The sequence below is a fragment of the Catharus ustulatus genome, chromosome 30, assembly GCF_009819885.2.
Source record: "Catharus ustulatus isolate bCatUst1 chromosome 30, bCatUst1.pri.v2, whole genome shotgun sequence".
NCBI lineage: Eukaryota > Metazoa > Chordata > Aves > Passeriformes > Turdidae > Catharus > Catharus ustulatus.
The window spans coordinates 3,887,643-4,019,516 of NC_046250.1; the positions used below are offsets into that span (position 1 = coordinate 3,887,643).

Genomic DNA, 131,874 nt, shown 5'->3' on the forward strand with positions numbered 1-131,874 from the left:
TCCCCAAAGAGCTGCCCAGGACCCCCAGGGCCAGGTCCCCTCTTCCCTGCAGGGCTTTGCTCTATCCCACATCAACAGGACTTAGCTGTGATGCCAAGATAATTCCCAGGGATTTAGGAGCTCATTTCATTTGATCTGGCTTGTTAATTCCCAATCAAGCGCTGATTAGAGGCCAGGGAGCAGAGCTGGAAACGCACTCGCAGGTTCCTTGGTGTGGCCCTGGAGGGGAACAAAAGCTCCCACGGAGGCTCAGGCTGTAACTGCACCTTGTGGCATTGGGAAAGGGAAAGTGGGAATGATCTAGCAGACAGATTCGGCCAAAGTGGGGGATTTAATAGGATTCAACATATACAGACAAACAGCAAAGGGCTCCTGTGCCACAGCTGCACCCCACAGCTGCTCCCCCAGCACGGGGCAGCATCGCTGGGTTCCTCACGGGACTCATCCCATGTGTCCTGGTAACGAGCCAGGAGCTGCAGGGATTCAAGGGCTTTCCCAGGCTCTCCACAGGTGACAATCCCAGTCCTGGAGCTGTTTGTGAGGGCACAATGAGGAGCTGCAGCAGGGGCACATCCTTGCCCTTGGGCTACTGCCAGCTCCAGCATTCGCTGCCATTCTGGGTGTGGAGGGGAAGCTCCAACTGCAGGGCAGAACATCCTGCTCTGCTCTGGGAAAGCTCTGAACGTGCAAAAAAGTGATCATTCCTTCAGGATTCACCGTCGGCTGCTGGACCTTGGTGGGACTTGGGAGCTGTCAGCGCTTCGACCGCGGAATCCTGCGGCTGTGACCTCCTCCAGGAAGCTGCCAGGAAACGTTCAGGTCAGTGGAACAAGGGCCAGAGATCTGCTCATGGCACCCGTGGCACCCTGAGACTTGTCTGAGAGGTGTGCAAGGCCAGAGGGGCTGTGACTGTCCCCAGCACAAGCCTCAGGCCCGCTGGCATCACACACCCGTGGCTGGGAGCAGCTCCCAAAGCCAGGAACGCTCCCAGCCGGAAGGATGCTGCCGAGGATGGTTCCTCTGGCAATGAGACACCACGGCCATTCCCAGGCTGACTCATCCCTCAATGTGCTGATCAGGTGATCTCAATTCTTTAGGCAATGCTTAAAAAACCACCCAAAACGATAAAGAAATACAAACCAAGATATGCCACCAATCCTAAGAAATGGGATTCCCCTAAACTGGGGCTGCAGCAGCATTTCCTGCCCAGGCTGTGAATCTTGAGGGGTTTGAAAAATAGTAAAACCCTAAAATCTCCTGAAAAACCCTGCAGCAACACCCAGCTCTGAGTCTCGTCAGACACAGCTGGGAGGGGGCACAGCCTGTGCACTGCCCACTGGCACAGGCTCTGGCACCTAGCTTTGTGTTCCAGCCTGAGCTCTCCCTCCTCCAGGTTATTTTTAGGCACTAGAACCAGGCAGAACTGAGCTCTGGCAGGGAATGACTGGTGTTTTTAGGGTCTCCTGGTTCGGTGCTGTCTGGAGCAGGTTGTGCCTGTGACCAGTTACACCTCAGGGTCCCTTGGCACATCCTCTCTGAGCACATTCCCAGACTGGAGTGACTGGAGGCAAGAGCCAAACTCCCACCTGCCCTCCAGGGATGAGCTGCACCACAGCACAAATCCTTCCTGCTGAGGCTGCTGTTCCCAGGACCCTGCAGATCCTGCAGGAGCAGGTGAGGACGCAGCACAGGCATCTGCAGGTACCTCCACAGCTGCCCCACCCAGGCAGGGCCTGAGATGGAACTCCCAGGAGAAACGAACCCCGCACAGTGAGGAGGGTCCCCAGGGGGATCCGGTGCCGCCGCTGCAGCCGTAACTGGGTAACTGGGTCAGGCCCCACATCCTGGGATTAGTCCCAGCAGGTTCGTGCTCAACCTGCCCAGGATGAGTCAGCCCCAGCACCAGATGTTCCTGGCAACCCTTTTTATCCGATTATTGATCCTTTGTAACCCTTTCTCCTCCAAACCCAGCGGAATTGCTCTGGAATCCCCAAGAGCAGAGCGAATTCTGCATCCTTTGGGCCGCCCCTCTGGGCCCACAGATGTTGGTCCCAGTTCCAGCAGGGAGTAAGAACAATGGAACCAGGATTAGGTGCTTACATGGCTGCTCGGTGCATTAACACCCAAATCCCCTTGTTTCTGGTGACATATCTGCCCTAATCCCACAGGAATCAGCAAGGCCATGGATTACAGGAGGGGTTGGGACACGCTAAAACCTGGCTTTCCTCATATCAGACACCTCACGGATGTGCTGAGATATCCCTGATCCTAGGGCACTGTGCTGGAATCGTGAATAACAGTGGACAGGAGACAGCTTTGTTGTCCTTCCATCCCCAGGGAAACCTTATCCAAGGGAAAATGGATCATCTGGGACAGGGCTGTTTCTTTGCTGTCCTCCCCAGGCAGGACCCAGCCCTTCCAAAGCACCAGCCTTTTATTTTCCTCCTCCCTACCCCCCCACTTCATTCTTTGAAATGCAAATTTGGATACAGAATCCCAGTTTTTCTGTAAATAATTCAGGGACTGCACAGCAGCAGAGCCCAAACCAGCCCAGGTGGCTCCTGGCAGCACCAATCCAAGTGGAGCCACTGATGGAGCTGCAGATCCTGAGCTTCAGCAGCAGCTCAGGATTTTCCCACCATCCCACACTGAACATTGGGAATCTGGAGAAAATTCCTGCTCTCCTACCTGGCCAGTAGCAAGCTGTGCTGATGGGAAGCAATTCCCAGAGTGGTCTCAATTCCTTCCTGTGCCCACAGTGAGTAATTTGGGTTCAGGAAAAGTTATTTGTATTTATAAACCAGAATTTCCCACTTGGTGTTCCATATTGACAGGGATCTTTGCCCACCTTGAGCAAAGCAGCTGCAGGTTCATTCAGTGCTGAATTCCCATGTGCTGCTCTGGCTTCTTGTTATGAACTAGAAAAACTCTAAGGAAAGCTCTACTTGCCTGCCCTTGAACTCAGGGAAATGCAGGTTAAACCTCCAGTTCAGGGATCTGTCCCTGAACCACCACGAGCAGAGCTGGGTCCGGAGCACTGACACCCATCTCCATGTGGGGATCCCACAGGCATCCTGAATTCCTGCTGTGCCAGCAGTTTTACAGGCAGGATGTGCAGAGAGGTGGGCTTTACCTCCTGGTGTTGTGGATGGTGGTCCCACCCAGGACGATGCGGACGCCGGGGTTGGAGCGGTTCAGGTTGAACACGGCCAGAGCCTCCTCGTAGGTGGCCCCCCCGATGAGGAACACAATGATGTCCTGAGGCCTGGGAGAAAGGCACAAATCATGGAATGGTTTGGGTTGAAGGGACCTAAAAGTTCATCTCATTCATGGCAGGGATACCTTCCACCAGATCACGTGGATCCAAGCCCTGTCCACCCTGGCCTTGGACACTTTCTGGAATGGAGCAGCCACAAATACTGAGTTGGATCAGACAAAGTCAGGGATAAATCCTGCACCTTGGAGGCAGTGATCCATGATCCCAAGGGCTTGGAGCTGGAAACAGCCCACTGAATCCCCCAAAACCTCTCCTCTCCTGAACTTTCACCCACAGCCCCGAGCAGCCTCCAGCAGCACCACCCCAATCCCTGTGGATCCACAGGCCGATGTTTAATGCATGATCTGCTGGGGCTGGGAAATCAGGATCAATTCTGGAGTCAGGCAAGGACACGGCACTGCCTTGGAGCTCCCAGGCTCGGGGCAGCTTGTGCTGTGACTGATCAGGATTTCTGCCTCAGTTCACCTGAGGGGACATTTCCCAGCCAGCAGGGAAATGTGGGATGGTGGAGAGAAGCCAAGTAAGAGAAAGGGGGGAAAGGAGGGAAGCACCTTCCTCCATCCCAACACAAACTCAGGAGTGCTGTGCCCATCCTGCTTTCAAGTGAGCTGCTCCTTCCCCCTCCCATAACCACCCTCCCAGTCCCTTGGAAGGACCAACACCAGGGATTTCTTTCTTGGATCACTGCATGGACAGCATGACCCAGAGCAAAGCTGCTCCTACCAGCTGGGACACAGGCACCGGGGATGTCCCAGTGCCAGAGGCACCTGGCTGTGCCCCAAAGGCCCCACGCACCTGTCCCGAAGTGTGTTGGGGCCCAGGTAGGGATACTGGCTGTCCTTGAGCTTTCCCTTGATGAGCTGGTCCAGGGTTTCCTGGAGCAGGGGCTGGTGCTGGGTGTACACGTTCTCGATGCCCTGCAGCCAGCCGGAGAGAAGCTCATCAGGAAGTGGCACAGCAGGGAAGGAGGATCAGCAGAGGCACAGCAGGATTCAGCACCCCTGAGTTTGGGACTGAGCAGCTCTCCAGCAGCTCACTCCCGTTGTTCCCAGTGGAATCAGGCCCTGAAGCCACTGCCCTCTCTGTGAGACCCCAGGCCTGAGCCAGCAGCCCACAGCATTCCTGCCAGCCCTGCTCCTCCTCTGGGCTGCAGTTTTGGTCGAGTCTGTCCCTGTTTCCCCACGGCAGCTCGGTACCTTCAGGCCTTTGAGGAACTGCTTGGTGATGGCCACAGCATCCTTGGGGCTGAACAGGTCACTGCCTCGGACCCGCTTCCCTCCGTACTCCACCACGGCGGACACCAGCTGTGCAGGGAGAGGGCAGGAGCCCTGTTAGCCTGGGAACTCCTGCCAGGCTGCGGGGAGGAGTCACTGCAGACACCTCATGGAGGTCTGGAACGGGGACAAGGAGCCACGGAGGTGATCCCAGTGGAACTGCACATGGAGGTGAGGAGGCAGAGCAGCAGCACCCCCACACACCCCAGCCCGCCCCGACCCTCCTGCCTGAGGAGAGGCTTCATCTCCATCGCCTGCAGCAGCGACATCAGCTCCTCCACGCGAGGTGACATCATCCCGCTCCTCCACCTCCTCCCCAGCTGCTCCTGGCACTGCCACCTGTTCCCTCCCTGCCAGCTCCTCACCATCCCCAGCCCCTCGCTGCAGCCACTGCCTGTGCTGCAGAAGCTGGGGAAAGTGGGGGAGGAAGAGACGAGAGGAAGCACATCCCAGGCCTGTGTACGTGCCACACTCCGCTCCCAGCAGGGTCCTGCCATCCCTTTATTAAATTCTTCATAATATCACAGAATCACAGACTAGTCAGGAGTGGAAGGGACCTCCGGAGTGCAACCCCCAACATCACTGATTTAGGAAATGAAAATCGAGTCCCTTGTTTAAAACACCTTTTAAAGTCACACCCACAGATCCCAGCCGAGCTCTGTGCAACAACACGGCCTTGGTCTGACCCAGAGCAGGCAGGTTTCACCCCAAACAGCAGCGGCTGCCCCATCCTGTGGGACATCGGGGCTGCCCCTGCTCCTGCCCCACCCCGGGGTCACCTCCCAGTCCTGCCCCTGCTCCTGCCCCACCCTGGGGTCACCTCCCAGTCCTGCCCCTGCTCCTGCCCCACCCTGGGGTCATCTCCTGGTCCTGCCCCTGCTCCTGCCCCACCCTGGGGTCACCTCCCGGTCCTGCCCCTGCTCCTGCCCCACCCTGGGGTCACCTCCCGGTACCTGCCCCTGCTCCTGCCCCACCCCGGGGTCCCCTCCCGGTACCTGCCCCTGCTCCTGGCCCACCCTGGGGTCACCTCCTGGTACCTTCCCCTGCTCCTGCCCCAGTCCTGGGGTCACTCCCGGTACCTGCCCCTGCTCCTGCCCCACCCTGGTGTCACTCCCGGTACCTGCCCCTGCTCCTGCCCCACCCTGGGTCACCTCCCGGTCCTGCCGCCCGTCCTGCCCCAGCCCGGGGTCACCTCCCGGTACCTGCCCCTGCTCCTGCCCCACCCTGGGATCACTCCCGGTACCTGCCCCTGCTCCTGCCCCACCCTGGGGTCACCTCCTGGTACCTGCCCCTGCTCCTGCCCCACCCTGGGGTCACTCCCGGTACCTGCCCCTGCTCCTGCCCCACCCTGGGTCACTCCCGGTCCTGCCGCCCGTCCTGCCCCGTCCCCGGTTACCTTGCGGTACCTGTCGGTGCCGCCGCGGCCCCGCAGCTCCTCCAGCAGTGCCGGGAGGCCGCTGCTGCTGTGGCGCTCGTAGCGCAGCGCGTAGAGCATCACCAACCGCGCCGCGTCCAGCTCCGACACCCGCGGGCTCTGCAGCAGCCGCCGCACGCTCTGCGGGACACACACGGCTCCTCAGGAACGCGGGGACTGCTCCGGTGCCCTGGAGCCACCCTGCCATCACTTTCCGACACCTCCAAGCTCCGCCTGGATCTTGCCAGCTTGAGCAGAGCCACCCCACAGGTTCCACCGCTAAACTGGCTCCAGAAAACCCCTCAGGTAATCCCTCCAAATCCATTTCCTCTTTGGAAGGTGCAAGGCAGAGGCATCAAAGTCTCAGCAAACGTTTGGATGTGAGGTGTGGAAGAACAAACTGCACTTTTGGAAGTGAAGGAAGAAGGAAATTAAAGCATGGGAATAGAGATATCCTAGCTACAGGAAAGAACAGGGATCTGTTATCACTCCTGATCTGCTGCTGGATTCATCACCCTGGCCCAGGTGTTTGTTGGCATCTATTTGACCGATGCTGACTAATGACAAAAACACAGCATAAAATCCTGGCTGTGAGGAGGATCAAGAGGAATTTCACCACTCAAGGTCAGGAATCCACCTGCGAGGGGAGGGCTGGAGCCCCAGGGAGGTTCCTGTGCTGGCAGTGCCAGGATCAGAGGAAGCAGAGAACAGAACAGCCATTGTCCGTGGGAGGAGCTGGGATTCCAACCCTCCATTCAGCTCCCAGGGCTCATGTTCTGTGTCAGGGTTAATGAGAGCCCAGGGGAGGAAGAACCCAAATGTCCCAGACTGGGGGGCCCAAGGCCACCAGAGACTCAACAATCCCTGAAGTGACATCAGGGGAGAACAATTCCACCCTTATTCCGGGCTCTGGCTGCTGCTCCTCGTCCTGTGGCCTTGCCCCTCCGGCTGCCATTGGGAGCGGCAGCGGGGACAGCCCAGGGCGGGGTCGCTGCAGGGACAAAGATCCCACTTAGAGGATTTTCCATTTACTTTTAAGCTGCCGCACAGCTCCCAGTGGCCTCGGTTGCTGGAAACACAACAGGGCTCTTCAGGCACAGGACTGGAAAGAAACTGAGGCAGCATTTCTGCTCTAAAACTGCATAAACACCGTTTGTGTAGAGCAGGACCAAGGTGACCCCAGAAACACCATGGCACAGCTCTGTGCTGTGTATATTCCATCAAAAATCATGGCTCATGGCACAGGGAGGGAGCAGACTGGGAATATTTGACTTTTAAAGCGCAACAACCTGAGCTGGAGACAGTGATACAGCACGAGGACCTCAGAGGCTGCTTCCAGCAAACACATTTCTGGCTGCATTCCCAGTTCCATACTCAGCCATGTAAATCCTGCCAGACACCAGCCATGGAATCCCATCCCTGCACTCCCTGGTCCATAGGGAAGCATCAGCCCAGGGGATGGGAGCACATTCTGCCTCTGGGGACAGTCTGGTGTTATCCCCTTGGCCCCCACCAGGGTCACAGAGGTGGGGAAACTGATCTCAAACCTGCTGGAGATGCTTTTCCTCATTTCCCAGCCCCTCTGCTTCCCCAGTGCCATGCAAGAATCTGTTACATGCTGGGGATCCCCCTCTGCTACCAGAAATCAAGGAATCAGAAAAATCAGGAGTGAGTGGCTGCTCCAGCCCTGCTCTGAGCCATCCCAAAGCTGCTGTTTAACACCAGCCTGAATCCATCACCACTGACTCTGCCAGACCCTGCTCAGGTCACAGCACAAGGGGCCACGTTCAGCTGCCAGGGAGCCTCTCTCCAGCTTTTCCAGGCCTTTCTGCCAAAGAAATCTTGGATCTAAGAGACTTTCCAGAGGTTTTTCTTAAAAAAATAAGTAAAGACAATTCCATGGATTCCAGCTCTTCTGCCCAACAAACACATCAGCTCCTGCACGGCATCTGAGGTTGTTTTATACTGGTGCCTGCCAGAAGCCAACTGGCAGAAAATAATGAAAGAATGCTGGATTGTGGGATGTAAGGACAGGATTTGCAAAGATGCTTCTCAAGCCAGTTATTAACGATGACTCATTCCCATCTGAGCTGAGCACCGAGGAGCAATTCTACATCCAGTGTCCCTCCCCACAAGAAATCCACACACAGAGCTCCCACTGCCTCCCAGCATCCAACCCCCACTCCCAAGGACTGACAGGATGAAACCCCCCCGATCCAGAGCCAGGATGAGTACCTGGAGGGCACTGGAGTGGTCACTCTGGCAGGCCAGCTCCTGCTCCACCTCTGACACCTCCAGCAGGTTCCGCTCCGCCACGAGCCGGGACAGCTCCCCCACCACTGTCACGTGCTTGGACACTGTGCCTGACATCTTCTTGAACTGAGGGTAGTTCTCCACAAAGGCCTGTGACGGGAAACTGAGGCAGTGGGTGCTTCCAGGGAAAAGCAGGGGATAGAAGATGGCTGCAGCCAGCTATAAACTGTACAAATTCCCAGCAATCCGAGCCCTGTGCAGGTGTGCAGAGGATCAGACACCCTGATCCCAGAGCCCACAGGATTTCTCCCATTACCAGAAGATTTCTGGGAGGGATGTACTTTTTATTTACTCCTAATATTAAAGGATGGGATAAGCTGGGATGGACTTTATCTGTACCTTCATATCTGCGATGGACTCCAGCTTCTGCTGCTCCTTTGGCTTCCTCCTCTGGAAATCCTCCATCAGGTTCTTGATGTTGGTGCCAATCTCAGCAAAGTTCAGGTACATGTTCTGTGTGGAACAAGACAGGAAGCAGAAAGAAACTCATTTAACGATCTTAACCAAGGAAGAGCCTTGAGCAGCTGGGAGAAAATGTCTCCATCCCCCAAAACCTGCAGCAGGGTTTGAAATCAAATCACAAACAGGACACGTTATCTCACGTCAGTGCTGCACACTGATGGTCACAAATGGCACATCCCCACCCTGAGCTCCTTTCCCAGGGCAAACCCTCAGATGTGGGTGCTGATGAAGCCCCCCAGGACACCTACGTTGGCGTAGAACTCGTCATTCTCAGCTGACAGGACGACCTCCCGCAGGTCCTTGCTGATCCCCGGCACCCGGGACAGGTCGATGCGGTTGTTGTTGATCCCCAGCAGCTCGTGGACCATGGCCTGGTACGTCCACTGCCAGGGGACAGAGGAAGGCAAAGGGATGACCTTGGTGAGACACAGCACTGGGAAATCAATGGGCTTCAGCTGAACCCAGCCAGAGCTGCTCCGGCTACGCCAGGACACACAGCAGAGTCCGGGAGTGTCCCTCAAACCAGCCAGGCTATTCCAATGAAAATAAACATCACTGATAAATATTCAGATGGGGAGACAGAGCAGAGGGAAACCGCCCCCCTCCAGGGCCATTCCAGAATCATGGGATGGTTTGGGTTGGAAGGGACATTAAACCCATCCTGTTCATGGCAGGGACACCCCCCACCAGATCAGGAATTCCTGCAGGTACCTTCAAAAGAGACCAAAGAGGGATGGGGATTAACATTCCTGTTCCAACACCTCTGTTGGCCACCAGACCCCCCAATTTCTGCCCAGGCAGGGAGAGATGCCACAGTTCCACTGCAGAATTCCCTACATGCTCCACTGGCAGGAGCATTTTTGCACATCAGGAGATTCTATTTTTATCCTGAGAAGTCTAATAATAACCCAGAGAGAACAGTGGCAGCTGATCAGAGTCCTACCATGTCCAACACTCCATTTACATCCCTGGGAATCTCTTTGGGATAGGAAATCCTGAAACAGCAGATAACGCCCGATGCTGAGCACAGTCCTAAACACCATAAACCAGGTGTGAGCTGGGCTGTGACAGCCACACCCCTCTGTGACACAGATGTCACCTCCAGCTCCTGCAGAACTGGTGTTACAGCAGCTCTGGGGCTGCGGATCCCACCCAGGTGCAGCTCCTGATCCCCAGGTTCCAAGGGAACCTCACAGAAATGGAGACCCTGCCAGGATCTGCAGCACAGCATGGAACAAATAAATCCAACAGCTCCCAGCAAATCCAGCAGCCATCGATAAGAGAGGGAGACTCAGCAGGGCAAGGTCACTCGACAGCTGTGTGCTGCCCACAGCCCTACAAACAACCCTTGGGAAAGGCCCTGCAAAACACTGGAGCTCCAGAAGCCACACAGAGGTGCTGGTGGCCCTGTTTTCCAGGGTGCTGGGTCCATCTGCCACTGCAGCCAGCACAAACAACCCCCACTCAGGTCTGGAAAACCTCGCCAGGGGATAAAAGAGGGATTTTGCAGGGATTGGGGGTGGGAAGCAACACTTTTCTCTCCTACATCCAACCCATGAGCTGCCAGGGATGGAATTCCAGCTGCTGCAGTCTGCCCCAGCCTGGCAGACCTGGGATGTGACTCAGGCTGTGACTCACCTGGTTCAGGAGCGGGGTGATGGCATCGTCTGACCGGTCCAGGATGAGGAGCAGGGGAGGGACCTCAGTGCGCCGGAAATCAAACAGCTCGTACTCCTTCGTGATCACTTGCTGTGCAGAAAAGGGAAAAATCCCACTTGGACACCTGGAAAAGCTCCCTCTCAGTGTGGACTTGGGCACAGAGGGAAGGGAGGGTGAAACCCCAACTGTGCTGCTTTGTCTGCACTGCCAGGGAGGAGCTGAAGGCCCTGGGGACCTGGGACATGGCTCCCAGGAATGCTGCACTCTGAGAGGAGAGCAGGACACAGCCTGCCCACTGCTGGGCCTCAGAGTAAATGATGGATTTTACAGGAATTTACTGAAAACAGGTGTTTCCTTCCAGTGGATCCACATGTAAAAAATTAAGCAGAATTCATCCCAAAGGGATGCTCAGTGGGTTCCTCTCACCTTCACGCACTCGGCCAAGCGCTTTGCTGGCTCTGAGGAGAGCTGGTACCGGATCATGGGGCACTTCTTCAGGGACAGGAGCAGAGCAGTGAGCCCCTGGGTTGTCCTGGTGAGCTGAGCCGGGTCCCAGCTGCGGCCCTGGAAGGAAAGGCTGCAGCTCACATGGATGCACCAATCCCAGACTTTCCCACATCCTTGTTTCTAAGTCTCACAGGAAAGCACTGGGGCAGCAGGGACCCACGGGCTGAACCCCACTCCCCGGTGTTCCTCTCCCTGCCCAGGCCCATTCCCCTCACGTGGCCCCTCTGGCAGCCCCCCATGGTCCCGGTTTATGAGGGACACTGACAGGACAAGTCTCTGTGCTCCTACCCGACAGCAGCCCAGCAGGTTGAGGGAGAAGACGTGTGGGTTCACCGCGATGTAGTCACCGTAGAACTCCTGGGGAAGGGAGCAGGACAGTGCTGTGTCTCTAACCCTGACCCCAGCCAGAGCCATGTGCCAGCACTGGCCACCCAGCCCCACCACCACCACCTGGACTGGACTATCCTTCCTTCCTCCACCCCAAACCCCTCTGACAACTCCCCTGCCATTGGTACTGTGCATTGCTGCAGTGCCCAGCTCTTCATCAGCACCACCAACATGGAACCGTGGAATTAGTGACTTTGGAAAAGCCCTTTAAGTCCCTCCAGCACTGCCAAGGCCACCACTAACCCATGTCCCCAGGTGCCACATGCACATGGATTTGAACTTGGTAGCACCTTGTGAGACACCAAGAACAGCAGCAGCTCTGAGAGCACAGAGAAATGGGACCTTTTCTGTCTTTTACTTCTTAATCCCACATTTGTGTCCATCCCTCCTCCCATCCAGGCCTGTCATGAACCTGTTGGGAACAACAGTTCTCCTGCTCCCAGTGTCTGGCAGCCTGGACCTTCCCTTTGCTTTTAGGTTTGGATCTGCCTAAAACATCCAAACTTCACCTGGACTTCAGCCACGACCTCCTGCTCATCGGCCTCGGCCAAGGCCTTCACATCACTCTTGCTGATGACGTTGCTGAAATCTGGGAGGAAACAGGGAAGGGACAGTGGGGCTCCAAACAGACCCTGTAGAACAGCTGCTCTGATCGCCTCCAGAGCAGATCCCACTGAGACCCTCTAACCCTGCACCTGCAGGTGTTGGAATCCTCAGCCGCCTCCCAGGGATGCTCCCAACACATTCCCTGCCCATCTCCCAGCGGCTGGTCCCACTGCGTCCTGCAGAGCCACAATGACATCTAGAGGCCACTCCACCCAGTTCCTGAGATCCTACTGACTAATTCCTGGCCTGGAGGATTAGACTTCAACCCCAAACCAGCTGGAGTCATTCTGCCTCATTCCCAAACTCATGGAACATTCCGTGGCACGAGCAGGACACACGGGAAGCCCCTGCCTGACACACCCGGCACAGGAAGGTGATCCTGTCCCATCCACACTGGGATGCAGAGCCTGTTCCAGATTCATGGACCTCCAGGACACCTGGACTCTTCATACTCACAGATGAAGTAGACGCTGTACTTGGGCCTTCGCAGCTCCTGCACCAGGAGCTCCACGTTCTCCTGGATGGGAACAGCACCACGGAGAGCACAGTTAATGAATACGGAATCATGGAATCATTAAGATTGGAAAAGCCTCTGAGACCTTGTGTCCACCACGAACCCCTGTCCCCCACTGCCACATCCACATGGATTAGAACAATTCCAGACGCGGTGGCTCCACCACTGCCCTGTGCCAGGGCTGAACAACCCTTTCCATGAAAGGATTTTCCTGAATATCCAACCTCAATCTCCCCAGCACTATTCGAGGCCGTTTCCTCCCCCTCTGGTCAGTACCTTGGTGGGCCGCAGGAAGCAGATGGCCTTGAGGTGCTTCATGGGCTCCCTGTTGGGCGAGTCGAGGCGCTCGAAGAGATAAACCTCTCGCTGCAGGATCTCGGACTGGGTGTACACCACGCTCACGGCGCCGGTCTGAGGGCGGCAGGGGAGCGGCGCCCGTCACCACGGCCCCGGGCCCGGCTCCCGGCCCCGCCGCCCTCCGCGCTCCCGGCCCCGCTGCTCACCGTCTCCCGGTCCATCAGCAGCACCTTCATGCCGGGGCCGCTGTCCTCGATCATCTTGGACACGTACTGCCGGACCGCCAGCACCGCGTTCATCTTGGCGGGGATGCTGCTCCACCGGGCCAGCCCTCCCCGGCCGCGGCCTCGCCCCGCCGCCTGCTGGGAGCTGTAGTCCGGCAGCGGGAGCGGGATCCCGCCGCCCCAGTGCCTGCTGGGAGCTGTAGTCCGGCAGCGGGAGCCGCGGCCTGTCCTTCCCCTCACGGGGACCCGAGCGGGGGAAAGGGCTCGGCGAGGGCGGAGCAGTTTGAGACCCAGAGCCCAGCCAGATCTATGCCAGACACACCTAAACCCACCCAAACCTACCTAAAAACAAAACAAACCCGCCCCAACCTACACTAAATCCACCCGAGCCCACTCAAGCCCACCCTAAACACACACAACCCCCCCCAAGTCTACCCAAACCCACTCCAAAGCACCCCAAACGTCCCCAGACCCTCCCAGGAGGGCTCGGCACACCCGAGGGTCCCCTGGGTCCCCAAGGACAGCGGCCGTGACTCGGTTTTGCCGCTCCTGGAGCTCGGGCTGGGCCCCGGGACCGGCCCGGCCCCGCTAATCCCGGAGCGGAGATTAGGAGCTATTCCCGGCAGGACAGAGCTGACCCGGGCCAGGCCCTGCGCTGCTGCCAAAGCCCTATTTATAGCAGGGGATAACAATTCATTAATGATGATATCCGGCCTTTCACTTCCAATTAAGCGACTCCCCACTTCCTCTCGGAGTGACGGACGCCTTTGTGTCTTTAATCCTTCCATTTCCGCTGAGATTTTACTTTTCACTTCCCAAACACTTTGGGTTTTCTTTCCTGGAAGCTGGGAAGTTTTGCACATGTATGGAGCTTCGTATGAACCCCAAAGATTTGAATGGTTTAAATAGAGATTTGCCTAGAAAAATACAACTCCAGTATTTTCTTTCTTACGTCTTTTATTTCTTGCCTGATTTTGTTTCTCATATCCAAGCTGATGCCTCAAGAAGTGTGTGTGTGCTCCTGGCCAAAGGATACACAGAATAATGGCAAATGGGGGGAAAAAAATCGAGGTTTAATTGCATCTGATTGTTTTCTGGTCTTATTGTTAAATGAGTCAGTGTCTGTAAAGTGCTGGTTTCGTTATTGCCCAGTTTTCTTGGAAAAGCTTTTGGATTTTATTTGTGAACTAACCAAACCCAGGGTGTCATCTCCTCTTTAAATCCATCTTTGTCCTTGTCCTTAGGGAAGGCAAACCCTTTGTGCCATTTTAATGGAATGAATCACAAACCAAATCTCTGAGGCTTCTTGGTGGGATGTTTAAACATTTTAAACAACTTTTATTCTGCAGAAATTTTACACTTTTCTTTCCCCCCAGACTGATTGGTAGGAGAGCAGTTCCATGTCCTGGGAGTGGTTGGAATAATGGAATTGTTTAGGCTGCAAAAGACCTCTGCATTTGCCATAATTTTTAATTTAAACCTTCCTTAAGAATTTATTCAAGTATAATTTCTGTAAGTAACCCTGATTTAACCTCACCAATAACCGCCCTGGCCTGTCACCACTGGCCTGGCACGAGGACAGACGTTGGTCCCTAAGTTGAGGCAATAGGATTGTCCGGGATTATGGCACTGCTATTTTAAGGGGCTGAATTTGGTGTCGATTATTTCTAAAGGAATGGATTCTCCACTCCTGATTCCGAGGAGAAGTGGCCACGGCACGAACAAACAGTGCAGCCAGCAGGGACAAACCCTGGGCCCGTCCTTTCTGTGCTGGACATTTCCCTGCCCGGACACACAAACAATCCCTTTGTGCAGGACACAAACAAGGGCAGGTTCCTGGCAGGACACAAAGAAAGGATTCAACGTCGGGATCAGCTGAGCTGCGCGCATGACACAGCCTGTCTGCCACCAGCCCCAGCAGCCCCCGGCCACCACTGGCCACTGCTCCAGCCCAGGAACTGGCCCACCTGTGTTTTTCCTAGGAGAAAACGGGGAATGCGGGGCCCTCGGCACAGGGAACGTGGGGCATTCGGCCAAGGGACCGGCCATGCCACCGGCCCTGCAGCTGCTGCCCCACTCAGCATTGCTCCCGTGCCATGGGCGAGGAATAGGAACCTTTCCACAGTAAGAAAAGCGATTCCCAGTGGGAATCAGGCTCAGGGAGTGGGTGCTGACCCCTCACCCTCCAGGCTAGGCATTTCAGCACCACGCAGGGGGAATTGACCAGAAACAGGCCAGCCCCACGCTGGGGGAATTGACCAGAAACAGGTTAGCCCCACGCAGGGGGAATTGACCAGAAACAGGTTAGCCCCACGCAGGGGGAATTGACCAGAAACAGGTTAGCCCCACGCTGGGGTTCATCCCCACACTAAGGTTTCAGCCCCACACTAAGGTTTCATCCCCACGTTGGGGTTTCAGCCTCACGCTGGGGTTTCAGCCCCACTCTGGGTTTCAGCCCCACGCTGGGTTCATCCCCACTTTGGGGTTTCAGCCCCACTCTGGGTTTCAGCCCCACTTTGGGATTTTAGCCCCACTCTGGGTTTCATCCCCACACTGGGTTTCAGCCCCACTTTGGGGTTTCATCCCCACTTTGGGATTTCAGCCCCACTTTGGGGTTTTAGCCCCACACTGGGTTTCAGCCCCACTCTGGGTTTCAGCCCCATGCTGGGATTTCATCCACACGCTGGGGTTTCAGCCCCACGCTACGGTTTCAGCCCTATACTGGGGTTTCAGCCCCACTCGGGGTTTCAGCCCCACTTTGGGATTTTAGCCCCACTCTGGGTTTCAGCCCCACACTGAGGTTTCAGCCCCACGCTGGGGTTTCATCTCCACGCTGGGTTTCAGCCTCACGCTGGGGTTTCAGCCCCACGTTTCCATTTCATCCCCACACTGAGGTTTCATCCCCACTTTGGGGGTTCATCCCCACGTTGGGGTTTCAGCCCCACGCTGCGGTTTCAGCCCTATACTGGGGTTTCAGCCCCATACTGAGGTTTCAGCCCCATACTGGGATTTCATCCCTACACTGGGGTTTCATCCCCACTTTGGAGTTTCATCCCCACGGGGGTCTCGGCCCCTCTCGGGGTCCCGGGCCCGCACACCCCGTCACGCCGCCAGGGGGCGCTCCGCTTCCCCACGCCCCCATCGGCCCCTCCCGGCGCGGCCGCGTGCGCTCGCCAAAGCGTTCCGGGCGGGAACGGGGGTGGCGGCGCGTTCCGGGTGGCGCGTTCCGTTCCGCCCCCCCCTTCCCTCCCCCCCCGCCCCGGGAACGGCCTCAGCGGCGGCGACGACGGCGGGAGGGCCCGGGGGCCGCTCCGGGCCGGGCCGCGCCGGGCCGCCCATGGAGTCTCTCGTAGGTAACGGCGAGCCCCCGCGCGGCCTCGGGAAAGTTTTGGCGGGGCCGGGCCTTGGGTCATGGCGCGGCCACAGGGGGCGGCGGGGGCGGGTCCCGGTGTCGGTGTCGGGGTGCGGGTTCTGGGGCCGGTCCCGGAGGTCGTCCCGGGGTGCGAGGGTGGGTGCCGGGGTGCGGGTCCCGGCTGCGGGTCCCGCCTCAGCCCGGGGGCCTGCGGGCCGGGGCCGAGAGGGCTCCCCCGCGCCGCGGCCGGTCTGGGGCTGCCCCCGGGGCACGGCAGTGACATTTTCCCGATCCCGGGCCAAATAATTGTCCTCTTGGAACCTGTTTTCCCCCGGGAGCGCCGGGGTATCCGCACGGCTGTCGGTCCAGGCTGGGGTCGCTCCCGGGTCCCTTCCCGAGCGGGGCAGAGCCGTGAGCTCCGCCGGGCCGGGCTCGAGTCCGCCGGCAGCGAAACACGAGCGGAGAAACAGCCCTGGAGTTTGCGGTCCCGGTCCGTGAGGAAAGGGAATTCCTCATCTGGCTGATTCCCGGCTGCCTCGCCGCTCTCCGTGCTGTGGATGCGGTGGAAGAGCAGCTCTCGGCCCCGGCGCCGGACGATCCCCGGCTCCGGGGAAACTCTCCGAGGCCTCGGCGGTCACTCACGGTACCGGGACAGAACCTCCCGGGAGCTGAGCTGGATCCCGGTGCGCCGGGAATGCTGCGGGGTCCCTCGGCTTTCCTGTCTGTGAAATGGGTACTCGGGGGGGCTCAACCGGGACCAGAGATCTGCGGGTTCCTAAAGGCCTCGTTGCTGGAACATCCAAACTTTCGGTTGGGATTCTTCACTCTTAATCACGGTTTGGTTTTTTTTCCTGACCTGGTACATGTCCATGCTGAGTCTTTTTTTTGAGAAATGGCATGTTTAAGCTGCTTATAAATGGTTTTGTGCTAAAGAAACTTCTGGAGTGGAGATGCTGTGGCCACTTGTGGATGTGTCTGAAGGGGCAGCTGTCAGGACACACAGCTGGATCCAGGCATCCCCGTGCATGCTTCAGGTGTGAGACCCCTCTTTAAAATTCAGGACTCTGCTCTTCCAGGTGCCTTAGTATTGGTTGGTTCGGTATTCTGTTGGAATTTATTTAATTTTCTGCTGGTGTTCGTGGTGAATCTGTGCCACTCGCTGCTGGGCACATCTGTGGAGGAGCACTGGGAGATGCTCTGACCCTCAGCTCTCACAGTCCTGAGTTACACCCTAAACTCATCCCTGCAAATGACTGAAAATGGATTTTCCTTGCGGGCAGAGCACTGGGTTGAAGCATTCTGGGGAGAAAACGCGCGGAATTGGTGATAGAGCTGCCATGGCCTCGATTGCAGAGGGGACACTTGGAGCATCCCCCCGGGATACAGGCGAGGACAGCCTGTGCCAGGCCCAGCTTTGCTGAGAACCAGGGTCAGGCTGGAAATAGGCACGGCCTGGTTTAAGGAGAACTTGGCTCAAAGGGAATTTCTTTGGTGCAGACACTGAGAGAACTGAGTTTGTTGTGAGCGCTTCATTAGAGAATCCCGTAATTTTGGGAGCAAGAGGAATTGATAACCAGGAGGGATAGTGGTGGTGGGACAGAGCCTGGATTTGATGGAGCTGCTGTGTTTGTGTTGGAGACTTGTTGGGCTTTTGTCTGTCTTGGAGATGGGTTCTTCAGCCCAAGGTTCAGGATGACCTGAGTATTGAGAGGAGCCCAGCTGTGTCTAGAGCTCTGGGAAAAACGGGATAAAGCTGTTCAGTGAAGCACTGAAGCTTTATAAAAATGGGATCATTTCTCTCACTGTTACTTCACTCCCACTCCAACTCCCGAGCACCAGTGTGGTTTTAGGAGCCCCTTTTCCCTGCTGGAAAAGCTTGTTTGCAGGGGTTATGTGCCGTTCCTTTTGGATTGTACTAAAACTCTGCCAGAGGATCCAGAGCTTGTAGTTCCCAGAATGGTAAATCTTGGAGAGCTGCTCCTACCAAGCATGAGGTGCAGCCACATCCAGCACTGCCACAGCTGCCTGTCCCATCTGTCCCCAAACATCCCTGTTCTTCCCTCTCACTCTGACTTCCTCCTGCACTCACTGCGCCCCTCCTTGGGGTGATGAGCTCCGGGGATGTCCCACACCATCAGTTTTATCAGGAATAACTGTTTTTGTTGGTGATGATGATGATGAGCCGGGTTGGTTCCCGTGCTGGAAGAGGCAGGAGCTGCATGGTCTGTGTCCCATCCCGGGAGCTCAGTGGCCACGGCACAGGTGTCAGGTCAGGACGGCTGCGTTAATCCCGGCGCGGCGTGTGCTGGCGGCGTTAGGTAACCTGCTGGGCCAGGACAGGGGTGTGGGATGGCATGGAGGCAGCCCTCACTGTCCAGGGGAGCAGGAGGAAGCAGAAACCTCCTCCAGGAGCGTCAGGACGCGCTCATCGAAGCTCACAGAGAAGCTCATTTTTCTCATTGTTGCTCCGGTAGGGCTCAGGTTGGAGCTGCTCCCATGTCCCACCTGCATGTCCCTTGGGACTCCCCTGCTTAGCCCTGGGTGCTGCCAAATTCCAGGGTTTTGGAGGATTTGGGGTTTAGGAGTTTGATGTGTGCTGGTTTGCCACTCTGCTGCAGCTCCCCAATGGTGGGAGCAAAAACATCCATGTGGGTCTGGCAGGATTAAATTTCCCGTGGGTTTGGGCATCTCCTGCCTCTCCTGCAGCTCCCTGAGGGTCTGAGGGTTCCACGTGTCCCTGTGGGGATGGGATGTGGCAGAGGGGCTGCGCTGGGAGCAGAGCCCTGTGAGTGGAGTCCTGGCTCCCAGCTTGCTTCCTGCCCTCAGCAAAACATCACGTGGCAGATCCGGGGGAAAGACGTCAGAGTTTGCTGCTCCTAAAATATTTCTGGAAGTAGCTTTATAAACACACAGGAGCCACTGGTCATGGCTGACCTTGGGTCAGGATTTGGCCCTAACGAAGAGAATTATTTCCTGTTTCTGCAGCATTTTTAGCATGATTGAAATCTAACAAAATACAGGGATTAAAGCCCCATAAATTCTAATCTGGAACTTTGAATGGATCCCGTTTTGCTGCTTCGCAGTTGGTCCAGGGGAGCTGCTTCAGTTCAGCGTTCCCAATGGTTTATTTCCCCTTGGATGGAGCTGAGAGATACTGAGCTCCTGGACCTTGTGTCCTCGTGAATTCCTCGCTCAATTTCTTGACTTCTGTGATGATGTCGGGGCAGGGAGCACAGTCCTGCCTGCGGAGGGCAGGGCCAGGATGCTCCACCTGCTCCTGGGGAGTCCCTTCCCAAACCTGGTGTGTGACCATCGGAGTTGCCTGGGGAGAGGCCATAGGCAGCAAGAGAGAGGAGGCTCCGGGGAGCTTTATGACTTTCCGCTTAGTTTGGATGGACATTTGATGTTAAAGGTGTGAATTCCCGTTAGGAAGGATTTGCAGGCTGCCAGGATTGAGTAAACCCAGCTTTGCCCCGTTCCCAAAGGCGTAGCTGTGCGGATTGCTGCTGCCTGGAAGGCTGAAGGTTGGTGTCAGTGCTGGGTGGATCCCTTGGCACACTGGGATGGGGCTGTCACTCGGTTCCCATGGGTGTGTGACCATGGAATGCTGTTTGCATGAAGCTCCTTCTGGTGTGAGCGAGGTGCGACTCCAGCACGGCTGAACTTCGTCAGGAGCCTTGCTGTGCTCAGGCCCTGGGGGAGTGTGGGGGGATATTTGTTAAACATTTGCTGCAAACCTGCTGGTGTGTCCTGCAAAGAACTGTTGGGATCGCCAGGATCCCAGGAACAACTGGGCTTAGTCCTAAATACATGTTTTCTGGATATTTTCTGTTTGGAATGTGCCAGGATCACTCACTTTGGATTACATCCAGCCGTGCTGCATCCCCGTGTGCTCCTGGGGCCTTTGTGGGGTACTCAGCACCTGCTGCGTTGCTGGGGGATGGATTTGCAGCTGTGGATCTCCTGGGGCTTGGATTTCCTACCTGGGCTCATATTTCTGACCTGTTCTGGAAGGAGGGAAGAGGAGAGAGCGTTTCCCTTCCACAGGGAGAGGAAATAATCAATAACTCTGGGGTGAGGACATTTCTCCGTCCGATCCCTCAATTCATCTCCAACAATTCATCACCTCCTCGTTGGACCCAGAGTTTTCCATCTGTGTTTTCCCTGGCATTTTTGTGCACGCGGGAGTTCGGAATGCCGTGGATGAGGGGGTGGGATGTGCTGCTTGTTCCCTCCCCAAACCTCCGCTGTGTGTGCTGAGTTTTCATTCTTGTTGGAATTCCACACCCACCTGAAGGAAGTTTTACCCATTTTCGCAGCCAGTTTCAATCCTGGGGCTGCTCCTTGTTCCTGCAGCTCTTGCCAGGGATTAGAGGATCCAAACTTGCGGCTCCTAATTAGGGATGTTCCCTAAATTGGTGGAGTAAGAGCAGGAATCGCTGCCAAATCCTGCTCCCAGAATGCGCTGGGCTTTGGCATCACTTCTTCCGACGCAGCTCCCGGCTTGCTCCGGCAGTGAAGGAGTACGGAGTTTTTCTGGGAGCAGGAACTGAATAACGACACGATTGTGACAGTGGCAGTGGTGTTCCTCCAGCAAAGCCAAGAAATTACATGTTAAAGACTGGATGTAACAGTGGCTTGTGGGAGTTGTGCTGTTAGGGAATTCCACCAGCCTTTAGGGATAATCTTGGGAAAAAACATTTCAAGGCAGCGGGGGAGTTTTGCCCATCTTTAGGGATAATCCTGGAAAAGAGATTTTATTTCCCAGGCACCAGGAAAACAACCAGGTTTGTTCCACACAATCCTGAAATTTACTCTGATATACCAGCACCTCCCTCTCCCAGCCTTCCCAGATTTTCCACTTCCAGATTTTCAGCTTGGCATAAATTCTTTTCCCATTCTTTTCTGTTCCTTGATGGCAGAATTTTTATCCCAGCCTTTAACTGCAGAGCACCAAATTCCATGGAGCTCTTTGCTGATCTGGACTCCCACGGATGAGGCTGCTCTTCCTTTCCCTCTCTGCCCCGAGGAATGCGGAAAATCAGGATTTGAAGGCATGGCAGGAGCACACGCCTTCCTCAGGCTCAGAAACCTGACAAAATCCAGATTTATGGAGTAGATCTATGGTTTTGTTCCCCTCTGGGAAGGAGCTCTGGAGCTGAAGGAGCCTGGCAAGAGGCTCACGAGTAGAAAGGAGCTCTGTCTGGACATTGATTTTGTCTGCCAGAGCAACTGGGATTGTTTGGTTTTGTTTGGTTTGGTTTTTTTTGTCTGAAAGGGGCTTTTTAAAATGCATTTTTCTTTGGACACATCTCCTAATTCTAGCATTTTGTCCTTACTTCCTTTTCCCTGCCTCACAGCTGGGGTGCTTGGAGTGGGATGGGAGCAGGGATTTGTTCCCTGTAAATGTACAAGAGAAACGTTCTGCTTTCTCGTTGCTCCCAAATATTCATTTATTATGTAATTTATTCCTGCATCCTTATTCCTAATTTGGAAAGAAAAACTGCACCACCTTTGAGATGAGAATTGGGTTTAGTTTGTGAATTTTCCAAGGAAGTGCCCGATGTGGGTTACAGCAAAGTGGGTGTTGTTCTCACAGTTCCTGGGGAATGAAGCAGCAGTCCCAGAGCCCGGTTAATTGGAGGAGGAGGTCAGCATCCCCCTCAGCTCATTCCCCATGGGATGTGCAATCCATGCTCCCGGTGTCATTCCCAGGTTGATGCCGAGGAGCTGATCCGGTGCCGCTGACTCCGTCTGGCCTCGGCTATGGACATCGTCCTGTCGGATTTTGTTCGCTCAACGGGGGCAGAGCCGGGGCTGGCCAGAGACCTCCTTGAAGGTATGGAAAACTGGGAATAATGATGGGGAGCCGGGAGGAAGAAGGGAGCTGGGGGCTGGAGTAGTTTCCCACACAGATGTTTAGGAAGTGCCTCAGTTTCCATGCTGGGTGAGGGTGACCAGCGCTGCTCCCTTCCCATCCAGGCAAGAACTGGGACCTGAGCGCGGCGCTGAGCGACTTCGAGCAGCTCCGGCAGGTGCACGCCGGGAACCTCCCGCACTCCTTCAACGAGGGCCGCGGGGCCCGGCCCCCGGAGCGGGAGCTGGCGCGGCCGGGGCGGCCCCCGCTGCAGCGCCAGGATGACGTCGTGCAAGGTCAGTGTCCCAGAGCCTGTCCAAGCTCCCCTGCCAGAGCTGCAGTTTGGTGCTGGCTGCGCTGGGATTTGCTGCTCCTGCCCCACTTTGCTCTTCCCTCTTTCCCCCAGAGAAGCGCCTGTCCCGAGGCATCTCCCACGCCAGCTCCTCCATCGTGTCCCTGGCCCGTTCCCACGTCTCCAGCAATGGCAGCAGCAGCGAGCACCTGCTGGAGATGCCCATCTGCACCTTCCAGCTGCCCGACCTCACCGTGTACACCGAGGATTTCCGCAGCTTCATCGAGCGGGATCTCATCGAGCAGTCCATGCTGGTAGCACTGGAGCAGGCTGGTGAGTGCTGGGCCCATGCTGGTGCCACGTGCCGTGGGCAGCTTGGGGGTAACGCCCTGGGATGTCGCATGGATCCAACAGGGAATCATTCCATCATTTTTGGGATGTGGTTCAAGGGCTGAGTAGGAGCCACTTCTCTTCACCCATGGAAACTGAGTGTGAACAACCCAGGACTGTTATCACTGTGCACAGTTGAGAGGGAAAACATCCCAAAACTGGCATTGTCTCACCCCTGGAGCATCCCAGTGCTCCATCCTGCTGGTCTCGTGGAGAGACAGGGAATTTGTCCTGCTTACAAATTCTGCATTGATTACAGACCCTGGAGGTGGGTGCTGCTGCTCCAGTGCCTGCTGGGGATGAACCCCATGCTTTGCTTTCCATCAGGCTCCTGAAGAGCTGCTGGGGGATCTGTAAATGAGGGAATGAGGGGGACATCCATGCTGGCAGGGAAAAACCTCATCCCTGGCACCAGGAGGGTTCCCATGGGGAGGAGCAGGACATGTGAGGGATCTCAGGAGGGTTTACACTTCCTGCTGTTTCTGTGGTGCTGCACATACCAGAAAACACGTTATCCTTAGGGATAACAGACACTCTGAGGGCCCAACTTCTGCCTCTCCTGCTCAGAAGCTGCTGTAAGAAATATTCTCATGTTTTGGGAATGAGCACTTGATCTCAGTGATCCCATTACACGGCGACGCTGTGCGGTGACAGCAGAGCTGCTGGTGCAGATAAACCCCAGATCTCATCCCACTGGAGCCAGGGGTTGGGTTCCTGTGTCCCAGCACAAATGGGGTGAAGGGCTGGGGGTTACTGGGTGCTCCATCCGTGAGCTGGGGGCACTTCCAGGTGTGCTGAGATGCTGTTAACAGGAAGGAATTCAGAAATTCAGAGTTTCAGAAAATGCCTTTCAGAGACTTGAGTGTCTGTGGGTTGTTATAAATGAGTGTTTTGTCTGTAACAAAGGGCTGTAGTGCAGCTATGAAATATTCCAAGCTGGATTCCAAGTAGGGTTTTGAGCATGGTGCTGGGATCAACAGAGACTCCCGTTATTAATTTAGCACATACCATCCTCATGGGATTAAGGAAATATTTTATAGCCCAATAAATGTTCAGATCCTCTTCCCCGTGTATTCAGAGGTTCTGTTACACCATTGTGGCAGAGTAAATGATTTCAAAGTGGCTGTAAACTTCAATGAGATCCTCTGGGAATGCTTTGGATGTGCTCAGAGTGGTATGGAGAGGTGTTGGTGGAGCTGAAACCTCGGCCCTCAGTGGAGCCTTGGTGTCCTTTGACACAAAACCCTTGTGGACTGGGAATCAAGCCTTGCTCTGAGCTGGGAAGCTGCAGAGTGGGTGTGCTTGTGGCACACAGGGAGGAGCAGTCCATGGTGCCTTACCTGAGGATATTAGGGGAAAAAATTAATGAAGAATTGAAAGATGCTGATCCTGGTCCTTCACGTCTAGCGGGGGAAATCCTCGTTGGCCTCTGGTGGCCACACAGGGTGGCCAACAGTGTCTGTGTCCGTGTTGAATCCCTCGTGTTGGCCTCAGGAGCAATCCCAGGGACTCTCCCTGTGTCACGCAGCCAGAGCAGATTCCCATTCCCAGTAGCCTTAGGGAAGCCATTTGTGGTTTGGATGAGGCAATCCTCCCTTCAGGCTGGGCGGAGACATCAGTTCCTTCCCATTGCCATGACCTGTTCAGGTGGCTCCTGCTGGAAGGTGCAGCAGGATTTCCCCAAACACCCTGTGGGGACAGACAGGTGTTCCGTGGGATAACACAGGGTCGTGGTGCTGGATGCAGAGGGAACCTCTGGATGCCACTGGACTTTTCCTGTGTGCAGCAGATCTGTTGCCACCGTGGCCGTTCTGGGAAGATCCCTGAAGCTCCTAAATCCAGTTGGTTTCCTTGCAGAGCTCTTAGGGCTGGCTCTTGAGAGCCACACACAGAGAAATGTGTTGTTTTCAATACTTGTGGGCAGCCTCTTGGCCTTTCCGCCGCCTCGGCGGGAGCAAAACACTGGGAGGAGGGTTGGGCGTGCGGTTCCTTTGGAGACGACTTCTCTTGCGTAACCAGAGTCAGAGCAAACACTTGGGCACAGAAATACCTCTCCAAGGTGTGTCCCCCTCAGATCTGACTTGGGTAGAGGTTGCACAACCTCTGAAGCGCCAACCGGACACACAGACTCCGTGGAAAAGAGCATCAAATCCTGCAGGAGTGAGGGGAGATGGACAAGAAGGAGCTCTCGGTGCTGCCCCCAGCAGCATTGTGTGTGGGACAGCTCCTGTGAGGCACCGTGTTTTCTCCCCTGGCCCTGGGCCACTTGGCCAGGCTCCCGACTCCGCCGTGCCAGGAGCTGTGTTGAGGGAACAGCCGGCCTCTCCGTGCAGAGCCATTGTCCCCAGGCTCAGTGCAGAACGCTTCCAGCTCTGGCAGATCCCTTTCCTGGTGCTGGGGACAAGAACAACCTGCCTGTGTCACACTGAACTTGGTGCTTTTTGTTTTCTAGTGTTTTGGGATGTGTTAACCCCTGTTTTCTGCATTCAGTTCCTCTCCAGCTGCTCTCCCTGAGGTTGTACAAAGCATTTCCAGCAATCCCATGTCTGTGTGCTGGGATCCCTGGCAGGGATCATGCTCCAGAGGAAGGAGAGGCTCTTTGGAAATGATGGGAAAGGGCTGGTTTCCTGCAGGAGCAGTTTAGATACAACTTGGAAGCCTAAACAGCCTCATCCAGCCAAAAACCTGCCTGTTGCACTGGATCCAGAAACTCCTGGAAGATGTGGCAGCTAAGGAAGGATGTTGAGGGCAGGGCGAGATATGGACAGGGGGTTCAGAGTCCTGATCCACCCCAGCTTTGCTCCCTTGGGAAGGGCTGACACTCCAGCCACACTGGACTCACTGGGCATTTTTTCCTAGCTTTTATTTTTAGCTGCTCTTGACTTGAATCACCACAATGACCCAAAACTCTCGGTCTGAAGCGCTGTTGGTTTGCATTTGCAGCAGGAAAGCTGCTGGGATCAGCAGAAATCCTGCAGTATTCTGCCTAAAAAACAGTGAGCAGGGAAACCCGGCCATGAGAGGGTTGGAACCAGAGAAATTTGGTTCCAAAAAACAGGAAAAGGCTGGTTTTCCCTGGAAAAGTTGTTTGTGCTGGGTGTTCCTGGAGGCGTTTTCAGCCTGATGTGCTATGGGGAGGGAAATAAGGGATGTGGGGGAAAAACAGATAAAGGAGATCTGCTCTAGGTGGAAGTCCCGGCTCCTATTTGTGTGCAATTCTGATTTGTGTGACCCCAAATTCAGCCTGGTCTTTTCGTGGCATCCCCAGGAAGTTTTGCAGCTCCAGTCTCTTCTTTTTGTTGCTTTGTCACTGTCCTGACTCTTCTCCCCTAGTCCTGGGATGGGTCTGTGCCTTCCCACCTGGCCAGGCACTCCCCCACTTGTTCAGCTGGTTTTTGGCCGTGGTTTCAGAAGGGCTGAGCCCCGTGGTGCTCCCCAGGCTCCCCCAGTCCCAATCTGTGCCACAGTCTCACGCTCTCCCAAACCTCCCCAGGGCGTCTCAACTGGTGGGCGACGGTGGATCCGAGCTGCCAGCGTCTGCTGCCCCTGGCCACCACTGGCGATGGGAATTGCTTGCTCCACGCTGCCTCCCTGGGTAAGGCTTGGCTTAATCCCCAGGGACACAACCAACCAGTCCCTGGGCAGGAGCCAGGATCCCCCTTTGGGAGCAGGACCCACCCAGTGTGGTGGGAAATCAGGATGCTGCTGCTCCTCCTCGGTGTGCAAGAGCAGTGGCAGAGCTCGGGCTCTGTGGGAGCGGGATGGCTCGAAGGGAAGGGGCTGCCAGCTGCTTGTGTGCTTCTCAAATCCTTCTCCCAGTCTGTCTGGCCAGTTTCCCTGGATTCCTGAAGGAAATGTGGGATGATGGAGCAGCCCCTTCCCTTCTCTGGCATGTCTGTGCAGGGACCTCAGTGGGTCTGGGAGTGACACTAGCCTCTCCTGACCTCCCAGTCCCTTCTCCCTGCAGGTATGTGGGGCTTCCATGACCGGGATCTCATGCTCCGGAAATCCCTCTACACCCTGATGGACAAGGGAGCGGAGCGGGAAGCGCTGAGGCGGAGATGGCGCTGGCAGCAGACGCAGCAGAACAAGGAGGTGGGAGCCACTGAATGTTGGTTTGGGCCCTCTCTGCCAAGGGGAACATCCTGGGAAAACATCCCCTGGGTTTGGGAGGTGCTTCCTGTAGGGCCTGGAATTTTGGGCAACTCCCTCCTGTGCCGTCGGGCTGTGCTGTGGTAAGGGGTGTCCTGCAGTCAGAGCTGCAGCAAAATGGAAAGGTCTTGGGACAAGTGACAGGACAAGGGGAATGGGTTTAAATTGAGAGGGGAACTTTGGATGAATATCGCGAAGGATATTTGATATTGAATATCTGAGGACGTGGTGCAGAGTATGCTGTATGTTTTTGCACACACCCATAGAGAAAAGTTCTGCTGTGGGTATAAACCCGTGCTGGGGCACCTGGAAGAGCTTTACCTGGAGGATTTTGGGTTCTCTTTGCTGTTTTTCAGTCTGGCCTGGTTTACACGGAGGAGGAGTGGCAGAAGGAGTGGAACGAGCTGATCAAGCTGGCGTCCAGCGAGCCCCGCGTGCACTACGGCACCAACGGCGGCGGCTGCGGCGGGTACGGAGCAGGGAGCGCGTCCATTCCCTCGGGGCACAGCTCTCAGGGTGCCCCAGGGCAGGGCAGTGGGTCTGTCTTGGTCTGTCTTGGTCTGTCTGTCTCCTTGGGAAGGACAAAGGATCCCAGGGAAGCACAAGGCACACGGAGCACCCCGGGAAAGGATTCTGGTGCTGCATGACCTCTTCTGTGGCGTAGCACGTGGATTGAGCAGGGAATAAATATTTTCCTTGTGTTTCCTTGTGTTGCTTGCTCTGAAATGAATAACACAGAGCTGGGAGTTTTTGCCATCTCACTGCTGTTTCAAGGACACTTCCCTGCCACAGATGTCCAGCTCCTTAGATAAGGAACTCCCAGCAAGGCCAGGCAGCAGCTGGGTGTTCCTTGGGCACGAGCCCTTGTCTGGGAGCAGGACATTTTGGGAATCCACACCTAAACCCTCAGATTAGTGCTGAGGTCAGCCTTAGCGTTGTCCACCCACCTCTGCATGTCTGACTGTGAAACCTCCTCCTATTGTTACAAAGCAAATGATTGAATATCCAGGGGATAGCACTCACTTTCTCCTTTCCCCAAGGGTGGAGAGTTCAGAGGAGCCGGTGTACGAGAGCCTGGAGGAGTTCCACGTCTTCGTCCTGGCCCACGTTCTGAAGAGACCCATTGTGGTGGTGGCAGACACGATGCTGCGGGACTCGGGCGGTGAAGGTGAGGCCTACCTCTTCCCAGAGCCTCTCTGATCCGTCCACCTTTCCTTTCTACCCTGTATTTTCCTGGGGTTGAACCTGGAATTGGGACTGGGACTGGGGAAAATTGCCCTGCTGCAGGTAAAGCCTGCAGAGGGGACAGGGCTAGGCTTGGCTCCCAACCCAATTTATTCTGCTTTGAGGGCATCCACACGAGGTTTTTTCTTCTTTTGCTTTTGTTTTTTCTTTTGCCCCTATACACACATCTAGAGATGGGAAATTCCGTTCCCTGGGTGGCAGATTTTCCACCATCAGCTTCAGTTTCCTGTCTGAGAAGGTTAATCAATTTCCATCCTTCTGTGGGCAAAGTTTGTCTTGTGGGGGAGTGAAGAGGAAGGCTTTTTATAGAAAATACGAGTTCATTCTACATTTTAAATACTCCTGATGTAAAATAAACATCTATTTTGGCTTGTGGTTTTGTTTAATGTCCCCTGAAAAGGCAGATAATTGCGGGTAAGCCCTCAACTGAGGCAAACTGCTCATTCTGGAGCAGTTGCTGCACAAACAACTTTGAACTCTTGAACCTGTGATCAGAACTAACCTTTCTTGTTTCTTCCCAGCATTTGCCCCAATTCCCTTTGGAGGGATCTATCTGCCCCTGGAGGTCCCAGCCAACAAATGCCACCGGTCTCCATTGGTTCTGGCTTATGACCAAGCCCATTTTTCTGCCCTGGTCTCCATGGAGCAGAAGGAAAACTCAAAGGATCAAGGTGGGTGATGAGATTCAGGTGAATGAAGCACTGAGGAGGAGAACTTGGGAGTGCTGGGGGGAAAAGCTGACCAGGACCTGTCAACATGCACTGTCAGCCCAGAAAACCAACAGTGTCCTGACCTTGGAGCCCTTCCAGTGCCTAAAGGGGCTCCAACAGCTGGAGAGAGACTGGGGACAAGGGCCTGGAGTGGCAAGACAAGGGGAATGGCTTCCCACTGACACAGGGCAGAGTTAGATGGGATATTGTGAAGAGACTCTCCTGTGGGGGTCATGAGGCATGCCATGGTGCTCTGACAGTTCTGTGATCCCGAGCACTGGTGGTCACTGGGATTTGCCATCAGGCCATTCCCATCAGGGGGAAGATGCTCCTGGTGGGTGCTCAGAGTTGGCTCCTTTTGGACTCTAAATGTGATATTTCTGTCCCGGGGCAGCTGTGATCCCCCTGACAGACTCTGAGCACAAGCTGCTCCCCGTGCACTTCGCCGTGGATCCCGGGAAGGAGTGGCAGTGGGGGAAGGACGACAGTGACAATGTCAAGCTGGCCAGGTTGGTGATCTGCAGGTGATCCAGGGTTTGGCTCCACAGAGGGTCTGGGTGATCTGCAGAGAGGTCACGGGTGAAGGAGTCAGTCCTGACCCCAGCTGGGATTTCTTGTGCTGGATCAAAGTTGTGCCCAGGGAATGACACTGTTCATGGGGATGGAGCAGCTGTTCCTTCATTTTCCTTCATTTTGATATGATTTGGGTGGGGCTGTGACATCTCATGAGCTTCATTCACACACAGTAAGTAGATGATGCTCCAGATCCTGGCGCTCTGGGCTGGGTGTAGCTCAAGACACCAGCAGCAGAAGGAGGAGTAGCACAAAAAAGGTGCTTTTTTTCATTGGCCACCAAATCCCTGTGTCATGGGTCCCTGGAGTAGGGAGGGTGGTGGCCACCAGATCATGCCTGGTTTGGATGAGATTTTGAACAAAAACAGCCGTTTCAATACATAACACAGGGAATAATGTAAATATGGGGGGAGATACTTCCAGGTGGAAGATGGGAGTAGTTCTAACTTGTGGTTTTACCTGCTCCAATGCCAGCGTGACGCTGTCGCTGGAAGCCAAACTGCACCTGCTGCACAGCTACATGAATGTCCGATGGATCACGTTGCCTTGTGACATGCAGGTAAAGGGACCAGGGGGATCTTCTTTACCTATGAATTATTCAGCCCTCCTCTCCACAGGGAAGCTGGTGTAGGGCCTTACCTGGGGGCTCTGCCTCTTGTGGGGGTTTGTTCCCACAGGAATTGTGGCTGATCTGCTCCAAGAGCAGGGAAGTCACTCAGGTTTGTGGGTGGGCACCTTTTCCCTAGAGCTTTCCATGCCTGTTTTCAGTCTTCACACGACCCAGAAGCCCCCATGCCCCTCAGGGATGCCCCATACTCCAAACAAATGGGAGTTGTTGGTTTATGGCTGCCTCAAGACTGGGACAAGTCTCACCCTCCTCTTCCCTGGCTTTGCACCTGAAACCTCAAGCAAGTGGAGGTACAAAATCACAGAGTAGAATCATAAGATCCTGGAATATCTCAGGTTATTTAGGGGATAGTAGGGATGAGCAGGATGCACTGAGGACACGCCTTTCTGAGTGTCCGGGCGCCATCCTCTCCATGTTCCAAGCAACACCACCTCCTTTGCTTCACCTTCCACCTGAAAATCTTTACCTGAGGAGTTTCTAGACTTTGATATTTGTCTTTCCTTCCTCCCCAGGCGCCTCTGGCTCAGCCAGAATCCCCCACAGCCTCCGCAGGTGATGATGCTCGCTCGGCAGCAGAGTCGGGCGAGTCGGACAAGGAGTCGGTGTGCAGCAGCTCTGCCAGCAATGGGGGCACCAGGGCAGGCAAGGACAGGGAGAAACCAAAGAAAGAGCGGGAGAAGGAGAAGGAAAAGGATAAAAAACGGGCAGACTCGGTAGCCAACAAGCTGGGAAGCTTCGGGAAGACTCTGGGCAGCAAACTAAAAAAGAACATGGGGGGCCTGATGCACAGCAAAGCTGTGAAGGGCGGCATCAGCAACGGGCAAGGAGACACCCTGGAGAAGAAGAAGAAAGGATCCCTGAAAGCACGGAAAGACAGCAAAGAGGAATGTTCCCCAGGAGACTTGGCTCCTGCAGAGAGAACGTGTGCAGGTAAAGCAGCCCCGGAGAAGCCGTCGGATCCCCACAAGTACAGCAGCGACGTGCGGCTGAGCCTGAGCATCCTGCGCGCCGCCATGCAGGGCGAGCGCAAGTTCATCTTCGCCAGCCACCTCAAGACCAGCACCCGGCACCAGTTCCAGGAGGAGATGATAGAGAGGTACCTCCGGGATGCTGAGGAGCGTTTCCATGCCGAGCAGAGGCAGAAGGAGGCGGAGAAGAAGGCGCTGGGCAGCGCTGCCCTGGCCAAGAGGCCCGAAGGGGAGGTGGGTGCCCAGCGGAGCGACGAGGCGATGCCAAGCCCCGTGTTCTCCCAGCCACCCCCCGCCTACCCCCCCCAGCCCCTGGAGCCGGCCGTGGGCACTAAAATAGCCGCTTTTCCCACCGGCTATTCTGGCGTTTTCACCTTCCCCAGGCCCTCCATGGGTAGTGCTGAGGGGCTGCACCCACCCGGGTGTCCCGAGGGCCGGCGGCAGCTGGCCGGGGGCCCCTGCGGGAGCCTCCCCCCCTACGCCACCCTGCCCCGGCACCACCAGGGCCGGCTCGGCCCCTGCCCCCCCGGCCCTGCCCACCTGGGCTGCTTCTCCCCCACAGACATGGACATCCAGCCTCCCTTCCCTTCAGAGTGCAAGGGCTCCGGCTGCCTCCCCCTGCACAGCAACGGCTGCCGGGAATTCCTCGAGCAGGACAAGGGAGGAACAGTGGATAAAATGAGAAGCCAAGCCCTCTACAACATCCAGCAGACCAAGTGCAAACAGCCCAACTGCAGCTTTTATGGACACCCAGAGACTGGGAATTTCTGTTCGTGCTGTTACAAGGAGGAGCTGCGGCGCAGGGAGCGGGAGGCACTGGTGCACAGGTTCTGACGCTCCCCCTGTGCGGATCCGGACCCGTGGAACAACGTGGGCAATGCAATAACAGAGATCCATTTTGGTTTTACACCCACCCACGCTCCTCTCCCACTCTGCAGGATGTGGGAGCAGGCGTTTGGCCGGATGGGCTGGGAGTGGCAGGGGGCTGGTGGGATTGAGGGGGTGCAGGAGGGAGACAGGGGGGAAACCAGCCCCTGCTTTCCCAGAGCCCCTGCAAGGGAGGAGGAGGAGGAGGAGGATTCCCAGGAGTGCCTGGGGACAGTGGGGGCTGTTTGGGTCGGAGCACAGGGTGAGGGGGGAGAATTCCTCAAAAACTTAATAAACCAGACCAAAGCTTTGGGAGCGGGCAGGGGGAGCAGCTCCCACCAGGTCCTTCCTGCTTCCTGACCACCTGGGACGGAGCAAAAATGCCCCATTTTGAGCATCACAAACCTTTTAATGGAGTTTTTTAACACTGGTTTTATTCTGTATTTCTTTTTGCTGGTACTGAGCAACACCATGTTGGAGTTGGACATTGGTGAGGTGATGTCCTGGATGACTCCGAGCACCAGGACAGGCTCAGGCCTCTGTCTCCCCCTCTCCTACCGACGAGCTCGTGTTGTTTTTAAACTCTTTCTGAGGTGGGGGGAGCCAGGGGGACTCCCAGCGCTCAAGGGATTGGAGGTTCCTCTTCCTGTGCAGAACCCCCAGGAGAGCTGAGGCGAGATCCTGGGTCAGCATCTCCTGCCAGGAATTCCCAGTGGCGTGGGGCAAATCCCCCAGGAATAGCCACTGGGAAGGGGTCCCAGAGCACCCCCAGTCCCGGGGTGGAGCGGGGGGGTCACAGCCCCATGTAACTCCTACTTGAGCACAGCTACTCTGTACTACCTCTGATCCTGATTAACTTGGCTCCGTTGTGCTGAGCCACCAACTGACCTTTAGGCTGCGGAATTAATCCATATTTTTGATAACAGGGCTAAAAAAGCAGAACAATAAGGTAAAATCCTCCTGTGACTAACGTCCCACGCCGTTCCTGACCCCATCCCAGCCCCCTGGCTCCCAGAGTGGGATTCACTTTAGCACTGCGATGTTTGCACAGAATTCCTCGGGTTTTTTGGTAACTGCAGCTCCCGAACCGGGCCTGATCCTGCACGGAGTGAGGTGCAGCATTTCCTATCACACGGAAATAAAACAGGAGTTATATCCTTCAGCCAGAGATTTACAACATTCCCTTGTTTTTCTTTTTTGGGTTGATTTTCCAGAAGGCGTGAAACTATGCAACCCCTTCCTGCCCATGGCCATTTTCAAGAGAAGGGATGAGGGCTTGGGCAGAGGAGCTGGAACTGTGCTGAGCTCGGGGGATCACCCCATGCCTTACACTTGGCCCTAAAGATGTTAACTGAGACCTAAAACCCCCTGAATTAAGGCCTTTCCTAGTGGGATCCCAACGCTTTGAGTGCAGCCAGCAATTCCTCTTGTCCGCAGGTTTTCAAATCCAAATTTCAGACACCCTAGGGATGGTTTGACTCCAGTGTAAGTTGCTTTCCCTGTTTTTATAGAATCCCCAAGCATGGCTGAAGCTGTGGGGAGGGGAGGGTGTGAAACCCGCTCCAACTGGCTCCTCTTACCTCAGAACAAATTCCACACTTCTTCCTCAAACTGCAGGAATTCCAGTGGACTTTAACCCCGGGGCAGGGACAGGCAGTGCTGGTTAAGTGGCACAGGCTCTGCCCCCACTTGGTTCACCCCAAATTTTAAGCTGAAATGGTTAAAACCTAACCCAAACGCTTCACTATTTATGGGCACTTGGTTTAAATTCCAGTTTCTGATGTTTCTTTTTCCCCAAATCGGAGCAGCAGCTTTATCTTGGTGTTGGGAATATCCTCCAGCTGTGCTGGGAGCACCGGGAGCAGGGATGCCCCAGGGCATGGGAGGGAAGGAGCTCGGTGATGATCCATCACTCCTTCCTCGGGTTTTGGGGGAATTGCTCTCCTGTTACCTCCATCCCAGTAGATGCTGGACTTGGGGTGGGGATGGGAAACCCCCAGGCCTGCTCACTGGTTTGGTGGGTTGTGGGAGGACACGGAGAAGGCAGAAAACCCACAGGAAAAGCACCAGTCCTGGAAGGAAAACTCCAGAACTGGAGGAGATAACACCAAACCTGCCCCCAGGAGGGATGGGGAGACTGTGGTGTGACCCCAAGGTGAAACTAAGTGCACTTACTGGTGTGGTTGGGATTCAAATTGCTGCCATCAGATCCTGGTGGAGGAAAACTTTGTCTTTCAGCCTGTGTAAAACCCGTTAATGCGATTTGATTTGATTTGATTAAATGAGATTCACTGTCGCCATTGCCCGGCCCTCGGCGGGGGGAGCCGGGGCAGCTTTGGGTCTCACTAACGCCACACTGAGTGACCTGAATTAATTCTTTAGTGGTTTATTCACAAAAAAAAATTTTTTTAAAAAATTAATTCCAGCTTAATTGGTGATATTTAGCTTCCCAGTGAACAGGGGTGGAGAGTTGCACTTGGGCTGTACCTGTGGCCTCGTTGTGGCACCACAGACTCATTGACAATAAAAAACTTCAGCTGATGCACCTGAGGCTCCTTCATCCCCTCACCCCAAGGGCTCTGGGCATGCCCAGTTCCCTCTTGGGGAATTGCTGCTCCTCATCCCCTTCTCCATCTAATTATTGGGATTTTGGGGTTATTGTTTATCATTTATTATTTATTTTTGGGGTTATTATTTATATTAGTTATTGTGTGATTCCATTTTGATACTAATTCATGGGTTTCATTTTAAAAAAGAACACCCTCAAACACCCTCCCCTCGCTGCTTCTGTCCATCCTCCCTGGTCTTGGAGCCTTTTCCCAGCTGCATCCCAGAGGGGTGCTCCCTTTGGTACCTGGGTCTCAGGACAAAATTAGAGATAAAATCCAGCGTGGGCCATATGGATGGTGAAGCTTTAAATGAAAGAGGAAAAAGGTTTGGGAGTGGTTGGAGATGGATCATGGAAGGTGAGACCCCGGGAGCAGTTTCCCATAGGATTTCTGTCACTGGGGTTTTCTCTCCCAGCTCCTGGTGTTTTTCCTTCCTCCCAGCACTGAGTGGACGCTCCACGCCCCACGCCCTGTCTGTGCTGGATGATTTTCTTCCAGGATCCTTTCTCCTGCTGTGGCCCAGACTGACCCCGTCCTGGCTTGGAGCAGCTCTGGGCTCAAAGCCTCCAGGAAATTCCTCTCATCTGCCAGGTGCCAGAGCCAAAATCCTATCCGAACCCCCGGTAACCTCTGCCAGGTGATTCTCCTGCAGGAGGAAAATTGGGGTCCACGAGCTGCAGCCTCCAAAACTGGGGCTGCCCCAAAAATCTGGGGGGAAATACACCAAAAAATAAAGAGTTGGAACTGGAGTTTCATCGAGTTTTCCATGTGCCTGGGTTGTGTCAGGTTTATCCTGCCACGTGCAGGCACTGCTACCTCGGGCTTTGTGTTTTGGGGTGCCCGAGGTCCCGTGGCGCTGGGGGCTGGCACAGGTAGCCCCAGGGCCACCATCGACCCGCTGGGGGGCTCGGCGAGGCAGGGCAAGCCCGGCTTGGCTCGGGAGCCGGCGTTGGGCTGGGAGAGGGCTCCATGCTTCTGCCGTGAGTCACCGAGCAGCTTCTCCTGCCCTGTGCCCTGCAGGGGCCCCGGGCCCCCTCCCTGACGGGCTCTGGGGGTTCCCTGCACTGGGCAGCGCTTGCGGGACCCCAGAACCGCCCGTCCTGACGGGTCTGTACCCCCGCCCCAACGCTGAATTCCTGGGGAGCCTGAGGCTGCCGCCCCTTCCCCGTCCGCCCGCGGAGCTCCCCCGGGCTCCCCGCTCTTCCCCAGCGCCGGTACCTGGCACCGGGATGGCGAGGGGCGGAACGCCGGGGTCCCGGGGTCGGGATGAGTGGAATCCCGGGCCCCGAGGGGCGGGATGCCGGGGCAGGGATGCCAGGGGAGGGCGGGATGCCGGAGCGGAGGGCGGGATGCCGGAGCCGGGCCGGGCGCTCGGGGCTCTCTCCCGGGCCGCTCCGGCCCCGGCGCTCGGGGCCCGCCCGGCCAAAGTCCCTGCGCCATGAGCGGGGTCCCGGGCGGCCGCCGCCCGACCTTCTCCGGGCTCCCAGGTAGGGCCGGGGCCGGGGGCCGAGGGTCCTGGGGAGGCTCGGGGCGCTCGGAGCCCCGGTCCCAGTGTCGGTCCCCACAGGGGAGCGGGTGCTCGAGGAGGCGGCGGGCGCCCGGCAGCGCTGCGGGAACGGCGGCGGCTCCGTCCCGGGGACGCTGCTCTGCACCGACCGCCGCCTCGCCTTCCTGCCCGGCCAGGTGCGACGGGGACCCCGGGAGCGCTGGGAATAGCAGGAGCGGGACCGCGGGGGGGAACCCCTGCCCTGGCGCGACCCCATCCCACCGCATCCCGATCCCATTCCGACCCCATCCCACCGCATCCCGATCCCATTCCGAGCTCATCCCACCGCATCCCGATCCCATTCCGAACTCATCCCACCGCACCCCGGCCCTCGGCTCAGCCCCACCGCATCTTTGAGTCCCAGCCCAGCTCCATCCTAGCCCGTCCTTCCTCGTTTACTGCAGAACCTGCCGTGTTCACCCTGGGAACTCTGCAGGACATAGTGGGGGACAAGGCACAAGGGACATGGTCCAGATTCATCCCCACCACCCTTCCTGGGACACGCTGGGGTAGTTTCCAGCCCTCCCCACTCTCCCACAGGCTCCTGGCTCCCGTGGTCTCATCCACGCTGAGGGTGAGGTGGCCCTGCCCTGCATCCACAAACTGGTGGCAGGTAATGGAGACATGCGGGGGCACGAGGGATGAGCTGGGCGGGCTTCAGCTGGTCCTGACAGCCTCATCCCCCCGGCCCCAGCCAGCAGCTTCTCCAAGCCCAAGGTGCTGACGGCCGCCTCCACCCTCAAGTTCATCCCCGAGGAACTCGCTGTCTTCTGTCGGGATTTCCGCCTGCTCCACTTCTACTTCCCCGAGAACGGGTTGGCTCCGCAGGCGTTCCGGGTAAGCCAGGGAGGTGCAGAAGTGTTGTACTCACTCTGGGGTACCCCTCGGTTATGGGGAAGCCTCACACCCCACCCCTGGCTGCCCTCGCAGGTGGCCAATGCCATCGCACAGGCACGGGAGGCAGCCGCGTGGCTGGGGGACACTGCCGAGGGACCCGATGGCTGGTCCTACCCTAGCGAAGCCTCCCCAGAGGAGGAGGAGGAGGAGGAAGGTTTGTCCACCACCCTGCTCTTCGAGAGTCTGCGGGACTGGGAGAAGGAGCTGCAGCGTCTGGGTGCTGCGGGCTGGAGGGTGAGCGCTGTCAATGAGCGCTTTGACATGGCCCCCAGGTACAGTCCCGTCAGTTCCTCGGCGCTGTCTGAGCCACTGGCAACGGCACCTGTGATTTGGGGGACCCCACCCTGTGTCCCACCTTCCCACAGCCTCCCCCAGTACCTGTGGGTGCCCAGCGGGCTTCTGGACCATGACCTCAAGCGAACCTTTGCCCACTTCCAGGAGCGTCGGGTGCCTGTGAGTGCCTGGGCAGGCCCTGGCAGGGTGGGGGGCACTGGGAGGGGGATGTGGAGGCATCACCCCATTTCTCTTGCAGCGCCTGTGCTGGCACCACCCGGGTGGGGGGGACCTGCTGAGAGCTGCCAGCTTTCACCCGGCCTCAGAGCCAGGGAGCGAGGATGTGAGGTGGGTCCCGGGGGGCCCAGGGGGGCTGAGGGGGTGCCCCTGGCCTGGCCCCACCTGGGGCTTCCTGTGCCCCCCAGGTGCCTGGAGGCGCTGCTGCTGGGGGACCGCGGGCCCTGCGTGTTGGCCGACGTGGCCGAGCTGCCCACGCTCGCCGATATCCAGCTCGCCCACCTGAGGCTGCGGGCGCTCTGCCTGCCTGGTGAGTGGCACCGGGCAGACCCTGGGGACCCTCAAGCCCCCCGGGGGGGCTGGCCCTTCCCCTTTGCTGAAACCCCATCTCGTGGGATCCAGGTGCAGTGGCAGAGGAGAAATGGCTCTCGGCCCTGGAGGCGACACACTGGCTGGACCATGTCCGGTGAGCAGGGGACAAGGGGGCTCTTTGGGGTGTAGGGAGGCATTAGGGGGGAAACTCACCCTAAATCCCATGGTGGAATGCCCCCCCAGCCCCCCTGGGGGCACTGTAAGGTGATGGGGACACTGTGGTGGGTGCATGAGCCACTCGAATGGGTGACTGTGCATTTTGGGGTGCCTGAACCCCCTCCTTTGGCCCCCCAGCACCTGCCTGAGAAAAGCTGTGGAGGTGGTGTCGCTGCTGGCAGGGAAGCGCTGCTCCGTGGTCCTGCAAGGTGGGGGCACCAGGATGGGAGATGGAAAAGGATGGAGGGGGCTGGAAAGGGGCCCCCCCTCACTGCCTTGTCCCCCCAGAGCCCTCGGACCGGGACCTGAACTGCCTCCTGGCCTCTCTGGTGCAGCTCCTGGGGGATCCCCATGCCCGCTCCCTGCCTGGCTTCCAGAGCCTGGTGCAGCGGGAGTGGGTGGCAGCTGGACACCCCTTCCCACGCCGGCTGGGGCTGCTGTGCCGGGACGCCCCTCGAGAGGAGGTGAGACCCCCATTCCTGTCCCACCGGGATGACAGGAGTTGGGACCCTGCCTGGGAGGAGGTGACACCACTCTATCCCGTATCCTCCCTAGGCCCCCGTGTTCCTGCTGTTCCTGGACTGCACGTGGCAGCTCCTGTGGCAGTTTCCGGCAGATTTTGGCTTCACTGAGGCTTTTCTCCTGGCACTCCATGACAGCAGCTTCAGCCCCTACTTCAGCACTTTCCGCTTCAGCTGCCAGCGCCAGCGGGGCCACAGCAGCATGGTGAGGGGCAGGGGCACATTGCTAAATCCCCAAACCTGCCCATTTCACCCCTTCTCCTCACTCTATCTCAGTTTCTCCATCCCCATTTCAAACTGGGAATGGGCACCCCCAGACCTCCCATTTTTCCCCTTCTTTTCTCCGCCGTGCCTCAGATTCCCAAATGGGGCACTGACTTCCCAACTGTTCCCCCACAGCCCTGGCTCTCCAGCCAGACCTATCGGCCCATGGGGGGCTGGCAGGACGCTGGGGGGCACAGGGGAAGCCCCCGCACCTGCACCTTCCCCCCGGTCTGGGCCTGGGGGCAGCGCTACACCCGGCAGCAGCAGGAGCAGTTCCAGAACCCCATGGGACCCCCAACCCCGGCTGAGTCCCTGGCCCCAGGCACGGTGAGTGTGGCTGAGCTGGGGGCCTGCATCTTCCTTTGCCTCCTGTTTGTCCTTCTGGATGTCTTTTCCCTCCCTTTTCCCCTTAATCCCTGTGTTTCCCCCATTTCCTCTTTCAGCCCCTTTTATTCCTAATGCCTATCCTTTTCACCACACTTTTCCTCCCCCGTTTTCCCTTCACAACGGATTTCTCCCCTTCTTGTTTCCCCCTAATCCTTACTCCCTCTCATCCCTCAGCCCAGCTGGATTTCCCTTAATTTTTCCTAATCCCTGTTTTGCCCCTTTCCCAGCCTGGAGACCCCTGCCCGTGGAGAGGGTCCAGGCTGGTGCTGGTGCTGGTTAAGGGCTCGTTGTGCCCGCACGCCCTGCCCTGGTGGAGCCGTGCCCCCCTGCGCCCCCCGCACCGGGTGTCTCTGTCAGAGAGCCAGGGGACGCAGGGGGGGCTCCTGGGGCCCTGCCAGCCCCGCCCGGGGCTGCTCCTGCCCGGCACCGCTGGGCCGTGCATCCGGCTCTGGCACCGCTGCTACCTCAGGGGGCTGCCCCAGGAACAGGTACTGGGGAAACTGGGGCCTGGGGGTTCTGCTTTGGGGGGTTCCCGTTTGGGGGGTCCCAGTTTGGGGGGGTCCCAGCCTGTCCTGCTGCTTGGGCTGGGGGTGCGGCTGGACCTGACTCGTGTCCATCCAGGTAACCCTGTTAGTGTGTCCAGCAGCAGGGACAGATGGATGGACGGAGGGAGGTAGGGATGGATGGATGGACAGAGGGATGGATGGGTGGACGGAGGGGTGGATGGATGGATGGATGGATGGATGGATGGATGGATGGATGTTTGGATGGATGGATGGATGTTTGGATGGATGGATGGATGGATGGATGGATGGATGGATGGATGGATGGATGGATGTTTGGATGGATGTTTGGATGGATGGATGGATGGATGGATGGATGGATGGATGGATGGATGTTTGGATGGATGGATGGATGGATGGATGGATGGATGGACCCATGTCCATCCATCCTACCCTGTCTGTCCCTGTCCTGTGCTGGACATTCTGCCCCGTATCACCATCCTTGTGTCCCGGTCCCATGATGAACACTCCACCCTATCCATCTTCCCTGTCCCTGTGTTCCTGTCCCGTCGCTGTCCTATGTCCCTGCCCCATCCTCATGTCCCGTGTCCCCATGCCGTGCTGGATGTGTTCTCTTGGCAGCGTGGGCGTTTCGCCCCATCCCTGGCCGGGCTGACTGAGGAGCTGCAGCTGCTCCAGGACCGGCTCCATGCCTGGAACACGCAGAGACCCCACTGAGACCGCGGAGGGCACCTGAGCCCAGCCCAACTCTGGGATGCCACCGGGATCACTCAGGACTTGGGGCTCTGGAGCAGCCCGGTGCCTCCTGCTGCTCCCTGCAGCTGCTCCCAGCAACCTTTGGGTGCTTGGGTGTCCCGGGAAGGGCAGAGCGGCGGGTCCCGAGGTGTCCCCGATGCTGGACGGACACTGCGGGGTCATGAATTTCCATTAAATCTGTGCTGCCTCCATGAGGCTCGAGGAGCTCCGGGATGGGGATTGGAGGAGATGGGATGGGACTGGAATGGGGACGCTGCAGGAGCCGGACCTGGGACCTCTGGGATAATGGGGCACAGAGGGCACTCCTGGCCGCGAGGGCCATGTCGCGACAGAAGGGCAGCGACCCCTCCCGCCCACACCCAAGATGGCGGCGGCGCCTTCCCCGCTAACGTCACTTCCGGCCTGTCTCACGAACGCGGGGCTTGCGCGTTGACGTGCCGTGCGTCGTGCGTGCCGCCGTGCGTGCGGCGCCGCGCGCGCGGAGCGGGAGCGGGATAAGATGGCGGCGGGGCCGATTTCGGAGCGGAACCAGGGTGGGAGCGGCGGCGGTGTCCGGGGGCACCGGGGGGTGTCCGGGGGCACCGAAGGGGTGGTCGGGGGAGTGTCCGGGGCCACTGAGGGGAGATGGGGGGAACACTGAGGTGTATACCACGGGAGTCCTGTGGAGACTTTGGCTACACTAGGGGCGTTGTGGGGTGCTGTGGAGGGTTCTGGGGGAATGGGGAGTCCTTGGTGTATCCTCGATACACGACAAGGCACTGGAGGGGATTTTGAGCTCCCTAGGGACACGGGGAGGCGGCGCCGGCGGAGCTCCGGGTCCATGGTGGGCTGTGGTTTCCGAAAGGAAAAAGAGGGGCTGGGGAACCGCTGCCTGGGTTAAGGGCTGACGGGGAGGGGGCCTCGGGTTCGGGGGGCCTTGACTTGATTGACCGCGATTCCTCGCAGATGCCACGGTGTACGTGGGGGGACTGGACGAGAAGGTCAGCGAGCCCCTGCTCTGGGAGCTCTTCCTGCAGGCCGGGCCCGTCGTCAACACGCACATGCCCAAGGACCGGGTGACGGGCCAGCATCAGGGTGAGGGACCCCAGATGTCACCGAGGGGCAGAGCTGGGGGCGGGATTGGGGTATGGAACAGGGGGATCATCCTCTGCCCCTCAGGCGGTGTCGGGGGCCCAGAGTTTAAATTAAGTGGGGACTGAATCAGGTATTAGGTGGCATTTAAATGAAATCAAGGAGCTTTCAGTCAATAATTAAATGGGGTTTTACAATGAGCTGGAGTTTCAAAAAAAGGGGGTAGGTCTGGGCGGTCTCTTTCTGTCCTGAAGTCCTTTTAGGGTCTCCCATGAAATCCCTTTGAGGTCTCTTGCACCTCCCCTGAACCCCAACTGGTGTCCCCCAGGGTACGGTTTCGTGGAGTTCCTGAGTGAGGAGGATGCTGACTATGCCATCAAGATCATGAACATGATCAAGCTCTATGGAAAACCCATCCGAGTGAACAAGGCCTCGGCCCACAACAAGAACCTGGACGTGGGCGCCAACATCTTCATTGGCAACCTGGACCCTGAGATCGATGAGAAGCTGCTCTACGACACTTTCAGCGCCTTTGGGGTCATCCTGCAGACCCCCAAGATCATGCGGGACCCCGACACAGGCAACTCCAAGGGCTACGCCTTCATCAACTTTGCCAGTTTCGATGCGTCAGACGCAGCCATCGAGGCCATGAACGGGCAGTACCTGTGCAACCGCCCCATCACCGTGTCCTACGCCTTCAAGAAGGACTCCAAGGGCGAGCGGCACGGCTCGGCGGCTGAGCGGCTGCTGGCGGCTCAGAACCCCCTCTCCCAGGCCGACCGGCCCCACCAGCTCTTTGCAGACGCGCCCCCACCCCCATCCGTACCCACGCCCGTGGTCACCGCGCTGGGGCCTGGGGTGACCCCTCCAGGTGGGTGACACACCTGTGTGGGGCAGGGCTCAAGGTGCTGGCCCAGCATCCTGCTGCTCTGCCCTGTTTTCACATTGCCTCTCACAATTCCCACCTCCTTTCCCCTGGGCCCACATTGCTCTGTGTTCCAGGCCTGCCTCCCCCCGGCTCGTTCCCGCCGCCGGTGCCGCCGCCCGGAGCGCTGCCCCCCGGGATGCCCCCGGCCATGCCCCCCCCGCCGATGCCACCGGGTGCCGGAGCCCCCGGGCCCCCCTCGGGAGCCGCCCCGGCCGGGGGACACCCCCCACACCCTCACCCCTTCCCTCCAGGAGGGATGCACCACCCAGGTAAGGAGCTGGCTGGGAGCAGGGCTCAGCTTCTGCTGGGGATCCTCCTCTCGTCTCCCCTCATCACAGAGCGGGGGGTTGCAACTGCTGGAGGATTTGGGGAATTTCGGAAGTTGGTGCTGTCTGGGAGGCACCTGAGCAGGGAGAGGTGTTGGTTGCCTTGAGTTGGGAAGGTGTGGGGTGTGGGGAGACAGGGACATGAGAAGGAGGGAAGTCACATGGGAACATGGTGATGCAGAGAAGGAAGGCAGGAGCTAATTTTGGCATTAATAATTTAATGAAATCAGTTTTTTCCCTGATTCCCCGCATTTTGGCCCTGTGGTTCTGGGAAGGAGATGTGTCTGCATCTCAGCTCTGGATTCAAAAGCACAAATTTTGTGAAATGTACAGTTTAATGATTCTCTGGGATTTGTTTGATCCTGCAGCTCCAAAGCCACCCTAATTAGGGAGCTTTGTGTGATCCTCCTCTGGCCATGCCAGGAACAGATGCTGCAGGGCCTGAGCAGAGCCAATTACACCTGGCCAGGGAAAATCCCTGGCTTGGGAGGAAAGAATAATTTGTTTTGGTTTTTTTTAATGGGACAAAATGGGATAATTGGGAAGAAGGAAGTTTGGAGGGACCCTGGCTGCTCCAGCTGGAGCAGGGCAGCTCCAGCATTGGATTGCTCTGGGAGTTTGTCCAAAGTCTCCAGGGGTGGGGATTCCTCACTGTCCCAGGGCTGCACACACTTGCTGTCCCATCTCTTTTCCCACACACTTGCATCCAAGCCCTTTCCTCTTGCCCAAAAGCTCTGTGTGCCCTTCTCTTTAAAGCCCCTTTTTGGCAGCAGAAGCTCCTCTGCACCCATGCTTTCCAGACCCAGCTGGAATTTCAGTTCCTGGGAGTGCCTGGAGCTGCTTCCCGGCACCCCTAACTCCATCATCCCCCTAGGAATGCCACCGATGCAGGTGCACCACGGCCCGCCTGGGATGGGGCAGCACCACCCAGGACCACCGGGCTCCGGAGGGCAGCCGCCCCCCCGGCCCCCCCCCGGGAATGCCACACCCCGGCCCGCCCCCCATGGGGCTCCCCCCTCGGGGGCCACACTTCGGATCTCCGATGGGTGAGTGGGATCTGCTCTGGGGGCTCTGCTCAGGGGGTGGGAGGAGGGGGAGGCGCAGCGTGAAGCAAGACCGGGGCACCCAGCATCCCCCCACTCTGGGGTCTTCACAGAATTTCCTCGTTGTGACATGGGACCCCACAACCCCCCCTTTCTGGGATTTCCACAGCATTGGGGTGGTCCCTGAGGCCATTGTGCCCACGGGGGTCTGGGGAGAAATTTCTGTTTCTGGGATTCCCACTCAGAGGGAGTGTTGGCTGAACTGGGGGCACCTGCTGGATGTGGTGGGCACTTCCAGGGAAGTCTGGGAGGTGTGGTGGGGCCGTGCTCCTCCAGGGGGTTTGGGGTGGGCTCTGTTCTTTCCCCCAGCACTGACCCCCTGTCCCCCACAGGTCATCCCGGGCCGCTGCCGCACCACGGGCTCCGTGGGCCACCCCCGCTGATGCCGCCCCACGGCTACAACGGGCCCCCCCGGCCCCCCCCTTACGGCTACCAGAGGGTCCCACTGCCCCCTCGGCCGGCACAGAGACCCCCTGGAGTCCCCCCCCGGGGGCCCCTGCGGGGACCCCTGCCCTGAGAGGTGGGGGACTCTGCTCCCCATTCTCAGCCTTCCACTGCTCCTCCTGTCAACATTCCCGTTCCTGCAAAGGGCTGGGGGCCATCCTCTCCTCCCTTCCCTCCCCATTTCTTCCCCTTATTTCTTTTTGTAGTGTTAAATTTCCTAACCTCCCCACCTCCTCCTGTTTCTCTTCCCCTGGAAGATTTTCCAAGCTCCTTTTTACTGGATTTGTTTGTTTTGTATGGAAAGCAGTGGCCACCCACTTGCAAATAAAGGATTTGAGAACCAAAAGTGTTCCTGGATTGGGGATGAGGCTCTGCCTGTTTGTCACCAGCTGAGGTCTCTTCCCTGCTTGGGCCATTGGGAAGAACCAGGCTGGAGGGATTTGGGGCCTGAGGAGTGGCAGAGCTGATCCATGGTCTGATCACTGGGGAGCCTGGAAGAGCTGTGTGCTCTCTTCTGCTGCTCCGTGTGGAATCCTGTGCTTGAGCCATCGCTGCCCAAATCCAGGGAGCTGAGGTTTGTGGAGTATTTTGGTGCCAAGGTTTAGCCAAATTCAGGTTGGAGCCCCCTCCTTGTCCTTCACATCCAGAAATGGGAGAATCCCACATGTGCTGGTAGAATGAGTGGATTTAGGTGTAAGGGTTGGGATGTGTGGTGTGGGAATGGGGGTTCCCTGTGGTGCTGAGAGCCAGGGGGCTGAGGAGATCTCCAGTACTCAAAGGATCTGGTGATTCCTGTCTGGATCAAGGGAGCCCCAGGGTGGAATTTCTCCGCTCCTCAGTGTGGAAGCCACCAGGATCTACCCCGGGGCAGCCAATCTCCCTGCATGGACAGAATCATCATCCCCTTCTCCCCTGGAGTCATCCACTGTCATCCCCAGTTTTACCCCATCATCCCTGGTGTTAACCTGTCATTCCCAGTTACATCCTATCTTTCCCCTCATTGTAGTCCATTGTCAGCCCTGACTTTCTCCCTTTTCCTCCCATTTTATCCCATTCCACCCTCACTTTATCCCATCATCCCCCTATTTTTACCCTATTCCCCCCAGTTCTATCCCACTCCCCATGTTTTAGGCCCTGGCAGATCAGGATGGGGCCCTCGGGACAGGAGGAGCCATCATCTGTCCTGCTGCCAAGCCTGTTCCCTCTGATGATCCACAAAAACACCCCGGGGCCAAGCAGGCCAAAGCCAAGCAGGGAATCTGGAGCTCTGCGGTGACAGTGGCACTGGCAGTGGCACATGAGTCACCGGGTGCCTGAGGATGTGGCACTCGCGCTCCTCTCACTCCTCGCTCCCCCCGGGGCTGGGGCTCACCGAGTGCGTGATCTCGTAGGGCACAGCCTGGATCCTGGTGCTGCCCGTTTCTCGGGGATGCTCCTTGACCGCCAGCCTTGTCCTGCATTTCCATCCCCCTTTGAGGCTTTTTTTCCCAACAATAGATGCCACAATTGCTTCTCGGCTCCTGGATTTCTAAATCCGTCCCTGTGCTGGCACCAGCAGTGCAGACTGGTCCCCATCCCTGTTTTCCAGTCCGAGGGGTGAAGTGCTAATCTTGATGGATCCTGGCAGATTGTGAGGCTTTGGGGTTGACACCCTGGAAGCTGGGACTGGGTCAGCTCATTGCAGGGGATGCAGGAGGAGGGGGGTTCAGGGAAGGTTGGGGCTCTGGGAATGTGGGGATGCAGGATGAAGGGGCTCTGGGAACACTGGAATTCCAGTGAAGGGGGCTCAGGGAAGATCTTGCTTCTGGGAGCACTCCCAGCCCTGCTCAGTGAACTCAGCCGGTCCCAGGAGCACCCAGCACCCATAGCCCTGGGGATATGGGGCTGAAGAACTGCGGGTCCCGGTTTGCCTCTCTCGGGAAGCGATCCATGGGAAATGGGGATCGCTTTGGACATCCCATTCTGCGATGTGCATCTCCAGCACGAAAAAAAAAAAAAATTCATCGAGGGCTTTTGTGCCGTATCGTAGCCTAGGGGCCGAGTCTGGCCAGCCCAGGCAGGGACGATTTGATCCCCAAAAAATCCCAATCCAGCCTCGCGGAGGCCGTGACTCAGCCGTGACGGGGGCGGGGGGCGGGCTGAGCTTCGCCGAAGGATCCGGGGGGGCCACGGGCTGATGCCCCCATCCCACCAGCCGCTCCCCGCCATCCGCAGTCTCCGGAGCGGCTCCATCCCGGGAACCCCGATCCCGCGGGAGCTCCGCATCCCGGGAGATCCATCGCCCCCCCCTCGGTGGGGCGAGCCCCCTCCCCCGCCGAGCCCCCCCGGTTCTCCGCGTGCCGCGGTTGATCCCTCCCTTCCCGGGGCTGCGCCGATGGACTCTGCCAGCGCTCTGTGTGTGCGGCGGAGGCTGCGGCGGTAGCGCTGCTCCTCGGGAGCTGCTGTCGCGCCGTGTCGCTGACAGAGCATCCTCTTTCTCCTCCGTATCCCTCCCTGAGCATCCTTCCTCGCCGGAGCATCCCCCTCGCCGGCGCCGGAGCTTGAGCAGGGCGAAGGCTGAGCCAGGTAAGGGGGAACAAAACGGGTTTGTACCCCACGTCCCCCCTCCCCGCGGCGTTAATCGGCGTCCTCGGAGCCTCTGATGGATTCGGGGTTCGGCTTCCCCTTCGCACTTGCTGTGGCCATTTTGTCCTGGAAATCCTTCTCTGGAGCCCAACTCTGCCTTTGGATGTGCGTTTTTTGGTGGCTCCTGTCATCTCCCGCGCCGTCCTGTGACCGCAGAGCAGCCGGAGGGGATCGGGAATTCGCCGCAGGGATGGGAGGGGGCAACCGGGGGGTTTTGGGGAAGGGGTAGCAAGGGGAGTGTTGGGGGGTGACCTTGGACACAAGCGATTTCCAACTCTTCCCCCTTGTCGCCATGTTCCTGGCGTTCCGCAGGGAGGCTGGGGGCTGCGGGGGGAGCGGGTGGGGAATGCAGACCCCCCGTGTGAGAACCCCGGGGGTTTTGGAGCGCATGGTTGCATCAATCCTTGGCTCCGCTTGGCTGCATGGCAGGAGGAGATGGATCCAGACCCGATAACCTTGTCCAGAGCTGTCCAACGCCACGACGGGGCTGCAAGGCCAGCGGCATGTTCAGCCCCCAGACAGGCATTTTTGGGGTTCTCCCTGACTCCTGTATTTCAGGGACTGTGGGATTTCTGACTCCCTTGTGAGATCAAACCCCTGATCTCACCCAGCACTGGCTCCTGGCGTTGGCTTGGCCGCTCAAGGCTCCCTGGTTTGTACGGCTCTCTGTCACGGAGCCAGCGGTGACCTTGCTCCCCAGCCCATCCTTTTACTCACCGTGCACCCAGCCTCTCCTGCTCCCCCATTCCTTCTCCCGGCCCCCAACACCTCCTGGTCTGTGGAATGCCAGCCCCACATTGGGAGGTTCCAAAGGGAACCACAAGCCTGGCTGGAGCAAAATGACCTTGGTCGTGGATTGGCCCCTTCCAGGAGCCTCACAGGCCCTTGGGACCCCCAGGGAGGGGACTGGGGTCTCCCTCCAGCCAGAGGGGAGGACACGGGAGAAATTTGCCATTTTATCCTGTAAAAACACCTGCCTGGCTCTGCTCAGGAGTGAGGGCCCTTGCTGTGCTGCAGCCCCCCTCCCTCCAGGGTTTCCAAAGGGCTAAATTTAGCGTCCCTGCATGCCCTGTCCCCTCGCTTGGGCAGGGGGGAACACATCTCCGGCTGCGTCCCTCTGCCCGCAGCTCCTTCCCGCCTCGCCAGTGACAAAAATAGCTCTGGGGGGGTCACGACGGCCCCTGCGGGTGGAGCAGCAGCATCGGGCTGGGGGCCTGTGGGTCCATCCCTGTCACGAGCCGAGCTGGGCTCTGTGCAGTGGGTGTGGGGATGCTGGGCTGGGGAGGAGGGGGTGGCATGCTGGGATGTGAGGGGACAAGGAGATGCCACCCCCAGGTATCTGGATGCCCCTCTCCTCCCCCAGGGCTGGACCCCGGGGGACTCGTGGTACCCCCAGCCCGCACTGGCCGGGTCAGCATCTGCCGGTGCTGGCATCTCCCGCAGTAAATCCTGCCTGGCAGCTTCCGCAGTGAGCGTGGCCTGCCACACGTGGGTCACTGTCACTCGAGAGACCCTTCCGAGGGATCCTCTGTACCAAACCTGGAGCCACCCACCCGGGGCATGGCTCTGCTGGGAGGGTCTGGGGACCCCCATGCCCTTGGAGGCTGATCCCCTCATCCTTTCTGTGGTGCCCAAGGAAGTGGGGGGCTTCACTCCAGACCTGCTGATGGCCTTGTTTTTTGGGGTGACTCGCAGTCCTGGGGGAATAGACTGGGGATGCTCAGGGTGGCCATGCCCCTGATGTTTCCCCCAGGTCCCCCTGTCCTTTGGGATGAATGTGGAAGGGATGGATCCAGGGGGACTGAGGGGTCCCAGTGAACTGTGGGGCCTGGAATCCCCCAAGTGAGGGGAAGGGGGCTGGCATGGAGCCAGTGGTTCTCAGGCTGTCTGCTCCAGCACCCACTGCACCCCGTGGTGACCTGCCTGCCACTTCACTGGGGAGTCTCCAAATCCTCCCGTTTCCATCTGAGATGGAAAAAAAAAGCAAAGTGGAATGCAGGGCCACTACCACCCAACCTCAGCCCTGGTTGTGTCCGGGCTTCCCAGGTCCAGGCCGGCATCCAGGGTCCTCCTGCACCCCGTTCCACGGATGGGTAGCGCCGCCTCCCCTCTCCCCGCACCCCGGGCCTGAGGGCGCAGCCCCCGAGCAGAGACCCCCCCTGCACCCCCAGCGCCCCGTCCGATCCCACCGGCACCATGGACGAGTCGTTCCGGGACCGGACCGCGTTCATCCGCGGCGCCAAGGACATCGCCAAGGAGGTGAAGAAGCATGCAGCCAAGAAGGTGAGCCGGGGCATGGACCGAGTGCAGGATGAGTACACCCGGCGCTCCTACTCCCGCTTTGAAGAGGAGGAGGACGACGAAGACTACGCGCCCCAGGACGGCTACTACCGGGGGGGCGAGGGGGCCAACGAGGAGGAGGGGGTGTCCAGTGATGCCACTGAGGGCCACGACGAGGAGGATGAGATCTACGAGGGCGAATACCAAGGGATCCCCCGGCAGGAGTCACTGAAGGGGGGGGAGCGCCTGGGGGCCGCGGCGGCCCCCGGCGCTTTCGACGACAGCGAGGGGCAGCGGAGGAAGGACCGGGAGGAGCTGGCGCAGCAGTACGAGCTCATCCTGCAGGAATGTGGCCACGGCCGCTTCCAGTGGACCCTCTACTTTGTCCTGGGCCTGGCCCTCATGGCTGACGGCGTCGAGGTGTTTGTGGTGGGCTTTGTCCTGCCCAGCGCTGAGAAGGACATGTGCCTCTCCGACTCCAACAAGGGCATGCTGGGTGAGGAGAGGGGCACGGGGGGCAAGAGCGGGATGTGGAAGTCGTGGATGAGGGAGAGTCATGGGACAGGGGGGACAGGAGGGTCAGGGCAACATGGAAGGGCACTGGGAGATGTGGGGAAGTCCCATGGGGGATATGGGGATACAGACAGACGTGTGGAATGTAGGGGGGACACAAGGACATGTTGGGGGAGCAGAGAAGCACAGGAGGGTGGGACACAGGGAGCTGAGGATGGAGAAGGCATGGGGGGCTCAGGGAGATGTGGGGGGCTCATAGGGGCTATGGGAGAAGGAAGAATTGGGAGGCCATGAGGTATAGGGTCCAGGAAGGGATGTGGGGACAAGGAGCCCCGGGCATAGGGCTCCCACCACGCTGGTCCCCACATGAGCAATGGCGAGGGGCAGCTGCAGGAAGTGAGCTCAGGAACTTGGGCTGATTAGTGGAGCCTGAGACTGAGTTTGGAGAGCCATGAGGGGCTTTGTTCGATTGCTTCCCTCTTCTCTGTGATGCCTGCCAGAGCCTGACACCCCCCCAAATCCCAGGGGGTACCAGTGCCCCCCACCTCTGAGATCTGGCAATCCTGGGACAGGGGGAGGGGCTGGGTGTGGGGTCCTGGGGGCACATCCTCCTCCCATGTCCCACAGTCCCTGGGCAGAGCAGGGGGACAGCCCCGACCACCCCTTCACATGGGATTCTGTCCCCTCCCTTCAGGGTCTTGAGGAGAGGGTCCCTGCCTACGCCCCACCCCCAGTGCTGAGGGTGCTCTCCCTCCTCCAGGGGTGCAGGTCCTCGGGTCCCCCAGGACTGACCTCGCTGTGTGTCCCCCTCCCAGGACTCATCGTGTACCTGGGCATGATGGTGGGCGCGTTCGTGTGGGGCGGGCTGGCCGACCGGCTGGGCCGAAGGCAGTGCCTCCTCATCTCCCTCTCCGTCAACAGCGTCTTCGCCTTCTTCTCCTCCTTCGTCCAGGGCTACGGCACCTTCCTCTTCTGCCGCCTGCTCTCGGGTGTGGGGTAAGGGGGGCCCAGCTGTGGAGGGACCCCCAGATCAGGGGCTGATCTCCCCCCGTGCGGTGGGATGTGGGGCGGGGGGTGATGCCACTCCCTCCCCTCCATCCCCAGCATCGGCGGCTCCATCCCCATCGTCTTCTCCTACTTCTCGGAGTTCCTGGCACAGGAGAAGCGCGGGGAGCACCTGAGCTGGCTCTGCATGTTCTGGATGATCGGGGGCATCTACGCTTCTGCTATGGCCTGGGCCATCATCCCCCACTACGGTAGGAGCCCCGGGCCGGTGGCGCACAGGGGGTGCGCCGGGGCTCGGCCCCACCACCGTGTCCTGTCCCTGTCCAGGCTGGAGCTTCCAGATGGGCTCTGCGTACCAATTCCACAGCTGGAGGGTCTTTGTCCTCGTCTGCGCCTTCCCCTCGGTCTTTGCCATCGGGGCGCTCACCACAATGCCTGAGAGCCCACGCTTCTACCTTGAGGTGGGGGTCCAGGGGGCATGGCTGTGTCCTGGGGGGAATCTGAAGTGAATCAGGGACCTGGAGTGGAGGGAGGTGTGAGGGCCCCCAGAAAGAGACCCTCAGGTGGGGGTGGAGATGGGGCAACCCAGACAGGGACCCCCAGGGGGTGGCGAGGACTGGACAGGAAGCCCCAGATGGGTTTTGGAGAGGTGTGGAACTGGGCAGGACCCCCCAAGTGAATGATGGGACCCAGCCAGGGACTCCAGAGGGATGGAGGGACCCTGAAGAGGTGATGAAGATGGTGGAGGGATCCCCAGGTGGGTGGCAGGACCTAGGTGGGCGGTGGAACCCAGGCAGGGATCGCTGATGGGGTTGTCAGGGTCCAGGTTTGGGGTGTCCCAGGGTGACCTGTCCCTGCCCTCACAGAATGGGAAGCACGACGAGGCCTGGATGGTGCTGAAGCAAGTCCATGACACAAACATGAGGGCCAAGGGCCACCCTGAGAGGGTCTTCTCGGTAAGGATCCCTCAGGGCTGAGCCCTGGGGTCCCCAGCATCCCAAGCAAGGGTGGGGTGTCCTCCAGGAGCAGGGGTGCAATTCCCACCTCCGGGAAAAGCACCACCTGGGGGATGAAGTGCTGCTGTAACGGGGAAACTGAGGCACAAGGCAGGGTCCTGGTGCCTCCCAGTGTTCCCAAACTGTCCCACCCACAGGTCACCCACATTAAGACCATCAAGCGGGAGGACGAGCTCATCGAGATCCAGTCGGACACCGGGACGTGGTACCGGCGCTGGCTGGTCCGATGCCTCAACCTGTCCCAGCAGGTGAGGCCGGAGCCACCCAGGGGTCCCTGTGCCCCATGTGCCCCCTGTCACCTCCCGTGTCCCTCTGCAGGTCTGGAGCAACTTCCAGCAGTGCTTCGTACCTGAGTACCGGCGGGTGACGCTAATGATGATGGCGGTGTGGTTCACCATGTCCTTCAGGTGCTGAGGGGTGGGATGGGATGGGATGGGGTGGGATGGGGTGGGATGGGATGGGATGGGACGGGATGGGATGGGATGGGATGGGATGGGATGGGGTGGGATGGGATGGGATGGGACGGGGTGGGATGGGATGGCACTGAGTGGGACAAAGCAGAACAAGTATCGCTGCAATAGCACAGGCTGGCACTGGGAACTCAGGGCTGGCCCTGGGAGCCCTGGGCCAGCACTGGGAACCCCAGGCGTGTGGTGCCTGCTCACCCCTGTCTCCGCAGCTACTATGGGCTCACCGTGTGGTTCCCAGACATGATAAAGCACCTGCAGAGCATTGAGTACGCGTCGCGCACAAAGCTCTTCACGCGTGAGAAGGTTCGGCACTTTACCTTCAACTTCACCCTGGAGAACCAAGTGCACCGTGCTGGGGAGTATTACAATGACAAGTGAGTGAGGGGAGGCTGAGCCTGGGGTTGCTGAGCCTGGGGCTGCACGGCACAGGGGTGGGGGGCATCTGGGGCCTCCCTCCTGTCCCCCCATGCAGGTTCATCGGGCTGAAGATGAAGTCGGTGACGTTTGAGGACTCGCTCTTTGAGGAATGTTACTTCGAGGACATCACTTCCAGCAACACCTTCTTCAAGAACTGCACCTTCATCTCCACCGTCTTCTACAACACAGGTGGGGGAATGGGACCCCCAGATACATGCAGGGGGTCACCCACCAGGGTGGCCCCCAGGGTTTTTGAGGGAGGTGGGGGCAAGCCATGAGGTTGGAGGAGGGTCCAGGAAAGTCCCCAGTGGCTTGATGGCATTGAGGTGGTAGAGATAATGTGACCCACCAGGGTGGATCCCAAGGGGGTGATGGAGGTGTGATTGACCCAGCAGGTGGGAAGGGCCAGGCAGCTTTGCAAGGAGATGGGGTGACCCTGTGTCCCACTGTCCCCCCAGATCTCTTTGAGTACAAGTTCATCAATAGCCGGGTGGTGAACAGCACGTTCCTGCACAACAAGGAGGGCTGCCAGCTGGACTTCAGCGATGACAACAACGCCTACATGATCTACTTTGTCAGCTTCCTGGGCACCCTGGCTGTGCTCCCTGGAAACATCGTCTCGGCCCTGCTCATGGACAAGATCGGCCGCCTGCGCATGCTGGGTGGGCAGGGGGCCTGGTCTGGCTTTGGCAGGGTGGGGCTGGGGAATCCTGGAAGTGCCTTCCAGCCCAAACCAGGCTCTGCCATCTTCTTAATCCACCTCCTGCCTGCTGGGTCACTTCATCGCCATCACCTTTCGGGGACTAACCCAGGGGGTCACCCCAGCTCCATCACCCCTTTGGGGACATTCCTGATCCTCCTCCCAGCTGCTGGTCACCTCCATCTCTGTTGATCTCTTGGGGACCTCCCTGTCCCTGCTGGTGGGTCATCAGACCCCCATCTCCCTCTCCCTTTTGGCACTCTCAGCACCCCAGTCCCACCTCCTGTCTCAGTTTCCCTGTGTTCTGACATGTCCATGTGTCCCCCAGCTGGCTCCAGTGTCATGTCCTGCATCAGCTGCTTCTTCCTGTCCTTTGGGAACAGCGAGTCTGCCATGATTGCTCTGCTCTGCCTCTTTGGGGGGGTCAGCATTGCCTCCTGGAATGCACTCGACGTGCTCACCGTGGAGCTGTACCCCTCCGACAAGAGGTGGGGGCCTGGAATGGAGGTTTTGGGTGCAAGGAGAGAGGTTTTGGATGCTGGGTGGGGGGTTTTAGAAGCTGGGTGCCAGGTGTGGATGTTTTTGGGTGTCAAGTGGGAGGCTTTGGGTGCTGGGGGCAATATTTTGGGGGCAGGTGGAAGAGTTTGGGTTCTGGGTGATGCATGTGGAGTGCTCGTCGGGAAGTTTTGGATGCTGAGGTACCAACTGCTGGGTACAGGTCTTGGGGTGCTGGGTTACCAGCTGCTCAGTACCTGTTTCTGGGTGCTACCTGCCAGCCCTTGGCTGCCAGGTACTCATTTTGGGTTGCTGCATGCACATTTAAGGGTTTTGAGTTCCCATTTTGGAGTGCCAGGTGCCTGTTTCAGGCACAGGCCTGCACCTCTGCAGGTGCCCCCCGATGTTGGGTACCCACCCCTACCCCTGGAGGTGCCCCCACCAACTCCAGCCCTCCCCATCCTTCCCAGGACGACGGCGTTTGGGTTCCTGAACGCGCTGTGCAAGCTGGCGGCCGTGCTGGGCATCAGCATCTTCACGTCCTTTGTGGGCATCACCAAGGCCGTGCCCATCCTGTTTGCCTCAGCCGCGCTGGCCCTCGGCAGCTCCCTGGCCCTCAAACTGCCCGAGACACGGGGGCAGGTCCTGCAGTGATGGGGGGCTGGGGGAGAGGGACTCCCTCCCCGGGGCACCCCCAAATCCAGCGTTTCCCCCCTCGTGCCCCTGGGATTAGTCGCGTTAGACACTGTGAAACGTCTTCTTGGAGCATTTGGGATCTTTTTCATTTGCACTTGGACCTCCCCCACCCCAGATCCCCCTGTACCTCCAAAACCTCCTCAACACCTCAAACTCTCCCCGGTCCCCAAAACTCCCCCTGGACTCCCCATTCCCCCCTCAACCTTCAATACCTTCCTCAGGCCCCCAATTTCTTTTCTTGGTGTCACCCCGTATGTGAGTTGCTGCTCATTCCTGGGGGGCTGTGGGACAGGATTTAGGGGGGCCCTGGCATCGAGGGGGGATGACACAGGCCCTCTGAACCCCCATATCTCTGTGTATCCCCCCAAATCCCTGCTGAGCCAAGGAGGAGGAGGAGGATGAAGTCTCTGAATGTGGGGGGAGGGTCCCCTTGTGCCTCAGTTTCCTCATCCCTGTGGAGGGCACTCAGCAGGGTTCCCCAGACCCCCATGGATTTGGGGGAGGGCATCTAGGGGTGGCCTGCTGGGGAGAAAGAGCCCTTGGGGTGCCTCAGCAATGCCTCGGGGCGGGGGGACACAGGATAATAGGGTGCAGCAGTTGGGGGTGTAGAATCCCCTTGGGACTCCCTGACAATTTTAGGGTGTCCCCCCCTTAAAGCACATGCCCCATTCCCCCAGGGTCCCTCCACTTTTGGGTGCCCAACTTTTAGGGTGCAAAGCACAGTCCCCCCCAGCCCCAGCCCTTGGTCTCATTTGGGGTGCAGCAGTGGGGGACCCCCAAAACTGCCAGTTAGTGATTTTTAAGTGATTTTTAAAGGATTTCCCCTATTAGAGGGAGGCTGGAGTAGGTGAGCAGGGGTGTGGGGAGCTCCCTGCACCCTCTTTTCCTCCTCCCAGCCCCTTTCCCTCCCTGCATCCCCATGTCCCCCCCACATCCCCTTTTAAGCCCTCCACCACAATATTACCCTGCACCCCCTTTTACCTCCCCCCAGCCCAAAACCACCAGCGGTTTGTAAAGCACAAACAGCCCCTACCCCCCAAAAAAATTGGGGTACAAGGGGTCCCAGTGCTGTGCCCTCCTCAAAAGAAATCGGGGTTCAGGGGGGTCCAGTGCTGTGCCCTCTCCAAACCTGGGGTTTGGGGGGGTCCCCCATGCTCTGCCCCCCTTGCCAATCAGCCCCACAGGGCAGGGTCGGTCAGAGCCGCCTGGGAGCTCCCCCCTCCCATCCCCAGGGCAGCCCCCTCCCATTCCAAGCAGCCCCCATGTGCTTTGTCCCCTCCTTGGTGTAGCTGGTCCTTGGGGCCCCCCCCCGGCCCCCGTGTAGCTCTGTCGTGCTGTGCTGTAGTTTCAGGTGTTTGTAAATTAATTAAAATGGAAAAAACATCCCAAAAAAGCACAAAATTACCCAAATCCCCACCCCCCACAAAGGGTTCTCCAGACTTAGCTGCCTCCAGAACATGTTTATTTAAATTGATTCAGACATTAAATGGGAGGGACACCCCAAAAATGCCCCCCAGGGCGGGATGGTTGGGTGGGTCCAGCCTGGGGGGACGGGGGAGCTGGGGGTGGGGTGGGGGTCGAGGCAGAGCATGATGGGGGGCGGTGTCCCCCCCATTACTTTTGCCCCCTCTGAACTCCAGGCTCCGTCTGCTGCGCTGGCACCGGGGTGGGGCTCCGGGCTGTCACTGCTGTCCCGGCGCCTCCCCACCGTCCTCACGGCGTTTTTCCCGCTTGGAGCCCCCCAGGCAAGGGGGCGCGGAGGGAAGGTGGGGGTCACTCTGCCACTGCTCGGGGGTGCGGGCGATGACCTGCAGGGCGTGCAGGGGGCCGGCCAGCTCTGCCCGCAGCGCCTCGTGCACCAGGCGGTGCCGCTGGAGCGGGGGCAGCCCCGCGAAGCGCCCGCTCACCACCAGCACCCCGAAATGCGTCTCGGCGCCGGGGGGGCCCCCGTGGCGGGGGGAGTCGTCCCGCACCTCCAGGTGCGTGGGCTGCAGGGCCGCCGTCAGCTTGGCGCGGATGGTGCGGGCCAGGGGCCCCCCCGCGCCCCCCATGGCCCCCCCAGCGGCCGCCAGGAGGGGACCCCGCATCGGAGAAGGGCTGCAAGAGAGGGGGGGGCATTTGGGGGATGCTGCAAGGACAGAGGCCCCCGTGCCCCCCCAGGAGAGGACCAGGCTCCGGAGAAGGTTGAGGACGTTTGCGGGGGCTGAAAGGGAGAAGAGGCTCGAGGAGAGGGCAGTCGGGGGGGACAGGGATTGAAATGGAGGGTGTCCGGAGGATCCTAATGGAAAGTGGGGATGGCAAGAGGGGGGCACATGGAGCAGCACGGAGGGATGAGTTGGGGGGGCTCTGCCGCTTTTACCGGGGACGGCGGAGGGGAAACAACGGGGTGCTGGGGGCGGCGAGTCTGGGGGAGCCCTGCGGGACCAGCTCCTGCCCCGAGAGGGGCGCAGGGGGTGTCCCGGGCTCGGAGCTGCGGGGGAGTCTCAGAGCAGGAGAGAAGGGCCTGACCCCCCTCAGCGCTCCCCACGCCGCGGGTGCACCCAGAGACTCCCTATCCCCCGTGGAACCCACGCCGGGTACCCCCCTCCCTTTCCCCAGGACACCCCCCGGCCCCAGCAGCTCCCCCCGCAGCTCCCCCCGCAGCCCCCGGTGCCGCTCGGGTCCCCGGTGCCGCTCGGGTCCCCGGTGCCGCTCGGGGTCCGGGCCCCTCCCGCCGCTCACCGCCCGCTCCGCTCCCGCCGCCCGGGATCGCCCCGCCGCCGTCACGTGACACAAACGGAGGCGCCTCACGTGACACGCCCCGCCCAATCGCCGCGCGGAACCCGCACCCGGCGTAGGCCCCGCCCCCTTTGTCCCAATATGGCGGCGGGGTCCCGGCCCCGCTGTCCCCAAAGCCGCGGGGGTGCTGCTGGTGGGGGACTGTCCCATGGGCTCCGCCACCCAGCGTGGCATCATTGGAGACCTCTCGGGGTCTCTCCACAGAGCTCAGGAATGTCCGGCTCCACCTGCTCCTGGATTTTTTAGCCCCCAGCTGCCCTAGAGCAGGTGCTTGGGATGGGATTTGTCCACATGCCAGTGTTGTGGGAGCGGCTCACAGCGGTGGGATCCTGTAGGGTTTTGGTTGTACCTTTGAGCCAGGTGGTTTCTTCTCCACCCCTCTCAATGTCTTCCAGGCATAGGAATAAGATACCCAGTTCTCCCAATATCTGTCCCTCTCCAGGACCTCCCAAGCTCTCCAAGGGAGAGGCAGGGAAAGCTCTGGAGTGAGGAATCCCGGAGAAGTGTCACTGCACACCGTTCTCATCTCCATGGATTTTCCCATCTGTCTGCTTGCAGAGACAGGAGGGGAGTGCTCACCTACAGGGATGCATAGTGCCAGCTGCTGATGGAATGGGAGCCTCTTTGGATTTCCCAACTTTGCCTTCCCCACCTGCTTGTTTCAGAGCCTGGAGAAACCTCAGGATGGGCAGCTCTGAGGGACTCCATGTCCACCTCTCCCACCGCTTGTGTGTGTGGTTGGGAAGTCTTGGCTCTCCCTGCCTTCTCCCTTCCCCTCCCCACTGGAATTCGCCTTTTGGAATCAAAAATCCTACCGGCTATTTTTAAAGTGCTGTCAGAGCCCACTCAGCTCCTGCTCCCAGTGACAGATCCGGCTGTCAGAATCTTCAGCTGTTTTTTGCTCCCTCTGCTCCAAGCCCGGGTGGCAACAGCCGGGATTCCCTCCTCATTTGCACCCGGAGCCAGACCCAGGCCAGGGACCAGGATTTTCCTCTGGAGGGTCTAGGGGGATTTGATCCCCGTCCTGTCCGTGGCATTTGCTGGGGTAAGTGGAGTGCTGGGATCTTTGGCAGAGGTGTGGGGATGGAGGGATGAGATTTATGCCAAGCATGGCTTGGAAGGAAGAGTGCGTCCTTTGGGGTTGATTTTGCACATGGTCCGTCCTGGAAAGAAGAGAGATCCACTCTTCCAGCTCTCTGGCAAATGCTGCTTTCCCCATACACTTCTCTTCCCACCCCAGTCCTGGTGCTGTAGCTCTCCTGGGCACTAGAATTTGCTCCCTGCAGGGCAGAGCCAGGTGTGGAAAACTTGGTTTAGGAAGCAGAAAGCTTTCCTGAATGTGTTCCCAAAGGACTTTGTGGGTGCTGGAATGTTGAAGGATCAACTTGTCATCCCTGCCCTCCTCCATGGCCTCTAGAATGAACGTGAAAAATCCTGCTGTGTGCATTCCTGACCATTCCTCCTCCTTGCAGGGAGCAGGGGCTGGTGCAGCTACTTCTTGCACCTGAGTAGGTGCGATTTCAGGAGTGCAGCTAGCATGGTCTGGCAGTCATCGATCCCTGGGGACATTGGCCACCAGTCCCTGGGGACAGTGGTCATTGATCCCTGGGGACATTGGCCAACTCTGACCCGTGCCATGTTTGTGTTCAGGACTTGGCTGTGCCTGGGGAGGGGAGGCTGTGAGAGAAAATGCTGGAAAAGTATTCCCTGTCAGGAAACATCCCGTTCCCTATTGGACACATCCCCCAGGGAAAAACATGGTGCTTTTCCACAGGCACTCACTCTCAGGTTCCAAGGAGGAAAACCCATGGAGCTCCAGGCAAACTCCCACGGGTGCATGACTCCACCGTCCCCGGGGTCTGGGGTCTCCCACCTCCTCCTGGAGCTCCTGTGCCCCACCTTCTCCACACTCCGGCTGTTGTTTCCGGCTGGATCAGAGCCCAGCTAAATTTAGGAGGATCGATTTCAGCCCCTGCCTCTGCCCCGCAGGGGAAAGGACAGAGCAAAGGTGGCCAGGAACGAAGAGCCACGGGGGGCTCCACTCCCTGGCCCCTGGACGTGCTTGTGGCATCTGATTTTATCCGGGTGCGAGGCCATGGAGGGGCCCAGGAAGGCTGGAATTTTCCTGGGTGATCCCACGGGTCTCTCTGGCTGTCACTTGGGGCAGAGCTTGTGACAAGGACACCCATGTGTCCCACAGGGAAGGAGCTCCCAGCGCTGGGAGACAGATCGTTTCCTGGGAAGGCTGACACAGGTGAGTGGGGCAGTGGGAAAGCAGGAGTGAGGGTCCAAGGACATTGCTGGCACCCAGGGATGCTTCAGGCTCTGATCCCACATGTGGTGTCCCCAAATTGAGGGAGGACTGAAATGCCCAACACCACCACTGTGAGGAAGCAGCTGAAGCAGCACCAGGGGAGGTTTAGGTTGGATATCAGGAAAAATTTCCTCATGAAAAGAGTGGTCAAGCCCTGGCACAGGCTGCTCAGGGCAGTGGTGGAGTCACATCCCTGGAAGTGTTCAAAGCTGTGTGGATGTGCCACTTGGGGACAAGTGGTTGCTTTGGAAGTGCTGGGCTGGACTTGCAGGCCCCTCTTAGTCTAGTCTGCTGCTCTCTCTCCAATCCCACCTCTGGTTCCAGGGCAGCTGCCGAATGAAGCTGGGAGCTGCTGGCGGGTGAGAGACCACCCAGGCTTTGCATGGATGGGAATGGGGACACCTGCCCGCAGTAGGAGCCCAGGGCAGCTGGAAAACTCCGGCCTCTTCCTCCGAGCTTTCCTGCTCCTTTTCCTCTGCAGGCATGGTAAGGATCTGCATGGGCTGAGTTGTTCCCTGTAAAAACCAGGAGACAACTGCTTCCAGGAGGAATCTCCATGAGAATCCAGAGCAGGCTGGATGGTGGAGGAGGTGGGGGGAGGAGAGGCTGCCCTTCCCCACCCCATCCCCTCTCCCAGGGAGCCATCCCGTCTCTCCCAGTCTCTTCCCAGTGCAAGATCCTACGCTGCAACTCGGAGTACGTGGCAGCGACGCTGCACCTGCGCGGCCCCAACCGTGACAGCGCGTTCTGCACCGCTCTGCGCTCCTACTCCCTGTGCACGCGCCGCACCGCCCGCACCTGCCGCGGGGACCTGGCCTTCCACTCTGCTGTGCATGGCATTGAGGACCTCATGATCCAGAACAACTGTTCCAAGGAAGGGCCCACAGCCCTGCCCCGGCCCCGGCCCCCCGCCCCGAACCCCCACGGCTTTGAGTCGCTCGACATCTGTGATTACGAGCGGAGTTTCCTCTACAAGCACGGCCGCCCTCCCGGTTTCCAGCACTGTGCTGCCTTTGGGGACCCCCACATCCGCACCTTCCACGATGACTTCCACACGTGCCGGGTGGAGGGCTCCTGGCCGCTCTTGGACAATGACTACCTGTTTGTGCAAGCCACCAGTTCACCAGTGACCGAGGGATCCAACGCTACAGTCACCAGCAAGGTAACATTAGCACACAGGCTGGGCAGCAAATCCAGAGTCAGGGCATCTCCCATACTTCCCAAAATCCTTGGAACTGCTTCAGACCTAGCAGGGATGAGGAAGGAGGGACAGCAATGGTGAAGGTTGTTGAAGGGATCTTCAAACATTCCCGTTGCTGTCAGGTGACCATGTGGTCCATGGGGTACCTGAAGGAATCTTGCTGGGTTTGGCTCCACCTGAGTTTTCCATTGATTAGATGGTGTTAAAAAAAAAAAGGAAAGAAGGAAAGATTGTTGTTATCCCAGAAGGACTGTGGCAGGGATGGTTTGAGGATGGATTGGTGGGGTGGGACCTGCATGCTGGGATACTCTGAACAGCTGGGATGGGGGCATGGCTGCTATGCTCATCCTCCTCCTGCCTTGCTCCCCACAGCTGACCATCATATTCAAGAACATGAAGGAATGCATCGACCAGAAGGTTTACCAGGCTGAGCTGGACAACGTCCCAGCAGCCTTCCAGGATGGCTCCGTGAACGGGGGCGCGCGTCCGGGTGGGAGCAGCCTGGCGATCCGGGAGCGCAGCCCCGGCCGGCACGTGGAGATCCGCGCCAGCTACATCGGCACCACCATCGCCGTGCGCCAGGCCGGCCGCCAGCTGTCCTTCTCCATCCGTGCTGCCGAGGAGGTGGCCCGGTCCTTCACCGAGGAGCAGGACCTGCAGCTGTGCGTGGGCGGCTGCCCCCACAGCCAGCGGATGTCGCGCAGCCCCCGCGGGCGTGGCCGTGTCCCTGCGGACACAGCCCGAGCGCTCTGCCGGGAGATGCTGCCCGTGGAGGATGTCTACTTCCAGTCGTGTGTCTTTGATGTGGTGACCTCAGGGGACACCAACTTCACCATGGCAGCCCACGGGGCGCTGGAGGATGCCCGGCTCTTCCTGCCCAATGCTGAGAAGCTTCACATCTTCCAAGCTGGAGGGGGCTGCCCAGTCACCTCTCCATCATCTGTCCTCCTCCTCTTCCTCCTCCCCTGTGGACTTTGGACTGTTTTGTTGCACTTTTAACCCTTGCCTGCTCTGTAGGGAACCTGTGAGAGAGCTGCTGGCTCCAAGCTGCAGCCAGGAGGGATTCATCACCTTGAAGGAGGTGTCTCCACAGCCACAAGGAATCAGAGACCCAGGAGAGGGGAGAGATGAACCCCTGGTTTGCACCCTCTGGTCTCACATGGATGGTGCAGCTTCTCCAAGCTCCTCTCCTGAAGGCAGATCCATTTTTTCTGTTCCATTCGGACATGTTCTTTTCCCCTAAGGATGTGACATCGCAGTGCATAAAAAAAAAAATAAACCCACTGGGTTAGAAACCCCCTCTGTCCTTCAGAGCTATTCCATAACTCATTTCTCACCTTTCTCCCAGTGTTAATCCAGCAGAATTCCACTCAGGAACCCTACAGATCCAGAAATAATGGACTCAAAGCCCAATTTTTAGCAGTAAAAAAAAGGGTTTTAAATGGATTTGGGACCCTTCACTCAGCTGTTCCCAAAGCAGAGCAAGGCCACAAATTGCTTTGAAGAGCGTTGTGACCGAGGGAGACTTTAAGTAGAAATCAGCCGGTTTTGTCCGTGTGCTCCTCTTCCAGGATATTTATTTTCACAAGCAGATCGCCAGCAGCGGGAGCTGTGGAGCTTGAGACCTCCTATAGCCCAGGCCACTGTTGCTGTTTTTCCTTGTTTTCTTGGCACCTGTTGTGGACTCAATTTAGCCTGGTCTGGACTTGGGACTGGTGTCAGGTTTCAGGGAGGACAAAACACCCCTTGGGAATTCTCTCCCTTGGGCTCAGATTCTCTGTCACTGCACAAATACAACTCAGCTTTCACTTGGAAAACAGAATTCCTGATGGCAAAGAGCCAGCTGGGCACACAGATGGGCAGGGTGTTGCGCTGTGGAAGGTGCATAACTGCAGAGGGGAGGGCGAATTTCACATATTTCTGAGAATTTCAGTAAAGCAGATGGAGTTCTACAGGAGATATCTTTTCCATAGGGAAGACTTTCCTTTATTTGGAATAAAGTATTAAAAACTTGACCATCCCTGTCCCACAGAATTGAAGGAAGGGCTTGTGGAGATGGGGGAAAGGGAATTGCAGCCCCTCCAGGAATGGAGGCTCCATCAAGGGAGGTTCTATAATTCATGTTTCAATACATCTATGGGGTTTTCTCTCTCTTTATTCTTTAGTGCCAAGAGCACAAAGAATACATAGGAAATAATTTCATGGATATCATGGCAACTTCCCCCTCAGATGGATGCTTGGCGCAGACCATGATGAGCAGAAGACCTGCTCCATGTCTTTTGCCCTGCTCCTAGTAATCCCTGATGGGTTTGACATTAAAGGGGTCTATTTTTGAGTCCCCATTTCCTGTCATCTGTCTCTTCATGTCTTTGGGCAGCACTGGCAGACGAGGGTAATAATATCTCCTTCCTCCCCTGCTCCTTTGACTCCGGAGCTTGGGTGGATGAAATGAAGCAGGAATGAGGAAAGGAAAGCAGGCTGCTTCCCAAAGTGGTCCACAGGTCCCTTTGGGAAGAAAATCATCTCGGGAGGAATAAAATCCTCTGTGGGGGCAGAAAATCCTCCATGGGGAGAATGTTCTCATCTCCTGTAGGGATGAAATCCTCAGAAGCAGTGTTGGTAGTGCTGGAGCTCCTGGTAGAAATGGGAAGGATTTGATGATGCAGAACCTACTTGTCCTTTAGTTGCTGGCCAGTAGAGCCATTCAACAAGAATTCCATGGGGAAAGGAGGGTTCCCAATGGAATTAGACTTTTCCTCCTCCTGAACAGCCCATCACCTGCGCCACCCAGACTGGGCCTGGCGCTTTCCTTGCCAACCCTTTCTTAGGAGCCACCTCTGAAATTTAGAGTGCAGCTCCCAGGCTGAAAATGTTCTGGAATTCTGAAGACATGCACCTGATTTGCAGAGCTCTGATTCCAGGTTTGAGGCTCAGCAGTTCCACTTGACCCAGAGTTACACCAGGAGTGGCCCAACATGGACACTTCAGACAACTGGATTACAACATGGAGAAGGTGTTGCTGATGAATTATGGAATCATAAAGGTTGGAGAAACCTCAGACCATTAATCATTAACTCTCCCAAAGCACTGCGAAGGCCAGTACTGACCCATAACCCCAGGTACCACATCCACTTGTTTTTGAACACACCCAGGATGATTCCTCCATCAATTGCTCTGTTCCAATACCTGACCTCCCTTCCCATGAACACAATTTCCCAAATATCCAACCTAAACCTTCCCCTGAGGCCTCCTCCTCTGCTCTTGCCCCTTGGTGCAGCTCCTGGTGCAGCTGGATGCAGTGGTTGAGGTGTTTTTTTAGCAGGTGACATCAGCCAGGGAGGGAAAGGGTCGATGCAAAGTCCGCTGACGTCAATGGAAACCCGCTTATTGACACCAACAACTTGGACTGGCGCCGATGTTGTGCTCCTTTACTTGGGGTGGGACAAGAGGTCTGTTCTCTCCCCTGAGAGACCTCATGTCTCCTTCATGCTGAGGAAGAGCAGTGTGGAATAATTTGGGAGTGGGCCAGGACCATCCCACGCTTAGCACGTTTTCCCAGCACTGAACCCCTGGCTATGGCTCAAGTTTGAGCCTCTGCAGAGTGTCCAGAGGAGGTGGTGGCCCTGTGACAGAGTGAGGTGGTGGCCCTGTGACAGAGGGAGATGGTGGTCCTGTGACTTGCAGTGACACTCCCATACCTGCCCTGACCAGAGCTGGAGCAACAGCCCCATGGTAAGCTGCTCCAGGTGGGCCAGGTCACCTTGTCCAGGGAGTGTTGGCCAAAGTCCCTCCTCCAGGAGGTGAGACTCTGAATCACAGGGCCCATCTGAGGTGCTCAGAACGCCTGGGACACCAACCCTGGAGGTGTTCACAGCCAGGAAAGTTCACAACAGCAAAGGAATAAGGAAATTTTCCTCCTTCTCAGCAGCCAAGACTGCTCCAAGGCTGCGAATGAGAGCTGGGAAGTCTGGCCTGGGGAAGAGGAGACATGGATGGATGGATGGATGGATGGATGGATGGATGGATGGATGGACGGACGGACGGACGGACGGACGGATGGATGGATGGATGGATGGATGGATGGATGGAGAATTCTCTGCCATTCCTGGGAACGCCTCTAGATGTCCACAGAACCCAGCACACAGGAAGGGCTCCAGAACAGCCAGAGCTCCAGAGTGCCAGGATATCCACCCTCACCCCAATCAACCAGGAATTGCAGAATTCCAGATTGGTTTTGGCTGGAAAAGACCTTAAAGATCATCTTCTCATGGCAAGGACACCTTCCAGAGACCAGATGGCTCCAAGTCACTCTTCTCTTCCTGAAGTTTGACACTCCCAGTTCTTGCTCGCTGCCTTGGAGCAGTTTTGGCTGGTGAAAAGGAGGGAAAATTCTGTATTCCTTTGCTGTCTGAGGGGCTCCAGGGCTCTACCAGCAGCTGGGGGAAGTCCCTCTCTCCCAGCTGGAGTGGAGCTGATGTCACGGCCTCTTCCTGCCAGAGCAGATGACAAACACGGGACTTTACAGACCCAAGATCTGAATGCCTGCTTGTTTATGGATGGCTGTACTCTTCTGGAGTCTTATCTCCCCCTCCCTGCTCCAAAAACACGCTCTGGGCAGAAAACAGGGGAAGGACTGCCAGGCAGAGGGAGCTTCCACATCACAGTCTCCAGTGGGAGCTGGAAAAGTGGGACTTCAGGGGGAAAATCCTCCTGTGCAAGCCCCACTCAGGGAAGGGGAAAAGAGGATCTCAGTTCCTGTCCTTGGAGAATCTCAAACATGGGGATCAAAAGCCTCTGCTGGGGACAAAACAGCAAAAAAGGGGAAATTTTGGGAATCCCCTGTGGGAATCTGTCCTGGGAGCTTTCCAAGCCATTCCTAGATCTCTGAGTAGTGACAAAACTCTGTACCTGGTGATCCTGCATAGCTGAGCATTCTCTGCCTCCAGCCAGGCACTGGAGACCTTCCCTTCTACCCCCAAACCACTGCTGGGATTTAGGAACTGGCCTGGCCCCACTCGGGAGCCTCCACTCCTGAAAATCCCCAGCTTGGGACAAGCAGCTGCTTTCCAGGAGCCATCCCAGTCCCAGAGTCCCTTGTTTTCCAGCTGGGCTCTATTCCCAATGTTCTCTGCACACAAACAACCAGAGGAAATGCCTTTTCCACCCCAGCTCCCAACTGCACACCCGGGACAATCTGTCCCTACGCTCCAGCCATTGTGGGTCCCTCCCTGGCCCTCTCTCCCCCCTCCCAGCCTGGAATATGCTGGAAGAGACCATATAAGGTGAGAAACATGGAGCAAACAGCCCATAGAAGCTGCGGGGCTGTCTGCACACTCCGGCTTCCCAGTGATCCCAAGTGGATACTGCTTGTCTGATAGCAAGGACAAAGGCCAGGCTGCCACGGGAGCACCGTGGCTTCTCCTGGCAACCAATCCTGATAACCTGAAGCAGAAAAACACGGATCTTATCAGCACCAGGAGCTGTGCTGGCAAAAACAAGTCTGTGCCATGCCCAATTCCTTCCCCGGGACCCACCCTGAGCTCAGTGAGTCACCTCAGGGCCCATTTTCTCCATCTGTGGCTTTGGAAGTGGGTTATTCCGAGGCTAAGTGTTAGTCACACTGTCCTGGCCATCCCTTTCCCCCGGCTAGGAGCTCCGGGAAAAGCAATGGATCCTGCCACTCTCCCCATCCATCCACCTTCAGCAGTGGAAATGAGTGTGAGGGATCCTCTGAGCCCCACGATCCCATGGGAAAGCAGCTTGTAGGGGGATGAATACCTTGAAAAACAGTTTAGTGGGAGCAGCGGGTTGTCCCTGCCCATACCTCCTGGTAATTTCTCTCCTGATTTTCTTATTTTTGAAGGAGATTTGACATTGGGAAAGTTTGCTTTATACAAGTGAATGTGCCACAGTGTTCCCGACCCCCCAGATCCATCCAGGTGTGAGAACACTTCCTGGAGCAAGTCTGACTCCTGAGGGAATTCCGGCAGCAGAGAGTGGTGGGGAGGACTGCCGCTGGATGGAGGGCAGGGGGGGAAAGGGCAGCACTGATTGACAAGTCTGGAGGTATTTAGGGAGGATTTGGTATGTGAAACATGCCTTGGATCATATCCTTGACAAGTTCCTTGGCGTGGGGCTCCAAGGCCCTTTGGCTTTGCTGGAATGTGTCTAAGCAGCCCTAGGCTGGGGACGGTTTCCTTGGAAAGGTGCACACCTATGGGAACTGGAGAGAGAAAGCGTAAACACGGCTCTGACAGTAACGCCAGCACAGATCTAAGGGGTCGAATATCCCATGGCAGGGAAGGCTGGAAAAAGCTCCCCACCTTTGCCAAATTAGAGCAAACCCTTAATTCTCCATTAACCTATCACCTTTTTCCCAGTGGGAGACAATGGGGACCAGAGGAAAAAAAGGTGCCATTCCTCCTCTGCACCAAGCCACGGAATAATTCCCTCCCAAGGAGGAATTCTGTCCTGCGGCTTGGCAGGAGAACAGTTTATACCCCACGGTTTATCCGGTGCTTTATCGGTTTATACGATCAGGTGTGAATTAACTCTGGGGGAAGGAGGCAATGGAAGGGCAGGAAAAGTGCCAGGAACACTCGGACAAACAACCTCTGAAGGACAACTCCCAACAAAAACACCTCCCTGTTCCTCATCAGGGTGCGGAGCCCCCCCATTTCCATTGCTCCAGTGCTGAGTTTCTCCATGGACATTGTTCTCCTGTTTCCTCTGCTCCCAGCGTTTTCCTGAGCTGGGAAAGCAGTAATGGCTGGGAAAAAAAGGGGGGAAGAGCTAGTTCCTGTCCTGGAATAATGTTGATCCAGGGAGTGAAATCTGAGGGTTTCTTGGAAGCCAAAGTCTCCTGGAGGGAGTGGGGGGGGAAGGCAAAATGCTGTCCTACTCCCCACATCCCAGCTGGAAGACGGGCAACGGTTTATGGAATGGATGCCGGTGTTTGCTGCACCTTGGATCAATGTTTGGGAGGGATATTTTGGGGAAGAAGGAGGGGGAAGTGTCCCCAAAACAGAGTGGGAAGCAAGAGAGGTGCTGGAAACACTCGTACAAACACACCAAAAGGAGGGAGGGAACCTCCAAAGTCAGGCTTGGATGCTGAACCCCCAGACTCACCCTTATTCACCAAGTAAAGGGGGCAGCGTGTGGGGGGCGAGAACACCCCCGAGGGGCTGAGGGAGCCCCCAGAACGAGCTGAAGGGATTCCGGGGAACGGGGGCTGTGGAAGCAGCAGAGAGGGGAAAATCCTCCCCAGAGGAGTTCGATCAGTCACGCTCGATCCCGCACCCCAAATCCGCCCTTACTTAGCCCAGTTAACAGGGGAGGGTTCAAATGGGGGGGTTGAGAGTACCCCGGGGGGGGACAGTGGGGGCTGCCCTGGGTGGAGGGGAGTCTGAGGAACGGGGTGAAGGCCCCACACCCCTCCCCCCTTCAGGGCCCGGCCTGGCCTCTCCCAGTTCGCCCAGTACAACACAGCCTGTCCCAAACCGGGAACAGCACCCCCGCGGCCCCTGAGCCTGGGAACATGACATCGTGTTCCGCGCTCGCCATTGGCCACAGCCGCCGCCCGTCCTCGCTCCCCATTGGCTCTCCGCGCTGTCACTCCGCCTCCGTCCTGTCCCGCCCCCCTGAACACGCGCGGCTTTCCTTCACACGCTGTCCACGCTCCGCAGCCGCCGCTCTGATTGGTCGGAGCTGCTGTAAACAAGGCAGCGGCAGCCAATGGGCGCGCTGATCACGCGAGTAGCACGCCTGGCCACGCGCCCTCGGCGTGGCGGCCCCGGCAGCAACAGGCGCGGGCGGGGGATGGGCGGGGCTCCGAGCCTATAAAAGGCAGCGGTGGCAGCGGCGCCCGCAGAACGCTGAGGGCTTGGGGCTGAGCTGCGTTTTGGGGGTTCGCAGCGCCTCAAAACAAAGCGTTCCATCCCTTTTTGCCCCGCACTTGCCTGGCTCGGGCGGCTTTTATTGCTCCACGGAGATAAAGCCCCGCAGCCGCTGCTCTTTGCTAGTCCGTGCTGCCCCAACCATGGTGATGTTCAAGAAGGTGAAGAGCTTCACGGTGGCCTTCAGCGAGCCTGACAAGGTCTATTGCAGCGGGGACAAGGTGGCTGGGCGTGTGCTGGTGGAGGTGGCCGAGATGACCCGTGTCAGCTCCGTGAAGGTGTTGGCATGCGGTGTGGCCAGGGTGACCTGGGCCAAGGGCCCGGCCCAGTGCCGGCAGGAGATGGAGTACCTGCGCTTCGAGGACGTGCTGGCGCTTGAGGAGCAGCCCACGGGTGAGGGCACGGAACTGGAGGGCGGGCAAGGGTTGCATTAAACACCATGACCCCAACCCAACTCTGACCCGGGTCTTGCCCGTATAGGGGCTGTGGTGGTGCTGGGTGGGGGCAGAGGCTTTGGGAGCAGACAAAGAGATGGGGGCATCCCTGGGATCGGCCACATGGATGCTGTGGGTCCCAGTGGACCCCCATGATCACCAGGACAGAGTTGATGCTGTTTCTGGAATCTGGGAAAATGATAAAGTCTAGGAAAACTTAAGAACGTTGGAAAGTTTGGCCAAGTCAAGTCGAAATCTGGGAGCTAAAGGACAAAATCAGAGTCTGGAGAACTCCTGGAGTGTGTTTTGACTCCACTGGAGTTGGTAACAGTCAGGGAGGGGCACAGGATCACTACCTTGGGGCTGGGGCTGGGAGATAAGGGGGAGCTGGAGCTGGGGTGGAGCCAGTGAGGCGCTGTGTTCTGCCCCGGGGGCTTGGGGTGTTGGTGAGGTGAAGGGAGCAGCATGGAGAGAACACGGGGTTCTCGGGGTGTGTTACCCAACACCCTTGGAACTGAGGATCACCCTGGAGCTCCATCTGATGTTTCCCTTCCCTTCTCTCCTGCAGATGAGGACGGCTCTGTCATCCTGAGACCTGGGAACAAGTATGAGTACAAATTCGGCTTCGAGCTGCCCCAAGGGTGAGTATCTGGCAGCACCTGCCACTGGGGATGGAATTAAATTTGAAAATCCGTGTTCTGGCTCTGGAGTGACCCTCTGTATGTCTGTAGGCCGGTGGGCACCACATTCAAAGGGAAGTATGGCTCCGTGGATTACTGGGTGACGGCGTCTCTGGAGCGTCCGGCCTGCCCCACACAGAAGGTCAAAAAACGTTTTGAGGTGATGGATCCTGTGGATGTGAACACCCCGGAATTGCTGGTGAGCCCTGAATGCTGCAAAGTATAGGGAGGAAAGCCCTTGGGGAGGGTCAGCTCAACCCAGTGGCATCTTTAATCAGATCTGGGCTGAGTGGGATTAAGAGTGGGATTAAGTAGTTCTGGATAATTCCAGAAACTGACACTGGGTGGGGCGTGTTCTGTACTCCAGGGGAATTTGAGGGTTGGTTGCAAAAAGGGAAGGAAGGGAGAGGGGAAGGAAGGGTGGAGGGTGGGAAGGACAGGATGGGGCCAGCGTTTGACCGTTTCCTCTTTCCACAGTCACCGGTTGCAGCCAAGAAGGAGAAGAAAGTGTCGTGTATGTTCATCCCAGATGGACGCGTGTCTGTCAGCGCCCAGATCGACAGGAAGGGCTTCTGTGAAGGTGAGGATTGCTGGGAACAGGAAACTGGAAGTGGGGGAACCAGTAAGGAAACCGTCGAACATCCCTAACGTCTGGGTCCTTCCTTTGGCAGGTGACGAGATCTGTATCAATGCGGACTTCGAGAACACCTGCTCACGCATCGTGGTGCCCAAGGCGGCCATCGTGGCCAAGCACACATACCTGGCCAATGGCCAGACCAAGGTCTTCTCCCAGAAACTCTCTTGCGTTCGTGGCAATCACATCATCTCTGGTACCTCTGAATCCTGGCGTGGCAAAACCATCCGCGTGCGGAAGCTCAAACCCTCTATCCTGGGCTGCAACATCCTGCGTGTGGAGTATTTCCTGCAGGTGAGTCGGGTATCCTCTTATCCTCTGCTTTATCTTCCTCCTTATCCTGGGGATCCTCGTCCTATTCCCAACCCCCCCCTAAATCTCTGCTTTCCTGCAGATCTACGTCAGCGTCCCAGGCTCCAAGAAAATCATCCTGGAGCTGCCGCTGGTCATTGGGAGTCGCTCTGGCATTGGGAGCCGCAGCTCCAGCATGGCCAGTCAGACGAGTTCTGAGATGAGCTGGGTGGATCTGAACCTCCCAGATGCTCCAGAGGGTAAGTGGAGCGGTACTCACAGGGTGGGATCACAGTGTGGGGAGCCCCTCTGTGACTCGAGGGCTGCACACAGGTGAGCTCATGAATCCCTCCCTGCATCCCACAGCACCCCCGTGCTACTTGGACATCGTTCCCGAGGATCACCGGCTGGAAAGCCCCACCACTCCGCTCCTGGATGATCCTGATGGGTTTGACAGTCCCATCTTTATGTACGCGCCCGAGTTCAAGTTCATGCCGCCCCCCACCTACACGGAGGTGAGCACGGCGCCGGCACGGGATGGGCCAGGTGGATCTGGGATCACCTGCCTGGATCCCTCACCCGCTTCCTGCTCCGTCGCCCAGGTGGATCCCTGTGTCGCCAACAACAACGTCCAGTGAGCAGCACGCCTGGCGGGTCGCTCCCGCGTTTCTGGACTCGGCTCCATGTGCCACACGCCTGTAGCACGTCTGGCCCCACACACCTGGAGGGGAAGTGCTCCCGAGGAACTGCCACATTCCCGAGGAACTGCTGCGTTCTCGAGGAACCACAGTTCCAGGGCCATCCCGGGCACCCGAATCTTGCGGAAAACCCCGGCACTATGAGCTAGCAGAGAATCCTCAAGGACTGGGGGGGGAGGCAAGGCAGATCTGGCTGGAAAAGAGCTGGAGAACCTCGGCTGTCACGGCTGTTGGGACACACTGCCTGTCCTTGCCCTGTCATGACATCGTGACAGGCAGGAAATTCTGGTTTTTACTAATTCCATCCTAATTTTGTAACTCTGGGTGCTGCTCTGGCTGCCCTGCACTCCCGGCAAGGGAAGGGGACACTGACATGAATCCATCCTGTCGCAACAAAACCTGGTATCGCGACTGGCGCCTTTTGTACTCTTGGACTTTGTACGTAGAATTTGGGGGGGGTGGTAGGAAGCACAAAAATGCAAATTTTGTACCTTTTTGTGGCCCCTGGGGGGCAAAATTTGTAATAAACAAATGAAACGGTGCCTTTGTCTCGTGTCTCTCTTGGGGGTGGGAGAGTGGCAGAAACGCCCTTGGCGTGGGGATTGACTTTATTTTCCCCGATTTGTTTTTTTCTGGGAGCAGCCCTTGGGGGTCTCCTGGGTTTTCCAGGGGAAAAAGCAAAAAGCTGAGCAGAAAAGTGGTACAAGGGAAACTGAAGGACAGAGAGATTAAAACAGGCCGAGGAGGGGCACAGTGGGGAAACTGAGGCGGGGGGGGAGCATTGCTGCTCTTCCTGCCTTTTTTTGGCACGTTTGTAGGAGACCCCATCAGCAGGTTTTTGGGATGTGGGTGAAAGGTGCTGGTGTCGAAGAACACGGCCGTGACCTTGGCTCTGCTCCTTGCCCTTTCTCCCACTTGGAGCCCCCCCAACCTGCTGTGCCTCCCCCGCTGGCCCCCCAGCCCTATCCCTGTCCGTGCCTGTTTTCCTTTGGCGCTGGAGCCGTTCTGGCTCCCGGCCGAGGAGGCGAAGGGTCATCCCAGCCTGGGCCAGGGATGGGCTGGGCCGAGAGGGCTGCAGGAAATGGGGGCCACAGGCAGCCCAGGGCCCCCCCCCAGCAGAAACTGCCCGTCTGCTGCTGGACACTCTGCAGTACGACCACCCTGAAGAAGTGGATTGTTCCCCTGGAAAAGGCCCTGGAGGAGCCAGCACCACGCCCCAAGCTCCCCCTTGGCCCGCAGGGCCTGAACCCTGCACTCACCCTGCCCCCCTCCCCAGTTTATAGCTCTAATTAAACTAATTAAGGCCATAAACCTCCCCTACCATTCCTCTACCTGGCCTATATGCAAGAGCAGCGCTGGAGCAGGATCCACAGATCTGGGAGCTCAGCCTGACCCTGCCTGGTTTTTGGGGACCCCCCATTGTTTGGGGACCCCCTCCAGGGCAGCTCCCTGGCTCTGGGCGTGGGATCTGTGCTGGCTCTGGAGTTTCCTGATTAATTCCAACTGGGCCAAAGGGCCTGGGGTAAACTGGGAACACTGGCAGGGGAGCTGTGAGAGCCTCCAGGGTTAGAATGGGGTGGGAATATAGGACAGCAACAGGCTGGAACACGAGGAGATCTACGGAGGTCCTCACACTATCGGGGAAACTGAGGCACGCAGCTGACGGAGGCGACACGTATCCAAGGGATTTGGGCACCTGGCCCAGTCCCAAATCCCCCTGGCGGGGGCAGATCCCACCCCCTGAAAGCACCAGGGGCTACAGACGGGAGTCCCATGGTTCCCACAGACAGCTGGAAAGAGGGGAGAAAGAGAGAAACAGGGATAAAAAGGGGGGTAGCATAGGAGCAGCTGGAAGTCCAGAACTGCTGGAATGTTCGTGGCCACAAACAGGAACTGGCCTGGGGGTGGGGAAGAGGGGGCCGGCATGTGACACTCATGTGAGCAGCCCCCGCCCCTGGCCCGCGGCACAGACACACCCCCCTCCGAGAAAAAAACACTCCTTCCTCCTAAAAAAACCCACATTGCCATTCCCCAAAACATCTCCCTCCCCAAAAACCTTTATCCCCACGAAAACACTCCCTACCAAAAAGAGCCATTTCTCCTCACCAAAAAGATGCCTCTCCCCCCGAAAAACTTCCCCCCCTCAAAAAACCCCCTTTCCTCACTCCAAAAACTTATCCCTGAAAAAACCCCAACATTTTCCTCCCCCAAAATCCACCTTATCCCCTAAAACACGTATTATTAAATACACCTTCCCCCTCCAAAGAAAACGTCCCCCGCAATAAACCAAACTTTCTCCCCCAAAACGCACCTTCCACCCTAGAACACATCTTTCCCTCCCCCAAAATACATATTTTCCCCAAAAAAGACATCTTGACCCACAAAAAGTTACCTTTCCCTCCCTAAAACTACACTTTTACTCCCAAAAAATCCACCTTCCTACCCAAATAAACCTTTTCCAAAAAATTACCTTTCTCCCCCAAAAACCTTTATCTTCTGAAAACATTTTCCACCCAAGAAAACACCTTCCCCTCCCCATAAAACCTTTCTTCACAAAATACCACCTTTTCCTTCCTCAAAGAAACACATTTTCTAGCTCAAAAAAACATCTTTCATCCCCCAAAAAACTCTTTCCCCCTTTACAGTTCCTCTTTGCCCCTGGTAACCCCCTTATCCAACCCCTCACACAAAAAGCACTCATAGCTGAGCCAGAAATACCAAAATCCACTTTACTCAAAATTTGTTTTAAAAAGCACAAAAGATGAAAGCTGCTGCCAAAGGGAGGCCAAGAGGGGAGGGCCAGGGCACGTTTCGGGACTCCCTATCGCACCAAAACCCACTCCAAAAAGCACGAATCCCCCTGGGTCTCCCCCCAAAACTGGAGGGTCCCGCCCCACACTCCGGGCCTACACCACCGGCGCCATCTGGTGGTGGCACGGAGCAATGACGGGCGGAGAAGGGACCCCGCCGCCCCAAGGAGGGTTCACAGGGGACCCCAATGTTCCCGAGCTGTAAGAGGGGCTCTGGTTCCAGGTGATAGGGTGAGGGGGTCCTCACTGTCCTGGGGAGGTGAGGGGACCTCTGCTAACTGGGGCAGGGGTGAGGAGGTCCCCACTGTCCTGTGGGCAGGACAAGGGGTCCCTGCTGTGCCCGTGGTGTGTGGGGGTCCCCACTTTCAGTGTGTCCCCGCTGATGCAGCAGGGTCCCCACTCTCGGGGTTCCCCACAGCCTGGGGATGCATGGTCTTGTGGGTATCCGTTCTCAGGGTCAGTACACTGCCTCGTCGCCATTATCATCGCTGTCAGGGCCGAAGCTCTCCCCATTGTCAAAGTAGGACAGGACGTAGTCAGTCTCCTGTTGGGGGTACACAGGCAGAACACGGTGGTACCTGGGGATGTCCCCACCCCACCAAGCTCCCCAGGGTTCCCCCCTTCCCACCTCTTCATGCTCCTCCTCATCATACTCTTCTTCTTCCTCCTCTTTTCCTTCTTCTTCCTCCTCCTTCTCCTCTTCCTCCTCTGATGTCACCTCCTCCTCCTTCTTCTCCAGGCTCTGCATGGGTCAGGAGAGTGTTATTGGAGGGAGACACCAAAATCCAGCCAGTGGGGACACCCCCACCTTCACCTCGCTACCTCCAGCTTCTTAATAGTCTCCTCTTTGTCGAGTGCCACGTGTTGCTTGGGGACGAGGGGAGTGGTCCCTGGGGGGGACACAGGAGGCTGTCAGCCGCCGGGTGAAAAGAGGGGACACATGGGGTGGGGGCAGGAAGGGGTCACTCACTGCCTTTCCTTAGCCGCCGCACCCGGATCTTCAGCTCCCGTGGAAGCCGCCTCCAGTCTGGGGGGCAAAACGGGGCAATGTGAGAAGTTGGTCGGCTCCCTCAGTCAACGCCACATCCCCGTGTCCCCCCCAGATCCCCTCCCGTGTCACTCCACCTGGGTTCCAGTCGATGGCATTGTCTGTAGGGCTGGAGAGCTGGTACTTGTCTGAGTAGCGCTCAATGTCTGCAGGGAAATGTGGGGAAACACTCTGGGGGGATTTAGGGGACACCCACCCCTGGAGACACCTGTGGGACCCACAGGGGGATGGCTGACGGCACGAGGTGGTGCAGCTGAGAGGAATAAAATAGGAGGGCTGGGGAGTCCCAGCCTGGTGGAGTGGGGAGTGAGGGGGATGACAGTGCTGGAAAGGCCAGGGAGCAGCAGGGTGGAAGGGACAACGGGAATTGGCTCCCGTTCAAACCCATTCCTGCCCTTCCTCCTCACAGGGGCACACAGGAGGGTCAGGATCCAACCCCCCGGCCCGGTACCTCTGCGGGGTGCGCCCGGTTTGACGAAGTAGGGGAGCCCCCTCATCGCCCTGCGCAGCTCCTGCTTCAGGGCCAGCATGTACTCGCCCTCCTCGCCCCCGGGCAGGGGCACGGCGCGGCGCTCCAGGGCCTGGGTCAGGGGCACGGATGTGATGAGCGTGTCAGTGCTCAACCCCCGAGGGGCCTCCGGACCCCCAAGCCCCCGGAGGACTCACCGGGAAGAGAGGCGAGGGCTGCAGCGTGGGCGGGGGCAGCGCGTCCCCCTTCCCGATCCCCACGGCCTCCACGTTGAACGTCATCTGGCCCCGGCCCCGGCCGCGGCCCCGGCCCGCCATGCTGAGCCCCGGGGGCCGCTGGGGACAAGGGAAGCACGGTGACACCTCCATCCTCTGCTCGGTCCCGGTGTTCCCCCACAGTCCCAGCCCCGTCCTTTCCCTCCTCCCCCCGACCGGTCACGGTGCCTATCTCATCACTCGATCCGGTTCCGGTTGTACCCCCGGGCCTGATTATCCCGTGTCCCGGCTCCTGGTCCCGATCCGGCGTTTCCCCACAGTCCAGGTTCCACCCCGTTCTCGGTCCCGGTGTTCCCCGGTGTCGGTTCTTTCCCCTCCCGAAAACTGGTCCCGGTCCTGATCTCAGTCCCACTGTGAGCCCCCCCTGGACCCCGTTCCCGTACTCCCCATCCCTGTCCCGCTGTCCCGTCTCTCTGCACCACCCCGTAACGACGGCCTCCTCCAGGGCCCCCAGTCTCGGTCCCCTGTCTCCGTCTCCATCCCTGTTCCTAGGTCCTCCCGGTGGCCCTCCCGGTCCCGATGTCCCCCTGTTACCCCCGGTGTCGAGCCCCGCACCGCTCTCGCCCCGCGCAAGCGCAGTCGCTCCACACGTGTACGCGCAGAGGGGCGGTGCTTGTGCGCAAGTCCCGCGCTGATTGGCGGGTCAGAGAGAGGGGCGGGGCCAATGGGGATCAATGAATGGAGGCGGGGCGGAAGCGGGGGCGGGAAAAGGGGGATGGAAAGGGGTGGGGAAAAGGGGATGGAAAGGGGGGGGAAGAAAAGGGGGATGGAAAGGGGAAGGGGATCAAAAGGGGTGAGAAAAGGGCGATTAAAAGGGGCAAAAGAAGGGGGATAAAAAGGTCCCTCGTCCCCCCCACGCCCGGACCCCCCAACCCTTCGGCCCTGGGGTAGCTCGGTCCCCCGGTACTAGGGCCACTGTGGCCCCCAGCCTCACTATGCTGTCACCCCACGGCTCCCAGCCCTACTGTTTTGGAACCCCCCCGCCCACTGCCACCTGGCCTCCCCCAATGTCCGATCTTCCAGGGCCCTTAGCCCCCCTGCACGGCGACCCCCACTCCTGCGGTCCCACAGCCCTTAATCCTGCTGGACTGTAACCCCCAGTCCCGCTGTCCCACGGGCCTCCCCCACACAGCCTCCTGTGTCCCCCGGCACCTGCGCCCCCCTCCTTACTCCCAGGCAGGGCCGGGCGCTGGATGCGTCGTGGGTGATTCATCCTGCTCCAGCCCCCCCCCGCGCCAGCAGCTGCCAAAAATAGCGCTGCGGGAGGTGGGGGGGGGACCCTCCACATCACCTCCCACCCCCCCGCCTCACCGGCGGCAGGCCGGGATGGCGGCCACGGGCCGCTGTCCCCGACACCCCCATCCCAGGGGCCGTGGGAACCGGGACCTGGAGCGGAGGGACCCCATGTTCCGGTTGTCACGGTAAAATGGGGGTGGAGAGGGGCTGGATGGGGGGTCCCCGCTGTGGGGTGTCCCCACTGCGTGGGGGGTGACAGGACAGCCCCCAGGCCCGGGGCTATCTCACTGAGGGGACCGAGGGGACCGGGAAGGTGGTGGATTCTCCCCCATTTTCCTGGCTGGTCGGAGCGGGATGAGCGGCCGTCGCCATGGGAACTGTGCAGGCAGGGATGGGGTGTGGACAAGGATTAGGGTACCGGTAGGGATGGGGGTACGGGCAGGGTATAGGAGTACAGCTAGGGGTGGGGTTGTGGGCAAGGGAAGCAGGTGGGACAAACGTAGGAGAGGGAAGAGGATGAGGAGGGGGTGCAGGAAGGGATGTGAGGAATTTGAGAGGAACTGCCGGCAGGGGCAGGTGGGGTTTGTGGGTGCGGGCAGGGAGGACGTGGGTGAGGGACACAGGCTAGGGAGCTCGGTCTCGCCGGAAACCTCCCTTGTTGGAGAAACTGAGGCAGGCAGGGGGCACACTCCATCCTGGGAGATTCCAGGGTCTCACCCTGTGCACATTCTGGGAGTCTCAGGGGGAGTCTGACCCTGTTCCCATGCCGGGGCACTCGGGGGTCTCACTCCGCGTCCTATCCCCTTGCAGTGAGCGAGTGCCAGTCCTGTCCCCGCGCTCCGTCCCGTGAGCCCGGCCATGCCCAGCCCTGTCCGCCGCGCCCCCAGCGCCGCGGTGCCACTGGGGCTCCCCATGATCCCGGCGGAGGGTTCGGCGCTGCTGCGCGCCGTATCCCAAGGGAAATTCCGCCTGACCCGGCTGCTGCTGGAGGGGGGAGCCTACATCAACGAAGGCAATGCCGCGGGCACGACACCGCTGATGGCAGCGTGCCGTGCCGGCTACGCCGACCCGCCCGAGCAGCCGCGGATGGTCCAGTACCTTCTGGAGAACGGCGCCGATCCCAACATTCCCGACAAATCCGGGAAGACGGCGCTGATGCACGCTTGCGCGGAGCGCGCCGGCCCGGCCGTGGTCACCATCCTGCTGGCCCACGGCGCTGACCCCAGCGCCCGGGATTACGCCGGTGGCTCCGCGCTGGTCTACGCCTTGGAGCGCGGGGACCGGGAGACGCTGCAGGTGCTGCTGGACGCGTGCCGGGAGCGCGGGCGCGACGTCATCATCATCACCTCAGCCACGTCGCCCCGTGGCACCAAGACCACCCGGCAATACCTGAACTCGCCCCCGTCGCCCGCCCTCTGCGCGTCCCCCTCCCAGGTGCAGGTGCGGGCGGCGGCGTCGCCGGGTGCCAGCGCGAGGGACGAGGAGCGCGACGTGTTCCGCTTCCCACCCACGGCTCCAGGCGCCGCTCCAGAACCATCCCGGGCCGGGCCCAAGCGGCAGCTGAAAAGGCTCAACTCGGAGCCATGGGGGCTGATGGTGCCAGGGGTGGAGAGGATGCGAGGACGCTCCGAGGGGACACAGGGAAGCCTGGAGGGGACACAGGGACCCTCAGAGGGAGCACAGGGAACCTTAGATGAGATACGGGGACCCCTGGAGGGGACACGGAGACCCTTGGATGGGACACGGGGCCCCTCAGAAGGTTCCTGGGGTTCCTCTGAGGGCCCACGGGGGCCCCTGGAAGGGACGTCAGCCTCCCCAGAGCAGCTGGTGGTGGGGTTGGAGGGTCTGCGGTTGCGCCCACGCCGGCACAGCGTGGAGGGGCGTGAGGTCTCAGGGCTGCCAGGCGGCACCTGGTCAGAACGGGTGCCCCCTGTCCCCACCCTGGGGCGTTGGGCTCCAGCCCCTGATCCTCCACGGGGCAAACCCCTGCGCTGGGACCCCCCCAATCCTGAGCTAGCCACCTCTGGGCCGCTCCAGCACCCGGCTGGGCTGCTGGAGCGCCGTGGCTCTGGAACGCTTCCCCTGGAGCCCCCCGGGCCAGGCAGGGCCGGGCTGCTCCCCCCGCTGCCTCCCCGAGCACTGCTCCGCCGGCATTCCATGCAGCCAGAGGCCCTGCGGCATCTCGGGGCCTTCTGTGGGGGGCTGGCTCCTGAGCCTGGCTCTTAGGGACCCCCGAAGCCTAAGACCTATCTGGGAAGGCCACACCCTGGGCAGTGGTACCATTTCTTCTCAACCCTACTGAGAGTCAACTCTTCCATCCCTCTGTTGGCACTAACTCTGCATGACCCCAAATTCGGGGAGCTGGTGGGTGCATTCCCAACTCCCAGCTACCCCCAGTACCCTCCTCCTGCTCCCGCCTCATCCTCTCAGCAGCTTTTTTCACTAGACCCATCGCTGAGGGTCCCCAGGGTCTGACAATACAGGCCCCAGTGCAGCTCAGGGGCTCTGAGGAGGAAGGGTGTGCCCATCTGTGGGTTTGGGGACACAGGGGACAGACAGGGGCACAGCTGGACGCTGGCACAGCCAGACACTGTCACAACCAGACACAAGTACATCTGGGCACAGGGACCCCACTGGGTCCCCCCAAGCTTTGCACAGCTGTTGCCTCCCAATGCCAGTTTTAAGGAAAAAATCAGTTGTTCTTTTGGAAGAAAGTTGGAGTTGTTCTACTGCTAGGCTGGGAGTGATCCTCAGGATCCTTGGGGATCCAGCAGTCTGGATGGGAGAGGGATTTTAGGGAAAGGGGCATGGGAGTGTCTGGGGAGCTTTAATCAAGGACAAAGAACAAGAAGACAAACTTAGACAAAATCTTGTTATTTAACAGAAAACAAGGAATTCCTGGTGGGATAAATACCATGGGAGATTTAGGGACTATTTGTCTGGGGCATGGAAAAAACTCCTGGGATGTACTGGGATGGGGGGCTGGGAGCGATCCCCCCCAAAGCTGAGGGAAATCCCCCCCAGCCCTCAGAAACTGCTGCTTCCCTCTTACTTGTCTTTTGAAAACAATAAAATTCCATAAAACCCTAATTTCCCCAGTGATGGAGCTGTTTGGCTCCTTGAGGCTGTGTACAAACCCCAGTTTTCCCAGTTTCCCCCAGTCTGGACTCTGAACACAAATGGGTGGAAGTCTGGATCCATCATCGGCGGCGCCGGTCCGGACTGCGGCTCCGCCGGCGCCCACCCCTGGAAAACAGGGAAGAGGTGGGGAAGGGAAAGAGGAAAAGAGAAAAGGGGAAAAATGGGTAAGGGAAAAAGAGATAAGGGAAAAGAGGATAAGGGAATGGGGACAGTAAAGAAAGAAGGAGGAAAAGAGTTAGAAATGGGAGAAAAGAGGAAAAGGAGGGAAAAGAGTACAGGAAATGGAGGAAAGAAGAGGGAAGGAAGGAGTCTAGAAGAAGGGCATTTTGGGGTGTTTATCCCTATTTTAACCCTGCCACCCACACAATGGTGCATGGAATGCCCCCATTGCCCTAGCCAAGGGTTCCACTGCTCCCACAGGTCCCACCCATTCCCAGCTCCTGGAATTCCCAGGAATTTCCTCACCTCCGCTTGCCCTTGGGGGGGCCCCTGACGAAGCACCAGTCAACGCTGACTGGCTGCCCCATGAGCTCCTGCCCGTTGAGCCCCTCCATGGCTGCCTGCGCCTCCTTGTACGTCTCGTACTCCACCAGCGTGTAGCCCTGGGATGGGATTGGATCAGGAATGAGCCCGGACACCAGGGGAACTCATAGCTCAGATTTGGGGTGCACGGATCCCCTGACACCCCAGGTTTAGGAATGGGAATGAGCCCGGGCACTGGGAACCCAAAGCTCACTCTGTGGTTAGGACCAGGAACAGGAATGACCCCAGCCACCAGGGGAATCCCCCTTTACAGCCCAACCCCCAGCTCAGTTTTGGGATGCAGGGACCTCCCAATAAGACAATTTTGAGGTGCAGGGACTCCCATAACCCCCAGAATTGGCTCAGTTTTGGGGTACACTCATGACACCTCCCAGCCCAGAGCCTCCCCCAAGCTGAGATGGAGCCTGGGGGTCCCCACAAGCACCCCCTATCCCCCCCCCGCCCACCTTCAAGTATCCTGTGCGCCGGTCCAGGTTCAGATGGATGTTCTTGATCTCCCCGAATTCTGCAAACCGGTCATGCACGTCCTCCTCTGTGGCCTCCTCATGCACCCCTGTCACAAACAGGATCCAGCCCTCCACGGCTGGGCAGGAAAAGGCCGGGGGGGCGGGGGGTGAGTCACAGAGCTGGGAATGGAGCTTTCCCCTCAAAATCCCTTGCCTTGGGGAAGGGGCATGGAGCCTCCACGAGTGAGATTTGGGGGTTGACCCAAAAGTGATCCTGGGAAGGTGGAGAAGAATCATCCCAGCATGGCCTCAATTCTTCCTCCTTCCCATGGTGGGTCTCCAGGAAACAGTCTGTCACCCAAAGTCACTCTTTTTTCACAGCTAGGAAAGGGAGATGGAGGCCCAGAGTCCACAAATCCTAGGTGAGGTTGGGGAAAGCTCATCCCAGCAGAGTTGAACCTCAGTCTAGGTCACCCATCCCCCCCATTCCCACTCTCTTCCATGGTGAAAGTGCCCCTGGTTACACTTGGAGGCTGTGGGGTTCTCCGGAAAGAGCATCTCCAGCAAATTCCCCCATTCCCACCTTAGGAAGGGGATACGAAGCTGGGGTTTGCCCTAAAATAAATCCTGGAAATGACAGATGGGAAGGGATTGCCCCAGCAGGGCTGAGCCCTGATCCAGAGCTGCAGAGCACCCATGAAACCCTCCAGGTCCCCAGTGTCCCCCTCACATCTCTGTGGCCCCGGCTCATCCCCGTCCTGCTCGACGCTGTCATAATCTTCGCGCACTCGAGCGCGGGATCCTTCCTCTGGAAAGGAGGGAAAACAGGGGAAGAACAGGGGCCGAAAACTTCAGGGTCACCAGCCCCTCCCAGAATGCCAGGGAAGGGATTTTAGGGTGTTTTGGGGCCTCACCTGAGCCAAAGCCACGGCCCTTCCGCTTCTTGGCCTTTTCCTTCAGCTTGTGGATGCTCTCTGGTGGGAATTGCACGGAGGGAACAGGATCATGGAGTCAGCAGGAGCAGGGAGCCCCCCCGGATGGAGAGGGACCCCTCATCCTGGCAGGGAAGGGGCCCCCTGGGCTGGGAAGGATGTCCCTGGGTCAGGAAAGACCCACCTGGGCTGGGCAGGACTCCCTGGTGCAGGCAGGGACACCCCCAGGAAAGACAAGACAGTTTCCCCATAACGGGAATGACCTCCCCCGGGCGAGCAGGGCGGGACAGGACCCCCAGAATCCCTCCGGGCCAAGAATGATCCCATGGGCCGGGAATGACCCCTTACGGACAGGCAGGATACATCTCCCATACTGGGAATGACCCTCTGAGCCAGGAATGACCCCCCCCAGGGCCGAGAAAGAGCCCCCTGGGAACGACAGGAACCCCCACCCCGGGCCGGGAATAACCCTTCCCGGGCCGGGGCTGTCCATGAGGCCGACCGGGTTTGGGGGCGCGGCCAGAGGCGGCAGGAGCGGCTCCGCTGAGCCGGGGCACGGCCGGATCGGTCGGCGGGGCCGCTCTGGGCCGGACGGTATCGCCCGAGCCCCACGCTCACCGTCCCCGTCCTCGTCCATAGCGAAATCCTCTCCGCCCGCCTCATGAAGATCGAGCACGTCCGCCATCTTGCCCAGAATACCGGGGCAGGCCGGGAGCGCGCCGGAAGTGGCCACCGTAGTGGGCGGGAGGGGGGCGGAAGCACCGGCACTGCCATATTGGGGAGGGCGCTTGGCTGGAGCGCGCATTCCGCCATGCTGAGGAGGTCACGCCGTCTTGTCGCCGCCCCGCAAAATGAGCAAGAGCCTCAAAGTTAACCAAAATCGCTGGGTTTATTGTATAAAATCCACTGCAGTGTTTATCCCGCCAGATCCCCGTAATTCCACTGCCTCGACAAGGAGCTCCGGAGCCTCCAAACTGGCACCCCAATCCCACAAGCAATGGAATATTCAGCTTCTCCTCTTATTAATTTTTTTTTTTTAAAATTTTCCTCCACAGAGATGGAACTGCCAAAATCCTCCCGGATCTGTTTAATTGGAGCATAAAGAAGCTGCTGGAAGTGCTGGGAGGATCTTCAAGGATCCCCTTATGTGTGGAATCAGGGGAATAAATGCGGGATTAACTCCATGTTATTCCTAAATCAGATTTTTCTAACATTTCAGGAAAATGACACCCCACAACCCCCCATCCATTTTAAATCCCATTTTCAGCTACATCAAACATTAATAGTGTTTATAGAAAGTATAAAAAATATATAAACTCCCAAAATAGGCTCGTTTGGATGCAGATATAAAAATGGGGTACCTACAGACAATGGAATTACTCCAATTTTATCCTAAAACAATGATTATTGCTGGAACATCCTGTGGTCACGCACAGGGAAGAAGGAGGGTGGGAATAATGGAACCTGGAGGGTTTAAGGGGATAAGAAGCGGGAAAAGCTCAAAGCTGGGTTGAAAAAGGAGGCTTGGAATTTAGTTTGTATTTCCAGTCCGCTGGGGAAAAGGGGAATAATATGGAAATTTCCATGGATAAACTGACATTTTCTGGGGTGAACTTGGAGCTGTTTGAACAATTCCATGTCATAACAGGGGTTTCTAAAGCTAAACATAGTCTGAATTCCACATGGATATGGATACAAAACACAGGGAAAAATTAGTGCAAATCCCTCCCTCATTCACGAACTCTCCAAGACTTTTCCAACCTTCCATGACAACGCCAGTGCTGATGTTTGGATACAGACAGGGCAATTCCAGGGGGAACTGCAGATCTTGGGACTGAAATGCTGCAGGCTTATCCCAGATTTAATTTCAAACTGCAGTTACCGATCCCTTTGGATATTGCATACGTTGGCATCCATTCAGATTTAATTAAGGAGCTAATTGAGAAGGTTTAATTGATCCCTTTCTGCTGGGATCTGCCTACAGGAGGGAGGGAGTGCCAGGCATTGGATCCAACAGGCTTTTCCAGAGGAAACACTGGATTCCATGGAATCCCACCTGCTCCAGTATCGATGTGAGTGTGGAGAGGAAAAAATCTGTGATTTCAGCCCCGAAAATAAGGGACATAAAAAAATAGGTAAGGAACAAGGAATTCCCAGCGAACAAAAGTTCCCTAGCAAATCAGGGGTTCTCAAGAGAATAAGAAATTCTCTAGGGAATGAGGAGACTGACGAGCAGCTCCAACAGGATCCATTCAGGAGCTTTTTCCCTAAATTTCTTTCAAATGTGCAAACGGGCCAGGATTCAGGAAAGGGTGTTGGGAGCACCAGGAAGGATCCCGAGGTGGGATCCTAGGGTTCAGCAGCCAGAGGAGTGTGCTGAGCCCAGCTGGCCAGCTGCCAGCAGGAGGATGTCCTTCTTCTCCTTATGGAATCGCAACTCCTTCCCGGCCAGCCGGGCCTCATCCAACTCCCGCTCTGTGGCTGCCAGCTCCCGGGACAGGGCACCCGGAATGCTCTGCTCCCGGTTCACCCAGTCCAGGGCCATCTGGTTCCGGATGTCATCGTCCAGAGCACGGTGGGAATAGTGAGCCAGGACTTCCTGGTGGGAATGGGATGCAGGGGGAAGCTTAGGAATGGGAAGGAGCAGCAGGATCGAGGTGGCCCCTGAGCAGCCCTGGACTCACCTGGCGTGAGCACTGACGCTCCCGCATGGCCTTCAGGCTCCCGTTCCAGTGCAACAGCTGGAAAACCGTCATCAGCTCCTGGTGTGGCAGGAAGGAGACAGGATGAGAGCAGATGCAGGACCAGAAGTGGGGCAGAAGGGACCTTGTGAATCACCTAGAGCCCGGGGGAACACTGGACACCTGCCTGCGTGGCTCTGAGCCACTTCTAACTTGGCCTGGATTACTTCCAGAGATGGGGCAGCTTCTCTGAACATGGATTCAGCCAAAGGCACCACCACCACCAGGACACTGGGGCAGAATTCCCTGATTAATCTGGACTACAATGGAGACAGCCTCCAATGATCCCTGTGCCCTGGGAATTATGGGATTCTCTTCTCTAAACTGAACCACCAGCAGCATCAAGCACAATCCCAGATTGTCCTGTGACTTCTCCCTCGAAGGAGAAGAACTCTGCTTAAAAACTGGGATCTGTTAGGCTTCCCAAACCCAGATGGAGCTGGGAATCTCCATCCCAGAGTCTCCATCTGTAAACAGGGCTTTGAACATAAACATCTCCTGCCTGTCACCCTGGAGCAGAGTCACAGCTAGATTTCTCCTCTAATGAAAATCCAGCTCCAGTGATGTGTGCTCCAGAATCAGTCCCTACCAAAGGCCAAGTTGAAATTAAAAGGATTCAGGAATCTCAAGGAACTACTATAACAACATCCTGGGATGGACAGGGAGTTCCAAACCTGATTTCCCTGGCTCTGCTCCCAGCTCCTTCTTCATAAAAGTTGGAGTAAGGCCCAGAGGACTCTCCACTCCAAGCTGTTCTCCTAATCCTGATCCATGTTCCAGAACCTTCCCTTGGCAGCTCAGACTTCCCATTGTTGAAACGTTCTTCCCAGCCACACCCCCACATTACAATGGGATACAAGAATGGCCCTGTGGTTTGGGGGAGTGTCATGACATCACTGACGCCCAATTTCACAATCAAAGTGTCTTTGAGGGAAACATCTTCCCACCTTTCCTTGTGAGAGCTCCTACTTCACTGTTCTCAGGGAGAGGATGAATCCCACTAATTAACTGGACTACCTCAAGTAGGACATTTGGAGGTATCACCTGGAAATATCACAGTGACAGTGAGAAACCCAATTCCAAGGACTTTGCTGCACCTGGAAGTACCCAGAGTCTGATCAGAATCAGAAAGAAACCCTGAGTTCATTTTCCATAGAAAAGACTAAAAATGCAGCTGGGACATCAACTCAAACAGCCCTTAGCCAAATCAGGAATGAGACCTGGGTAGATTAGGAACAATATCTGCAAAAACTGTCAACAGTACCTGGAACTCCAGCATGGATTTTCCCTTGTTGGACTCCAGCATGAAGCGGAAGGCCCCGATGCCAGTGTTGGGATTATCTGCCTCTTCTCGATTACCCTGCAGAGACATTCCAGACAGGAGCTGCCATTCCCACTGGATCTGCTCCTGCTGCACTATCCCCACTCCCAGAATTCCCAGTGGGATTCAGGAGAGCCTCATGCCAGCACAGGCTGAGCTGTCACATTCTTATACAGGTAATCCAGCCTCCACCACATGGCATGAGCTACTCTGGCACTATCTGGACAAATTTGGGGCAGCACCTAGATAAATTTGGCTCTCCTGGAGCAATGAATCCCCTGGGAACAGGATTTTTCCTGCGCTGATTCCAAGGCTCTCACAACACCCCAGAGACCACAGCACCATGGGCCGCATTGGAAGAATTCCCTCTGAGACAATCAGAGCAGGAAAGGGAGAATGCAAATCTCCCATTGATAGAAACCAAAATTCCTGGAAAATATTTGATTTAAGGAAAACTAGTGGATGTGACAATCCTGTCATGGAACGGCCAGGAAAATCCACATATCAGCCTTATTATCCCACCCTGGAGTGCAGCACAAAGAGCAGAAGAATGGGAATTAACCCATACTTAAAATCCTAATACTCTATCAAACCCTCCCACCAAGGAGTTCTAATCTTTGAGGTTTTTCCCAGGATTTTCCGTCCCCATCCTCACATTGAAGGATGCCAGGGCCTCAGAGACACTCTTCTCAATGAAGTCATCAGTGATCCGGCGGGAAGGGTGCTCATTGAACACGGAATTCATCAGCGCGATCTTGGCAGCACTTCGGCGCGCCTCAGCCTTCGTGGGACAGAACTGGGGACACATAGCCACAGTCGGGACATTCTCAGGATCCCAACACACCCCGGACCAGCGGGAATGGGAATTGAGTTCAGAACCTCCCGTTGCATTGTCAAGTAATTAATTACCTCAAACCCAAACTGTTCCCAAATTTCCCCTAAAGACCAGGATTTTGGTATGGGATGACCCTGTGACTGCTGGAATTGTTTCCTCTGGGTCCATTTTCCCAACCAAGAGGAAGGCCAGGAAAGAATCTGGAACACAGCCAGGACTTGATGGGACATTGGGACTTCAATCTCTTTGGTGAGGGATTTTGGGTCAGGAGTTTCCCCAGAAGGTGTGAAGGAGCAGATTCCTCCAGTGGGATGCTCCCTGCCCACAGCACTGGGTTGGAATTGGATGGTGTTTAAGGTCCCCTCCAACCCAAGCCATTCCAGGACCCCATGATCCAACGCTCTGATTTGATTTCCAGATTCTTTCGGCATCTGGAGAAGAGGGACAAATGGGACAAATCCTGAGACCCAGCAGAGGAATATTCCTCTGTCAGTTTAAACCTCTGCCTAATCCTGTGAAGGAAAAGGAAGGACTGAATCCTGGGAAGGAAAAGGAAGATCAGATCCAGCCAATCCAACAGTTTTCCTTGATATTCCATCTCCTACCTCAGCACTAAGGTGCAAGTGACCAGAACAGGGAATAAAGGACACCAAAAAAGCACAATCCACAGACAAATCTTCCCGGACTGGAATCTGGTGGGGATTTACAGGCTAGGAGCAACTTGCAATTAAATTTCCTTGGAACTAAAGAGGTTTTAGAGCCAGATGCAGGGGCTGGAATCGGCAGGAGAACCCCCTAGCAGGGAGAAGGTATTTGAGAAATGATTCCGGTGGAGTCCGGGAGAGGCATTCCCGGGGTCGGGATCGTACCTGGAAGCTGCCGAAGCAGCTGCCCCCGGGCAGGGTGACATAGCAGACGTACGGGGGGCTGGCGGCCGGGACCATCTCGTACAGCACCAGGGCGCCGTTGCGCAGCTCGGCCCCGCGCGACTGCTTCATCTGCCAGAATTCCTGCAGCGCCTCCACCACGTTCACTGCCGGACACAGCCAGGATCAGGCAGGAGAAACGCCGGGAAGAACCCCCCGGAATTGGCACAGCAGGGTGGAAATGGGGCACAGAAAGAAGGAAAAGGGGCAAGGGGGGAAGGAGAAGGGGGTGAGGAAGGAAGGAAATGGGGCATGAAAATAAGAAGGGACACGGAAATAAGGAAAAGTGAAAAATGGGAGTAAGGGAAAATCGATCCCCCTGCCCCCGGTCCGTTGGCATCCCCGGCTCCTTCCCGGTCCCGCTCACCGCGGCCGTAGCCCTGCGTGTGTTTAGCGAAGCTCCGCACCACGGCCTCCACCGCCTCCCGCAGCACTGCGGGCGGCCCAGGCACGGCCCCGGCCCCCGTCCCGGGGGGCGCGGGGGGGCCCTGCAGACCCAGCGGGGGCGGCGGCGGCGGCAGCCCCAGCCCCGGCCCCAGCCCTGAGCCCGTTCCCGATGCCGGTCCGAGCCCCGCCGGGGCCCCGGTGAGGCCGGGCCGGGCCCCGCGGGGCCCGCCGCCCACCCCGGGCTGCAGCCGCTGCGCCCGCACCGCCTCCATAGCCGCGCTCCCTCCACAGCCTGGCGCTGTCAATCAGCGCAGCTCCGCGCCCACCAGCCCAATAGAAGCGCCGGAGCGGGGTGGGCGAGGCGGGGAAAGCATAAACAGACCAATGACAGCGCGGTGCGCGGCTTGCGGGGCGGGGACAGGACTCGCCTACTAACACAAATAGCGGTGTGTGGCCGTGGGGTGGTGAGGGGGCGGGATTAGGGGACCGTTGTCCAATCGCGCTGCTGGATTTGTTACATTGACGGGGAAAACACGAATCAAAATGGGGGAAGGACAAAACTGCAGAGATGGCGGTACGGGATGACAGCCACACTCTTATTGATCAGGAGAAGCAATTAATGGCAAAAAGAAACCAATCAAGCTCTTCGGGACAGATTTAGAGGCGGGGATTACGCCTGTCGTCCATTCATGGCCTCTGTTTTGGTCGGAGCGGGCGGATCCGTGCACAGCCAGTGGGGACGAGCCGCGGCGGCTGCCGGAAGTGACGCTCTGCCTGGCTCGGGAGTGGGATCGCGTTCGGGAGCGGGCCCCCGCCATGGAGGCCTGGGTGCGCTTCAGCGCCCAGAGCCAGGCCCGGGAGCGCCTCCTCAGGTACAGCCTCACCTCCCCGGACCCAGCGGGGGCCCAGGGCAAGGGTGTCGTGGAGGTTCGAGGGGACGGTCACGGGAGCAGCGGGGATTACGGAGAGCCCGGGGGGGGAGGTCGGTCACGGAGGTCTCGGAACGCGAAGAGGGGGATCACGGGGATCCGAAAATCCCGAGGCGCCAGGTGGGCCGTCACGGATGCTTTCGAACCCAGAGAAGGGGAGTCCGAGGCGCCGGGGTGGTGTCCCCGGTGCTCCGTGCCCCCCTGACTCCCTCGTTGTCCACAGGGCCGCCCAGTACGCCTGTGCCTTGGCTGGGGCCGCGCTGAGCCGCGCCGGGAACGGCTCCGGGAGCAGCTCCGGGACCCTGAGCCGCCTCCAGCACCTGGAGGCTCATCTGAGCCTGGGCCGCAAGCGTGAGTGGTGGGAGGTCTGAGTGGTTTTGAGGAGGGACAGGGCGGCTCTTGGAATCCGCAAACCCCCGGTGACCCCCTCGTGTCCCCCTCCTGCAGTGCTGCGCTTGGGGGGCTCGGCCGAGGCCCTGGCAGGGGCCCAGCGCTCGCTGCATCTACCTGACCCTGTCCTGCGCTTCTGCCTCACCCTGTCCCACCTGAACCGTGCCCTCTTCCTGGCCTGTGACAACATCTTGTGGGCCGGGAAAACCGGGATCCTGCCTGGCCTTGCCATGGACAAGTGGAGCCAGAGATCCTTCAGGTGAGGAGAGGTGTCTGGATTTGGTGGGGCATTCATGGAACGAAGGTTGGAAAGGCCTCCTCAGGTGTGTTGGTGAGCAGCGTAGGGACATCAGATTGCCAAGCTAGAGCAGGGAATAGGATTCCTTAGGGAGAGCAGAGAATGGAGTTCCCCTGGGGAGAATAAGGGATGGAATTCCCAGGAGAGGACAGGGAGTGAAATTAAGGAGAGTAGGCAATGAGCTCCCCAAGAGCAAGTGGTGAATTTCCAAAGGAGGTCAGGGAATAGGCTTTCTGAGGTAGACGGGGCAATGGAATTCCTTAGTGAGGGCAGGGAATGGAATCCTCATGGGAGACCAGGTCCCTGCCGGCTGAACATAACTTTTCCATTCCCCAGGGCATTTCTGTGACTGCTGGGAGTGGCTGGAGGCTTCTGCTGACACTGTTTCCCACTCTCCCATCACGCTCCCTGTTTTTCCCAGGTATTACCTATTTGCTCTGGTGGTGAACCTGAGCCGGGATGCCTACGAGGTCCGGGTGCTGCTGGAGCGTGCGGAGGCAGCCAGAAAGCGTGGGAAGAGCCCAGAAAACAGGCGTCAACTCCAGGCTGATGGCAGGATCCAGCGTCTCCGGCTCCACCTGCATCTCCAGCTGCAGCTCCTGCTCCAGGTGCTCCGGGACAACCCCCCACTACTGCTAGACCTGCTACGGAATGCCTGTGATCTGGTGATCCCGCTGGAAAAGCTGGGGCTGTGCCGGAGCAGCCCAGGAATCGTGGGATTCTGTGGCCTCACCTCCTCCGTGCTCTCCATCCTCACCATCCTCCACCCCTGGCTCAAACTGAAGCCGTAGTTATCCCAGGGGCTTCCTTGGGATGTTTGGGAGTCCTGGGAGCTTATTCCAGGAGCTGTGACACCTCTGGAGCTGACTGGCTCATTCTATTCCCATCGTTCCTGACTTCTTGGAACCACAAGGTTCTAGCACTGGATAGATCCCACAGGGATCACTGTTGGATCCCACAGGGGCATCAGCTCCCAAAATGCATTTCTTCCCATTGACTTTTCCAGCAATTTTAGAGGTTCAACATTCCCCCTTTTTGTCTGGGAAGCACGTCTAACATGGAGCCAACTAACAGAGAATAATTGAGACTGGAAAATGTGGATTGCTGGGGGCTTCTCATGGTTTTTGCGGGGGTGAAGCCGTGGGCTTGGGACAATTCTGGTGCCAGATAGTGTATCCAACCCCAAATTGTTTGGACGATTTTCCTGCCTTGTAAGAAATCTGTGTGCAGGGAGAGGGGAATGGGAAGAATGGGTGTCAGGCATAAAGCCATGGCTTTGGGGGGAAATTCAGGCAGCAATTGCCCTCCTGAACATTCCATTAAAGGCCAAGGGAAGGCAGTGACTGGAGCAAGTTGTACCAAGCTGGGGTATCACTCCCAGCATTCCCATATGGACTTCCCTCTGTTAGAGAGTGTGGAGGGCACTCCTGTGTGCTTCCCAGCACATCCACCTCCCTTCTTCTGCCAGAGCTGCCCAGATCCACCTCGGCTGTACTTCCCTTCCCAGATACTCTGTTCAGTGGTGTTTTCGGGGAAAAATGTGTGGCTGGTTCTCTGTTGGGATTCCCTGCACCTGGTATTCCTGGTGCTAATGCCGCACTGAATTCCCTTTTTCCCCGGATTCTGTGGCACTGGATTGTGTGTGGCCCCAACACAGCTTTGATGTCTATTACTAAGCTCTGGACCAAGGGACATACTGGGAGCTGGGAATTATTGTCCGTGGATCTGTCCCTGGGAGAGCAGGAGTTTCCTCTTGGAGCCTTTTTGGGAGCTCCATACTGAAATGCCACCCACTCCTGGTCCCATCTGGGCTGTATCAAAAGCTTTCTCCTGGGAAAACCAGGCATGGAAGGCTTTGGAGCAGTGTATATCCTGGTGGGAGTTGGGTTGGGTGGGAAGGGCTCCAGGGGGATCCCACAGTGTCAGTGTAAGTAATTAATTAATTAAATTATTAAAGTGCAGTGACCTCCAGTCCTCGTGTCCTGGGATCTTGGGAAATGCAGGGCACTGGGATGGGCTGAGAATGCTGGGCTGAGAGCACTGGAATGGGCTGGGAATCACTGAATCATAGAACATCCTGAGCTGGAAGGGACCCACTGGGATCACTGAGTCCAGCTCCTGGCCCTGCACAGACACTACAACAATCCCATCCTGTGCCTGAGAGCATTGCCCAAATGCTCTTGGAGCTCTTGAGGCCCTGCCCATTCCCTGGGAGCCTGTTCAGTGCCCAACCACCCTCTGGCGAAAGAACCTTTTTCTGATACCCACCTAAACCACTCCTGGCACACTCCAACCATTCCCTGGATCCTGTCCCTGGTCACAGGGGGCAGAGATCGGAGCTGCAGATTCCCAGGGTCTCCCTGCCGTCTCCTCCAGGCTGAACAAACCCAAGTGCCCTCAGCTGCTCTTTGTGTGGCTCATCCAGATGCTTCCCTGTCCTTGTGTCCTTCCTTTGGATACTGTCCAGGGGTTTGATGTCTTTTTTATGTCACGGTGGCTGAAACTGCCCCCAGGATTGGGGGTGAGGCTGCCCCAGCCTAGCGTAGAGCAGGTCAATCCCTTCTTACTCCCTGCCCGGTGGCCCCCAGGACATGGATGTCCCTCCTGACTGCCAGGGCACAGCTGGCTCAGAACCAAATGGCCACTGACCAGCACCACCAGGGCCCTTCCTGCAACTGCTCTCCAGCACCTCATTTCCCATCTGTCCATACATCCAAGGTTGCCCCATCCCAGGTGGGGTAATGCTGGACTGGGAGTACTGGGCTTAACTGGGGGCACTGGGTTGGGACCCTCCCATGGTTTCAGGGGACTTTGGAGAACCCTTGGAACTGGGGAGGGAATATCCCTGCTTTTCCTGGGGTCAAAGGGTGGGCGGAGGGGATACCCAGTCCCTTCCCTCTCCCATCCCATTCCCATCCTGTCTCTCCGGTGTTGCTCTTCCTGCCCTGACCCTGGGCCAACTTCCTGCACCCCAGGGACTGCCCCAGGGAGGTTTAGGCAGGGAGGAGGGGTGTGAGGTACGGCAGAGGGATTTGGTGGGGGGTGGATTGTCTGGTGACATTTGGGCATTGGGAAGGAGAAAGAATCTGGAATGTGAGGAGCCTCCCCCTGTGCCTCAGTTTCCCCTATGACCCGATGGGGGCCCTGCCTGTGCTTGTGGGGCCTCACCTGGGCAGGGCTGTCTGTGGCTACAGCTGGAGCTGCACAGTTGCTGTTTGTCTGTTTTTCTCCTCATTTCTTGGTTTTTTTTTCCCCTGAAAATTCCAGCCCGTCCCACAGCCGCTGGCAGCACAAGTTTCTCTCTGTCCTAAATCGCAGTTTGAATTTTTTTTCTTTTTTTTTTTTTTTCCCCGAACCCACTCAAAAGCTCAGTCCGGGAGGTGGCAGTGTCACCCGGAGGACGTGGCAACCCAAAATCCACCTAAATCCACACAAAATCCGCACAAGCCCAAACCAAACCCCACGCAGACCCCAGGAGGAGACCCCCAAGATCCCTTATTCCAACCTCCCTCCTGACGGTTCCCACGGGGAATATCCAGGTGTCACTGCCACCTCTGTGTGGTTCGGTCCTTGGAGGAGATGCACACTTTTCCCAGTTTTACAGAAAAAGTGGAAAAACCGCCTTCCAGTGCCCCCCGGGCGCCACGCACCCCACACAAAATCCTGCACCCACCTCCTCCCATCTTCCCGGTACCCTTTTTCCTGTGTTTGTACCACTTCGCCTGTTTTCTTTCCGAACTCTTTGCTCCGCACACCCCCCACCCCACCCCGCTCCAAAACCACATTTATTTTTAGCAGCCAATTGAAGATGAAGGAGGAGGGAAAATATACTAAAAAAAGAGGAAAGAAAAAGGGAAAAAAACCGGGATTTTGTCCCTGCTGGAGCCAGAGTCATCTTGGAGCTGCAGCGAGGCGATGTGGGGTGTGGGGAGCCGGGGGGTGCTCCTGGCGCTGGTCCTGCTCCCAGGTAACACCCCCCCCCCCCCCCCCCCCAATCCCCTGGTTTTGGGCAATTTCGGGTGTTTTGGGGCGGTTGGAGGAGGGAGGGTGCGGAGCCGGGTACTCATTAATCCGAGCGCAACCACGCGTGGTTCCCCTACCCCTCTGAATGTCTGGGGAAGGGGTTTGGGATAAAACAGGCCGGTTTTGGTCATTGCCCCCGTCCAATATAATTTGGAGCTTTTTTGGAGGGAGAAGACACCTACATCTCCTTGGGTTTGGGGCGGGGTGAGGGTGGGAAGGGGAAGCCGTAAGAGGAACTAAAATCCGGCTTTAATGAATTTTTTTAAAAAAGACAAAAAAGGGGAGCATTTCCACCCCACCCCCCGCTCGCCCCGGGGTTCACCTCCGCGCCGCTGACCCAGTGGGCTCCCCCATGCTCCCCGCCGCGGGGGAAACTGAGGCACGTGGGCAACGCTGGGCACCGCGGGGCTTCGGGTGGCGGGGGCTTAATTTGGGCGGCCAGGATGTGTTTGGGGAGCTAGGGGTTCTCCATGGGATGCCCTCTCTCTTCCCCGGAGTTTCCTCCTCCCCATCGGGGTGCCGGGCACCCCAACCCCGCTCCAGGATGCCTTTGGATGGGTGCGGGGTGCCCTCCCCACCTCAGGATCCTCTGTCACCTCCCCAGGGCTCTGTGAGGGATTCAACATCGACGTGGGGCGTTCGCGGGTCTTCCAGGGGCCCCCCGAGTCCCAGTTTGGGTACCGGGTGCTGCAGTGGGGGGGCGATGGGGACAAGTGGTGAGTGATCCCCAGGGGAACCCAGGGGAGATAGGAGGAAAGGGGGAAACTGAGGCAGGAAAGGCAAAACAGGAAGGAAGGCAGTGAGGTGGGAAAGGAGCAGCTGAGGAGGGGAAGAGGGAAACTGAGGATAGGCGGGGGAAACTGTCAGAAAACGGGAGAAAGGAGGGGGAAACTAAGGTGGGATGCCAAAACTGAGGTGGGAAGTGGGGAAAGTGAGTTTGGGAAAGAGAAGCTAAACCAGGGAGCGGGGAGATTGAGATTGGGAAGGGGAAACATAGGAGGGCAAGGGCTGGAGCAGCAGGAGGCTGTGGCCAGAGGGCTGGACAGACAGACAGAAGCGACCTCGGTGCCATAGTGTGGGGGGCAGAGCCCAGCACGGTGGTCTCAAAAATGTGGTGGCTGGGTTGGAGTGAGGCGGGGGTGGTGACATCCCTGGTGCCCCCTATGTGTCCCTCCCTGTGTCCCCACTTGTCCCTCCAGGCTGCTGGTGGGGGCCCCATGGGATGGGAACGGTCAAGGTGACATCTACAAGTGCGGCATGGGACTCCAAAACTCTTCCTGTGCCAAGGCCAACCTAGGTACTGAAGGGCGTGGCTACGACCATTGAGGTCTGTGGGACCCCAGGGTGCTCACCGCACTTCTGTCCCCATGTCCTCAAGGGGCTGCAGCTCCATGGCTCCACAGCAGCGCTGGGCACCTCGGGATGACATTGGTAGACTCCAAGAACGGTGGATTTGTGGTAAGCAGAGCCTCCACAGATGAAAACTGAGGCATGGCAGGGGATGGGGGGAGCGAGGTGGATGTCACCCACTGTTGCATCCTCATGTCACTCCCCAAGGCGTGCGCCCCACTTTGGTCCCAGGAATGTGGCACCTCTGTGTTCAGCTCTGGCCGCTGTGTCCAACTCAATGAGAAGCTCCAGCCCATGGGGACCATTGCACCCACAACACAGCGTGAGTGGAGTGGGATGTACTGGGATATACTGGGATGTGCCACCCTGGTGTTACTGTGTCCCCTACCAGGCTGTTCTACCTACATGGACATCATCCTGGTTCTGGACGGCTCCAACAGCATCTACCCCTGGGAGGAGGTGCAGGCATTTCTTGGGAACATCCTGGGACGCTTCTTCATCGGTCCTGGGCAGACCCAGGTCAGGACATGGTGTCCTCAAGGCTGGGATGGTGTCCCCAGGGCAGAGTGATTGTCTCCAGGGCAATGCTGTTGCCCCTGGGGTGATGCCAGCCTTGGGGTGATGTCAGTGTTCCCAGGGTGATGCCACCCCTGTGGAGATGCTGCTCTGGGGTGGCATCATTGTCCCCAGACTATGCCAACTGGAGACGGTTTTGGAGGGCCCAAAGGTGCCTTTTTCCAGGGATTAGGGGTTCCTGTGGGATTTAGGTGAGCTTCCTTTGCATTTAGGGGCTCAGGTTTCCTCTTGGTGAGGGAGCTTCTGTACAGGGAGCGGGTGGTGCAGGAGCAGGTGCCAGGGCAGCACCCTGGGGATTTGAGGGGTCCCTGTGGTCTTGGTGATTTACTGGAGGTTTGAGGGATGTCCCTGTGGATTTGGGGCTCCCTCTCGCTCTGACTCTCCCCATTTCAGGTGGGGGTGCTGCAGTATGGAGAGCGGCTGGTGCAGGAGTGGGCACTGGGGCAGCACCCCACGGCCCAGCGCCTGCTTGAGGCTGCCCGGAATCTGACGCGTCAGGAGGGGAGGGAGACTCGGACGGCCATGGCCATCCGGCAGGCATGGTGGGCTATGGAATGGGAATGCGAGGGGGATTGGGGGTAGAACTGGGGATGTGATTGGTTTCAGGATTGAGATCAGGATTGGGATTGGGAGAGGGAGCGGGTCTGGAGTTTGGATCAGAATTGGGATTACGGTGTAGGTTGGGTTCGGGACTGGAATTGGTATCAGGTTTAGGATCTAGTCAGGATTCGGATTGAGGTTGGGTTTGGGATTGGGGTTGGGATTGGGACTGGGATCTGGATCAGGGTTGGGGTTGAGATCAGTATAAGGGATGGGAGCAGGGTCAGGACTGGGGAGAGTATTAGGATGGGGGTGGCACAGGGGCTGATTGTGTCAGCCACATTCCCACAGCACAGAGTCCTTCAGCCCAGCGCAAGGCGGGCGCCCAGGGGCTACGCGGCTGCTGCTGGTGGTGACAGATGGGGAGTCCCATGACGGGGATGAGCTGCCGGCAGCGCTGGCAGAGTGCGACCGGCAAAATGTCACCCGCTATGCCATCGCTGTAAGGCCCCTCTCACCGATCCTCATCTCTGCATTTCCCTTAACCCTGGGAGGGCTCCTGTTGACCCTTGTCCCTCCCTCAGGTCCTGGGGCACTACCTGCGTCGGCAGCAGGATCCTGAGGATTTCATCCGGGAGATCAAGTCCATTGCCAGTGACCCCGATGAGAGGTATTTCTTCAATGTCACAGATGAGGCTGCCCTGAATGACATTGTGGATGCTCTGGGAGATCGGATCTTCAGTCTGGAAGGTGCTGGCTTAAGGCTGGGACCCTGGGAAGGGCTGGGAATTCCCACTGGAAGCACAGCTGGAGACACAGTCTCCTTCCTCTCCCCGGTCAGGCACCCACGGGGACAACGAGAGTGCCTTTGAGCTGGAGATGTCCCAGATCGGCTTTTCCATCCACCGCCTCGAGGTGATCCCACTAGGAAAGGCGGAAAATATCCCTCAGCCCATCTCAGCCCTGCTGAGTGTCCTGGGATGGGATAGTGACATTGGTGGTGGTTGGGGATACTGAGGCATTCTGGGTTGATGTGTCCCACCCATCTGGCAGGACGGGATCCTCTTTGGAATGGTCGGAGCCTATGACTGGGAGGGGGGTGTGCTGGAGGAGAGCCAGCGTGGACGCATTGTTCCACACCGGGAAGCGTTTCAGAAGGAATTCCCGCTCGAGCTGAAGAACCATGCAGCATATCTGGGTATGGGAGATCCCAAGGGATGAGGGTGTCCCAAGGGATTTGAGGTGAAGCAGGCATAGTCCATATCCTCCAGATTGGAGATGAATCAGGGATGTTCAATGTCCTGGAGATCAGGGGTGAAGTGGAGATGCTCCATGTAATGGATATTTGGGATGCTTTGTGATACAGAAATGCTCACATCCCAGGGATGCTCCATGTCCTGTAAATTTGGGGTGCCCTGGCGATGCTCCATACTCCAGGGATGCTCCAAACCTGGCTATTTAGGGTGTCCTCAGGAGCACACTGGGGAACCTGTCTCCCTGGGGCTATGCCTCCTGCTGACCCTGCTTCCCCTCCCAGGGTACTCCGTGTCCTCGCTGCAGCTCGCAGGAGGGCAGCGCTTGTTAGTGGCTGGTGCCCCCCGATTCCAGCACAAGGGCAAAGTTATCCTCTTCCAGCTGGACCCCATGGGGACTGTGACGGTGGCCCAGGCACTAATGGGGGAGCAGGTGAGGGGCAGCTGGTGGCCTTGAGGGCCTTGGGTGGGAGTTTGGGCCCTCTACCCTCCCTCAGCCTCACAGCCCCTTGCACCCCCAGATCGGCTCCTACTTTGGCAGCGAGGTCTTGGCCCTGGACCTGGAGGGAGATGGGGACAGTGACCTGCTGTTGGTGGCCGCACCCACCTACCTGGAGGGCCAGAGCAGGGAGACAGGGAGAGTCTATGTGTACCGTGTGGGGCAGGTGAGAGGGCAGGTGTGGGCCTGGGCGTGTCAGGCGCGGGGATAGCTGTACGGTGAGGGGCAGGTGGGGGGCTGTAGAGAGGGCAGGTGAGAGGGGCGGGGGGCTAGGCTGGACAGGAAGATCGGGGTGTACTGGAGGCAGGGCACTGGGAGGATCAGCGGGATGCGAGGCATTGAGGGGATTAGAAGGGACCGGGGGAACACAGTGGGACTGAGGGGGGTGCCTGTCCCGTGGGGGTACCGAGGGCCCCCCCGCACCTCCCAGGACCTCCTGAGCCCCGCAGGGTCGCTGCACCCTGAGCCGAGACCGCAGGACTCCAGATTCGGCTCCGCCCTGGGCGCGGTGCCGAACCTGAGCCAGGACGGGCTGGTTGGAGCCGTGGTGGGAGCTCCGCTGGAGGACGAGCACCGCGGGGCTCTCTACGTGTTCCATGTCGCCCCGGACACCCTCCTGCCCCAGTACAAGCAGGTGAGACGGCGCTGGGAAAGCTGGGAGGCGCTAGGTGCCACGGTCGCGGTGAGTACAACCCTGTACGAGCCACAGGACAACGTGACACAACTCTCGTTCCCAGCGCATCGAGGCGGCGGCGCTGGGGTGGAACCTCCGGTATTTCGGGATCAGCGTGGACGGACGGGTGGACATGGATGGGGATGGGCTGGTGGACGTGGCCGTAGGGGCGCAGGGTGCGGCTGTAGTGCTGCGGTGAGTAGGGGTCAGGTGTTCTGGGATAGGGACATCCTGGCCACAGGGATACCCCGGCAATAGGGACATGGAGAAGAACAGAGACACCCCGGGGACAGTGATGGGTGGTCATGGGGACATTCAGGGGAAAGGGACGCCGTGCCTCAGTTTCCTCTTGTGAGAATTTGGGATGCTTCTGGGATCCTCCCAGGGCTCTCCATGTCTCAGTTTCCCCTGTGACAAGATCCAGGGTAGGGCCGGGTGGGTGTCCCTGTCCCCGCATGATCTTGATGAGATCCCAGATGTGACTGTGTCCCTCAGGTCCCGCTGGATCATCCAGGTGTCTGCATGGATGTCTGTGGAGCCAGCGGCCGTCAGTGTCACACGCCGGAACTGCCAGCGCAACGGCTCCAGCGCCGTCTGCCTCCGGGCCCGGATCTGCTTCCGTGCTGAGACACGCACACAGAACCCCATGGGCATGGATATTGGTGAGTGCTGGCAATGAGGGACTGCAGGGTCCTTCGAGCATTTTTGGAGCATCCCTGGCTGTCCCTGGAGCATCCCAGGAGCATCCCAAAGGGTTCTGGAGCAGCCTTGGAACATCCCAAGGTATTACCAGAGCATCCCTGGCTGTCTCCAGAGAATCCCAGGGCGGGATCCTTAGAGAACCTGGAGCATTTCAGGAACATTCCAGGAGCATTCCAGGGTGTTCTGGAGAATTCCTGGAGCATGTCTGGACCATCCAGAGGGCCCTGGATCATCACAGGATGTTGCTGGAGGATCGCAATATCCCTGGAGCCTCCAAGGAGCATCCCACGGGCATTCCCTTAATCTTTCCAGAGCATATATATGGTGATCCTGGACCACCCATGGAACATCCCAGGGTAGCCCTGGAATGTCCCAGGAGCATCCTGCAGTGTCCCTTGAATATCAACAGAGCACCCATATCCCTGGAGCCCCACTAGAACCTGCCATAACATCGTGGAGCCTTTGAGCCTTCCCTGGCCCCCTGCTTGTGCAACCCAGCATGTCCCTGGAGCATGCCCAGACTTCTCCGGAGTCCCACTGGAGCACCCACTCCCGCAGGTGTCTTGGTCCCTGACCCGCTCCCTATCCCCCAGATCTCCGGTACAATGTATCCCTGGAGGAGCGGATCCCAGGATCCCGTGCTGCCTTTGACTCAGGTGCCCGCAGGCTGCTCCAGCGCCGAATTGAGTTCCCACTGGGAAGGCAGAGCTGCATCCGCATCCCCTTCCATGTCCTGGTCAGCCCCAGGACTCCTCCCTGCCCCATTGGAGGGCTCTTCCCACCCTTTGTTCCTGGGGTCTGACAGGAATGAGGCTGATGGGATCCCCTGATTCTGCAGGACACCTCAGATTACCTGCGGCCCCTCAGCCTCAGCCTCACCTGGGCCCTGGATGTATCTGCGAGGTCGGTGCTGGATGAGGCATCTCCCACCACCATCCACAGACTGGTGTGTACTGAGAGGGGTGTTTCCAGACACTGGGATCACCCCTGAACACCAGGATCACACCTGGCTCCTTCCAGATCCCATTTTTCAAGGATTGTGGGGACGACGATGAGTGTGTCACCGACCTGGTGCTCAAGGCCACCACAGACATTGTGGGCTCCAGGTACCCCTGGTGTCCCCCCAGTGTTCTCATGATGTCCCTGGGATCCCAGGAGCCTCCTGTGACCCCTTGGCCTCCAGGCAGAGCCCCCACATCCTGCGGAAAGGCCGGAGGCGGATGCTGGTGGAGGTGGAGCTGGAGAACCGGGAGGAGAATGCCTACAATGCCAGCCTGTGGCTGCACCTGCCCAGGAACCTCCACTTCTCCAGCCTCATGCTCCAGGTACAGCCTAGGGGTGGCCCAAATCCCTGAGGAGCCTCTCCAAACTCTTCCACCAGGGTGAAGATGGAGACCCAGGTCTTTGGAGAACCTCTAGGTCATTCTTGTCCCAACCCATCCCAGGTGGGATGGGTTGGAGTTGATTGAGTCCCCAAACCCATTTCAGGTGGGACAGGGGTGTTGATTGTGTCCCCAACCTCTCCAGTGTGGGAGCTGGGGTCAACTATTCAGCCTATTCTGTGTGGGCCATGGGGGTCCATTGTGTCCTACCAAGTGGGAGATTGTGTTCCATGGTCACCTGTGGCCCCCCCAGCAACCCTTGTGGGGGGTCTATTGCTGCCACCTCCCAGTGCCCCAAGCACTCCATGTCCCAGTGCCCATCGTGTCCCCCTGGCAGGATCCCAGCACGGTGAAGTTGGAGTGCTCAGCCCTGGGTGGGCACCGCCGGCGCTGCAGTGTAGGGTACCCTGTCTTCCGCTCGCAGGCCAAGGTAGGACCCCCGAGACCCCCATGAGCCCCTTGGGACCCCCAAACCCCCACCACACCCCTCTGAGTCCCCCCAGGTGTCCTTCACCTTGGAGCTGGAGTTCAGCTGCTCCATCCTTCTGGACTGTGCTGAAGTCACACTCCAGGCCACCAGGTAGGGGTGTGGGGAGGGGCTGCACTCCAGGGGCATGGGTGGAGTCTGGGGATATTCCCAAGTGTCTCCCCCATCTAGTGACAGCACCGAGGTGACACCACAGGACAACGTGGTCAAGCTTTCTGTTCCCATCCGCTATGAGCCCAACCTGTTCCTGTCCAGGTGGGGCTGGGAGAATGTGAGGCAGAGTGGGGGGGTCATGGAGGGGCGACACACACCATGGATGTGACCCTCTTGTGTGCCCCCCCAGTAACACCAACCTGCATCGCTATGAGGTTCATCCCCTTGGCACCTTCACCCGCAGCTCTAGCCCTGAGTTCACCACCACGGTCAAGGTGAGATGATGAGGGCCTGGGAAGTGGGGCCTGGGGGAGCCCTGACTCATTGTGTGCCCATCCAGGTGCAGAATTTGGGGTGCTACCCCATCCAGAACATCACCTTGCACGTGGCCCTGCCAGCACTGGGCCACCATCGGGCCACCATTATGTCTGTCACCCATGTGCTCGCTGAAAATGTGAGTATTGGGGACACTTAAGGGGCCTTGGGGGAATTCATGTGCCCTCTCTTTGAACACCCTCTTTCCCTCCCAAGGCCACCTGTGTGCTGCAACCTCCTGATGAGGGGACAGAGGTGGTCCCAGTGCCCCCTGAGGACCTGCTGCATGTAGAAAGGCTGGTAGGGATTGCTGTGCCCATCCCACCCCTCTGGGGATTTGGAGGGGTCAGGGGGGATCCCCCATCACTCCCCCCCCCACCAATGTTTGCCCCCCAGGACTGTTCCAACACCTGGTGCCAGGAGCTGAGTTGCCGCCTGGGGAGGCTGGAGCGTGGTGGGGGAGTCTCCGTCCAGCTCCTGCGCACCCTCCACGACAGCTTCTTCAGCAGAGTGAGTAAAGGAGAGGCATGTGGGGAACTAGGGAGGATGCTGGGTGAGGGGCACACATAGCTCAGAACCTCCCTTTTCCCATATTCAGGTGAAGTTCCGGAGTGTGAGGATAGTCAGCAGTGTCTGGCTGGGGGTCACAGGGGACATGTTGGTGCTGGAGGAGGGGGCACAGCACAGGGAGGTAGGACCTCCCCCCTCCATTACCCATTTTCACCCCTTTGTCCTTGTTTCCCTCCCCAAATTCCCTGTTGTCCCTCAATGCCCATTTTACCCCCTAAACCCTGTTTCCCCTCTAAGCCTTGCTTTTCTTTCCAAATTCCTTCTTTCCCCTGGACTGAGTTTTCCCCTCCAGATTCTCTGTTTCCCCCATCCCCATTTTTCCCCCCCAAATTCTCTGTTTCCCTCACCCCGATCCTGGTTTTCTCCCCCAAATTCTCATTCCTCTCGCCAATCCCTCTGTTCCTGCAGATGGTACTGGAAGTGCTTCAGGGAAGGCGAGTGCCCGTGTCCCTGTGGATCCTGGGGGGCAGTGCCCTGGGGGGGCTCCTGCTCCTGGCACTGCTCATCCTTGGCCTCTGGAGGGTGAGGGGGTCACACTGTCACTTTGGGGAGGGTTGAGATGCCACTTGGGGGGGGGCATGATATCACCTTGGGAGGTTCATGTTAGCATCCTGGAGTGATCATGATGTCACCCTGGAGGAGGGTCACAATGTCACCTTGAGAGGATCATGATGTCATCCTGAGCGGGAGGTGTCTATTGCCCCAGGAGGGAGGACATTTCAACCCCCCCAATCCCTCCTCTTCCCTTCTTGCCCCCAGCTGGGATTCTTCTCCCACCGGAAGCTCCCCCGGGAGGATGAGGAGCACTGAGGTGGCGGCTCTGCCACAGGAGGACATCCTGGGACCTCCCTCTCGGGACACATTCCAGGGCCATCCTAGGGCTCGGGACTCCTGGGCTGGCAGAGCAATGAGCAAGAGATGCTGGAGCCCCGAGAGCGGAGCCAGAGGATCTGGGGGAACATCTGGAAGTGGGAAAAGTGGGAATGAGCTGGAATGGAGCCACTCCAGCAATAAAGCTCTGGCCTGTGGTACTGCCATGTCCTGAATCCCTGTGCACGCAGATGATGCGGGAGCAGGAATGCTTCTTGATTCAGGGAAAACCCTCTGGACTGAGCCCAAATACAACATAGAGGGATGGGGGAGATCCAAATCCCAGTCTCCACTGGCTCTGGACTTAAATCCAGGTTAAATGCAGGACCACGGGGAAGGAATTAATGATTTCCAGCTCTATGTGGAAGAAGGAAGAAGTGGAAGCAGGGAGTGAGTGGTTGTGACCCCCCAGAAACTCTTGTCAGGGGACATGCTGTATAACAGAGAAAAGCACTGGGATAAGCCCAGGATCTGGCTGGATTTTTCCAATCTCTGTGTATCCACAGTCCTGTCCTAGCTCCTGCCCCAGGACTGGGGTGTCCCTGTATCCAGAATGGCTGCCAGCAGAGCAGGGAGGGAGGACAGGGACAATGTGTCCCAACAGAGCAGGAGATGTTAGGATAGCCACCCTAGGAAACAAATACTGCAAATCAGGGCTTTCCTTCCCCAAAAGCTTTTTCCAAGCTCATTTCTGCACCCAGCTGCACCCTGCCCCAGCTCCTGCCTCCCTTTCCCAGCTCTAAGGATGACTTGGGTAGGGAAATTCATTGAGAAAGGCCTTTATTGGACGGAAGAGCAAAGAAAATCAGGAATTAAATCCATGTGGATGTGGAGCCACTGAGCCCAAGGGGTTTGGGAATGTCCCCCCCTTCCAATGTCCCCCTCGGGCAGTCAGTGGATACCACGACTATGAGGATAACTCCCAGGATTCAGACCTGGAAAAAAGTCACAGAAATGGGAAAAAAATCTCAAAACAACCAAAGAATGAGCAAAAAAAAAAGTTTCCTTAACTTATGGGGGAGGGCAGGGGGATTCCCAAGGGAGTGGTCCGTAATTCCTGCCTGGAATGACTCGTGGGGGCAGAGGGAGGTTTGGACACACCTGGGGCCACACGCATGTGGAAAAGGTCAGAAAAACCCAATCAACCCCAAAAATAGTCCAGGATGAGACAAAATCCTGCTCAGTGCATTCCTGATACCACAGCATTCCCAGAGTCTTTCCAGGACCATGGGGGCTCCTGAGGGTCCGACCCCCCTAAGGAAGGGCTCCAGACCCTTCCTTCTTCGATCTGCCATGATTTTATAGACCCCAAGGATTCCATCCAAAATGGGGCAATAAAATCTCTTGTGCATACAATTCCCATGTCCTGGAGTACAGGAAGATTCCAAAAAATCCCCTTTTTATCCCAACCTTTTTCCAGAGGAGGCTATGAGAGACTTGGAACCCCTCTCCAGACTGGGCCCCACTGGAAAAAAACCTTTTCTGATACAAAATGAAATCAAATATCTCCCAAAATTCCCAATTTAGGACTAATGAGGCAATTCCATGGATCAGAAGAATAAATTCCTGGGAGAAGAGCGCTTGGTGCTGTAATCCCACAAGGTGGGCCCCCTAATTCCTGCTACTCGGGGGGGGGGTTTGTTGGAATTCTCAGACAATGTACACCTCGAGCAGGGATGTTCTGGCCTTCGGAACCTTCTGGAGTGCTCCAGAACCTTTCAGAAGGGTCAGAAAGTCCATCGCTCCTGCACTGGGCTGTCGGAAGCATCAGGATTCGGCATTTGCCGGGTAGAATCTTCCCCCTTTAGGCTCTTCCTGCAGACGGGACACGTATCATGCTGCGGGGAACACAGAGCCGTTATCCTGGGGGATTATCCCATGGGACACATGGGTTTTCTGGGATCTTACCAGCTCCAGCCAGGGCACGATGCAGCTGCTGTGGAAGACGTGGTTGCAGGGGAGCTGCCGGACCTGTTCCGCCACGGCATAATCCTCCTTGCACACCGGGCATTCCAGCCCTGTGTCTGCGGAAAACAGGGAACGGCAGGTCAGGGGGACAGGAGTAAAGGCTCCATATTTGGGAGTCACTTGTGCAGGGTCTACTGGGAATGGGATGTCCAGGGACCAAAGGAATCCCACCAGGAACAGGAGCTCTGGGATTTACAGGTCATTTGTGTCTGCTGGAGATGGAACATCCAGAGATCAAGGAATTCCTGCCATCATCCATCCATTCACACAAAATCCTCTGGGGAAGGAGCATTCAAGGATCAATGAAATCCCACTAGGAATGCAAATGTCAGGATTTGCAGGCTAGGATGTAATCCATAGGGGATGGAGCATCCAGGGAACAAAGAATTCCTGCTGGGAACGAGCGCTCCGAGCTCCACCAGCTGTGATCCATCCATCCACACAAAACCCCCAGGGAATGCAAGGAATTCCTGATGTTCTCTGTATACATCACCATCAACTAACAAAAATCAAAGTAAGGATGTTTGGATGCCTGCCACAACTTCCCGGCATGGAAAACAGGTTGATGATCCTGATGCTGGGTGTCACCAGCCACAGGAGGTGGCTGAAATCCCACTCCCTCTCCCGCTGTTCCAAGCTCGCGATGTTGACACAGACACCGCAAGGAGCCCAGCTCCTTCGGCAGTCCCAGGGATCCCTTCATGATTCCTAGCCTGCTTGGGCTCTGTGGGCTCAGACACAATGGAATTCCAGCAAGTCCCTGGTTTCCCGGAGAACAGGAGGACAGAGGGGTGTGTAAAACCACAGGGTAAAAATATCCCCCATGGAACTGTTTGGTTTAACCATAATGAAGGAGTAGGGTTCTGATATAACAGAGGAGCTGGGAGGGGGAAGGATCCTTGGGGTGAAAAATTCACAAGGTTTTTAATTGCAGAGCCAGGATTGTTCCGAGACACTCCCAGGCCCTTGCTGGCAGTTTTCCTTGGCGTTTCCAGAGCAAACTATGTCGAGAGCCTGTCTGGAGACGGGAAAAAACAAGTTGAGAGCACCCAACGGAGATTTAGGATGGGAAAACCATCATGGGGAAGGGAAGAGCCAGAACTCTTCTAGGCACATTCTAGGACTCCCCAAACACTCTGGAGAATGGTGGAGCTCCAAAGTTCCTGGGAAGAACACCAGAGATGGTAGTAGCAAAGCTTGGAAGCTGATAGTTTCCAGCCCAGTTCCACAGGGAACAAAGTGGTAATGGGGAGCTCAGGATGCCAAACACTAGGATCCAAATGCCATCGGATCCTGGGATGGAGTCACCCACCGACTTGTTCTTGTGTCACTGCCACTGTTGGGAGGGACGAGATCTTCTCCTTGTCTGCCGGTGGCGGCCCCGTGTTTTCCAGCTGTCCCAGGAGCTGTGGAGAGGGAAAAATTCCGTGCTCAGGAGCAGGGATCTGCCATTGGATCTGCCCCTGGCACAGGTGTCCCTCACCTGGGTGACGATGGCGTCAAGGCCGCTCTGTCCCCACGCATAATCCCCAGGATTGGAGTGCAGCATTCCGCTCCTGCCAATGGGAGAGTCCAGGAATTCCCCTCAATCCCAAACCAGCCCCTAGGTGCTGGATTACTGCTAGTTACTGGTGGGATCTGGGCTACTCACCAGGAAAAAGGATGTTGAGAGCCAGGAACAGCTGAGTTGGCAAAAAACCCAGCAAAGATCTGCTGGATTATCCTGAAAAAAAGAGGCATGGGAAAGAAAAACATGGGAAGAACAAGTTAAGTAAGTAAATACATGGTGGAAGACAGGATGGGCAGAAAAATCAGGAATTCCTGCTCCTGACTGCATGGCTCACGACTGTGAAAAATTCCTGGATAAAGCTCTAAAACAGAGAGCGACAGCAGGAAATAATTAGGTATATGAGCTCATCCCAGAGAATGGGAATGCCTTGAGTTCCAATGGAAGAGCTGGTACTGGGACAGGGAATACCAAGGAAAAACATGGAAAGAACAAGCTAAATAAACAAATAAATAAATAAACTGTGGCAGAAGGAATAAGCAGTAAAGCAGGTACAAGGCTCACAGTTGGAAATTTCATGGATAAAGCTCCAAAACAGAGGGACAGCAAAAAGAAATGAGGGATGGGAACTCCTTCTGGGATGTGAGTGCTGAGAATGCCATGTGTTGCAGGCAGTAGGATAGAGAAAATGACTCACAATTGTGCTAAGGGGGCTTACAGGAGGTGCCAGGATCCCATTTTCCCAGGTTTCTTCCCAAATCTCCTGGTTTCCCCGGAGAAGACACTCACCCCTCAATGGCAGGCGAGCGATCCGGACGGGAGCTGCCACGGGATCGGTACCTCCGAGGCATCGGCAGCCGTGGGGGGCGACTGGGCCCCCAGAGCTCGGCTGGGGGGCCCCTCTCCATATCCCGGCTCTCTGGATCCAGGGAGCTGCTGCTCAGGAATGGCCGGAAATCCGGGAAGAACATCGTGTGATCCAAGTGGTCCCAAAGCTGTGGAGAGGGGGAAGATGGGAGACATGATCCCCACTCAGCTCCGGTGCTCATCCCAGCAGGAACGCAGAGGCAGCGGAGTCCACTTCACCAGAGCATATTCCCACAGTTGTCATGGATCCTGGGAAAAAAAGTCTGGCAAAAAGGCTTAATTATAGCCCAAGTGGATCCAGATCTGCTGTAACAACCCCCAGTGCAACTTCCTGCTCCACACAGATCCCAATAATTCTGGAAGCTGTGGGGTTGGTCTCTCCCTGTCTTCAAGGGCTGGAATTTGAGGAAGAAAAATGCTGGACACTCCCAGATCCATGGCATCACTCATGGGGCCTTACAGCCATGGGGAGGACATTCAAGGATGTTCAAGGACAGAAGGATGGTATCCATACCCCTGGAGTCTCCCCAGGAGCATCCCAACGTGTCGGCCAATCCTGTGCCCCTCATACTGCTGTTTTGTGGGATCCGTCCATGCGAATAATGCCATTCCTTGCCTCCACAGTGGACCCTATGGTGCTAAATCCCACCTGCTCCCTGATTTACTCAATTACCCTCTCTAAGGGTAAGCGGGGCATGACCCATGGGTCTCCTCACTACATCATTCCAGGAGTGCAGGAAAAACCCCAGGAATCTGGAGCCAGAGCCTGGAGACCCCGCAGAGACACTCTCCCACAAATCCATTTGGATCAAGGAATAAAAAACAATGTATAAACATTCCCTGTTCTCCTGCTGCTCTGATGGGAGGTTTGCCTGCAACTACACCCTGGGAAGGACTGCCAACTGTTATTCATCTCCAAATCCAGTGTAATTTATGAAGTTCAAAGTTCCATGGACGGGAAGATGGGATCAGGATCTTTCTGAAACTCGTGAATTTCTGGGATATGAATTGATATCCAAGCAATAATTTGGACAAATGGATCCAGATGAAGAGGGGGAGGGACCCAGCTGGATGCTTGGAGTATGTAAGCAAACAGTGAAGAATACAGACTGGGAACATTGGAATTCCGACTATTTGGTGACCCAGGATTTAATGGATTTCCTATGAGTTTGGACTTTAAAACAGATTGGTTCTGGAAAATCTGGGAGCAAGGAGAGACAGCGAATACCTCCTTGCCTGGCTGAACATCCCCACACAAATCCCAGGATATGCCAGCCCTGGGGCAAGCCTCTTCCCTGAATCCTCATTTTCCTGTTGTGCCCATCCCTGGTGGGTCCCAATGCCAATTTTCTGTGTCCTGAAAACTCCCCCAAATTCTGCAAACTCTCAGGAAAAGGAGCTGCTGGGGAAGACGCTACAGAAGAACAGGAAAAGCAGGAAAACTCACCTCTGCGAACTGTGAGGAGGGGCTGTCATCCAGGGCATTGCTGTCAAAAAAACTGGGGAAAAAGAGAAGTGAGGGCAGGGCCCATTTCCAAAATCCCTCTGTGCTTCCTAAATCCCCCCCTTTGTTTCCTGAAATCTCCCCAGAAGCGGTAAAATAAACCAAACCAAACAAGGTAAATAAAAATATTAAAAAAAAGAAGGGTAACACCTAAAAAATAGTAAAAAGTTCTTTTTTCCCCTTTAAATACTAAAAAGGGTAAGAAAAAGATCAAAAAGGGGAAAAAAGAGAGAAAGAAAGAGTACAAACAAACCAAAAAGGGTAAAAATATCAAGAAGACGAAAAAAAGCTTTTCTTTTACAAAATAAAACAAAACCCAAAGAGAAACAACCAAAAACAAAAAGGAGAAGAAATACTTCAAAAAAGAGCAAGCATGGTATTTTTTACAATAATTCGCCTTATTACTTGATCCATTGTCTTTCCACATGGCTAGACATTGAATATCCCTGGATTCTCTGGTACCTGGAATCATCAGTGACTTCCTCGATGAAGCCGGACTCGCAGCGGGGGCAGGTATATTCCTGGGAAGACAAAAAGAAGCTGGGATTAGACATAAATTATTTGGAATTCTAAAGAAAAATCCTCCTTCAGGAAGATTCCTGATCCTAGATCCCAAGCAGCTCATAACGACACCACAAAGTCCGAATTCCATGGAATTCGGGCATCAGCACGCAAAAGAGCCAGCTGTGGGAACCACAGAGGCACAAAGCAAAATTCCTTCCAAGAAGAAAATCTGCCCTTGTTCTGATTCTCAGAGTTTTGTCCCAGAGCTGCAGATGGGTATTGATTCAGAGAAAACCATGAAAAAAACAAAAAGACTCCACACATCCTCCCTCACGGATCTTCCCTCTCCAGAACCCATCCCGCAGTCAGAGCCTTCCCAAATCCCACATTTTGAGCACCAGTGTTTGTGAGATCTCCATCCAGAACCAAACCCCCTGGATTAGAAGATTTTTTCCTTCACCCATGCTTCCCAGATCCCTGAAAATCCTGCATCCTGTTCCACAACACATGGAATGTTCCCCACACTTTTGACGTGGATTTTGTGGGAGCTCCAAATCCAAACCCAAATCCTGGATCAGACCATCACCAGCAGCAGGTAGGATGCTAATACATTCCTGGAAGCTTTGGAATATTTTTTCCTGTTGCAGTCCATATGGAAACTCTCAGCTTCCCACCCAGTAGCTGAAGAGAGATAAAAATGGCATTTGGGATAAATAGCTCTGGAGGGAGGGAGAAGGGAAACGGGAACGGAGGGTGTGTGGAATCCTGCAGAGCCCCTGCTTTCCCTGGGATGTTTAGGGATGCAGTGGATAATCCTGGAGCCTCCCGGGTGCTCACATCCTGAGATCTGCACAGGGATCTCATTCCCTAAGTGGATCCAGCCATGGTACAAAGAAAAACAGATTTTCCAAGAAATCTGGTGGCATCCCATGGCTGTGACTCCCCTCCAGTCTTGTGGTCTGTGATTCCCAGAAGGAAAACAAACCAGAATCCCACCAGGAGCGTTTGCTTTGCACTCAGATCATTCCTGAGGCAGCAGCAGCTGTGTGGCACATCCACAGCCAGCCTGGATTTGATCCCAAATGGGCAGAAAAGTTGGATCCCAGGTGATCCCCACCCAAATGGAATCCCAAAGAAAGGTGTGCAGAAGTTTCCTTGGCTTTTGCTGAACCCACCACCTCCTCCATAGCTCTAATACCAACTTGAATTTCCCCCTTTCCCTTGCCTTCAGACAGAATAACTTGGCTTCTCCACCCTGGCATTGGATTGATACCTTGTGGAATTCCACACCCCTCCTGCCATCCTCACATTCCTCACTTGGAAAGCAAGGGAAAAAAAAAATCTCCCTGGCACCTCCAAGGCTCCACTTCTCATTCCACAAGGATTTTCGCGTGACAAGACCCTCCTTATACCACGTGGTTGGGAAAGAAGAGGCATAAAACCTCCTTAGAATGTCTCCAGATGACTTCCTGGAGGATGGGGATTCTCCAGACTAACATCTCCACCTCTGGCGTTGCCAGGCGTAGGAGAAGTTCTGCTTGGCAATGCCTCCTTTTCCATGCCCTCATCCCTAATCCTCAATCTGTCAGTGACCCAAACCAAGGAATTTTGGGCCAAAAATTCAACACATTTTGGGTTGGTATTCTCCAAGGACAAATCCACGGGAAGCAGCTCCCACTGGAGTCCGCGGGCAGAGCCACAGGGCCGTGTTCCCCCACTACCAGGAATCCGTGGAGTTCCTGAAAAGGGAACTGGAGCAAGACCCAGGAGAGGATCCCAGGAAACGAAATTTCAGGTGTTTCCCTCGTGCTTCCCCAGGAGCCGAGATAGAGTTTTCCTCCCAGGATAAACGAGGAACGTGATGGAAGCACCAGGAAAGCTCAGTTTTTGGGGATGGAGGGGTTTGAAGTGAGAGCTGGACAATGTTTCCTTTTAACAAGTGGGTTTGGGAATGCTGGAGGGAAAAATAGATCCTTCGGCGTGGGATGGATGTGGGATAAATAAAAATTTGGGATGCTCCCAGTTCCAAGGAATAGGAACTCGGATAATTTAGGAGTAGATGGACAATTCCCACCCTGTCGGACGAGCTGCAAAGGTTGGCTGCTCATGGAGTGGGATGGGAATGGGATTATCCGCTTCCATGAGATTCCCCCAGTCCCTTTCCAGTCTGAGAACTGGGATGGGGAGGGTATCACCTCTTCCATGTGGGAACAATTTCGGGGGTTGGACGTCACCCCTTCCTTAGGGGGCTCAGGGAGTGATTTGGGGGATCATCGCTGCCCCTACACCCGCTCGGGGCTCCCCGCCCCGGCCTTCCCCGCCCGGGGTTCACCGGCAGCTCGGAACTCCCCCTCTCCGACCCTCCCTGCCCGGGGCTCACCGGCAGCTTAGGGCTGACCTCGCCCTTGCAGCTATGGCAAAAAAACCGGTGCTGCGGCACCGCCGCCGCCGCCGCCTCCGCCATCTTCCCCACTGCCGCCGCTGCCGTCACTCCTCCCAGGGCAGCGAGCGCGACCCAGAGAGGCCCCGCGCTTCCGGCAAACTCGTCTGCTCCGCGTCCAGTCTGAAAAGCGCAGGGAGCGGGATAGAGCGGCCCCCGGGGCGGGGAGCGGCCTGCACGCCCCCTGGCGTAAGCCTCCCAATGGGAACCGGGTGGCTTCCAAATGGGAAGCGGAAGTGGCGCGGCAGGAAGCGGGCACAGGAGGTGGCCGTTGTCGTGGCGGCGGGCTAGGCCAAGCCTGGTGGTGAGAGCGGCGGGGCACCGGGACCCCTGACGGGGTGGGGGGTCCCAGTCGTGGGAGGGCACGGCGGGGAAAATCTTACCTGGGGGAACACGGGGACTCCCCGTCTGAAGGCTGATCCTCCCCTGGGAGGGGTACAGGACCTCTGCAACAGGGTCAGCATCTGTGCCCTCTCTGTCCACACAGTTGTTATTTCCCCCCGCTCCATTCCTGGGATTCCGGAGCCGCCGGGATGACGCAGGCGGAGCTACGGCTCTGCTCCCTCCTGCTCCGGGAGCACTTCGGGGAGATCGTGGAGAAAGTCGGGAACTCCCTGCTCCGGACAGGACCGCGGCCGCTGCGGCTTCTGGTAGGGGACACCGGGCTGCTCCTGGATCAGGTACGCGATGGGAGGGTTTCGGAAGGGGAGACTGGGAGGAAAACCTGGAGAAGGGAATTTTTAATGAGATAAATCAGGAGTGAGAGGTGCGTGTGTCTCTGAATAATTTAGGAAGAAGGAGAGACACTAATGCTCCGTAGTGAGCAAAGGCGGGGATAGAGTCCAGGAGCAGGGACAGATTGCAGGGAAAACCTGGCGTAGGACAAGGAATTCTTAATAAATCAGGGGGGAAGATTTTAATGGATTAGGTGGTTTGTATTTCCCTGTAAAACTAATCTTTGAAGGAGCAGGGAGATTCTGATTCTCCCTAAGAAAACTGAGGTCTGGGCAGGGAGGCAACACCCAGGAAGACTGGGCCAGAGCCAGTCTTTTAATTACCATTAAAAGGCGGAGTCCAACCCTCCCACTCTCACCCATAGGTGAAAAAGGCCCTTTGTGTGCTAATCCAGCACAACCTGGTCCGGTATGAGGTGCAGCCCCGGGGGTCTGTGGAATATGAGGCACAGAGCAAGCGGATCCTGCGGCTCCTGCGCTACCCCCGCTACATCTACACAGCCAAGACACTCTATGGGGACCCGGGGGAGCTGCTGGTGGAGGAGCTTCTGCTTCACGGGCACCTTCCTATGAGCTGTGCTGTTGCCAGGGTCGCTGATCGCCTCACTGAAACCATGGAAGGTGGGAAGGAAGCTCCTCCCTCAAAAAAATGGGATCTGGGGGTGGGTTTAGTTAGCGCATGGGACCAGAGGCACCATTGGGTGTTCACAGCCAGGCTGGGGCGGTGACCATGGTGTCACTGTGTACTCCTGAGCCTCAGGAGCATCCAGGATCTGGGCTTGGACAGGCTAGTGGAGACCACGGAGGGTGGGAAGCTTCTTAAAAAACAGGGATTTGGGATTGGGTTTGTGAATTGTGGTCCCAAAGGGTCTATGGGGTGCTCACCATGGCAGCAAGGACGGCATGACCACATTCTCTGAAGCCTCAGGAGCATCCCAGATCCATCCACTGTGTCTGTCCTCCCACCTAGATGGGAAAACCATGGATTACACAGAAGTGTCCAGCACTTTTGTGCGCCTGGCAGATACCCACTTCATCCAGAGGTGTCCAATAGTCGCGGAAAGCCCCCGGAACACCAAGGCGCCTCCACCCCCTGCGCCAGCCCTGGCCATTGCCGAGAAGGACATGTACACCGTGCCTCGGCTCAGCCTTATCGGTGAGAGCCCCTGGGACCTGGGGAGCCTCAGGCAGCACCCAGCCACGTGTTGAGGCCACAGTGGCGGTTTTGATGGGAAATAGTATCTTGGGTTGACAGGGAAAGGGAAGCGGAGACACTCGTGTGATGAGGAAGAGGAGGGGGAGCACAAGGCCAAAAGGCAGAAGCAGGAGGGAGGAAGCTCAGAGGTACTGGGAATGCTGGAGTGATGGTGCTCTCGGTACTCTGGCCTGCGAATCAGGACACGGGAAGGGTGGGATCCATATTCCCAAACGTGTTCTAAGGAAACCAGGTGGTCCCCTTTTCCCTCATTTTTTATGGCTCTTTTTCCTCATTTTTCTGGCTCCCATCTCTCAGTTTTGTGTCTCCTGTTCCTTAGTTTCCTGCCCCATTTCCATCCGTTTTCTTTCCCCCCTTGCCCTCACTTTTTGTCCTTGCCCCCCTCAAGACTCCCCCAGACGATGGCATTTACTGGCAAGTCAACCTGGAGCGCTTCCATCAGCACTTCCGTGACCAGGCTCTGGTCAGTGCCGTGGCCAGCCGCATGGACCAGGTCTGTGGCTCCTACCTCCATTCCCACTCTGGAACTGAGCTCTTGCCACTCTAATTCCTAGTTTTCCTAATACAGACCAGCAGTGAGGTGGTGCGGACAATGCTGCGCATGAGCGAGGTGACCACAGCCTCGGGTGCATCCCACACGCAGCCGCTCTCCTCCAATGAGGTGGGTCCTTGGAAGCCCCTGGGAAGCTGGTATCCCTTGGAATCCCTTGATGTCCCTTGTTTTTTCTGCTGTAGATATTCCGATCTCTTCCAGCTGGGTACAACATCGGGAAGCAGGTTCTGGACCAGTACCTGGCACTCCTGGCCGATGATCCGGTGAGCGTGGGACACTGGACACAGGGCTGGGGAGACCCCAGGGCTTTTCCAGTCTCTGTCAATTCCATGATTCCTCTATTGTTTCTCTGTCTATCTGAGGGTAAAACATGTGTTACTGAGAGTTAAAAAAGGTTTTTGACAGATGCTGAAGATTTTTAAAGTTATTGAACAGATATTGAATTTTTTTATCAAGTATTAAATTTATTTTACAGACATTGACGATTTTTAACAGATGCTGAAGTTATTTAAAATATTTGAGTTATTTAACAGATATATAACTTAGTTAACAAATATCAATGATACCGGAGAGATACGTAAAAGATACTGTAGCTATTAAAAGGTACCAAAGTTATTTAAAAAATAATGAAGTATTTTCAAAGTCATTAAAGCTACCTAAAATTCTGACACTGAAGATGTATGTTTAAGAGCTCTTAAAGATATTTCAAAGCCCCTGGAAGAGTCAGCTAAGACCTGGCCATGTTTTTAGGCTGTTAAAGTCCCAGATCTTTTTTCCCCAAAATCTTCTTACTCTTCCTACTCCAGATTTTTAAGAAAAAGAAATCGCCAATTTTCCTTCCTTCAGGGGATGTCCTGAACTTTTCCCTGTTTTCTCTCCCTGCAGCTGGAGTTTGTGGGGAAGTCGGGGGACAGCGGTGGGGGCACCTACACCGTCAGTATCCTTTGTGAGGAACTTGGTGTTCCCAGGCCGGAAACATTCCCAAACTCTGGAATTATCCTTTACCTCAGCCCCTACAGACCTGCACAAAGCCCTGGTGTCCCTGGCCACGGCCACCCTGGAGTCCATTGTGGAGGAGAGGTGATGTTTCGACCCGCAGCATCCTGGGCTCCTCCCAGCCACTTCCCACATCCCTCCCTCATCCCACTCCTCCTGCACAGGTTTGGCTCCCGCTGCGCCAGGATATTCCGCCTGCTCCTGCGCAAGAAGCACCTGGAGCAGAAGCAAGTGGAGGATTTCGCCATGATCCCAGCCAAGGAAGCCAAGGACATGCTCTACAGGATGCTCTCAGAGAACCTGGTGTCCTTGCAGGTGAGGGATCTCCAGGATCCTGGGGAACTTGGTGTCCCCACAGATAAGGGAGCTCTGGGATCCCAGAGATTCCCCAGGTGTAACAGCTATCCAGGTGGCGGGCACCTCTGGGCACTTCCACGTGGTCCTACCTGGGCACGGGCAACCTTTGGGGAGGGGGAATCCTGCAGAGGAGGGAACACAGGGACACCTCTGGGGAAGGGGATGCCTCCACTCAGTTCCCAACATTTCTGTCTCTCCACAGGAGATTCCCAAGACTCCGGACCATGCTCCATCCCGCACCTTTTACCTGTACACAGTGAACGTGATGGCTGCTGCTCGGATGCTGCTTCACAGATGCTACAAGGTGAATCCCAGGGACCTGCTGGGCCCCAAGTATCACAGATCCCGGTCTGTCTGTGCACTAATTCCCAGGGAATCCAGGCCCTGCTGCTAGCTCCTGCTCCAGGGAACTGTTGCAGCCCCCAGTCCTGGAAGTGCCACATCCCGTTGTCACAACCCCATCCTTCCCGATGCCACAGGGATGGCAGCAGCACTGTCCTCTGTGTGTCCCCGCACTGGGTTTTTGGGAGCGTAAGGTCCCTTGGTGCCCCCTAGTACACCTGGGCTGGGGGGATCACCCGGTTCTTGTCCCTGCAGAGCTCCTTCCTGCTCCAGGATCCAGGTGTGACAGCCCCCTTCCTTGTGATGCCACAGAGGTGGCAGTGACTATGCCACTGTCCCCACATGGGGTTCTTCAGTGCTCCCCAACACACCTGTGCTAGGTACTCACCTGTTTCTTCCCCAGAGTGTGGCTAACTTGATGGAGCGAAGGCAGTATGAGATGCGGGAGAACAAGTGAGTGCTGTGGCTGGGGGTGGCCTGGTGGCTGGGGGACCAGAGCTGCCACTGCCATGTCCACGTGTCCATGTTCCCTCCTAGGAGGCTCCTGGAGAAGTCCCAGCGTGTGGAAGCCATTCTGGCTTCCATGCAGGCCACGGGTGCTGAGGCAGCACAGCTGCACGAGGTTGAGGAGATGATCACAGGTCCCGAGCGGCAGCAGCTCGAAAACCTGAAACGCAACGTCAACAAGTGAGGGGGAATGGAAACGGGGATGGAGAAGGGGGTTAGGGACCCTGTGGGGAGCTGCCCATCACTGTCTGTCTCCAGGATCGATGCCAGTGAGAACCAGGTAGATGAGACCATCTTTGTGTTGGAGTCATTCATCGAGAGCACCATGAAGAGGCCATGAGGGAACAGGACAGGAGCAAGGATACGGACACAGACAAGGACAAGGATATGGATGGGGACAGGAACCAGATGCCTCTGCCCACAATGCTTGTGCTACTGAGGAGAATAAAGCGGCAGTTGCTAACGCGCCTGTCTGTCAAGTGGATGCGGGGACACAGGACAAGGGGACATGGACACACAAGACTCAGGGGACAGGATATGGATAGGGACACACAGAGGATGCAGGACACATGGTGAAACACAGGACACGGACACACAGGAGGACATGCGGGACATGGGAGATACACAGAAGGTACAAGACACATGGGGACACACACATCTTCCTCCTCTCTCATCATTTTTGGTCACAGCATCTCTGTCCAGCAGCCCATTTTGCTCCAGGAGCTGACCAGCTGTCAGTTCCCCTCCAGACTGATGAGTGCTGCTGCAGAAAAACCTGCTGAGGTGTCCTGAGGGGCACTGTGTGTTATCTCAGGAAGTTCTGTCAGTCTTTGTGGAACAAAGCCTGTATTGGGTCCAAGAACTTATTCTAATCTCTGCTACCTAAACTATTCAGCTGTAGGATGAATGTTAAAAGTAAACATTGGACTCTTAAGGGCAGAGTCTGCCACCCTCTGTAAAACCCAAGGGGAGGTTGAACAGAAATTTTAGCAGGCAGAAGCTCGATCCCAGGCACAGGCCCCTGACCATTTTCCCTCTAAAAAAAACCTCACCACCCAAGTTTTCTGATATCAGTTTGGAGGAGGCATTTGGCACTCCAAAAGCAGACAGGGTTCTAAGTGGTGGCAGCTTGGGTCCAGGAGAAATCCTGCTCCATTCAGAATTATAGCAGGCAGGAGCCCAGTCCCAGCAATAGTGGTGTGAGTGTGATCGAGTGTTTCTGAGTGTTAGTGAGTGTGTGAGAATGTGTTTGAGTGTGTCCAAGTGTGAGTGTGCATGTGTCTCAGGGTGTCCGACCGCACCTGAGTGTGCGAGTGTGCAAGAGTATGTGTGTGTGTTTGTCCAGGTGTATTTGAGTGTATGAGAGAATCCAAGTACGTGTGAGTGTGACTCAGTGTGAGAGTGTGTCTGAATGTGTGTGTGCGTCCGGCTGGGTTCGGTATGCTCCTACTGGGCAACTCTGGTATGCTGATGGAGCCCACCCTCCTTTTTCCCAAACTGGGGCGCTACCCAGTAACTTTTCTCTATGATAGTGCAGGTTTCTAAGTTGTCCTTACTATAGCAGGCCAAATTGACATGCATGTGGAAGGCAAGGGTGGATACCGTTCGTCCGTACCTAATTGTCTGGTAACACTTGGAACAAGGATCAGCACTATTTCCTTTTATCATAATTAGCAATAAGATGAATCCCATGACCATTTTCATCCCTCCCTCAAGGCCTACGGGGTTGCTATCAGTAGCCGAGGTTTGTTTAATCTTCTCGGCAGCAGAGAGAACATCCTGGGGTCCCCCACTTTGTCTTTTTCTTTTGGCAGCGTTTCTTAATTTTGTCTTAACTTTTAGCTCTAATATTCCAGTCCGAGGTACAGCAGTAACAGCACGGCACTCTTTTGCCAATACCTTCACTTTGCTTTTTGTGTTTTTCCCCCCCTTGTTCCATTCTCAAGTAACTCCCACCAGTTATGGTTATCAATTATGATTATCAATTTTGATTTTTCCTTGTGTTTCCTTAACAGTTTCCTTATGTTCATTTCTTTTACATTGGGCACATAATGCAAATGGGAGATACCCACCATGGGAATGACGCCACCACAACTCAGTACAATATGGACACTCTTTTTTTGCTAATTTTCAGGTAAATTGTCTTTGATACCTTTCAGTTGTGGATTTTTACTATTTCCTCGGTATTTTTCATTCAACAGGCACTAGAAATTCTCATTTACAAAATAAAGTTATTATATAAGTTACAGGTTAAGACTAGAATATGAGAACTTTCTGACTGAAACTGTCCTGATCTTGTTCTCAGATGCAAAAGCTCAAAGTCAGCTGCTAGTGTTCTTGTCTGTACACAAAACAGGCAGGCTGCCTAAGCACTGAGGCGTAAGACATTTGAAAACAGTAATTTAATACACATAAAAGAATACTAAAAATGAGAACTTAACAGCACTAATTGTTTAGAATTTTAACTACCATAGAAAAGCTGCTGAAGTGACTTTCTTTTAAACTAGCCATTACAATTTTTATGTAACAGGTGTGTCATGCTAATACAGTATTTTCTATGTTTTTTCTTTCACTCTGCTAGTAGACACTCCAGAATCCTTTCTTACTTTCAACTGCAGTTTCTTAAATTCTTCTTATAACAGTTTGTTTTATGCAGCCTCACCAGGGGCAGCCACTGCTAACTTTTGCCTCAGCATTGTTTGTTTATTGCATTAATTTGGTTTTCAGGATAAGCCACATCAGTTTGATGTGCTTACAGAGTACTTGATGTTACTGTGCTCTAAACACACCCTCTGTAAACATTAAAACATTTCAAGGAATCACAGAACCACAGAATGGGTTGGAAGGAACCACAGTGGGTCATGTGGTTTTACCTCCCTGCTTAGGGAGGGTGTCTTTAGAACAGGGGGCACATCACATTTATTCACTTTTATCTGTGGTATTGCACTTACAGAAGACTTGGCAAATTAGTGCAAACCTTACACAAAAGCCAGGACTGTTTTACATCAACAGCATGAAGCTGGGAGTGGTTAAAATCTCAGGAGAGATTAGGCTGGATGTCAGGAAAACATTTTCTACCCAGAGAAAACGGGGGCTACAGGCCCTTGCAGGCTTTGTAGGGAAATGGTTACAGCACCAAGCCTAACAGAATTTAAGAAGTTTGCACAACTCTTTCAGTATGTGCTGGGAACGTTGGGGTGTCCTGTACAGCAACACAAGTTGGACTTTGATGTGTCCCAACTCAGCACATTCTGTTATCTTGTGATTTTTATGATTCACTTAGGGCAGCACACTCCACTGCTGCTCTTCTACATGAGTATTTAGCTCAGCTTACATGCTAAAGCAGCCAGATTCCAGGTGCTGCCTGGGCAGTCAGGATGACAGTACTTGCGAAGCACAGCTATACACTCACACATTTGATCATTATTTAAAATAACGCTGCATTTCTTAGAACTGATAGACTGCAAAGAATTATTTCTTTTTTAGAACTTTGATCTCTTCTACTATTTGCACACAATTTCACATCTAGCATTTATATATTTTTTTACTACCTTGTACACACTCCACACTTTTACCTAGTGAGTCAAATGGTTTACTGTTATTAATAAAACCCAATGTTATTATTTATCTTAAGAACCGGTAAGACATTTTTTTACACTTTGGTTTCATTCATAATTACTACACTTTCAATGATAGGAACTTTAAACTCTTTTTCCTTGTCCTTGCTATTTTTTTTTACAGTGTTACTATACGCATTACACCTTTTTGTAATATTTACTACACAAGTTCTTTTTATTCTAGTATTTACCATAAATTTTAATTTTAACTCTTTTTTTTCCCCACAGCAGAAACAGTCATCTTCAGCTTGCTCTTGGTATCTCGACTATGTCAGGGCCTCCCTCACTCCCTTTCCTAGTCGAGAAACTGTCTAGAGAGGGAATCGAGATTTGGTCCTCCAAACCTAGAGCGGTCGGGGGGCGAAGCCCGGCCCCGGAACCGCCGGAAGGGGCTTTTGTTTGAACCTAATGAGCAACTGCCCGGCCACACGTGGCCCACGGAGCGCGGGCCGGCGGCACCCGGTGCGGTGTGTTAGCACGGGTGGGGACCGGGATGGCACGGGAAACGGAGTGCGGTGAGTGTGTTAGCACGGGTGGGGAGGGGGATAGCACAGGGAAATGGAGTGCGGTGTGTGTGTTAGCACGGGTGGGGAGGGGGATAGCACAGGGAAATGGAGTGCGGTGTGTGTGTTAGCACGGGTGGAGACGGGGATGGCACAGGGAAACGGAGTGCGGTGTGTTAGCACGGGTGGGGACGGGGATAGCACAGGGAAACGGAGTGCGGTGTGTTAGCACGGGTGGAGACGGGGATGGCACAGGGAAACGGAGTGGGTGAGTGTGTTAGCACGGGTGGGGACGGGGATAGCACAGGGAAATGGAGTGCGGTGTGTTAGCACAGGTGGGGACGGGGATGGCACAGGGAAACGGAGTGCGGTGTGTGTGTTAGCACGGGTGGGGACGGGGATAGCACAGGGAAATGGAGTGCGGTGTGTTAGCACAGGTGGGGACGGGGATGGCACAGGGAAACGGAGTGCGGTGTGTTAGCACGAGTGGGGACGGGGACCGAGCAGGGAAACGGAGTGCAGTGTGTTAGCACGGGTGGGGACGGGGATAGCACAGGGAAACGGAGTGCGGTGTGTTAGCACGAGTGGGGACGGGGATGGCACAGGGAAACGGAGTGCGGTGTGTTAGCTGGAGCGGGGCGGCTGGGGCCACGGCCGGCGAAAAATCACAGCAACCAGGACCGAAGCCGGGGAAGGCACCGGAGGCTTGGCTCCAGCAAACACAGGGGTTGGAGAAAATCCATGTGAACGGGGTAGGCAATATTTTTAAAGGGTCCCAGCCCTTTCCCCTCTCCTTTCCCTCCCGCTCTGTCTCTGGGATTTCTGACACTCCAAAACTTTTATCCCTAGAGGCTCTGCACCTCCTGCCCAACACATGGCGTTCATTTAGCTCTCACAGACTGGGATTCTGCCTGCTAAAATTCCAAGCGGACCAGGATTTCTCCCAGACGCAAGCTGCAACCACTTAGAACCCCGGCTGCCTTTGACAGTGCAAAATGCCTCTTCCCAAATGATATCGTGGAACTGGGCAGGTGAGATTTGCTTCACAGAGAATTTACTATTTTTCCTAGTTTTTTTAAACATAGATAGCCCTTAATAGACATCTCTGTGACTCTTACACCATTGTTCTTATTCCTATTTTTGTCCACCCTAATTAGCCACACGTGTAGTGGGTTTTTTTTTTGCATTCACTAAGGACTAATTATACCATTTAATAAATTTTCTATGATATCTAGTTATGCTGCTGAAACACAAAGTTTTATTTCAGACCCAATTTTTGCCCTTTTCCTGAATGTACTTGCTGCAAAAAGGAACATGTTTCCATTTCTTGTAAAGTGTTATTTTATATTGAAAATTACTTACCTTTCTCTTGTTGAGTTTCCTCACCTCAAATTCAAGTCTGAGGAGCCAAACAGCCACAGTTATTCTGAGGCCTTTTATACCTTGTGGGATTTGCTCCTCCTTTTCCTGCAAACCAGGGGTGGTCCCAATCAGGGGTATATTAACCGCAGTCTTTGCTAGTGGCCTCCATTCTCTCTCTCTGGGAATCAGCTGGGGTAAGGGTTTTCCTCTCATTTTAATGCAGAGGATGTTTCACCTTATCTTAGTTTGCTTTTTAGCAGATGCTTTTGGGTATCTAAAGCAGAGACTTTGAAGATTCAGTGAAGAAAATAGTGTTAAATACAGCGATCATTTAAGTGTTGTCTCTTAGCTCTCAGGTAACCACTCACTGGCCTCCCACTTCTGTCTCACAGGTCCCCGAGGCAGATTTCCGGTTCTCAGCCGCCACTTTTCACGGAACCTATCCCTCGATGTTGAGGACCAGCGTCCTATTCAGCGTACTGTTTCAGGTAAGGGTTGCAGTCTGCTTACCAGCTGAAGATTGTGTGCCTGTCTATGTCTGTGTGTGAGAGTTTGCATCTGTCTGCCACTGCTAGCTTATGCCTGTGGGAGTGTGTGTGGTGACCGGTTGGCTTTTCAACCAATTTAAAATTTAGAATAAAAATTCCCCAGCCAGGGTTTTTTTTTTTTAATTTCCTCCCTGGCTGGAGTTTTTTTTCCCAGGTCCCGGCCGGTCGGCGTGGTGAAGTTCATCACCAAAGTTTGGGCGCAGAGCGGCCAGGGACCGGGGATTTCGTCAGGCAGGGCGATATTTGAGGTTCCTGGGGAACACAGAGAGCCGTGGTGTAATTGGGCACTCGAGACAAGAGCGGTGGCAGGTGAGCCGAAAGTTGTGTGCGGTGGATAAGGGTTATGTTTTATGGGTTCTGATTTTCTTCTCATTTTATTTATGCAGGAAATTGAACTGTCATCAACTGTTGTGGTCTAGAAGGACGATTATGTTCTGTTACTATGTATGAGGTTTTATTTTGTTTTAGCAAGAGGCAGAAACCCCCCAGTGATGCTGCAGCCGTCCCAGCCTTTAAATACTTTGGGGATGTGCTTGCCAGCATTCCCAAAAGAGCACTGGGAAAGCACCAGGAAATCACAGAACCGTTTAGGCTGGAAAAGAGCTCTGACATCACCGAATCCAAGCTGTGTCCATCCCCACCTTGTCCCCAGCCCAGAGCCCTGAGTCCAGGACAGCTCCAGGGACCCCAAACCTCCCCGGGCAGCCCCTTCCAGTGCCCGGCCTCCCTTTTCATGTGGGAATTCCTCCCGAACTCCCCTGGTCCAGCTCCCATCCCATTGCTGGATCAGAGCCTGACCCTATTGAATTTTGGGGTTGTCACCACATCCTCCATCCCGTTTTTCAGGGCAGTGACAGCGAGTACGAGGTGGACCTGGGGCACCAGAAGGGCATCTCCCGGGCACAGGCTTACAGCTACACCGAGAGCGATTCGGGCGAGCCCGAGCACACCCCGCTCTCCCACAGCACCTCCACGCAGCAGGGCAGCCTGTTCCGCCCCAAAGCCAACAGGACTCCCACCCCCAGACCCCCGGCAACGCCCCCAGCAGCCAGCCCGGGACCCTGTACTGCCCTCCCAGCAGCCTGGCCCCCGGCTCCAGAGCTCCCATCGCTGGGTATTCCTCTTTCGTTTGATATTTAAACAGAAGGGAAAAAAAAACCAACAGGAGAGGGGGGAAAAATTAGGGGGGAAAAAAAGAAACGAAAAGAAAAGCCCCAAGAAATTAAGAGAAAAGGAAAAAGCAGCAAGGAGGAGGAAGGGGAGCAGCCCCAGGGGTTTTCTGCTTTCTGGGCAGCACCAGAGCTGGATGCCAAGGTCAGGTCCCCTCCTTGGCCAAAGTGTCACAGACTCCTCGGGGGGGGGCTCGGGCTGTGCTGACATCACCCTTGGCACCCATGGGGGCCACCCCGGACCTGCTACTGGACTCCAGTGGGTGCTGGGGGCTGGGTGAGGGGCTCCTGCCGTGCCAAACCCCGGCCCCTCCACTCGTGGCTCCCCCAGGGCATGGGGACAAGCGGTGACACAGAGACGCCGAACTAAAGAGGGCGAGAGGAGCTCTGCTGATCTCAAACCTCTGGACTTGAACCCTGCACTTGGCACCCCCACAGCCTTTGGGGGAAGGATCCCAGGGCACAATTCATTCCCCCCCCTCCTTGGTGCCTGGCCCAGCACAGCCCCCCCAGGAGAACCCAGGACTGAAACCCCCGGAGAGCCCCAGTGGGTGCACGTGGTGCTCATCCCCTCTGACTTTGCACCTCGGGGGCTCTGGGGAGGACTCGGATGAAGCAATTGGAGCCTCCCCTTGGCGTTTCTGGGGGTTTGGGGGTTTTCAGTGGGGTTTTGTGCAGAGGCCTGAGGGCATTCGGGGGTGTGGATGCCCGGGGCGGGGGGGGTCCGTGGCCATTTTGGCGTTTCTGCACAGCACAGCCCCCACAGTGCCTATGGGTGAGCCAGCACCAGCCTGGCAGGGCCGTGGCACCCGGCCTGAGCCGAGGGAGATGCCGATAACCATCCTGAGGACAAGAGTGTCCCCTCTCTGTCACCTTGCTCTGCCACAGAAAGGGCCAGTGCCCCGTGTCCGTGTGTCCTGCTGCCCCACTGGGCTCGTGGCAGCCCTGTGGCACCAGGGAAGGACCTGGGGTGCCAGAGGTGCTGGGTGGAGCCCAGAAGGGTGCAAGGAGCTGTGCTGGCCGTGTCCTGCATGTCCCCGTCGCAGAGGGGGCTGGAGCTGCTGGGAAAGGGGGGGTGGGACAGGACAGCCCTGCCAGCAGCAGCCCTGGCACTGGGGATTCTCCTGGGCTGGGTCACAGCCGCCCTCTCCTGCTCTGCCCTTCAGGCCTGGCAGGAAAATCCAGGTGAGGCGTTCAGGTTTCATCAGCTGTCACCGGCTGGGGGTGGGGAGGGCTCAGCACAACACCAGGTCAGTGCCAGGGGCTGCACAGTCCCTGTCACAGCACCTGGGAGCCACATCCCCGGCCAGGGGCTGCCAGGGGAGCGTTGTGCAGGTTTTGGGGTCCCTGCTGCTCCCCCTTGCACTGGGAGGGTTGGGCTGCACTGGTGGCCTTGCTGCTGAGCCACAGTCACTCTCTGTCCCCTCACAGTGTCCCCAGAGCAGCTGGCACTGCAGGTGGGTGACTCCTCTGACCCACCTGGGCAGCACAGCACCCAGGGCTGCCGTCCCCTCCTGGGGAGCCCCCAGACCCCACTCACGGGCACAGAGGGGATTCTGTGCCTGGCTGGACAAACCGCGCTCCTCGTGTGCAGCTCAACTCCAGCCCCAGCCATCCCTGCTTGTGCAAGAGGGACCTTCCTCCCACGGGGCTGGGACACGGAGCGGCCGGAGACACGGGGCAGAGCAGCTCTGGGGAGTTGAGCAGCACAGGGGAGTTCCCAGAGCAAGGAATGCTCCTTGTGCAAGGGATGGCACCCGTGCAAGGGACATTCCGTGTGCCAGGCAGGCTCCTGGTGTCGGGGCTGATCCCTGGCTGAGGGCTGTGAGCTCAGACACATCTCCCATCCTGGGAATGGGGGGATGCAGCCCTGGATCCCATCCGTGAGGGATCTGTGTGCGCTTTGGGACAGCCCAGGCGCTGCTCACCTGCCCTGAGCAAGCTCATCCCTGGCTGCCAGGAGGAGCCCGAGGCTGCAGCCACACCCGAGGCAGGTTTGGGGCTGGTGCTGTGCTGGGAGGTGACACTGCCGGTGCGGTGAGGAAGCTGCAGGGAGATGCTGCCCACGGCACCCAGCGTGTCCCGGTGCCCACCTGGCCAGGGCGGGGGCGGGCAGAGCATCCAGCCGGGATCCTCTGGGCAATGCTCCGCCCTGGGTGAACTTCGGGGAAGGGGCTGAAGCCCTCGGCTGTGCCTGGGGGTCTCTGGGGTTACTGGGGAGGTTTCTGGCAGCAGCCAGCGCTGGGGATGGGGGATTTTTGGGGTGTGCTTTGTTCTGGCACCCTGGGGTGTCCGGACAGCGATCCCCAGCGTTCAGGGAGAGCTCCCCGCTGGCTCGGCAGCGTCGGCAAGACAAAGCTGGCAGGCGCTGGCAGCAGGAGGAGGGGATGGGGCTGCCGGGAACTCGGGCGCTTTTCCAGCAATGCCCCACCCACGCGTGAACCACCCACAGGTGAGCCACCCACAGGTGAGCTGCCCACGTGTGAACCGCCCACGGGTGAGCTGCCCACGGGTGAGCCACCCACAGGTGAGCTACCCACAGGTGAGCTGCCCATGCGTGAACCACCCACAGGTGAGCTGCCCACGGGTAAACCTCCCACGGGTGAGCCACCCACGGGTGAGCCACCCACAGGTGAGCTGCCCACGGGTGAGCCACCCACGGGTGAACCACCCACAGGTGAACCGCCCACGGGTGAGCTGCCCACACGTGAACCACCCACACGTGAGCCACCCACGGGTGAGCTGCCCACGGGTGAACCACCCACAGGTGAGCCGCCCACAGGTGAACCACCCACGGGTGAACCGCCCACGGGTGAGCCACCCACAGGTGAGGTGCCCACGGGTGAGCCACCCACAGGTGAGCTGCCCACGGGTGAGCTACCCACAGGTGAGCTGCCCACGGGTGAGGTGCCCACGGGTGAGCGGCCCACAGGTGAGCTGCCCACGTGGGAACCGCCCACACACATGAAAAAACTCGGGTGGAAAAACTCGCGTGGATTTTCCACGCGTGGGAAAAAACTCGCGTGGATTTTCCACGCGTGGAAAAAACTCGCGTGGGTTTTCCACGCGTGGAAAAAACTCGCGTGGAAAAAACTCGCGTGGAAAAAACTCGCGTGGGTTTTCCACGCGTGGAAAAAACTCGCGTGGAAAAAACTCGCGTGGAAAAAAACTCGCGTGGGTTTTCCACGCGTGGAAAAAACTCGCGTGGAAAAAACTCGCGTGGAAAAAAACTCGCGTGGAAAAAAACTCGCGTGGAAAAACTCGCGTGGGTTCTCCATGCGTGGAAAAAACTCGCGTGGAAAAAACTCGCGTGGAAAAACTCGCGTGGGTTTTCCACGCGTGAAAAACTCGCGTGGGTTTCCCAAGCGTGGAAAAAACTCGCGTGGAAAAAAACTCGCGTGTAAAACCCACTCGAGGAAAACCCACGTGTGGATCACCCACGTGTGAAAAAACCACGCTTGAACCACGCAGGTGTGAACCACGCAACCCAGGTGTGAACAACCCACGTGCGAACCACCCAGGTGTGAACAACCTGTCCCCACTCGTGTCCCCACTCGTGTCCCCACTCGTGTCCCCACTCGTGTCCCCACTCCTGTCCCGTCTCGTGTCCCGTCTCGTGTCCCGTCTCGTGTCCCCACTCCTGTCCCCACTCCTGTCCCCTCTCGTGTCCCCGCTCCTGTCCCCACTCCTGTCCCCTCTCGTGTTCCCCGCTCCCGCCGCGCGCCCCGGGCGGGGCCAAGGGTTCCGCCCCCCCCGCCCCACTCGTGTTTGAATGGAGGGCGTGGGACCGCCCCGTGACGTGGCACGGTGCCATTGGCCGGGCGGGACGATGATGTCACCGCCGTGGGCGGGGCGCTCCGTTCCGGCGCGGCGTGGCCATGGACCGGCGGCGGGACCCGGGCGAGCAGGTACGGGGGGGGGGACACCGGGGACTCCGGGAGTCGCGGCGGGCTGGCGAGACTCGGCCCCGCTTGGCCCGGTCCGGCCCGGCTCGTCCCGGCTCGTGGGGGGAGCTCCCCGCGCTCAACTCGGCTATTGTCCGGCGGGCGGGCGGGGTCCCCGGCGCTGCCGCTCTCCGGTACCGGGCAGAGGGAGCGGCCGGGACCCCCCGCCCCATTCCCCGCCGGGCCGTGGGGCCGGTGCGCGGCGCGGGTGGGCGAAGGGGTTAACAGGATGCGGAGCGCTGTCTGCCCAGCGCGGGGCACCGGCCCGGCTCACCGCACCCCGCCCCAGCCGCGATCGCCGCCCGAGCCCCGCGCGGGGGTGGCGGCGGCCGGAGCGGGCGGGGGTCGCGGCAGAGGCGCTGGCCCTGGTCGGGAAGGTGGATCCTCGTCTTTTGCCTATTTTCTTGAATCTCTTTCAGGATTTCTGTCAGGTCTTGCTGTTTCATTAGCTGCCTCACTAGTGTAAGATTCATTCTAATGGGTGTAGGTAATAATTTATGATATATTGTGTAATTAGATCTTATTAACTGCTGGGATGTAACTGGTGTCACATATGAAAAGTCACATCTAACTATCTTAACAAAACTACAAATACAAAGGTTAGAATGGTTTTTAGCGGATAAGATTACATTATCATCTGTTTCTACAGAAGCACAAGCAGTTCTTAAACATACACAGCCTAAGCCAATATATACAAGCACAGTTTCCTGACTAGTATCTGGATGAATCTCAAAGTGGCAAATGCTTTGCTTAGTATCCAGACATATATCTTGTGCATCAATTGTGTTACTCTCACAGATAAACCCTAGTTGTTTCCTTGTAGCACAAGATTCTGAATTTACAGTTTGCCATTTCTCATTTATCATTCGGGCCCATGCTCTGTGCTCCGAGGGATAGAGCACTGCCTTTTTATGATTTAATTTTAATGCAATAATAGGGTGGATAGTGTAAATCATGGTATTACGTATAGTAAGCACAAAAGCAGTAGCCATTTCAGTGGTAGGGTCATAAGTAAAATTTACCAGAGTCTACCAGGATTGAAGTTTTCTTTTTAAATTGTTTGCATTGTCCCAGACAATTTTCCGAATTTTAATTGGAAAAGCACCTTCACTTCTTTCTCTTATTACTAAAGCAACTGTTGACTGCATCTATAATTGTGCCTGTATGCACCTGAGAGCCAATGACACATTTTCCTGGGCCATATTAAGTGCCTTTATTATTAACTCATGGTCTTGGTCTGTAACTTTTTTCTACTTTGGCGATACTTTAGAGATTTGTCACTGGCTAGATTTTAGTGCTAATAAAGAGGATCGTAGGGGCTGATCTAGCTTTCTTAGATCACTTGTTGCACTGGTTAATTTATTCATTAATATTTCTGAATCTATTCCGTTTAAAACTTCCAATCTTGTTCCTAATATTTTAGTTAATGAAGAGGGAGCTGCACTTAGCTCTGTCTTTTATGGGTTGTTCTGAGGTTGTTTTTTTTTTTTTTTTTTTCTTTTTAATGTCTTTCCAAGTGGGGCAGTGAGGAGCAAGTTTCTGATTCCATGATTTCTGACTGACCTGTCGCAGAAATGGTCATCTCAGTGTGCACCCGCTTCCTGGCAAATCCAGATGTCACCTGGAAATCCTAAGTGAGGATTTCCAGCCTTGACTACACGGGAGACAGCCTTCTCAAAATGGAACTGACCTTGGCAGAAGAGCAGCTGTGAAGGGAAGCAGAACAAAAACACAGGTAAGCACAAACACCAAGTGCAGTGGTGCTTCTCTGTCCTGCGTGCACCTCCTGCCTCTGCCTGCTGTGAACACTTGGTGCTGCAGCTCACGGAGTGCATTGCAGTGTTTGTGGGGTTTGATTTCACGTGCTCAGGCCCTGTCAACAATTGCCCTCCTCTACTGGACACATGCCTGCAGTGGGACCAGAGTCCCTCTTACCCTGGAGGAATTCTCTGCTCCTCTGGAGAGGGGCTGAAGCCCGGGGTTACGAGCAAAGGAAAACAACCAAGGCACGGGCATTCTGTCCTTGGTGCATGCAGCACCACCTCTTCTCCAAGTTCCCAGCACTGATGAATCTGAGCAACTCAATGCCTGCTCCTTCACTTCTCCAGCTCTCCCCCTACACTTCCCCTGCTCTCAGCCTTGGTGTGCCAATGTCCTGCTTCCATGTAATGTCTGAAATAGTTAGGAATGAAAATGCTGGGAAAAGGACACTCTGAATAGGTGTCACCTGTCATGGATAAAACCCCACAGTGAGCAATCAGAGCAGAAATGTGAAAGCTGGGAGCCTCAGACTTCTGCAGTGGGCTTAATTTTCTTTGCCTCCTCTCTTTCAGGACAGGAAAAAGCATGACACTCCTCCCATCTTTGCCAAAAGCTGTGGTGTTTGAGCAGCCAAAGCCAGGAGGCTCCAGCACCAGGGCTCTGCCCTGGAGGGCTCCTGGTCCTGCCCATGCTGTGCGGTGAGAAGGATGCAGGGCTCCTCTTTTCCTCCCTGCTGGGATTAACTGCCTGGGAAATCTGGGATCTGGGTGAAACTCCAGCTCTCCTGGTGTTCAGGGGTGCAAGGTCTGAGGGACTGCGTTTACCTGTGGCTTTGCAGGTCAGCAGGAACAAGAGGAAATGGGGTGCCAGAGCCGTGTGCCATCAGGCCGTGTTTCCCTTTGAGGACAGAGAGTCCGGGCTGAGGTGAGACGGGCACGAGAGCCGGGATGAGCAATCCAGGGATTCCAGGGAGCTCGGAATCGCAGCTCCTGCTGGAACCGCGGCCTTAGGTCCGCTCCTTCTGCGTCTGTGCCCAGCGGGATTTGTGCTGGAGAGAGAGGTGCTGTCGGGAACAAAAGGTGGAGTAAATCCTCTCTGGGGATGTGCAGCAAAGGACTGAATGGCATGGAAGGAGAGAATTTATCAACTCTATCACTGCTTCTCCCAAAAATGGGATGGAGCAATGATGGGGATGGTTGGGTTTGGTCTGTGCCTGTTATTCTTTGTGCAATTTTAAATGTACTGTCCAGTATCTTTGTAACAAAAGCTGACAGAAATTCAGGTTAAGCATTAGAACTTGGCTCCATTCACTGCAAGAACTTGCCAAGGCTGTAGGACTGGGGTGATGATACTTATTAATGATACTTATTAATACTGAGTCAGATTTCCCTCAGTGACTGTCAGGCCTGACTGGCTGACAGGTGTGAGTTTGTGCTCTTGTCACTGGAGAATTGGAAAAAATTTCAGTATAATTAGAAATTTCAGAAAAAATCCAGCTAAAAATGTCACCTGTCCTCTCCCTAAGTTATCCCAATTTTTCCCATCTAGGAAGAGAACAGAAGTGAGGCAGGGCAAATGACATGCAGGAGCAGCTGTAAATTCAGCACAAGACAGGAAAGGGGAAAGGTTTCAGAAAGCATTTCTGTGGTCTAATTGATATTTTCTGATTCCCCAGGGAGAAGAATACCAACTCACAGCCATTCAGGCCTGGCAGTCCCCTGCAGCGAGAGCTCAGCACACATCCACAGAGGCAAGTCCAGCATCTGAAAGAAGAAAAATAAACAGCAGAAAAAGGTGATTTCTTGTATTTCAAAGTTATTTCAGGTTCGTA

At 56.8% G+C, this 131,874-nt stretch overlaps 16 protein-coding genes across 39 annotated transcripts in view; 10 read left to right on the forward strand and 6 right to left on the reverse strand.

Annotated features, from left to right (window-relative positions):
- Nucleotides 1–312: 312 nt before the first annotated feature.
- On the reverse strand, nt 313–13,073 carry VPS45 (vacuolar protein sorting 45 homolog). The gene is made up of 15 exons (XM_033082855.1): nt 12,917–13,073; nt 12,690–12,824; nt 12,356–12,416; nt 11,803–11,882; nt 11,195–11,263; nt 10,826–10,963; nt 10,379–10,489; nt 8,989–9,123; nt 8,618–8,731; nt 8,201–8,368; nt 5,948–6,106; nt 4,474–4,581; nt 4,073–4,194; nt 3,134–3,265; nt 313–801 (listed from the first exon to the last, which is right to left on the reverse strand). The coding sequence occupies exons 1-15, from the start codon at nt 13,007–13,009 to the stop codon at nt 714–716; spliced, it is 1,713 nt and encodes a 570-aa protein (XP_032938746.1). The 5' UTR covers nt 13,010–13,073; the 3' UTR covers nt 313–713.
- A 3,141-nt stretch (nt 13,074–16,214) lies between these two features.
- On the forward strand, nt 16,215–33,138 carry OTUD7B (OTU deubiquitinase 7B). 5 transcript variants are annotated; one of them, XM_033082685.1, is made up of 13 exons: nt 16,215–16,287; nt 22,002–22,125; nt 22,269–22,439; nt 22,550–22,768; nt 26,319–26,420; nt 26,793–26,920; nt 27,334–27,446; nt 28,018–28,145; nt 28,744–28,893; nt 29,327–29,441; nt 29,980–30,064; nt 30,646–31,335; nt 31,664–31,884. In XM_033082685.1, the coding sequence occupies exons 2-13, from the start codon at nt 22,053–22,055 to the stop codon at nt 31,781–31,783; spliced, it is 2,094 nt and encodes a 697-aa protein (XP_032938576.1). In that variant the 5' UTR covers nt 16,215–16,287; nt 22,002–22,052; the 3' UTR covers nt 31,784–31,884. The 5 variants fall into 5 exon arrangements, with proteins under 5 accessions (XP_032938576.1, XP_032938578.1, XP_032938573.1 ...); XM_033082687.1 differs by having other exon boundaries at nt 31,694–31,884; XM_033082682.2 differs by having other exon boundaries at nt 30,646–33,138.
- Nucleotides 33,139–36,015: 2,877 nt separating this feature from the next.
- MTMR11 (myotubularin related protein 11) lies at nt 36,016–40,702 on the forward strand. Its single transcript, XM_033082688.1, is given in 15 exon segments — nt 36,016–36,078; nt 36,081–36,260; nt 36,664–36,736; nt 36,818–36,960; nt 37,054–37,292; nt 37,386–37,473; nt 37,553–37,641; nt 37,719–37,840; nt 37,933–37,996; nt 38,197–38,267; nt 38,347–38,522; nt 38,614–38,784; nt 38,979–39,170; nt 39,458–39,718; nt 40,376–40,702. Coding segments are annotated over 15 exon segments (2,028 nt in total). The 3' UTR covers nt 40,472–40,702.
- Nucleotides 40,703–40,994: 292 nt separating this feature from the next.
- On the forward strand, nt 40,995–44,549 carry SF3B4 (splicing factor 3b subunit 4). The gene is given in 7 exon segments (XM_033082689.2): nt 40,995–41,043; nt 41,456–41,584; nt 41,910–42,452; nt 42,584–42,778; nt 43,710–43,801; nt 43,803–43,881; nt 44,271–44,549. Coding segments are annotated over 7 exon segments (1,257 nt in total). The 5' UTR covers nt 40,995–41,009; the 3' UTR covers nt 44,456–44,549.
- A 1,983-nt stretch (nt 44,550–46,532) lies between these two features.
- SV2A (synaptic vesicle glycoprotein 2A) lies at nt 46,533–55,982 on the forward strand. The gene is made up of 13 exons (XM_033082865.2): nt 46,533–46,947; nt 49,054–49,783; nt 50,616–50,796; nt 50,905–51,056; nt 51,133–51,266; nt 51,672–51,761; nt 51,959–52,069; nt 52,140–52,228; nt 52,501–52,665; nt 52,764–52,897; nt 53,167–53,370; nt 53,737–53,896; nt 54,374–55,982. Exons 2-13 carry the CDS (start codon nt 49,204–49,206, stop codon nt 54,555–54,557), a joined length of 2,184 nt encoding a protein of 727 aa, XP_032938756.1. The 5' UTR covers nt 46,533–46,947; nt 49,054–49,203; the 3' UTR covers nt 54,558–55,982.
- Nucleotides 55,983–56,044: 62 nt separating this feature from the next.
- BOLA1 (bolA family member 1) lies at nt 56,045–57,407 on the reverse strand. The gene is made up of 2 exons (XM_033082866.1): nt 57,321–57,407; nt 56,045–56,696 (listed from the first exon to the last, which is right to left on the reverse strand). Exon 2 carries the CDS (start codon nt 56,684–56,686, stop codon nt 56,282–56,284), a length of 405 nt encoding a protein of 134 aa, XP_032938757.1. The 5' UTR covers nt 56,687–56,696; nt 57,321–57,407; the 3' UTR covers nt 56,045–56,281.
- A 798-nt stretch (nt 57,408–58,205) lies between these two features.
- Nucleotides 58,206–62,907, forward strand: HJV (hemojuvelin BMP co-receptor). 3 transcript variants are annotated; one of them, XM_033083037.2, is made up of 4 exons: nt 58,206–58,422; nt 60,016–60,177; nt 60,351–60,853; nt 61,265–62,907. In XM_033083037.2, the coding sequence occupies exons 2-4, from the start codon at nt 60,078–60,080 to the stop codon at nt 61,889–61,891; spliced, it is 1,230 nt and encodes a 409-aa protein (XP_032938928.1). In that variant the 5' UTR covers nt 58,206–58,422; nt 60,016–60,077; the 3' UTR covers nt 61,892–62,907. The 3 variants fall into 3 exon arrangements, with proteins under 3 accessions (XP_032938928.1, XP_032938929.1, XP_032938927.1); XM_033083036.1 differs by lacking the exon at nt 58,206–58,422 and adding an exon at nt 58,438–59,631; XM_033083038.2 differs by lacking the exon at nt 60,016–60,177.
- A 5,865-nt stretch (nt 62,908–68,772) lies between these two features.
- On the forward strand, nt 68,773–72,065 carry LOC117008907 (thioredoxin interacting protein). Of its 2 annotated transcripts, XM_033083026.2 has the most exons (8): nt 68,773–69,180; nt 69,790–69,862; nt 69,953–70,100; nt 70,379–70,481; nt 70,573–70,829; nt 70,930–71,086; nt 71,193–71,341; nt 71,429–72,065. In XM_033083026.2, the coding sequence occupies exons 1-8, from the start codon at nt 68,931–68,933 to the stop codon at nt 71,462–71,464; spliced, it is 1,173 nt and encodes a 390-aa protein (XP_032938917.1). In that variant the 5' UTR covers nt 68,773–68,930; the 3' UTR covers nt 71,465–72,065. The 2 variants fall into 2 exon arrangements, with proteins under 2 accessions (XP_032938917.1, XP_032938916.1); XM_033083025.2 differs by having other exon boundaries at nt 71,193–72,065.
- A 2,174-nt stretch (nt 72,066–74,239) lies between these two features.
- Nucleotides 74,240–76,742, reverse strand: POLR3GL (RNA polymerase III subunit GL). 3 transcript variants are annotated; one of them, XM_033082802.2, is made up of 8 exons: nt 76,307–76,740; nt 76,049–76,186; nt 75,834–75,963; nt 75,460–75,528; nt 75,305–75,361; nt 75,157–75,224; nt 74,963–75,076; nt 74,240–74,878 (listed from the first exon to the last, which is right to left on the reverse strand). In XM_033082802.2, the coding sequence occupies exons 2-8, from the start codon at nt 76,166–76,168 to the stop codon at nt 74,792–74,794; spliced, it is 645 nt and encodes a 214-aa protein (XP_032938693.1). In that variant the 5' UTR covers nt 76,169–76,186; nt 76,307–76,740; the 3' UTR covers nt 74,240–74,791. The 3 variants fall into 3 exon arrangements, with proteins under 3 accessions (XP_032938693.1, XP_032938694.1, XP_032938692.1); XM_033082803.2 differs by having other exon boundaries at nt 76,661–76,675; XM_033082801.2 differs by having other exon boundaries at nt 76,049–76,742.
- A 231-nt stretch (nt 76,743–76,973) lies between these two features.
- Nucleotides 76,974–80,452, forward strand: ANKRD34A (ankyrin repeat domain 34A). The gene is made up of 2 exons (XM_033082775.2): nt 76,974–77,547; nt 78,173–80,452. The coding sequence occupies exon 2, from the start codon at nt 78,221–78,223 to the stop codon at nt 79,586–79,588; it is 1,368 nt and encodes a 455-aa protein (XP_032938666.1). The 5' UTR covers nt 76,974–77,547; nt 78,173–78,220; the 3' UTR covers nt 79,589–80,452.
- On the reverse strand, nt 80,221–83,149 carry RBM8A (RNA binding motif protein 8A). The gene is made up of 6 exons (XM_033082777.1): nt 83,043–83,149; nt 82,407–82,466; nt 82,223–82,300; nt 81,493–81,629; nt 80,969–81,105; nt 80,221–80,608 (listed from the first exon to the last, which is right to left on the reverse strand). The coding sequence occupies exons 1-6, from the start codon at nt 83,107–83,109 to the stop codon at nt 80,563–80,565; spliced, it is 525 nt and encodes a 174-aa protein (XP_032938668.1). The 5' UTR covers nt 83,110–83,149; the 3' UTR covers nt 80,221–80,562.
- A 145-nt stretch (nt 83,150–83,294) lies between these two features.
- Nucleotides 83,295–88,906, reverse strand: LIX1L (limb and CNS expressed 1 like). Its single transcript, XM_033082776.1, has 6 exons — nt 88,615–88,906; nt 88,191–88,354; nt 87,142–87,282; nt 86,430–86,525; nt 85,109–85,186; nt 83,295–85,023 (listed from the first exon to the last, which is right to left on the reverse strand). Exons 1-6 carry the CDS (start codon nt 88,904–88,906, stop codon nt 84,781–84,783), a joined length of 1,014 nt encoding a protein of 337 aa, XP_032938667.1. The 3' UTR covers nt 83,295–84,780.
- Nucleotides 88,907–89,174: 268 nt separating this feature from the next.
- Nucleotides 89,175–92,222, forward strand: PEX11B (peroxisomal biogenesis factor 11 beta). Its single transcript, XM_033083035.2, has 4 exons — nt 89,175–89,506; nt 89,787–89,914; nt 90,011–90,212; nt 90,673–92,222. The coding sequence occupies exons 1-4, from the start codon at nt 89,451–89,453 to the stop codon at nt 91,040–91,042; spliced, it is 756 nt and encodes a 251-aa protein (XP_032938926.1). The 5' UTR covers nt 89,175–89,450; the 3' UTR covers nt 91,043–92,222.
- Nucleotides 92,223–94,166: 1,944 nt separating this feature from the next.
- On the forward strand, nt 94,167–103,766 carry ITGA10 (integrin subunit alpha 10). The gene is made up of 30 exons (XM_033083043.1): nt 94,167–94,218; nt 94,879–94,990; nt 95,474–95,571; nt 95,653–95,732; nt 95,832–95,946; nt 96,016–96,143; nt 96,594–96,742; nt 97,092–97,242; nt 97,325–97,490; nt 97,582–97,655; nt 97,794–97,938; nt 98,278–98,426; nt 98,515–98,658; nt 98,923–99,126; nt 99,230–99,360; nt 99,661–99,827; nt 100,461–100,603; nt 100,706–100,813; nt 100,888–100,973; nt 101,051–101,192; nt 101,587–101,679; nt 101,753–101,829; nt 101,908–101,991; nt 102,080–102,164; nt 102,230–102,343; nt 102,421–102,504; nt 102,601–102,714; nt 102,803–102,895; nt 103,183–103,296; nt 103,534–103,766. Exons 1-30 carry the CDS (start codon nt 94,167–94,169, stop codon nt 103,582–103,584), a joined length of 3,453 nt encoding a protein of 1,150 aa, XP_032938934.1. The 3' UTR covers nt 103,585–103,766.
- Nucleotides 103,767–104,407: 641 nt separating this feature from the next.
- Nucleotides 104,408–112,520, reverse strand: RNF115 (ring finger protein 115). The gene is made up of 9 exons (XM_033083056.1): nt 112,375–112,520; nt 109,953–110,011; nt 109,434–109,485; nt 107,909–108,114; nt 107,264–107,335; nt 107,096–107,168; nt 106,925–107,018; nt 105,553–105,668; nt 104,408–105,482 (listed from the first exon to the last, which is right to left on the reverse strand). The coding sequence occupies exons 1-9, from the start codon at nt 112,456–112,458 to the stop codon at nt 105,372–105,374; spliced, it is 867 nt and encodes a 288-aa protein (XP_032938947.1). The 5' UTR covers nt 112,459–112,520; the 3' UTR covers nt 104,408–105,371.
- A 126-nt stretch (nt 112,521–112,646) lies between these two features.
- The window catches only part of POLR3C (RNA polymerase III subunit C), a 23,020-nt gene continuing 3,792 nt past the window's right edge, over nt 112,647–131,874 (forward strand). The window contains exons 1-21 of one of the 15 annotated variants that reach the window (XM_033083044.2): nt 112,672–112,738; nt 112,922–113,114; nt 113,534–113,789; nt 114,139–114,324; nt 114,424–114,512; nt 114,773–114,877; nt 114,953–115,045; nt 115,120–115,200; nt 115,823–115,874; nt 115,957–116,017; nt 116,098–116,248; nt 116,493–116,594; nt 117,036–117,085; nt 117,170–117,319; nt 117,398–119,273; nt 120,985–121,271; nt 122,149–122,290; nt 123,014–123,109; nt 123,324–123,478; nt 123,556–124,283; nt 129,800–130,006. In XM_033083044.2, coding sequence (XP_032938935.1) covers nt 112,968–113,114; nt 113,534–113,789; nt 114,139–114,324; nt 114,424–114,512; nt 114,773–114,877; nt 114,953–115,045; nt 115,120–115,200; nt 115,823–115,874; nt 115,957–116,017; nt 116,098–116,248; nt 116,493–116,594; nt 117,036–117,085; nt 117,170–117,319; nt 117,398–117,479 — 1,605 coding nt within the window. In that variant the 5' untranslated portion in view covers nt 112,672–112,738; nt 112,922–112,967 and the 3' untranslated portion in view covers nt 117,480–119,273; nt 120,985–121,271; nt 122,149–122,290; ... (2 more) ...; nt 123,556–124,283; nt 129,800–130,006. Of the gene's footprint in view, nt 112,739–112,921; nt 113,115–113,533; nt 113,790–114,138; nt 114,325–114,423; nt 114,513–114,772; nt 114,878–114,952; nt 115,046–115,119; nt 115,201–115,822; nt 115,875–115,956; nt 116,018–116,097; nt 116,249–116,492; nt 116,595–116,887; nt 117,086–117,169; nt 117,320–117,397; nt 119,274–120,984; nt 121,272–121,460; nt 122,012–122,108; nt 122,291–123,013; nt 123,110–123,272; nt 123,479–123,555; nt 124,284–127,988; nt 128,247–128,746; nt 128,770–129,799; nt 130,018–130,615; nt 130,742–130,881; nt 130,968–131,718; nt 131,838–131,874 lie in introns of those variants that run through there. The other 14 variants (XM_033083047.2, XM_033083055.2, XM_042780053.1 and 11 more) reach the window with 14 other exon arrangements.

Coding starts and splice junctions, on each gene's coding strand:
- VPS45 (XM_033082855.1), bottom strand. CDS start 13,009: ATGAACGCGGTGCTGGCGGTCCGGCAGTACGTGTCCAAGATGATCGAG. Junction 10,964..11,194: donor ACCTGCTGGGCTGCTGTCGG/GTAGGAGCACAG, acceptor CTTTCCTTCCAG/GGCCGCAGCTGGGACCCGGC. Junction 6,107..8,200: donor ACCACTCCAGTGCCCTCCAG/GTACTCATCCTG, acceptor TGTGTCCCGCAG/AGCGTGCGGCGGCTGCTGCA.
- OTUD7B (XM_033082682.2), top strand. CDS start 22,053: ATGGACATCGTCCTGTCGGATTTTGTTCGCTCAACGGGGGCAGAGCCG. Junction 27,447..28,017: donor AACGGCGGCGGCTGCGGCGG/GTACGGAGCAGG, acceptor CCTTTCCCCAAG/GGTGGAGAGTTCAGAGGAGC. Junction 28,146..28,743: donor GCGGGACTCGGGCGGTGAAG/GTGAGGCCTACC, acceptor GTTTCTTCCCAG/CATTTGCCCCAATTCCCTTT.
- SV2A (XM_033082865.2), top strand. CDS start 49,204: ATGGACGAGTCGTTCCGGGACCGGACCGCGTTCATCCGCGGCGCCAAG. Junction 52,070..52,139: donor GCCTCAACCTGTCCCAGCAG/GTGAGGCCGGAG, acceptor GTCCCTCTGCAG/GTCTGGAGCAACTTCCAGCA. Junction 53,371..53,736: donor CGGCCGCCTGCGCATGCTGG/GTGGGCAGGGGG, acceptor TGTGTCCCCCAG/CTGGCTCCAGTGTCATGTCC.
- BOLA1 (XM_033082866.1), bottom strand. CDS start 56,686: ATGCGGGGTCCCCTCCTGGCGGCCGCTGGGGGGGCCATGGGGGGCGCG.
- HJV (XM_033083036.1), top strand. CDS start 59,565: ATGTGTCCCACAGGGAAGGAGCTCCCAGCGCTGGGAGACAGATCGTTT. Junction 59,632..60,015: donor TCCTGGGAAGGCTGACACAG/GTGAGTGGGGCA, acceptor CTCTGGTTCCAG/GGCAGCTGCCGAATGAAGCT. Junction 60,854..61,264: donor ACGCTACAGTCACCAGCAAG/GTAACATTAGCA, acceptor TGCTCCCCACAG/CTGACCATCATATTCAAGAA.
- LOC117008907 (XM_033083025.2), top strand. CDS start 68,931: ATGGTGATGTTCAAGAAGGTGAAGAGCTTCACGGTGGCCTTCAGCGAG. Junction 69,181..69,789: donor GCTTGAGGAGCAGCCCACGG/GTGAGGGCACGG, acceptor TCTCTCCTGCAG/ATGAGGACGGCTCTGTCATC. Junction 70,101..70,378: donor TGAACACCCCGGAATTGCTG/GTGAGCCCTGAA, acceptor CTCTTTCCACAG/TCACCGGTTGCAGCCAAGAA.
- POLR3GL (XM_033082801.2), bottom strand. CDS start 76,219: ATGGAGGTGTCACCGTGCTTCCCTTGTCCCCAGCGGCCCCCGGGGCTC. Junction 75,529..75,833: donor ACCGGGCGCACCCCGCAGAG/GTACCGGGCCGG, acceptor ATTTCCCTGCAG/ACATTGAGCGCTACTCAGAC. Junction 75,362..75,459: donor TGCCATCGACTGGAACCCAG/GTGGAGTGACAC, acceptor TTTGCCCCCCAG/ACTGGAGGCGGCTTCCACGG.
- ANKRD34A (XM_033082775.2), top strand. CDS start 78,221: ATGCCCAGCCCTGTCCGCCGCGCCCCCAGCGCCGCGGTGCCACTGGGG.
- RBM8A (XM_033082777.1), bottom strand. CDS start 83,109: ATGGCGGACGTGCTCGATCTTCATGAGGCGGGCGGAGAGGATTTCGCT. Junction 82,301..82,406: donor GGGCCGTGGCTTTGGCTCAG/GTGAGGCCCCAA, acceptor CCTCCTTTCCAG/AGGAAGGATCCCGCGCTCGA. Junction 81,106..81,492: donor GGCGCACAGGATACTTGAAG/GTGGGCGGGGGG, acceptor ATCCCATCCCAG/GGCTACACGCTGGTGGAGTA.
- LIX1L (XM_033082776.1), bottom strand. CDS start 88,906: ATGGAGGCGGTGCGGGCGCAGCGGCTGCAGCCCGGGGTGGGCGGCGGG. Junction 85,187..86,429: donor AATCCATGCTGGAGTTCCAG/GTACTGTTGACA, acceptor CTGCCACACCAG/GAGCTGATGACGGTTTTCCA. Junction 85,024..85,108: donor AGCGTCAGTGCTCACGCCAG/GTGAGTCCAGGG, acceptor CATTCCCACCAG/GAAGTCCTGGCTCACTATTC.
- PEX11B (XM_033083035.2), top strand. CDS start 89,451: ATGGAGGCCTGGGTGCGCTTCAGCGCCCAGAGCCAGGCCCGGGAGCGC. Junction 89,507..89,786: donor GCCCGGGAGCGCCTCCTCAG/GTACAGCCTCAC, acceptor CGTTGTCCACAG/GGCCGCCCAGTACGCCTGTG. Junction 90,213..90,672: donor TGGAGCCAGAGATCCTTCAG/GTGAGGAGAGGT, acceptor TGTTTTTCCCAG/GTATTACCTATTTGCTCTGG.
- ITGA10 (XM_033083043.1), top strand. CDS start 94,167: ATGTGGGGTGTGGGGAGCCGGGGGGTGCTCCTGGCGCTGGTCCTGCTC. Junction 101,680..101,752: donor TCTTCCGCTCGCAGGCCAAG/GTAGGACCCCCG, acceptor GAGTCCCCCCAG/GTGTCCTTCACCTTGGAGCT. Junction 102,344..102,420: donor CCCATGTGCTCGCTGAAAAT/GTGAGTATTGGG, acceptor TTCCCTCCCAAG/GCCACCTGTGTGCTGCAACC.
- RNF115 (XM_033083056.1), bottom strand. CDS start 112,458: ATGGCGGAGGCGGCGGCGGCGGCGGTGCCGCAGCACCGGTTTTTTTGC. Junction 109,486..109,952: donor GAAGTCACTGATGATTCCAG/GTACCAGAGAAT, acceptor CTTTTTCCCCAG/TTTTTTTGACAGCAATGCCC. Junction 107,169..107,263: donor TCTCAACATCCTTTTTCCTG/GTGAGTAGCCCA, acceptor TCCCATTGGCAG/GAGCGGAATGCTGCACTCCA.